This window comes from Candoia aspera, chromosome 6, assembly GCF_035149785.1.
Source record: "Candoia aspera isolate rCanAsp1 chromosome 6, rCanAsp1.hap2, whole genome shotgun sequence".
In the NCBI taxonomy this organism is placed as follows: Eukaryota; Metazoa; Chordata; class Lepidosauria; order Squamata; family Boidae; genus Candoia; species Candoia aspera.
Window position 1 is genome coordinate 90,242,739 of NC_086158.1, and position 108,717 is coordinate 90,351,455.

Here is a 108,717-nt window from a genome sequence, read left to right on the forward strand (position 1 = left end):
ATATGCTAAAGAAAATATAATGAACAAATTGACCAGACTAAACTGTAAGGTAGTTTAATCTACACTGATGTCCAGCTCAAGATATACACAGTGATTAGATCCACAGAGAGGGGCGGGTTTTGTTTATGCTTTGCTTTGCTACAAAGATTGGGCCACAAAATCCAACAATGAATTACATTAATTCCTGTTGTGCAGATTACAGGCAGCCTTTCCCTCAGCATGAAAGTTAGGACAGTTTTTTCCACTATCATTAAGGAAGCCCAACTAGGCTAGGAATCTGTGACTAGAGGCTGAACAGTTAACATTTTAAAACCAAGTAGCATGAGTTGGATCATTTCCACCACTTTGCAAGAAGGGGTAGCTTTTGTTGTTGATATCTAGAGATCAAAACTAAAAAAGAATTTGTGACTTCATAAACCTGAGCTAAACAGAGGAGAAATGTTGCCTTCACTGACTGTCTTCCTGTTTGTATGTATTAGTGCTGCAGTGGGAGTATGCAGTCTTAAGAGGATGAAAAATTCCTGCCTCCCTTCCTTTTGTGCTAGGGATAATCTAGCACATCTGGACCTGAGCAGGTTAGGGAAGCTTGATCCAGGGTGTATTAAATGCTGGTGTTGAATTATTTATGCTTTTGGCTTGGCTCAGGAGGTTTTGTCTGCAGAAGAAAAGTGAGGCAATAAATCAGTCAAGCAAAGAGCCAAGTTAGGGGACAGCAGAGCGCAAGCCATTATTTAACTCGCAAAACCCAGATGGCAAAGAACGAGCTCAGCCAGAAATGGGAGATGGAACAGGAAGGAGCAAACAGCCGTAGCTTTGAAATCTGGGTTCAGTCATGTTGGTTCTAGAGCAAGATAGGGGACATGTGATCTCCAATCATTCAATGGACAGAGCTCAAGATAAAACTGTTTTATTTGCTCCTGTGTAGCCAGTGGTAGAAGGCATAATATCGCAGCCACCCAAGACTTCTGCAACACTACCTTGGACATAAAATGGGGAAGAGCACTGGGGGTGAGGGTGGGAATCATTGGATCCTTCCTTGATCGATTCAAGCAGAGGCTGGACACCACCTGGGTTTGGATTCCTTCACAGAACAGGAAGTTAGATTCAGTGACTCAAATGACTCCATCCAGCTCTAGGTTTCTGTGATTCCATTATCAAACATAGAATGGATACCAAGTTTCTGGCACACCTTTAATCTTGAATGAGATGCTGACATGGCAGAAGTGGTTTTTGTTTCATTGCCCATAACATATCTATTAGCACATTCAGAATTTAGCTGTTTCTGAGGGATGTCCTGGCCTGCCTCTTAGACTTGTCACAGTACAAGAATTTTCTGTCTAAAGTTTCAAGGGATCCCTGTTGCTTCCCCTTTTTCACTCATTAACCGGATGTCAAGCTCCCGAAGTTGGCTGAGGAAACCCGTGTTTGGACAGACTCCTCGGTGTTCTCGCACCGTCTTCAGGGCCTCCACGAGGGTCTTGTTTTCATAGATCATCAAGAAGGCAAGCACAAGGGTTGCTGAGCGGCTTATCCCCATGGCACAGTGAACTAATACCTTCCCTGCAAATAAAAAAGTAATATTATGATACATTCATATCATATATTGATATATTCATATGTATAAGTAATACAGTAAGCACAGTATACCAAGAAATGTGGAAAACGTCAGAAATCTTTGCATCACAGTCATACTTTTTGTTCCTCTTGTTTTTTGTTCCTTTTTTTTTACATGTTCACCTCTGACAAAGTCAGCTGTCCTATGCTAATAAATAATGATGACATCTGGAAAGTTGTTGGAATATTTCTGTCACCAGTTAATGTTAGTCACCCCTTCAAGATTTAAGACTTACTAATATGTGCATTCAGCTGATGTGGGTAAACTAGATCTGATTCGCAGGAGAGGACAGAATGAAAAAGCTTCAGCAGTTTCTTACTCTCTTCAGTGTCTTCTTCCTTCTACATGTCTTCTCATCCATACTCCATCTTTTCTTTTTTCTTTTGGTACAGCATAGATTCTCTGTATATTAAATTTATTTGATCTCCATGTTTTTTCCTTCTTTTATATAGTTAAGGTAGTTTCTGTGGTGCTCCCAAGGAGTCTTTCATTCAGGGTTCCCAGGCTGTGGACATTTCCCCACGAATGACTGATCATGTCTTCACAACAGCACCATGCAATTCTTGAAGTAATGGAAAGCTTGTACTGTTATTTTTGGCACAATGTTGGCCGGATAGCTCTGGAAGATGCATAAGTTGCTATTGCAGAAATTACCTAAAAACCTCCTCAGCTTTAACAATGCCTAGCATAAGATGCATTGGAATAATTATCTTCCACCCAACTTTTAACAGATAAATGTAGGCAAAGGGCAATGAATGTGTAAATGTGGCTTGGGTGGAGTTCAGTGGACCAACATTATAACCTGCCATGCAAGGGAAGGTCCAGTGCAATAAGACTTCAAATAGTAGTTCATTACACTGTTGTCCTTTACTGTTTAACTGGTTCTATTCTGCAGATGTGGAACAGATGAACACCATTAGGTGACTATCTCAAGAGACCTACTCCATAGCAGAGTATTCTTCAATAGTTATAATAATAAAGCAAGCCTCTGGGTATCGCATTATATAGGGCTAAAGCCGTGTGACTTGGCACATTTTGGGTCTGGAGTTCTGTGATGGAATAGGTGAACATAATCTGTAGGTGAGGGAGCCAGTTATGGTTCTGTTTTCATGGCAAGATCATCAGCCTGGGGCAAGATCAGTATTACTGATCAGGATTCAGGAATGCATGCCATTAGATTCATTCATGGCCACAGAAAGTACTATCCAACCCATCCTTTTGTGTTATTTATGATCAATATTCTGGTTGGTTGCTTGGTTGGTTTTAACCTTTGCCTGCTTTTATGAAAGATCCTTTGGATGATCATGATCTCTTTGTATTATTGAGAAAAATCTGGTTCAGTCCTCAGATACTATAACTGCTGTTTTTTAGAGGAGCTGTGAAGACCTGGCTCTTCACCCAGGCCTTTGGCAAGGGAGACTGAGAGCCTCACTTCATCACACCTGCCATCTTTTACCTTTATGTTTTATTGATTTTATTGTAATTTCCTTGTTTGACTGTTGTGAGCCACCCAGAATTGTTGAGAGTTGGGCAGCATACAAGTTTAATAAATTATTGTTACTGTTATTATTCCTGGCAGGATTGGCTTTGAGGTCCAGCTGCCTGCCTAAGACTGGGCCCGGAGCCACAGTGAAGGAAATAAACAAAGAAGCAAAAGAGCTCCTTTCCCTATAGTAAACAAGGCCAGCAAAAACTAAATTATTCAGTGAAAAGTTAGGGGAAACTAATTGCTGTGCTCAGAGTTCTCCTGCAGAGAAAGGATTGATGGACAAGAAATTTATGTTTTTAAAAGCTATGCCGAATGTGCAGAAATGATGATACGAGCTTGTGCATAAGCAGATAATTAATTTTTAATATTTGAGCTGCTTTTTGTGCAAATATGCATGCTTCCAGGCAATAAATTAAAGCAAACAAACAAGCATGGCAGAAATTTAAGCTGCAACTGCAGGGATATAAATTGTAAAAATGCACATCTTTTTAACGCTTTCCTGTTCTTCTGCACTGACAGTGTATTGGTGTATGTGGTAAGCACAGTTGGTAGTGTGTTGTACTCATTGCATCTATCTAAACAGAATCCACAGTTTGAAGACATATTGCCCCTTTGATGCCTCACCCACCAGCGAAGCTCCAGTGGAGCGCCTGCTTCTGGTGCCTTGAATCTCTGCAAGAGATTTACGATGCCCCCTTTTACAGACGGATCAACTAAATGGTTTTCTGTCTTCTGAGTTGGCTGTTCTGTCAATGCCATGGTTATGATTACTGCTTGGAACGAGGCAGTCTAAGCAATCAGCACCATATTGTCCCACTGAGTGAGCTCCTTCAGATGCTGAAGACCTAAGAGCATCGCAATGGCTATGGACGGAGCTATAATACCTGGGGTGAAGAACTTACAGTGCCTACAACTGAGTGCAAGTGAGACAACTCCAATGATGACGGAGGTGAAGAAATCCAACATTTTCTCAGGGTTCTTTCTGCACAGTATTAGTCAGCAGAGCTATTCCAAAGCTATTAAATTTCATGTTTGTTATAAGTATTTATTATTAGATGTTGCAATACAGATTTTGATGGGACACTAACCTGAAATGTAACCACATGTAGGATGGGATAAATGTACAGGTAGTCCTTGCTTAACAACCACAACTGGGACCAGAATTTTGGTTGCTAAGTGAAGCAGTTATTAAGCAAATCTGACCCAATTTTACAACCTTATTTGCAGCAGTCATTAAGCAAATCACCATGGGCATTAAGTGAACCAGGTGGTTGCTAGGTGAATCATGGGGTTCCCCATTAATTTTGCTTGCCAGAAGCTGACCAGGAAGATCGAAAATGATCACATGACCATGGGATGCTGTGACATTTGTAAAAACGAACCAGTTGCCAAGTGCCCAAATTGTGCTTATGTGACCGTGGGGATGCAGTAATGACCGTAAGTGTGAGGATTGGTCGTAAGTCGATTTTTCCAGCACACTTGTAAGCCTGAACCATCACTAAAAGAATGGTTGTTAAGTGAGGCCTACCTATACATGTTTTAGAATTTATGTACTTGAAATGTTTGTGAGTTGTCTTTCTTATCCCTTTTCTTGGATTTATCTTCAGCAGCTGGAGGCATATTTATTGCAAACAACCAACAAGCACACAACACTCACTTGGAGTGATGCAAGGCAATGCAGGAGTGTAAGGGAAGCAGGCAGGAGATTCTGGTCTGCCAAATTGTAGCTCCCCAGGGTAAAATGTGTGATCCCAGGAACTGAGGTTGTATGCTCAGTGTCATCCTTGGACAGGGGAAAGTCAAAACCTGAATGATTCCTTGATACTTGTTTTTCATTTCTGTCCCATTTTCCTCACAAGGCAAACTTTATTTCACAAAGTTGAGGAACAAGGACACCTGAGCCTCCACCCCTTGAAGATCCCTGCTTAGTTGGATTAACTGAGAATAAATTCCTCTGGAGTCTCTGTGACATCAACAGCAGCAGGAGAAGAAACTTGAGTCCCATCCCTAAATATAGCTATAAGAAGAAGCAAAGGAAGACATTTAGCAAGTAACAAAGTCTGGTTTGGAAAAGTGTAGGATGGTTTTCAAATTAGAGTCAGTTTTGTGCTTGATTATCCATAATTAGGTTGCTTCCATTTACTGGATCTAGTATTTTGATTATTAAATGGAATTGTGCCTTTTGTCCTTCTGAAACTGAATATTTACACTCAGAATTTTGGGATTGTAAATCTATGCATTCCTCAATGGCAGTGAGAGACATACAGTATTAAAATCTAACATGGAAAGCCTTAACTTTGGCTTGAATGCTTCAGTTTGGCAGATGAAGACTTTCCCAAACTAACCCAACAGCTCCGACACAAAGGAGGAGCCCTTTGACCTTGACCAAAATGCTTGGTCCCATTCTCGGTTTTCCTACTAAGGATCAAGCTCAGGGACAACCCAGTCCCCTAGTTGAGCCTAAATTACCTGCATGAAGCAGGATTGTTTGGTTCTTTTCAATATTACAGCATATCCATTATTTCTCCTGACCCTTCCCTGCAATTTTTCATCTCTTACCAATTCACTGTTTCTTCAGAAAAACTTTGATCATATGTGAGCACTCAGTTGAAATTAAGTTCATGAACTTGCTTTGTTGTTTAAAAAAAAAAGGCACATGACCCATTTGAATTAGGGAAAAGTAGTTTGTCACGGAAGATTTCCTTAGGAGTCATCAATATCATAATTTTCAATACGTCTGACTGCAGCTAGGTCAGGTCCCATGGCACAGGTTACAGCCTCTAGCCAATTAAAGGGAAATCAGCCAATGGGTTGCATGCATCCGTAATATCCTCATCTGTCCTCACCCTCCTGTTCCACCACAGCAATTGGTCTGAAAAAAATTTCCATTGGTGTCAATAGAAAATGTCTTCCAAACCTAACTGTAATATACATACCCATTGTGAGGGACCTGTCTTGCAAACCTCATCCTCCCACTCCCCTCTGTTGTGCTTAGAAAAAGCCACCTATGGAACTGAATGGAAGATTTCCCCCCAAATCTTATTCCTTAGCACAGAAATAGGAATGGGTTGAAGACCGCCACCCCAGCAGCAATTCCGTCACATTTTATGCATTCCACTGAGGTTTGGAAAAACTTTCAGCTTGTAACAAGAGCATATACGCATGTGTCAAGGGAATTTTCTGAGAGGATGCACGCATCAAGGAAAATAGATATGTAAGAATGGAGGGCTGAGCAGATGAAAGGCTGGTGGGTTATGAGGGAGAATGCATATATAGTCTCTGTGAATTTGTATGGATGCACATGAGTTTGTGCGATGTGTGATGTCTAGCCCAGTGTTTCTCAAGGGAGTTGAAGTCCATACATCTTAAAGTTGCCAAGGTTGAGAAACACTGCTCTAGCCACTTACACGATAAGGTAAGGCAAAGTCTAGCTAGATGTTGGATGGAAAAATGGTTACCAGAGAAGATACAGTACGCTGCCCTGCCCACTCTGTTTACCTCTGGGTGAGTTCAGCGCTGCCCTGATATATTTAGCAGTCGGGTAGAAGTAGATGCTGAGATCAAACTTTGGATCATCATCTGCTTCAACCCCATAATAATCAACTGCCAGGTCTCGGTAGAACTTGGCTCCCGTATCAATGTGGAATCTTCCCGCAGCAGCATTCACGATGTGAGTAATGCCCATTCGGCGCAGCTGCTCTATATCCCGGGCTATATACCTGCAAAAAAAGTGTGCTTGTGTTAGTTCTACTGTTATACTGCATACGCTCATCCTCACCTTGGGGAGGAGTTAAGCGATCATGAATACACGAAAAGGGATGAATTGACTCAGTTAACTAAATACAGGGGTTCAGATTTAACCCCAAAGGGATCCTGGCATGCTTACTGCACCAGTTAACTCTGCTGGGGAAGACAGACAGACAGACAGACAGACAGACAATCTAGTCCTCCAGGAAAAAGAGCTGGAGAGAAAGAGTAGCAGAAACAAGCAAGCCTCCCCATTACAAAAGTCACTGCTAGGGTTTGGCAACATAGAATGAACCTCCCAAACACTGATTGGCTGCAAATCATCTTCCTGCTGCTTGGCTGGCCAATGGGGAAGGGGTGGTGATGTCATGAAGCCTTGCCAGGACTCTTGGATATGAGTACTCATTGGAAAATGAGTACTTCTTGCAGAAAGGGACTGGGACTTTTGATCCTGTTGCTGGGACTGTGTGTTGCTGGAACCCCATGTAAGAGGATCTAACTGGGTGAAACCAGATCTTTGAATCTGTCACTGGAGTGCCATTTCCAGCTCTAATATGTTTCTTATTGGATCATGCAAGCTTTAATACAGTGTTTCTCAACCTTAGCAACTTTAAGATATGTGGGCTTCAACTCCCAGAAATCCCCAGACAGCATGCTGGCTGGGGAATTCTGGGAGTTGAAATCCACATATCTTAACTTGCTAAGCTTGAGAAACACTGCTTTAATATATTTACTGTTCAGGATTTATTGCTTTCTTCCTGATTAGGCTGCAGAAGGAAACAATAGAGTTTTGTTTTGGAACAATAAGTAGTTGTTGGTCACGATGAGCACCCAGAACAACCTGCTACTCATTATGTTTGCAGATCTGGCCAGTTTCAAATAGGGGTGTGTGCAGGGAAGGGAGGCGTTTAAAAGGTTGAGATGCTAGCATGTTAAAGGCGAGCCTTGGTCCATATGGCTGCAGTTCCCCTCTAGATTTTTTTGAACCCCTCCTGCTGATACCCCTATGTAGTGCAATTAAAACCTACTAAGGCTGTTTTACAAGAGAAAACAATGAAGTAAAGGAATTCTATATGCAAACAAAAGACCCTTTTGCAGACACAAAATCACTTATTCCACATATAATATAGAAATATATCTAACAAAACCGTTGTGCTTTCCTCCCTCCCCCCCTCCCTCCCTTCCATCCATCCATCCATCCATAAAAACAATCAGACCCGGACAGTTTGGAGAAGAGAAGCAGGATTGGGGAATAGCAATGGTTCTGTGCAGTGATCAGAGATATCATCTGATTTCATTGTCCCATTTTCAACAGCTAAACAGGTTGTGTGTCAGGCATCGACCTTTTAAAGAAGCACTCAGCATGGTGCCAGAAAGTCTGAGATTTTTGTATTGCTTTATTTATTGATGTTTTGCTTAAATGCTATAATCTGGTTTTCAGATGAACAGAGTACAATAAAGTCATAATAACACTATGAGCACCAACACATTAAAGCACTAATCAAGACACGCAGTAAGTGCAGCTGAAGGAACCACTCCCTTTTATCCCTGTGGGCTGCAAAAACCCAAGCGGGGCAGGGAAGAGTTAAGCGTTTTCTGCATCTCTTTTGCTGATAATCAGTGGTGGTTTGGATGTTTGCAGCCCAAATCTGGTAGTCCCAAGTGAATTCATGGGAGGGGAGCCCAAGCAGTGCTGAGAAGAAACACAAGGTGGCAGAAGCATGTCTAGGGCAGTGTTTCTCAACCTCAGCAACTCTAAATTGTGTGGACTTCAATTCCCAGAACTGGGGAACTTGCACCTCCCGGTCTTGTTCAGCTTAGTCCATCCTTTCTAACTATTGGCCAGTAAGATCCAATAACATTTGAAAGAGACAGTAAAATAGACTAGTATTCAAAAGTAAACCCCCTCAAGGATAATGGAGCTTAATTTCAAATAAGAAGATTGGGATGGCCACATTGGGTTTCCATCTTCTCTTTCCTTCCCTTCTCTGACAGGAGAATCGCAATACTTTCCAGGATAAGCAACAAAAACCCATTCACTTACAAATCTCCAATGTAAAGGTTAGGCCACACTTCATTGACATTGCCCCGGCATGGAACTGGCGTCCATAGCATGCGCTGCAGCACTCCCAGTTCTGGTGTTTGATAGCTCTGCTGGCTGCTGAAGGAGCTCCTTGATGTTCTTTGTATCCTGGGGCGTCGCAAGTCATCTGCGTTTATTGAATACCAAGACATTCTGAAAGACACTGGAAAGAACAGGTCCTCCTTGGCTTTATGGAGACCAATGTGGTGCAATGGGGGTAAATGCTAGACATATAAGATAGGAGACATGATAAGCAATAGTCTTTGGGGACAGATACATACATCCTGTTTGCCTCATCTTTTGCACTGCTGCTTGAGTGCAGGAACCACTGACATTGCTCTCTACCTACTCCAGATCCACCCCTTTTCCATGTTTTGAAGTTCTGCCTCAAGATCTTAAGCTCTTCTGAGTGGATGATTGCAGTGCTGCCTTCTGATCTAGTGAAAGTCCTAGATTTTATTGTTACAGTGCCTGCCACATCTTGTCCCCACCCCTCCAGCAGTGGGTCACTGCCCAGTGCAACCATGTCCTCTGGGCTCCTGGGCTGTTATGTTATGGTGATCAGCTGCCATTTGTAATTATCTGGCCATTGCCTGGTGTTTTCACATTCCCTCTTGAAGATGAGTGCTGTGTTCAACTCTTCTGCATTCTGATCAGTCTTTCCCACCCTGTGCCAACAGCACCATGAAGTTTCCCTTCCCTTCCTGGATCTTTAGGTACATAGGCCCTTTGCTTCTATGAAGCTGGAGCATCAGTTCTTCCTTGCAATGAAGCTTCCATGGACCTACAGTGTAATTAAGGAAAGGGCCATCTGTTCCCTGCTGCCCTGATTATTGTAGCATCAGAGTAACAATGATGCCATAAGGGGAAAAACGAAAAAGCCTTAATGTCAAAGAGAAAAGGGGAAGGGGATGTGAAGGCATCCAGGTAATGCAATTCCCTAAAAGGAAACGCCAGGCACTGGGAGACACCCCACCCCCCCAGTGGGGGCCAGACTGTAAGGCCTGCCTGTCTTTTCTGCATGGATGGGAAGGGCAAGAAGCAGGGAATCACCATCAGTCCCTTGGTGGCTGTAGTCCAGGAATTGCCCTGAGATGGACCAACAGAACTTGATCTAGGTAGGATGAATGCCTATTTGGACAGGTCATATTCTTCATGAAGCATACAAGTGGGAGTAGAGGCTAGGAGTGCCTTCTACGAAGTTCTACTTCTTGATCCAATTCTAGGCAACCTTCAGCGGTTGCCAATTTGGTCAAAACAGATACATTTTACTTTCAACAAAAAGTATCCAACTTGGAAACTAGAAGGTAGTTCTACCCCACCACTGTTACTGCACTGCTTTTCCTCAAAGCAATTGATCCATGATCATCGTCACTGCTGCTGACTTCAAATTACTAAGACTAGGAGAGAACACTAATTTCAGTTGACAGTCAGAACATGCAAAGAAGAGCGTTCAGCTAACACCTCCCCAACCACCTTTTAGCACATATTTGACTAGAAAATAATTTGCCTAGTGATTTCCAAAACAAAACAAAAGAAAGCCAAGCAGTTTCCATGAAGGGGAGATGCAAAACGGTCAAGGCAACGTTTCCCATTGCATTAATGACATTTGTTTTAAATGAAATGGCAGCTGAATCTGCACAGGGAAAGAGGAGACAGAACCCAGGTTTTGTGAGGTGAGATGAGGCAAGTTCCCATCAGTGAGGTTCTACTTATTCACAACATTATATTTTTCTCTAGAACACCTACAATACAAAGAATAGAAGATGGTCACTGAAGGGGAGAATGAACAGGAGCGTGTTAAAAAGCAAATACCTTTTTGAAATAGAAAAGGTGAAAAGTTTTGAGAAGGTGCTTTCTTGAGGCACAGAGACACAGAGGTATTTAAGCACCCAACTTTTAATAAACTAATTTTTTCAGAAGTGGACTCCCAAAACCTTTCTATTTAGGAAAGCAGCCCTTGAATGACAGCTAGCATTCCCCTTCCACTTTCATTACAAAGTGAGTTGATGCAGCCAGGATTAATTGTATTTTCTTTCATTTCACACTCATGGGTGTAGCGTCTATACTGTGAAATATTCCTGATTTAGGGTTATCTATTAGTTTATAAGAGCTTCACTGTCCTGACTTCCAAAGATTCCTGGGAACCTGGTGAGAGGGCTAAATGTTGTCCATGAAGCCCTGCCCAGTTGCTCTTCATAAAGGACAGTCCTTTAGACACGCTGAGGCAGCCACTTCATCAGCAGATGACAGCAAGGTGTGCTGTATGGCCAGCCCTCTGCCAAAATGATAACCAGCTGCCCTCACATCTATAGGGAGGATCCCCTAATGTTGTCCATGGATTACCCAGTTCACCTTCAAATCTGGTTAACTTCTTGGATGAGATGGCAGGATTATTGTTTTGACTTTTGTCTCAGGACCTGGATGTCTTGGCTGCTCCTCAATGGAATCATCTCCCAGGATTCCTAGATGTCATGGGCTAATTCAGACGGGGGGGGGGGGGGAGTGTCAAAAAAATAAGATGGTGGCCATGACTTCACAACTAAAACTCTGCCTCTTTTTTACACGCATAGCATTTCAATCATGCGGTCCCAGCTGCCAACTTTACTGTTCTGATCCCCCTCCCCTGACAGGGGTGGGTGGGAAGTGGGAGGCAGTGGTAAATAAATATTAAATTAGCCTACAAACTTTGGCTATGCTGTTCTTTTTCAAGGGCTTCAGTTCTCAAAGACAGTTTGTAACTTGCACATGTAAGAGTAGAGGACACAAAAGTTACAGTCTGGCTTTAATATTTGAACCCTCAAGAAAGTAATACCAGCCACAACATTGCTTCCAAATTAACTATAATGGAGATAATGTTGTTGCCCAATCCAGCACTTCTAATACATGTTTTCATCTAAAAATGGAGATGACTTTTATACAAGCTTTGCTTGTGTTTGACAATCTCTTGTGCTATACTTACTTTCTGGAAGTAAGAAGATAATGCCCTAAAAGCTGGCTATTCCCACATGATGGACATTGTACAATTCATGCTATGTGGTGTTTGGGCAGTTGTCCTCATTCCAAACCATCACCAATCCACCAGCAAGGCAGCCAGATTTTCCATGGTGTTGGTGTTGCTGAAACCAATAGAATGTTGTTGTTGTTGTGTACATTTTTCCTTCTGTAGTTATAATTGTTATGCGCTACCATAGCAACATCAATGTGTGTGAGTGTGTGCATTTGTCTGAGTGAATGAATGAGAAGAGCTTTACTGTAGCCCTTGCCTACCTTGTGATTATTGTCAACGCTTGCTAGATTGACAGTCCCTTAATAACAAGCATTCTTACATGATCAAGAGCCACAAAGCTTGATGTAAAAGTCATCTCCAGAGCTTTCAAATGCCAGGAGTAGAGTTCAGGTCTTCCAGGGTAATGATGCTATCAACATCTGCAAATCCTGAACCCTGCTTAGGAATTGTGCAGGAAGTGGTTGCTTTGGTGCTCATCCAGAGGAAGACCAAGTCCTGGGGCCTATGTTTGCTCTTGGCAGGCTAAGAAATGCAGGAACGGAAATTTCAGACCTTTGTTCCACATATTCTCCCATTGTTCAATCATAATATTGTACCCAAAATTCTTAGCCCATTTAGTCATACAGTCTTTAACATATTCATCTTCTAAGTTCAATTGCAACAACATTCTATACATTTTCTTAATAAGATGCTCATCGTTTGTACGAAGTTCCATTTCAAGCTGTGTTTTTTCATGAACAAAATTATGTACTTTCTTATCCAGATTGAACTGTTCTGACAATTGTGCATAATTAAACCAGTGACAAGTATAACCTTCCAATTCTAGCTGTTCTCTTGTTTTAAATTTAGGTATCCCTTCTTCAAAGTTCAGGAAATCTTCATATCTCAACCAGTGTGGTTTACCTATCATCACTCTTCTGAAAAAAGCTTCTTGAGGTGACTACCATATAGGTACATTAGGGGACAATATTGGTTTATATTTATTCCAAACCCTCAGTATGGCACACCTAACAAGATGATTTTTAAAGTCTTTATTGGCTTTAACTTTGTCATTCCACAAGGAGGCATGCCATCCAAGTTAGAGATCCTGTCCTCCTAATTCCAATAATTTTGTGTCCTTCAAGGTCACCCAATCCTTCATCCATAGCAAACAACAGGCAGCAAAATACAATTTCAAATCAGGCAAACCTAGACCTCCTTGTTCTTTGGCATCTTGTAACAGTTTATATTTGATTCTTGGTTTCTTCCCTTGCCAAATGAACTTAGAGATATCTTTCTGCCATTGTTTAAATGGTAGATCTGTTGTCAAAATCGGTATTATCTGAAACAAAAACAACATTCTGGGCAAAACATTCATCTTAATCACCGATATCCAACCCATCATTGACAGTTGTACTTTTTCCCACCTTACCAAGTCTTTCTTAACTTTACCCCACAATTTAACATAATTGTTCTGAAACAACATGTTATTCGTGGTTGTTAATGTCACCCCCAAATATCTGACGTTTTTTTCAATTACAAAACCAGTCTTACCCATCAACATTTCTTGACTGTGTGCTGATCAGCTGTCTAAAATGTATAATGGGGCATCAAATGTCTGTTGGAAATGCTCACAGGGGAAGGAATCTTTTATCATTTATGGTGGACTTGTGGAAAAGCTAAGAAAATCTGGAATCAAATATGTAGCACTATTCAAAAGATTCTCAAAGTGGACTTACAGTTGAAACTGGAGCTGTTTCTCTTGGGTTTGATGGACCGACAGCTTAAAAAGCAACATGGAACTCTGTTCTTATATATGATAACAACCACAAGACTCTCATATGCTCAAAGATGGAAGGATGCACAAATTCCCTCAATGGAAGACTGGATGATTAAGTTGATGGAATTCACGCTAATGGCTAAGCTGACAGCACTGATAAGAGAAAATACTGTAACTGGATTTGTTTCCATCTGGAAGCAGCTCTTGGATTATTTGCTTGTAACACAAAAGAATGAAGTCTTGATTTTAGGTTTTGATGATTGAATGGTTTGATTTTAGAGATACAAGGTTACTAGATGTTTAATTAATAGTAAGGGATTAACTTTTAAGTACTTTTATACCTCTGCTGGAAAAGGTCAGAAGCCACTGGTCAGATATGCTTTTTTGCTTATTCCTGCACCAGTTTAGCCTTTCCTGTTTCTGTTTTAGACTTGTATTCTGTTGGTCTTCTATTCTGCGTTAGGTGTCTTAATTATATCTTGAACAATTACTAATTAATAAAAAAAGGAGGAAAAAAAAGGAAAAGGAAGGCAGGGACGGGAGGCTGGCAATTGCACCCCCATCCTCTCCCCCTCTGCCTTTTCTTAGAGGGAAGTGAAACATTTGGCACAGCTGTGGCTGCAAGATGGGACCTGGGCATGCCAGCTGCAGCAGAATTGTTGGGTGAATTTCATTTAGGTTTCAATCCATTGAGGTGCAAAAGTCGGTCAAAGTTATTGCTGAATGTTCAGCCAAACTTTGATTAGAGACAGTTCAGGGGAAAGTCTTAGAGGTGCTTCCTAACTGCAGTTCCCTGCAGAGAGTCAGCTGGATTTGGGATCTCAAGTGTTTGGACTCACTCTGCATCCCCTCTTTGCAGCCCTGGATTAACCATTAAGCAAACTAACCACTGCTTAGGGCACCAAGGGAGGGGTGGCACCCCAAAGTTCTTTTCCCTAGCTATCATGCCCTTAACTTACTTTGTTTTATAAGCTTTGGGAGGGAGATTAAAAATAGTTTTCAGTAATTTTTTGTATTTGCTTTTTCCCTTATGGTATAAAAATTGTATTAAAAAATGCATTAAAAAGTGTTGAAAATTCACATTTTTTTCTGTTGCCCTAGTTAGAAGTAAATAATTTGCTTATATTGCTTACTGCTATTTAGTGTTGAATATATTTTTTTTAAGTTTATATTTAATATAGTTGTGGGCCCTGGTCTGGGGAACGGCCTGGGAAAAAACTGAATTTTTAATCTCTCATGTCGCCTTCAGCACTTATTGAGTCTTACCAGTTAAGCAATGGGAGGGCCAAGGGGCATCAGTTGGCCTTAATCCAGCCTTGCTTCTTTGTCTTGTATTCTGCCTGCACTTAAAGCTACTCCCCTCTGTCCAGGCATTGGGCACTGTGTCTCTGTGGTCATTTTGACTATGCCTGCAAGAGAGAGAGAGTGGACACCCTACTTCTCCTTCTTTGAGAAGGTTGGGTATGGAATATTGATCTCATGGAAGAATAAATGTGGGTCTCCCAAGAGATTCCTATTTCTATTGGCAACCCAAAAAGGATTTGGTGTCCCATGAAGACACCAAAGAACCCACAAGGCAAACTCTCTCTCCTATCAGTGCCCCCCTTGCCAGAACTGAACCTCCCCTTCTAGTGAAACCATCCCAGGAAGGCCTTTTAAGAGTTTCTCCTCTCTTTGGAATGAGTGGGACATGGACCTATTGACACTTTCTCTATAGCAGCCCCCACATTTTGGTGCTTCTTAACCCCAGAGGTCAGTGAAGCACCTTCTCTCATGGTTCTTAGGAAGTTTTTCAACTATAGCTATGTTTCATTGGCCTCCATCTTGGGCACATTGAGTTACGGTTGCTGATTTATTATTACTGGTTTTATTATTTTGATTAATTGTATTGTTGCATTTATAATGTTAGCTTGTTGTAACCTACCAGGAGCCTCTTGAGTTGGACCGGCCATAAAAAGTGAAAAATAATAATAATTTTTAAAAAATAGTGGGCAAGTGCTTTGTTTCTTTGTAGCCTTTCTCACTGAAGTTTCTGTGAGAATATTGCCATGGGAATATTGATATTGATCTTTGCCAGAAAATTGAGAGATCAATATCCTTATTAGGACTTTTTAGAAACTATTTGGTGATTTCAGTCCCATGGCTGAGGACTGAATTGCTGTAGCTAAATAAGAATAAACTTAACAAGTATTTCAAATCAGCTTTTGTGCTGGGGGAGGAAAGGGTGTGGTCAAAAAAAGCAAGATGGTGGCCATGACAGTGTGATTGAAGCTCCACCCATTTTTATGGGCAATGCAGACACTCCTGGGGGGGAGGGATGTTTGACCTAGGTATATCAATCTTATATTCAATATTTCCATAGATGTTGTGATTGAGAGGTTATTTGTATTACAATACATCGGAATTCTGATCTGATTACTCCAACCAGCAATAATCTGTGTAACCTCTAGATGGCAGCATCTATGGATATTTCATAGGACTGCTGCACACGGCACTTTATGTGGTACATTTTTCATTGTGACCTGAAGAGCAGTCTTGCATAGGCTGAAAGGTCAATGATCCTCTGGTGTGAAATGAGACAAAAAGCTTGAATGGAACACCTGAAGTGTACAAAAGCCACACCCCATCACATGTTCTGTACAAAGTTGGTCAAAGCCTTTCCCCTGGTTAGTGGCATGGGATGGGACTGGAATTGAGCTGGGGGAGACCACCAATCACTGTCCTGACTGTGCTTCAGTGCAGCTGTGTGAATGGAGAACAGCATGGCCCTGTTCTGGATGTACATTAAGGGCACTTTGTGGGAGCAGTGCAATTTATGCTGGCATGATTTTCTCCTGGCTCTGGAGCAGGAAAAAAACAAAGCAGCTATGTGGATTGGCCCTTATCTATGAGATTGCTATCCTCAGGGTCTTCCTTCTGCCTTCATTCCCAGGGACCTCTTATTCTCTGACTTTCTCTGAATAGGATGTAGGCTTTCTCTCTTCCTGCCATGTATTTCCATAAATCAACCTCTCTTTCTGTTATACATTTTAACTTTTCACTAATGATTGTTCAGGAAAGATTCCTGCTTTCATGAAAGCTCACTGACTTTCACATCTGGACATATCTACAAATTACACCATGTCCTGTTCCAGTCGTGTTCTGGGGGCCCCTTTCTAAGAAGAATTGAGGAAAGCTAGAAAAGCTTCAGAAGATGGCACCAAGCAGGGACTAGACACTGATCCCTCTGGAGAGACCTCAAAGGAGCTGGAAGCGTTCAGCCTTGAGAAGACTGAGGAAGGATGTGATAATGCTCTTCAAACACCTGGAAGAAATTCTCACAAAAGAGGGTCCAGACCTGTCTTCTCTCATTCCAGAATACAGGATATGAAAGAATGGATTTAAGTGACAGGAAGGCAGATTCTGACTGAACGTTAGACAAAGCTTCCAAACAGGAAGAGCAGTACCAGTGTGGAACCAGTGATGCAGAGAGGCAGTAGAAGTCTTCACTGCCTGGGTTCAAGAGAGGGCTACCATGCTCAAATGGATTGCTGCACTGAACAGGGATGGGACTCCATGGCCCTGAAGGGTCTCTTCCAATTCTATGATCCCAAGACCTATTTATATGAAATGTTTGTAACTGGGGAAAACTGCAACTGCTTATTTGTAAGTGTGATTATATTCACTGGAAAGAGATCTAGAGATTTTCTGGAGTTGTCATGGATTTCTAAACAGAGTTTCCTGTGATTGGTTGATTGATTGATGATTGATTGTCAAATTTATACCAGCATAACACCTCTGAGAGTTGTTTGAGTAGATGGCATTCTATTCTGTTCTGTTCTGTTCTGTTCTGTTCTATTCATATATTATAGAATTACTTTGCATAATACCTCCTAGAGTTCTTAGGCTTTTTTATTACTGTGAGCCACTGGAGACAGTTGCAGAGCTGATGACCATGGCAGAATGAAGAGCTGAAAAGTAGACCAGTTCTTCAATAATTCCTCTCCAGACAAGGAGAGGACTTGAGATCACCCACAAGAGCTCCAGGCAGCTGCTCCTCATGAGAAGACTGCAAGAACAGTGGTCTCTGGTGGGTTTAGAGGTCTGGGAGGTGAGGGAATAGCCAACTTACTCAAACCACAGTTGGTGCCTTCAAAAGCATACTTCCTTTTCTAATCACTTTCGGAAATTGCTTAACTGCTTTTCAGCTATTAGGAACCTTTGGATTGACAGGTTTACAGCGCCGGGTGAGTTTCCTTCAATTCTTAGAAAGAAGTTTTAACAACAAGTTTAGAGACTTAAAAGAATTTTTTTTTGAATAAACAGCAAAATCATGATTAAAACTTTGATTTTAGAAATGGACTAAATTTGAAATAAAATTTTGGAATTAATTATGAAGAATCTTTCCTGTGGGAAAATGCTTTTGTTTTGATTTAAAAAAAACATAGTAAGATAAGACTTAAAAAATTGGACACTAGAGGAAACCAGAAGGAACTAAGATTACAATTAAAAGAGAAGAACACTCAGACTTGACTTACAATTACAGAGCGAAGCAAAATATTCTAACATTGGACATATTGAAGGATATTTTTGAACAATGGACGCAGAAGTTAATTTTAATATTGTCTACTTCTATAGATAGACTTTGTCTAAAAGATGTTATGGAAGAGGAACAAGTTTTACCTGACAAGATCAAGACTGAGTTGAAAGTGGATTTACAAATGACAGGCTACAAGAATGACATGGAAAAAGACGTTACACTGGACGTACAAAAGAAACTGGCTGATGTCTTAATAATTGAAAGGGGTATACAAACAACAAACCAAGAGAGTAACCTGGATAATTTTCCTATACTGGATTTTAAAAAGGGGCTTGTTAAGGTTTTGAAGAATTTTATGAGAAGAGACAAAGAAAAAATGAAAAGAAATCAAGTTCTAAGACATTATTTGAAGGGACTAAAGATGAAGATTGTTAGAAGTAAAAGGAAGGAATTTAAAGTTGGTTTATTTGATCAAGGCTAAAATAGATAAGTTGTTATCTCTGGTAACCCTTAATGGGTATGTTTTTTTTCTTTTTCTTTACTGTATTCTTATTTTTTCTTTCTTTTCTATTTCTATTTCTATTTTTTCCTTTTTTAATGCACCTTTTACTTTTTCTTCTTATTCATTTAGTTTTTTAAATTTGTATTAGTTTTTATTGTTATAACTATAATTGTTAATAAAGTTGCTACAAAAAAAGAAGGGGTGCCATGGGTAGGTGATACATCTGACCATGGAGTTCTGCATGGGACTCAGAGCAGAGCTGGTTTGCTGTCTCAGCATGTCTTTAGAGTCTTCCTTGCATGTGGCTTGCGCAGCTCCCACCCTGGCTGACATGTCCTTTGGGCTTTTCTGAAAATTTCCCAGTTTCTTTGCCTTAGGAACTTCCTTGTAAGATGACTGTAACCTATTCTTCTTGGGACTCTGTGAAAAAAGCTTTCGGATATTTCAAATCATGGGGGAACATGATTATTACTCATAATTTTTAGTTTTAAAAAGTCTCCCTTGAGATGACTTGGCTCACTTGGCTGGCTGGGGGATTCTGGGAGTTGCAGTCCACACATCTTAAAGTTGCCAGGATTGAGAAACACTGGGCTGGCCTATAGCTCTGAGGATTCCTGGTAGCTTCCCACCTGTACGAACCTGATCAGACTCTCCTTAGCTTCTGAGCCAGGTCACTCTACTACCAAAACAATAGACAGGTGGAAATCATCCCCCCTTGCTCCGAAAGAGAATAGTTTCTAACTCATTACATGATGCAGGTAGGAGAAGGGGGTACAAAAAGTTGAATCTTGATTTCACTATAAATATGGCTTGCATTTGGTATACAGCAGACACAGAATTCTTTTGTAATGGCTTCATCAACATTCCAACAATAACTCTGCTTCAAAGCTTTGGTGTCCTTGAAAGTCTGTTCTTGCAATTTCTTACCTAGCCAACTGAGTGAAGTCTGACAGCAGAGACTTAACGGTATAAACTTCCCTTGAAATCTATTTTGGAAAGATATTAAGACTAGATTAATAACATAATTCATAGATGGAAGTATGACCTTTTAAAGGAGTTTTATATTAATCAAAGCTTTTCTAGAATGTGTTGAAGAGATGTAATTAAATTAGTACATATCACAAACTCCAGTTGAATTTTTTCAGGAAATTATAAAAATTATACAATTACCTCTGGCATTTGATAAAATGGTGCATCATCAGAAATTAATTCCACTTTTTTTGTGTTGTTAGTTTTAGATTTACTATAGCAAAATGCTGGAAATATATTTGTTTGGATTAATTAATTAATTGAATATCAAAGAATCTTGAGTAATCTTTTGGTTAAGGATGGTTGATTCATATTTGATCTCCATTTTAGCAGATTGACTCTATACAAATGTATTTCTTGACCAAATAATTAAATATGGATACTTAAAATGTCATCTCTTTCTTTAAGATTACAAATGAAACTAAATATATTCCCAAACTAGGCATTTTTTTTAGTGCCTACTCCATGTGTAGTTCTTGTTTTATTTTCAATGTTTTGTTGATGCACTATGTTAAACCAACATTGAAAATATATAATAAATTTCACCTCCTTTTTTTGGACTGTTTTTCTTTGCTGTTTGCTTTGCTTGCCATGAAACTAAAAACTCTTGAAACTCTAACTCTGATTACCCCCTTGGAAGCTCTATAAACCTTATTTGGGCTTGAATGTTAAGAATGGGGCAGTTTTCCTTTTGGTCCGATTAAAATTGTTTTTATTACTTATTACTTATATAAAATGAAACAGGCTGTGGATAATCTAAACATGTACTAAGCAATATCAGTTTAACATTCTATGAAAGCCACACTTGGCTGAAGACAGGATCAAGGAGAGCCATGGGAAATTCAAACAGATGCTTTAGGAAGGGATTTTGACTAGCTTTGATCAATTTCATAAACATATTCCTATTTTATTTTTAGTGAAGAAGGAACTGTCGGTGTGACTTGAAGTGCAGTTTGCTCTTTTAATCATTTTTATGCAACATTTATAGGAAACGCTGGGGCCAATCTTAACAGGAATGTTGGAGAAATCAGAATGTTAATTACCAACCTGGGAAAAATCTCTAGCACTGAAAGACAAATCTTTCAGTCCTGCCATAACCCATCCCATCAAATATCCAGTGAGGTTTGATAGCAATCATATTTCCTCTAGGGATGTTGAAGATGCATGTCAAATAGGTCAACCAGATTGATTTTTGTTACAAGTCTCTGAAGTGGCTTCACTTAGCATAAAATAGGTGAGTGTTGCTCAGTCTTTTGATGGCTGGGGGCTACATATGACATTGGAAGATCGCTGAGAGCTGAAGTGCGTGCTGCCAGGATTCTGGGGTATCCCTTGTGTTCTGGAGTAGCCTTTGATTTTTTAAAAATATGTTAAGCCTGTTCTATCTTTTATGAGTGTTAAGACAGGTGCCTCCAGTTACTAGCAACTATAGCCAAACTGACTTTTAAAAAGAGGGTAAGAGGGTACAAACCATCCATTCTTATTATAGACACCATCTTCCATTTCTGGCATATATTGATAACCTTGTTTTATGCTTTAGTCCAGAACAGATCTAAGGATGACCCTTGAACTGAGCTGTGGTTCTGGGGATTAATTTGTATGTGGCTTATCAGTACACGAATGTTTTTCAGATAAACAGAAGCAAAGGCGGTGCGTGTTTTTAAGACATATGTTTTTTTCCTCCACTAAGCCCTGAATGGCATTCTGGTCAGCCCATGGAAACTGGAGCAATCGTTTTGGGCAATGAGGTACCATACACCCTGCCTTCAGAACAAGTTTCCATTCTCTTGCTCTGTTCCTTTCCCTTCTAAGACCCTTAGTGTTAGAGATGTTAACAAATCAGCATGCCTCATGTTAGCATATTTATGAGTTGCTCTAGGATGCAGACTCTATGTGAGAGGAAGCTGTTTGTTGCCACTCCCACTTCCTCTCTCTCTCTTCCTCCTCCTTCACCATCTGGGTAGAAGCATGCTTTGCTTCTTTCTCCATCTTGGGCCTAAAGCCATGTGCTTGCCCCTTTCTTCCCTGCAGCTCTTAGCAGCTATAGGGGTAAGAGTTCATTAAGTTTAAGAAACAGAAGAAACAAAGAATCTTTGTTTTTCACCGAAGATGGATGTAACTGAACTAATAATAAAGTCAGTAAGACTCCTTTTACTTATCTTAAACCTACTTTGTCTAAGCGTGTGATTCTTTATGCTTGGGAAGGCTGAGTGTGTGAGATCAATAACCTGTATTTCTCTGATGTGCTCGTTTAAGATAATATTCTTTTTCTGTGCACAGCTTCTCCACTGTGTTAAGCTCTGCTCCATTCAGTGGTCCTAGCTGACCACTAATGGCTTCACTTGGGCAGGTGGGAACGGGAACCACCTTGCCTCCCTTTCACTTGCAACAGAATCTGGAGACCCTCTCTTGGCAGGAGACAAGGGTAAAACATCTCAGCTGTTTCTGATTTCATTCCTGTGGTATGGGAGACCTTCAGCTCAAGAACTGTTAGGGACACCTGTTCAATTATGGTTTGAGAACTGAAGCTGATCAGAATTTGGCACTCCACTGCTTTGCTGCGTGGAGCAGGGATCAGTGGAAGCTTCTCAGATAGCGGTGACACAATCTACAGGCTACCCCAGAGGATCCCAGATGTCTTCCATAAATCATCAACATACAGCCTTGCAGCAGACAAGGAGGTAAAGTGCAGCATAATGAACGAAAAATCATAAATCAAATTAGTACAAAGGTCACCCCACCAGAGAGGGGCCAAGGCTCAGCTAGTACAGCCTGGCAATGCAAAATAAATGATGGCGCAAAAGAGATGAAATCCCATCCTGCTTCTTCGCACGGTCATAAATGAACCTGAGACGTGAGTGTGGAAATGGGGCTATAGGGTGTTTTAGGTAGAGCCGCCACAGCTTTCTAATGAATATGGGAAGGCAGATGGTGGAAAGCTGTAAGAAACTGGAGTTTATGAGATAGCAGACTGGCAGAAATAGGATGAATAGAAGCTGACATACTACAGAAGAAGATCATAGGTGTAAACACAGCAGGTTTCCCCAACCTGGTGCCCACCATATATGATACAGCCTGAAGACAAAAGGGTTTTTGAATACTGCTCTAATCCTAGGCTTCAAGTTGTAATATATCTGGGGAGCCTCAGACTGGGGAAAGTCAAAGTGACCTAAGCAGGACACACTGGTTCCACAATGCTTATGAGAACAGGGCACAGTTCTGACTGTGGGATAGGACTCTAACAAAAAGAGAGTCATAAAAAGAGTTATGATTAATCTTGTTTTGGTTCTCATCATTGCATTTAAGCAACCCTGTATTTTCAATCTGTGGAACCGCAGGCCCGCTGTCTCTGTAGATTCAAGGGAGGAAAGAAAAGAACAAACTGCCATCGGATTTCCTCTTCATTGGTTGCCTTTGCTTCCTCTGAATAATTGCTCCAATCCTTTATATTTCAAATCCTATGAGATATAGATTTGAAGAGATTTGATGTAATAACTAAAACGGAGTGCAGTGTTTTGCGAAAAAACACAGGTTCAGCAAATGCTTGTTACCAAGGGAAAAAGAGCTCTGCAAAAACAGGTTGGCACATTTATCACAAATGCTTTCCTACTCAACCTGTCTGCAAATCAATCGAAGCGAATATTTGTAGCTCAGGGTTGAACTGTGGAGTCCTTGGTGCTCTCTGAGCCTTGTTGTTTTCTTGAAGATGCTTCATTGCCAGACTAGATCACATCTTCAGTGCGAAGAGGACGTGGGCCTTGCTCTCAGTTTATGTACCGTGGCTTGCCCTGCTTGTGTTGGTAGGGGTGTTGTTTTCTCCCTGGGAGTTCTTTGATTGGGCTGTTGTTTGCTGCTTGGTTGATTGCCTGATTAATGGTTCCTTGATTAGGGTGTATTGTGCTGTTTGGTTGTTCATCTGGTGTTAATCCTAGTGTTGGTTTTTGCCTATCTGGGTGTTGATTGCTGGCGAGGGAGTGTACTGGTCTTTTGGCTTTTCTATTGTCTCTTTTGACTGGTATGTAAATGTTGTTTACCTCTGTGTGTCTGTTGATGGCTGCTTTGTCTGAGTGCCAGGCTTCCAGGAATTCTCTGGCATTTTTGGATTTGGCTTGGTTTAGGATGCTCACCGTTTCCCAGTTGAAACTATGGTTGAGTCTGTCCATGTGTTGTGAGATTAAGGAGTTCTCATCATGTCTTCTGACTGCTAGTTGGTGTTCGTGGATGCGCTCTGCTAGTCTTCTGCCTGTCTGTCCTACATAGTGGCTGTTACAGTCTTTGCATTGTATGTTGTAAATAACTCCTGTTTTTTCTTCTTGGGCTATTGGGTCTTTTGGGTTGCTTAATATGTTTTGAAGAGTTTTAGTTGGTTTATGTGCTACGGTGATGCCGTGTGGTTGTAACGGTCTGTTGGTGGTTTCTGAGATGTTTCTGATGTATGGTAGTGTTATCCTTTTCATAGCTTCTGCTGGTTGGGTTGTAGTGGGTTGGGTGGTGAGGCACTTTTTGATGAAGTTGAGTGGGTATCCATTTTGTTGGAAGATGCTGTACAGATCTTTTTCTTTTTTCTGGTGTTCTGGGTTGCTGCAGTGTGTAAGCGCTCGTCTGAATAATATTCTTAACACAGCTTTTCTTGTGGGAGGTTGGATTGTTACTTTGGTAATGGAGCACTTGGTTGGTGTGGGTAGCTTTCCGGTAGACTTGTGTTTCTAGCTTGCCATCATTTCCTCTACTGATGAGGATGTCCAGGAATGGTATTGAGTTGTTGTTTTCTTCCTCCCTTGTGAATTTTATTTCATTAAAGATGTTGTTGATGGTTTCATGAGTTTCTCCCAGTTGTTCCTTTTGTATTATGACCAAAGAAACTGGACAACCAAGTAAAAAGAATTCTCAACAACCTCACCAAGAAAGGTCAAATTACACAAGAAAAACAGAGGCAGATGAAAAGCAGTGGACCTGTCCTCCCATGCTTCTACGGACGCCCCAAGTTACAGAAGCTGGGCATACCACTTCGGCCCATTGTATCATTACCAGGGACTCCTACATATAACATAGCTAAAGAGCTTACAAAGAAACTCAGATACCTCACATTCTATCAACTCCCCACTACAGTGCCTCCAGAAAATCAAAAACCTAAAAATAGAAGAAGATGAGAACATGGTGTCATTCATGGTGACATTACAGCGCTCTTCACATCCATAGACCCGGCACTAGGGAAAGAATCCATGGCCGCAGTTTTGTGCAACACAGCTGACCTAGCCAAATACACCAAAATAGAAATACCAGGATAATGGACCTCATCAACCTCTGCCTTATGACCTACTTTCGGTTTGATGGACAAATATACCAACAGATCAAAGGAACACCCATGGGATCACCTATTTCAGGACTTATAGCAGAGATTGTAATGCAGTGTCTGGAAAGGATAGCACTCCCATACATACAACCCAAAGTATGGATCTGGTACGTGGATGACACTTTTGTCAACACTAGGATTAACCCCAGAGGAACAACCAAACAGCATAATACACCCTAATCAAGGAACTATTAACTCAGTCAATCAACCAAGCAGCAAACAACAGCCCAATCAAGGAACTCCCAAGGAGAGAACAACACCCCCACCAACACAAGCAGGGCAAGCCACGGTATATAAACCAAGAGCAAGGCCCCCTCCCTCTTCGCACTGAAGATGCTGCCTAGTCAGCATCATCTCAGAGAGCACCAAGGACTCCACTGTCTGGAAACATTCCAGATGACCACTTGATGGCACCAAAACCTAAGAATTTTCTATATCTGTCTGTGCCCACTAGTGGCCAACTGGAGACTTGCACCCTGGATCTGATAGCCCTAGCCAAGATCATAAGAACTGATATACATAATAATGTGTGGGAGATGGGCGGTGATAAAAAAATGATAAATAAAAAAATAAATAAATAAAATTATCTACAGCAGTGTTTCTCAACCTTAGCAGCTGGTAAGCCTTGCAAGTCCAGTGGCAAGTGGACAGCTTGTAAGCCTTGCAAGTCCAGAAAGGGGAGGCTTTTCCTCCCCTTTCTGGACTTGCAAGAAGTCCAGACAAGAAACACACCCAGAAGAACTAGCTCTACTTTATTGTAAATCACAATAACAGAATCTTGCACATCTGAAAGTACACTTCTCCCCCATTGCCTTTACAGACCAAGGGAGGGTCCCTTATGTGATGTTTGCCATGCCCACATTCCTGCTGTGGGCTAAACTGCCTCTGACCATTTCCCTGGCTGCAGCTCCTCTCCTGTCTCCCAAGGTTATTCCCACGTACCATTGCACAGTTTGAAGATGTGTGGACTTCACCTCCCAGAATTCCTCAGCCAGCAAGCACTGTGAATCAACCCTGACCTAGAGGCCAGGGGCAGCACAATAGGATCAAGGGATCTGTACTGGAAAAATCCTGACAACCACTAGATGGCACAAAAGGGACAGAAAACTCTCATCCTGCTTGTCCCGAGCTTTGCACCCCAACTTACAATATCCTGCTTCCTTCATCAATGCAATCGGGGCAAAAAAAGCCGAAGCGAAGTGGTGGAGATGCTTGTAGTAGAAAAAGAAAACTACAGACTGAAAGGAGAGGTTAGGATGGAGGATCTGGGACTTAGCTCTACTTTTCATGCTTAGTGTATGTGACAGTTCATCCGTGTGTAGTCTCTGAATATTCAGGACTCCACAGTGTAACCCAGTATAACGCTGTAGCTACTACCTCTCATTTCAGCCATGAATTTCCTGGTGGCTTAAGGCAAACAGTCCGTTTTCAGCCTCAGCTTCCCGAGATAAGGGTGAGGATTAGGGAATAACGAAATAAGAGTACTAATCTGATATTGACATAATTTGGGGGGAATAGCAAGCAAATGCTTGGAATGTAAGTAGGCTACAAAAACATTAGGCACTATATCATTAGGATTAAATTAGTGCAGTGCTTACATTTTTGAACCTTAGTACATTACTACACCTCCAGATCCACACCTCCTGTAGGTATACAGCCCTGTTCCCACAGCACATTCAGCTGGATTGACCGCAGATAATGGGTGGAGAAACAACAAAAGGGGTCAGCTGAGCTAGTCAACTAACCCTCCAGTAAACGGACTCAGTCATGAACTGGATTGAACTAAATCCACTTGTGTTGTGGGAAACCCTAAACTCAGTCTGTCTACTCCAAGAGAAAGAGCTGGAAAAATGGGGTGGCTAAAAGACAGTCAAGCTGCTTCACTGCAGAATTCACTGCCAGGGCCTGGCAACACAAAGGATTCCTCCCAAACACTGTTAGGCTGCAGAGACCAAGCTATACCTAGTATGTCCTGCCTGGTACTGTGGGTGGGGCTAATGATATCATGGAGCTTTGTCTGGAGTTTTTGCTTCAGGGACTGAACAGGTGCTGGATAGGATTGTGCTTGCTTAAAAACTGATTTGGACCTCTCTAGGCCACCTGAGTATGGGCCTGAAAAAATATGCAGCTGCTTTAATGTGTTGATTCAATATGACTTTTAAAGCAGCAGCATCTTTATTCAGGCTTATTGTCATGTTCTCATTCTAATGTCTGGTTAACATTGTAACGTTTCACATGTCATTCTCTGTTCCGTGTTCCTTCACCCGGGGTTTTTCCATTCTTTCGCCCTCCATTGTTTTGAGGGCTTGGAATGCATGTTTGGGTTTGCGCTCCTGTTCAAGGTTACTTTCCCAGGCGCGTCTAACGGCTTTCAGCACCTGGGAGGGGGAGCGTCCTGACGGGCGACGGGGCGGGACCTGCTTACAAGCAAGGCTTTTAAGTTTGTATTTGGCGCGCTTTTGCTCATTCTCAGCTTTCTCTGTATTTGCATACTATTCCTTTAATAAATCAGTTATCTTTAAGCCCGAGCTTGTGAGACTGAGTATTTGGGTTTAGGCAATCGTTACATAAAGCTGAGAATGATTTTATCCAGTTTCCGCTAGCCCCATCCAATCATTGGATAAGAGGGAACGCTAGCGATGACAGAACCTCAACTTCGCGCAAGTGAGGGAAGCGAAGAAGAGCGGGAGGCGGCCAAAAGCCGGCCAGTGCTAACTTCGAGAGCGCAAAGAGCAGCCCGTCAGGAGTTGCGAGATATCCAATTGGACGAGCTGCTGATATCCATGCAGGAGAGTCTCAGGAGTGAACATAGAACTGTTATGGAAAGAGCACAGGGGAGGGGGTCTCCACAATTGACCTGGGAGCACGAAGTCCCCTTGTCACCGAGGGTGGTGGTAACCAACCAACCCTCGGAGGAGCCGGTCACTCCGGCCCGTATGAGGGCATTAGAAGATAAAATGGATTTAATAGTGACGATCCTCAAGGATCTACCCAAAGAGGATCTACCCACAGAGGCAGAGCCCACCCCGGAGGATTGGGAGGAAGAGCCGTCACAGTACCCCAGGCATAGTACCATGTCGACCCGGGGGAGAAGCAAAACTCGATCAGCCCGTCAAGGGGGGGAGCGAGAGGCAAGACCTCCTAGGGATCGACCACCCATGGGGGCTCGGCGCACGCTGACATTCGCGGCACCGCCACAGCCAGCTGAGCCGGCAAGAACCTTCCCACCATTTGGAGTGAAGTTCGATGGGGATCCCACAACGCTCTCCTTCTTTATTACTAATGCCAAGCACTATATAGAAGATTGGGGTCGAAACTTTCGGTCTGAACATGGCAAGGTCAATTTCATTGCCAACAAGCTGAGAGGAAAGGCAGCGGATTGGTATGTGCAACTATGCCAAGCTGAGGCAACTGAGTTAGAGGACTTCGATGACTTTTTGTGGGCACTTAAAGAGCATTTCGAAGACCCCCTAGCTCAAGAAACGGCCAAAAATGACCTGCGGAAACTCTACCAAGGGTCCCTCTCAGTTGCCAAATATGCGTTGGAGTTTAAAGCTTTGGCAGGAAAAGTGGAAGACTGGTCTGAGCCAACAATCATCGAATTGTTCAAGCAGGGGCTTGAACCCGAAATCCTTCGATGGGCTCTGGGCAGAGATGATCCTAAAACGCTATATGGGTGGATTCAGTTGGCGGGAAGCGCAGAAAATGCCCTACGAACCTATGCCCATACCAAAGAGCTTAGACAAACACGTCTCGCTAGAGGACCGCGCCCATCTGGACTTGCCAGCCACCCCAAACCAAAAACCTGGGAAGAAGAGAGGGAGCAACGGTTCTCCAAGGGTCAGTGCCTCAGATGTGGGAAAGAAGGACATCGAGCCACGTCGTGCCCAAGACGCCGTCCAGAGGAACGACAGACGAAACCCACGGTAAAGACGCCTGCTCCTGCTCCACCGCGAAAACTGAAGGCAGCCCTCGCGGAACTGGACCCCCCAGACCTTCCCTTCGGAGAAGAGGAGGAAGAGTTGCAATTCGAGCAGCCGGCGGGAAAAGCCTACCACTTGCCCTGAAGGGCGCCCTAGGGCAGGTGGAAGAAACCGGGCGTAACCATGATTCGGTGAGTGGAAACTTCCCCACACTGACTGTTAAAGTTAAACTGAGCTCAAAAACCAAAACGGTGGAAGTGTGGGCCATGCTAGACTCGGGTTGCTCCCGTTCCCTAATGCACCCTGATGTCGTAGCGGCTCTGGAACTGCCCACGTTCCCTTTGCCAAGACCCATGATTTTCACCCAATTGGATGGAACTATGGCGGGAGGGAAAGCAGTCAATCTTTCCACGGGACTGGTCACCTTGCAGATGGGCTCCCATCAGGAAAAGCTGCCATTTGTGGTAGCTCCAGTGGGGGGTCCTCTGGTAATCTTGGGGATGCCTTGGTTTGTGCAACAAAACCCTTTTATCAACTGGCTGCATAGAACTGTGACGTTTGCAGATGGATTTTACAAAGTACCCGAAAAGGACCTACTGGAGGACATGGAGGGTGGAGGGGTAGCGTATACCACTGTGCAAACGCTTCAACCTCTTGAGGGACTACCCAATCAATACCAAGATTTTGCTGAAGTATTTGGGGAAAAGGAAGCGGATCGCTTGCCACCCCACCGAAAAACGGACTGTGCCATTGAGTTTTTACCAAATGTAAAATTGCCTCACCCAAAAATATACCCCATGTCTCCCAAAGAGCTTACCACGCTAAGGGAGTTCATTGACAAAAATTTGGCTAGGGGTTTCATTGAGCCGGCAAATTCCCCGGTAGGAGCTCCTGTCCTATTCAGGCCAAAAAAGGATGGGTCATTAAGGCTTTGTACCGATTTCCGCGGCCTCAATGCGGTCTCAATATTAAATAAATATCCTTTGCCCCTGATCAAAGATATGTTATCACATCTGGCCAGAGGCAAAATTTTTTCAAAACTGGATTTGAGAGAAGCCTACTTTCGCATTCGCATAAGGGAAGGGGATGAGTGGAAAACAGCGTTCAACTGTCCTCTTGGGGCTTTCCAATATAAAGTCTTACCATTCGGTTTATCCGGGGCACCTGGGGTTTTTATGCAACTGATCAATGAGGTCTTGCATGACCACCTATTTAAGGGGGTACTGGTATATTTGGATGATGTATTGATTTATACTGAAACCATGTCAGAACATATCCACTTGGTGCGTCAGGTACTGGCTAAATTGAAAAAAGCAGAGTTGTACGCAAAACTGTCAAAATGTGCTTTTCACCAGTCGCAAATTGATTACCTAGGGTACCGGATTTCAGCTCAGGGCATCGAAATGGACCCTGCAAAAGTAGAAGCCATCGTGGCATGGGAACCTCCCCGTACCAGGAGACAATTACAGAGTTTCCTTGGATTCTCTAATTTCTATCGGGCATTCGCCCAAAATTTTGCAGAAACCGCCCTCCCCCTTACTGAACTGTTAAAAACCAAAGGACAGGGGGATACGCGACGTTCAAAGAACCCAGGCGCGCTCCTTAAATGGACTCCAGCCTGTCAGCAAGCGTTCGAAGCGCTCAAACAAATCTTTACCACAGAACCAATTTTACAGCATCCAAACCCCTCTAAACCCTTCGTTGTACAAGTCGATGCTTCTGATTTTTCCATAGGAGCAATTCTCTTACAATCTGACCAATCTGGCGCTTTAAAACCCTGTGCCTACCTCTCTCGCAAATTCACGGAAACAGAGAGAAGATGGCATGTTTGGGAAAAAGAGGCTTTTGCTGTAAAAACAGCTTTAGAGACATGGCGACACCTATTGGAAGGCACTTCAAACCCTTTTGAAGTCTGGACTGACCATAAAAACCTGGAAGCTTTAAGCACCAGTCGGAAACTCAGTCCCAAACAGCTGCGCTGGGCTGAGTTTTTCAGCCGCTTTGACTTCACTCTTAAATTTATACCAGGCAAGAAAAACTTTTTAGCTGATGCACTCTCGCGCAGACCCCAAGATGCTGGCCCAGGGCCAACGGTCCAAAGCACCGTCTGGACCGACAAACAATTAAGTTTGGCAGCAGTGACTCGCAGCCAGACCCGAGTGCAATCAACTCCGCCTCCAGCCGCTCTGCCTTCCAGCCGCCCGCCGCCCTTGTCAATTCCCTCCGATTTGCAACAACAGTTGCTCTCCCACCTTAAAACAGATACTTGGTTGCAAACCAATAAACACATTTTAACTTTCACCGATGATCTTGCCTGGCGCAACGATCGTCTCTATGTACCCGAAGCAATGCGAAAAACCATCCTCCAGCGCTGCCACGATGACAAGCTAGCTGGACATTTTGGCTACGTAAAAACTTTGCACCTCGTTCGCCGCCAATTCTGGTGGCCAACTTTACTCAAAGACTTGAAGGAATATGTCACTGCGTGCCCTGTATGTGCGGTGATAAAGCGCAAACCAGGCAAGCCCCAAGGTCTCCTTCAACCCGTTGCCACTCCATCTGTCCCTTGGCAGGATATCTCCATGGACTTTATCGTTGATCTACCCCCTAGTCAACGCAAAACTGTCATTTGGGTTGTTAAAGACTTTTTCTCCAAACAAGCCCACTTTATCCCATGCGCTTCTATCCCCACCGCACAACAGCTGGCACGCCTCTTCCTCATCCACGTGTACCGCCTCCACGGTATCCCCGCCCGTTTGGTGACTGACAGGGGCACACAATTTACGTCACAATTTTGGCGGGCATTTTTGAAACTTTTGGGTACGAAACAGTCGCTTTCTACCGCCTGGCATCCGGAAACGGACGGATCTACAGAGGCGGTTAATTCTACATTGGAACAATACCTCAGGGCTTTTGTTAACTACCAACAAGACAACTGGGTCGATTTACTCCCATTTGCTGAGGTCGCTTACAACAATGCCATTCATCAAACCACTGGTCAAGTTCCCTTTAAAACAGTTTTTGGACGTGAATTTGTTCCGATTCCTGAACTTCCTCATCCTCAACCGCTACCAGCCACCCTCGCTGACTGGGCGGACTCTCTCAAAGACTCATGGTCTAATATTCTACTCGCTCTCCGCCATGCCCAAGCTACCTATAAACGCCATGCCGATGCAAAGCGTTCCCCAGAACCATCCTTTGCGGTCGGGGATAAAGTCTACTTATCAACTAAGTTTATCAAGTCCCCACAACCCTCTAAAAAACTTGGTCCTAAATTTGTCGGTCCTTTTCCAATTGTTGCTCAGCTGAACCCTGTTACGTTTAAACTTGATTTGCCTCACAACCTTAAACGTTTACATCCTGTTTTCCATTGTAGCTTACTCAAACCCTGCCTGTCGTCAGACCGTTGGCATCCACAACCCATTCCTCCACCTCCCCTCATGATTGACAACCAGCAACACTTCGAGGTGGCATCTATCCTCGACTCCAGACGCCAGCGCTCCGCTTTACAATACCTCGTCCGCTGGAAACATTTCCCTCATCCTGAATGGGTTGCTGCTCCAGACGTGCATTCTCCTCGTCTCGTAGCCCAATTTCACTCTGCCTATCCTAACAAACCGGCTCCCTAGTTTTTTTTGGGGGGGCAATATGTCATGTTCTCATTCTAATGTCTGGTTAACATTGTAACGTTTCACATGTCATTCTCTGTTCCGTGTTCCTTCACCCGGGGTTTTTCCATTCTTTCGCCCTCCATTGTTTTGAGGGCTTGGAATGCATGTTTGGGTTTGCGCTCCTGTTCAAGGTTACTTTCCCAGGCGCGTCTAACGGCTTTCAGCACCTGGGAGGGGGAGCGTCCTGACGGGCGACGGGGCGGGACCTGCTTACAAGCAAGGCTTTTAAGTTTGTATTTGGCGCGCTTTTGCTCATTCTCAGCTTTCTCTGTATTTGCATACTATTCCTTTAATAAATCAGTTATCTTTAAGCCCGAGCTTGTGAGACTGAGTATTTGGGTTTAGGCAATCGTTACACTTATAGTGAAGCTCTAAAAAGCCCTAGTTGCTTTGCTGAATAACAGAGATGGGCTGTGCTTATGGGAGTCCTGAAGCATTTCTCCTGAGTCATTTTCAGACCGTGCACAGCCCTAGCTCTGGAGAAGTGATGTATTTTAGCCAGTTATGGGATGGTGTGCTGCCAGAACTACCAATAAGGTGATCTGGTGGTGTTAAGCATGTTGTGAAAAAACAGCCTGTGTTATAGAATATGCTAATAGCCAGCCATTAAAAGGTGGAAGTTGTCACTGGAAGTCACAATGGATGGTATATACAATAAGTTCAAAGAAATTCCAAAATGTACCAGGCAGTGAAGGGACAGAGAATTCTTGAATCCATCATTTCAACAACTTTGTTGTATTCCCCGAGCACAAACAAGAACATCCTAATGATGCCCACAAAGTTGGATGATGAATACTGATGAAGAATCATCAATCAGTTACAACTCAAACTACAATGCTGAGAGAGTCCAACATCATATATTAAAAAAAGCTGGAGAAAGGAGAAGCCCCATCTTCTACTCCATTGAATATCATCTCAGAGAGCTCTCCTGGACTCTACCCACCCCTTCAGTTAGTTGGCCAATGACAAGTAGAGTTTCTTGAGCTGTATATGTGGTTTGTGTGATTGAGAGATGGAATGTGAGATACTTGGACTGCTAAAATGAAGCTTGTAAAAATGTAGCGGTAGTCTCCTGGAATTCTTGGGTGAAGTTCACTGACTTGGTTCTGGTACTGCATAAACAGTTTCCTAAGTTCTATAGCAGGGGGAAAAATTGTTTTGACATAAATTCGTAACTCTTGCAGTTTTTTTTTTTTAATAAAACATTGCTGTATCGTTCTGGCCTCTGTTCATGTGATGTTGTCTTGTTCCTTAGGTCAATCTAGCATTGCTCACAATGCATGGCATGGGAGGTAACTTTTGCCCCTAAAAGGAAAAGAGGCAGAAGCATTCTAGGAAGACTTGTTGTTGTTGCCAGAAGAAACAATCCCACCCCCACCCTCCCCACCCCAGTATTCAGCCCCAGCCCTGGTGCTTCTGTGTCCAGAAGATGACAGTACTCTGGAAATGGTGAGGAGAAGGGAACAGTCACTCCAGAAGAAGGACAGGACAGCTTCAAAGGAAGAGTAAAGGGAACTGGCAGAGATGGAGGAGGGGAAGAATGTTTTGCTGAGCAGCAAAGGGACAGAAGAGGGGGAGGCTGTAAAGTCTGGCAAAAGGGAAAGATTTTGGCAGAGCATCAAAGCTATGTGTGCTGTACTCCTCTACCTCTTTCTTTCCTCCCAAGAGAACCTGCCAGGTTACCTTGGAGGACCTGGATGGGTCCACCAGATGATGACTGTCCACACCAGCTGGTGCATTGGAAGTCCTGCAGTTCAGAGTGGTGGATTCCATGGTCTTCTGGAATTCAAGGAACTGCCCCTAAATTACAAAGTGCTGTCTTGAAACACCTTATGTAATTCAGTGGGGACCCCCATGAATCAGGCAGCCAAAGTTCAACTCTTGGGCATTATTGTGCCTTCTGATATCTGGACCAGCCATGGGGACAGGAGCCATAGCCAGAAGCCTTCCCACATCCCAGATCCTGCTTCCTGGTCCAACCAACCTCCATTACTTGTCCTTCCTTCCTTAGGCTTTTCCTCCCCTTTCTAGGATCTGAGCTATTCAAGCAATTGCAGTCATAGCTTCTCTGCCTGCCTTCTCAGGCGTGCAGGCAGTTCAGACAACCATTCCCAGTCCTGGAACCTCCAATTCCTTCTTTGTTCTTAAAAATGGTCAAAACTTGCAGTATAACACCCTCACACCTTGAAATGGAGATTCCACAATATGAATAAATTTTGCTTTAATTTGTTAGTCATGCTTACATACTAAAATGGTGCTTAAAACTGCTGGCCAGCCCAAGGCTTTCTGCTTAAGACAAAGATAGAGGGTACTTCCCCACAATCACAGCTTCCATCCCCCTAACCTTCAAAGCATCTTGAAGATGACCCATAATCACCTTCAAATCTGATAATCTTGAATTCTGACAAGAAGGAACAAAGAACCTCATTTAACCATTGCCCCACTGTGAGCTGCCACAGGTCCTAGAGTAACAAAAATCCCTTCATTCTGTACTCCATGCAAAAGGGAAATAAACTGCTTGCATATACAACTCTCCCATCCATAGACTGATTTCATATTCTGTACATTTATTTGGCTGTACATAAAATCCAAGCAGTTCTTATGAGGAAGAGATAAAAACCCTTCATGCCACCTTTCTCCTTAAAAGACCTGCCAAGGTGGCTGTCCCCAAGGAGCCAGGAAATGGGGCAAGGCAGGAATACCAGCAAATGGTGTAATGGACTTACTGCATGTTCCACTGCTTTTCAAAGTAAATGCTAATATACTGCTGAGATACATTATCACTGAGCCCAAAATAAATTGGCCCAGCTGTCGAACACAGGCAATGTCATGAGATAACAGAGGTCAGGAATTGATTCTGGCCAGGTGCAAAGACCTCCTGTGGAAGGACCTTAACGTGATACTCCTCTCCTGTTCCTGGTAAAGGTTGTGATCCTACGACACTAATGATGGGGACGTTTCTGCTTGGACTGCCAGAGGCATCAGACTGGCTTAGAATACGAAAGGTATTCAACTTTCTGCTTGGATGGATTTGGAGATGCAGAACTATCACTCCAGTCCTGGAACTGCATAAGGATATCCCTAACATAAATACATATCCTTAAGCTGTTCTTGACCTTCCTCTGCACTTAGACAGCACCCTTCAGACAGCCTGCCTGGATTTCTCCCCACCTACTCAGAGAAAGACCTACATCACCCCTACGGACCAAGGACAGGTTGCTGAGTAGGAACTGGCAGGAACTGAGCCAGCTCTTTTGGCGTGTCCCAAAGAAGCAGAAAACACAGCATGCAATTGCAGTTGTCGTTCAGCTGCTCAGGAAAAGACACTGCGCTACCCCATGCATGCACCAAATTCAGTAAATATCAGTTTGTCAACAAGCTCAAAAGTACTTGCCTTTTGGGGGTCCAGCTTCTCCGGCTGCCTGGGACAGTTTTAGATCATGACATTCTTCTGGCGTTTCCTTCTGGGTTGCTGGTTACACAACAGCTTCCCCAGCCTGTTTGCTGCATTTGGTTTATTCAATTGCTATTTTTAATTGCGTTAATTATAAACCATGATCTGTGTTCCCCTCTGATAGCGGACTTCCAAACATTTCAGGGTGAGAGGCAGCTGGGCCCGGATTGGAAAGGAGCCCATCATCTGAAATACCTCAGCAATGAATGACCTTCCAAAGTGTCTTTGGGTCTCACGTTCCCACGTGAGGGTGTAGGGAGGCCGTTCCAGGAACTGCTTGTTGTCGTGCAGAAGGAAAGCAAACAAGGAGGCTGTCTTCACTGCTGTCATGTGCTTCCTTCTGAACAAAGACGAGAGTGTTTCAAAGAGAAGGCGGTTTTGTCTTGCTCAGATAGTTTGGATTCCTTTGTCTGCCACATTTGAGCATAAGCATGTGATCTTACAAATGGATTGTGGAAAACGTCAAATGCAGATGGCTGATTGGTGTCTCAAATTGAGACTAATATGGGGACCAGGGGTGTCCGCATCAAAAAAGTCAAGGTGGAGACTGCAGCCCTGTGATCCAAGTGCCTTTTTTGGCACGATACCCATAAAAAAGAGGTGGGGCTTTGATTACATGGCCACAGCCACCACTTTGACTCTTTTGACCCACACCTTCGTGGGTGCTCCTGATGAGGACCCCTAGAGGTCCAGAGGATCTTCTTATAATGGGCTCCTTCACAAGGTCTAGGTTGGTCCGTAAGAACGTTAACATATATTTAGTAGAATAAAATCAAATATGCACCAAATTACAGGGATACTTTGAGAAGTTCGGATCTATTTATTAGGTAAGGGATTACAGAAAACAGCTGGGGTTGTAGGTGCAGAGATAAAAGTAAAGTCTCCATCGAGCAGGACTCCTGGTGACTCCTCCATGGAGTTTTCTTGACCACAGTTGAGAAATAGTTATCCCTGCCTTTTTCTGAGATGTTTTTCAGTTTCCCACATTGGGTCTGTAATGGCCTTGGGAGTTTCTGGGATTTCTCATCAAAGCATTAACCAGGCCTGATCCTGCTTCACTTTTTTAAAAGTAGCTCTCATGGGGTAAAGGAAAGAGGAGAAGAAAGGAAAAGAGATTATTTGATGCTGAAACCTGCATGGTCAATGTGTTGGATGGAACTTGGGAAGAGCAGTAGATTTCAATGCATTGCATTCCACTTAACTGCAGGCAAATTTCAGGATATATCTAGTACTGTTCAGAAAAAAAAATCCCACGGTAATTGATTTCCCAGTTTTTATACACATCTTTGAAAACATCCCATTTTTTCTTGTCTTGTCTCCAATCTCAAGCAAAAGATGTAGCTAGTAAACTGGATTTATACTGCCACCTGCTGGTGAAAGAAATCATGACGCCTCCCTTGTTTTCTCATCCTGCTCACCAACCAAATTTTTTTCCTCAATGGAGGGGTGGTTTAACAACTTCATTAACAGTTGATAAACCAAATACGTTTTCTCAGAATAATACATAAGGTGAGGACCTATGTTTGTGCACTTTTAAATCCATCTTATTTGTAGTGATAATGAAATTTGCACCAATTCTCAGCTGCAGTTATGGATTAAGATTTTTTTTAATTGCCTACTTTTCCCCCCTTTCTATTGTTGTTTTTGTTCCCTAAATAGTTTAGTATAGGGTTCTTTTCTTCTGCCATATAACTTTTTAAAAAATATACAACAGTTTAGGTTTTTTTTTAAACTAGATAGATTTTTATACAATAATAATACAGTTACCTTGTTATTTTGCTATTTAGGCTGTTAACTAGTAATCCTTTTAAAGAAAGTGTAAATTGTAATTTGATAAAATACTAAAAATTAAATTAGATTTTAAAAGATTAAATTGTTTAAAAATTAATGTGCAAAGCAAAATCTTTATTGTATAGTATTTATTTTTGGTTCAGAGTAGAAACAACCGTTTAAAGCAGCATTGTAAAACAAGTAACATATGAACAGGTTTACTGGACAGAATCTGCTTTTTTTTTTTCTGTACCACACTCGACACAGGAAAGACACCTTTTAATTAATAATAAGTGACAAGGATGTAACTGAACCATACATTCCAGGGTGTTTTTGAGGAGAGATCAAAAAGATCACGATGGTGGCCATAACTGCATGATCAAAGTGCCTCCCCTTTTTCACATGTGTCACAGAGGCAACACATATAAATAATGTGTGGGCCTTCAGTCATGGGGTGGTGGCTGCCATCTTGACTTTCCAAACCTCCTGTTCTTCCGTGGACACCACTGCATACTGTATATTCCACCGAGAATTTCTTCTGAGATGATCTCCATTGCAATGAATGAAAGCGATGGAAGTTCTGCTCCCATTAATCTAATGAGGCATTTGGTAGGAAAACTTTCCATGGAGGTATTTATTTAGAAAATATATGGGCTATATGTAATAAATAAATAACTCTTGGAGTTTGGAGACATGGAAACCACTGTACTTATTTGTTTACTAGTTCCAACTCCCTTTTGCCTTCCCCTAATGTTCTCCCACTCTTCTTCCTTGTCTTCTTTTCTCTCTCTCCAAAAGGCAGAAATGATGATGGAATCATTGGGATCTCTGCCAGGGGAGGCAGAGTTCCTGATGCGGATCATATCTCACTGGGTGAAAACCAATAATACAATCTAGTTTTGAACTTGATTCATATCAAATGATTTGATTATGTGCCATCAAGTTAGCTTCAGCTCTTAGCAACCACACATAGATTTTCTTCATGCCAATCTGTCCCTGTCCTGGTCCTTCAGGTCTTCCAACGGTGCACTCATTGCCACTGTAACTGAGTCCACCTACCTTTCTGTTGGTTGTCCTCTTCTTCTCTTTTCCTTTCCCAGCATCAGAGCTTTTTCCAGACAACTAGGTCTTTACATAATGGGCCCAAAGTAGGGTAATTTGAGCCTGGTCATTTGTGCCTCCAGTGAGAACTATGGATTGATTTGTTCAATGATCTTTTTTGTTTGTTTTCTTGGGTGTCCATGGTATTCTCAGGACTGTTCTCCAACACTAAAGTTCAAAACTGTCAATAATCATTCTATCCTGCTTTTTAAAAAGTCCAACTTCCCTTTCCATGGAGTATCACAGTGAATACCATGGCTTGCACTATTCTGATCTTTGTAGGTATAGACACCTCATGGCAGTTGAATGTCTTCTCTAAGGCCTTCATGGCTGCTCTACCAAGTGTTAGTCTGTGGTATATTTCTTGTCTGCTTATTCCTTTACTACTGATGGTCGATCCTGAAAGGCAGAAGCTCTCCAGCACTTCAGTATCTTCCTTGCCAGTTCTAAGGCTGGTTGTTCTACCTGTTGTCATGAGTTTGGTCTTCCATATATTTAATTTTAGTCCCATTTTTTCACTGTGCTCCTTGAGGTTTATTAGATTAAATGAAGGTTTGCCGACTGAATTATTCCAAATGAAAGCATTATTACTGTAGAATTCCTGTATCTGCAGTTTTATTCAGTCCCCTTTCCCCACAGCATTATATCTTTTTCCCCCCATTGTTTAATTTGATATCCAAGGCTCGGAGCTGGCTGAGGAATCCTGTGTTTGGACAGATGCCTCTGTGAGAATCCACTGATTTCAAGGCTTCCACAAGTGTCAGATTTTCATGGATCATCAAGTAAGCCACCACTAGAGTGGCCGAACGGCTTAACCCCATAGCACAGTGGACAAACACCTTGCCTGCAAAGACATAATAAGAGGGACTTTGAATGCATATGGATCATGTAGCGTTAATGGTCCACCTTGTGGTCTACAAGGCATGGTCAAAGAAGTCAAGGTGGTGATTGTGATGGTGCAATTGAAGCTTTGTCTGATTTTTGTGTGTTGCAACACACATAAAAACCAGGCAGAGCTTCAGTTGCATCATCATGGCCATCATCTTGATTTTCTTCACCAAACCCTTTTCAATCTCTCTAAACTGTTTTGTGTGGCAGATAATCTTGGCCTGCGTTTACATGAAATTCACGTTACATCATTATTGGAAGCTGAGCTTTGGTTCATGGTAGTAAACAAGCTGTGCTAGTGTAGCACACCAATCGCTCCGTAATATATAGTTTAAGATTATATCTTCCTGCAGACCATATGTGGAAGGCTGCCAGATTGGAGTTACAGAAATCTAGGTGGTTACAGAGAGTAAAGTTTTCTGCTACTTTCTCATAGTGTCTGGATTTTGACAACCATAGATTGGATAGCCCTAGATAAGTGATTGGATGAGGTTCAGCAGTAACAGCACTAAGCCAAGACAAATAAAGCCCCACACCATAAATTGCAACAAAACATATCTTATTTGAGGCAGGCAAGGCTATAAATAAACTTTTAATAGGAAATAGTAAGAATCACACAGGTGCAAAGAACAGCATGTTTCATAATCCATATCTTTATTTTCTGCCTAACTCTAAACATACTGGCTGCATTTTTAATGGTGGCAAATGAGAGGGAGAAAATCCATCACCCTTCTTAAAAAAGTCATGACTGTTTCATCTGCCAAGGGGATTCTTAAGAATCTCTTGGCATCCTATATGCAAAAGGTGATCAGGGAAAAAGCTAAACCCCAGGATTAATAGATCACATCCAAACCAGGCCCCTTGGGCATAGCAGCATCAGTCACACATTTAGGCAGGTCAAGAAATCAAAAGAAAAATGTGAAGGCTGAATTCCTTTGCAGGAGCAAGTCCAGGAACAAAGTTGGTTGAAGCATCAAACAAATTCAGGGCAACAAAGTCTGTGCAGAATATTATATACAATCTCCTGCCACCTGCCCCATTTGTGGACACCACTGGTTCACAATACATTTCTGGAAGAACCTATTTCTATAATGTGTCCTGTTCTGGGATGCTGAGATGCTATTCCAGGCAGCAGCTCAGAGTCTTTCGGAGTGGGGTGGCTATAAATAATAATAATTTATTATTATTCCAAGCACTGTTGAAGAGACTGGGCTCTTGGCAAGACTTGGAAAACCATCTTGGAAGAAGGCAATAGTGCACCAATTCTGCCAAGAATGCTGCATGGTTGTCTACATGAAGTTAGCAGGAGCTGAACTCAACTTGAGGTCATCTTGCTTTTACTTTGTAAAGCCCACAAGCTTCCAAACTTCCCTCTTTTTCTTATTTACTTGGTATAGAAAATCCTGGCTCTGAGCATGAAAGACCAATTAAACAAAGCTCCTTTCACGCTATGCCCTTCGCTAGATATGGGCAAGAAGATTCACTCTGCCCTGAAAGGCTTTTCTGAATCAGAGTAAGTAATAGCTTTCAGCCTCCATAGCCAGCCAGTGAAAGCATAACCCCTTTTCTGAGGCCATTCCTCATTTTTTACCTTCTCTTACCTCCTGCAGTTTTTAAGGCCTTGTGTATGAAATCAGCAGCCTCGTGAAAGAAGATGCTTATATCAAACGAGTTGTCATCGAAAGCTGGTACTCCGTAGTATTGAATCGGCAGGTCTCGGTAATAGCGAGCTCCAGTACTGATGTTGTAGGGCCCATCTGCTGCATTGAGGACATGAGTAATGCCAGTGTTCTGAAGAACTGTTTTACTTCTAGCTGCCCATCTGTCAAAAGACAATCAAGACTTCTGCTAATGCGCCATATTGAAAAGAACTTACTGAAACAGTCTTTGGAGAGAGTCTCAGGAAAGTGAGAGGAATGATCTCCTATGCTTCATCTCCCTACTCATTGCCATAATCCTTTCTCTTTCCTGCTCCAATTCACACTTCAGGCTGAAACCCACAGGGGCTCCTGTCCACTGAATTTCAGCTACCTGCAACCCACTCAGTCAGGTAATAATAGATCCTCCTTGCCCCACTTGGTCCGTCCTCCCTGGTTAGTTATTGGAGCAAAAAACAAGCAAGCAGAATTTGCTTTCCTTCCTCTGAATGGACCTCCAGGAATTATCCTAACTTGTTCATAAGCTATGATGTCTGAAAGCCCTGTGCAAATCTCTTGATCAAAGTGAAAAATGCTCAGCTTTTATCATGAAATATGGGTTGATTGACACCGTTTCCTCACTCCACTTGGGCCTAGCATTGGTTTACATGCCAGCAATGATGTCTAGAAGAGTGTTTTCCAACCTTAGCAACTTTAAGATATGTGGACTTCAATTCCCAGAATTGTGGGAGTTGGTCCACACACATCTTAAAGTTGCCATGGTTGGAAAACACTCTTCTAGACATCATTGCGAGCATTTTGATTGGAATGGTTTTTACAAAGTCAAGATTGCTCTGATGGTTAATGATCCTTCAGTATGGATTATGAAAACAATTAGCCAGGTATGCGGAATTCAGGAGTCTGCTGTGGCATCTAGGAGTCTAGTTTCATGAGCTCACAAAAGCTTATGCATTTATTAAAATGTGTTAGTCTGCAAACCATCACTGGTTCTTTGTAGACATTTTATGGAAATAGAAATGTCTGTGTGCAAGCGAGATGAAAGGGACGAGAGCTGCATTCTGCAGCACCTCCTGCTTGCAGGTGTGCCAAAAGGTAATGGAGATAGTTAATCCCCAAACCCAAGAAGGAGGAGGAAGTGGAAATCAGGTGACCCTTGCGACTTCCCACAAGCACAATAGAGATGCGTTTACTAGAAAGACCCCCTTATGCTTATGAGACAATGCTGAGTTGACCCCTGATAATTCCAACAGAAAGCACAAACTTCATGGGCTGGGGGAGGGTGGGAGATTTCCTTGGTCTGTTTATGAACCCAGTTGGTCAGATTGGGGTGGTTTATAAATGTTGCAAAATAAATAAATATTGTGAAATTGAGTGGGCAGCTAACCACTCCATTCCATTCCATTGTATTACACTGCATTGGGCTCCCCACCTTGGGACATTCCCAGCCCTCCAGCAATAGGTCTCCTCCTTTCCCAAGAGTCTTAGTGGTACCAATGGGCCTCCCTCCCTCTCCCTCTCAGGAGGGCAGATAAATCATAGATGGACACTTAGAGATAAATCAAGCAGCAGAGTCTTTTGCAAGCATGGCAGAAATCTTCAGAGGATGTCGAAGGTTATGGTCAAGAAAAGTCAAGATGCGATGCACGTAAAAAACAGACAGAGTCTTGATTGTGTTGTCACTGCCACCTTCTTGACTTTTTTGATCATGTCTTGTAACCACCCTTGTTGGACGGGCAAAAGTGCTAATGGGCCTGTTTCCTTATTCCCTGTGGAATCTCTGGAGGTGAAGGCACCTTGAGGACATTTTTGAAAAAGTGAGTAGCTAACACTTCTAAGCAACCAAAAGGACTCCTGCCATTTCCTTACGCATCTCCAAGGTAGAGGTTTGGCCACACTTGGTCCACATGGTTGTCAGATCCTCCTCTGGTCCATATCAGTCTCTGCAGTTCAGAGAGTGCTGGGGTCTCATAATGGTTATTCCTTTCTGGACTATGATTCTGGGAGGAAGAGGTGCTTATATTGATCATGGCTGCTCTATGCTTCTGTTCACATGATGAATCCCCACTGGCCCTTCTGGAAAAAAAAGAATCAGGTTTTCCATTTATTACGATATTCTGCATGTAACTAGTTTTCTAGATTGCTGTATCCTTTTCCTCTGTGGCTTCTTTGTTGGTCATTGAGAAAAAGAGGCTCCTTCTTCCGGATCAGCATGGAACCCTGTGTGGCAGTTGAGAAGGAATGGTTGCTGAATGGTTGGGGATTGAATACAAAGTCAGTGAACAGTACAGAAGGACATCAAGATTTGAGAGAGAGTGAATGAGGACCAAATCATAAAACAAATACATGAAGAAAGAGTTCAAGAGGAAGAGGAAGACCAAGACCATAGTGGTTGGACTGAAGTGATGAGATCCTCAAGAACAGAGAGATGAGAAGCTTACAGAACACAAAAAAAACCAGTGTGGGAAGCTATTTATGGATGTGGTGGAAGCACGGAGTGTTTGTAAAGAGAAAAAGGTATGGAGTGTGAGTTGTGCTGGTATAGACTAGTTTTTGTTAGTTCTCCTTTTCTCTAATCTCATGTTTTTAAGTTCTTTGGCTTACTATTTCTTGCTCCTTTTCTGCATACTGCATAATATTGCTTACCCCTGATATGCGAGATGTAGCTCCCTGTAGAACACATTGCAATAATCAAGACAGGATGTAACCAAGGCATGGATGACCATTGTCAGATGCAACCAGCTCAGGAAGAGATGCAGCTGGTGTGCCAGGTGCAATTGTGTGGAAATGTTTGTCCCCACTGCCTGTACCTGGTAATCCAGTGAATCCAGGTGAGGTTGAAGGAGCATGTCCAAGCTGTAAGCCTGCTCTTTCAGTCCCCAAATCTGGTTTCTTCTTGACCAACAATATCTGAGTTTAATTTCAGTGTCTTTGCCCTCATCCAGCTCATTATTTACTCCAGGCAATGTTCAAGGGTACTGATTGCCTCCTTGGCCTTGGATAGTAAGGAGCAATATGGTTGGGCTGGTGCAGATAGAAACTGTTTCCCAAGACATTTTTTAGGTTAACAAGCATTGCACTGACCACTTGGAACTCAGTAATATCTTCTCTCCCCTTCTTACTTTTATAGAAAATTGGAAAAGCCAGTTAATATCAGACATCTTCACAGTGAAGATGGGAATATATGGCTGAATGACTTCAGTCTGTTTGACATTTATCTTCACAGTGGCAAATAGCTAGTTTTGCCTGAGGCCACTTACTCTATCCCTGCTTTAAATAAATCTGTGTCTTCCTGGCAGAAGAGGACACATGCGCATTTTTATCCCAATCTAATATTAGAACACACTCGCGGCCAAATCACATCACAAATTAGATGTCCTTGCATCTCCTGACCCTTAAGAAGGAAACAGTTTAAAATAACACTGAAGTTTGGGGGGCTCTGGATTTGACTCTGAGAATTTCTCCCTGCACAAGTTCCTTCAGTGGTTGGGGAAATTTCCCCCCACCAGACTCACAAAAGCTTTGAAAACTGCTTTTCATTCCCTGGGAAGAAAACACTGGAACTTGTAAGCTCCCTGTCACGCTGTACATGAGGTTCCTAGTCAGCTGCAAAGATTCCTCTCTAGCCGTGAGAGCTTATTTTAGTAGAATAAAGATCAGAGGAGGCTACATAAGAAGACAAGCTCATTCTTCAAGTTACAGTTATTACAAAAAGAAAGGCTGGTACCTGGTTCCAGTTCGTTATTTCATTTTTTATCTTCTGCAAAATCCTTGCAGGCTCTTCTCTGTTTCAGCCATGAGCAATAAAGCCTGTTGCTAATCCTTTCTTTTCCCAGTCACTGATACCCGACCCTCCGTTTGTGTTGGATCAACACTGTTCTTACAGGGTGAGTTTGTGGATTAAGTTTCTGATACTTTTGACTAGTGGTTGGCGTTCGGTCTTGTTCCTGGCCCCTGCACTCTGTAATTGGAGCGGAAAGTTGAGAAAAACACTTTCCAAATAACTGCACAAGTAGCTCAAGATTCCTAAAAATATAGCCTGGGAAGAGTCTGGCAGCTGAGACAGGATTCTAGATGTATAGGTTGAGTGGGAGAGGCTAACTTTGCAATAATTTTTCCTTGAACTTTTAAAAGGGTCCTGTTGGTATTCTACCCTGGGGCTGCATAAAATTTAAATCCAGCTAAATCCAATTATTTATGTTTTGTTACTATTAAAAATACAGAGTCTATTAAAAATATAGGGAATGTTGATTACCGATATCCTGCTGGGATATCCTTTAGAGCAGTGTTTTGCAAACTTGGCAACTTAAAGGTGGGTGGACTTCAACACCCAGCATGCTGTCTGGGGAATTCAGGGAGTTGGAGTTCACCCATCTTAAAGTTATGAAGTCTGAAAAACCCTGCTCTAGAGGTTTCCTCCTGAGAAGAGACAAGGGGATTAAGGTGGTTAAGCCTCTGAATGAGGAACAGTGTTTTCCTAAAGATACGTGACATCTTGATTGAAGCCTCCACCGTTCAGCTGATGGGTGTGTACAAACCACCCCCTCTACAAGTTGCAGTTTCTTCTTGCTCCAGCGGTGTTTTGTTTTTTAATTTGCATATTTTAATTTGCATATAAATTGCATATGGAGCTGCTAAGATGTGCTTTGATCTCAGCTGGGCATTGTTGGATGAGATGTCTCTCTTCACCTAGGAGCTGTGAAGCAGACTTCCGATTGGCTGCCAGTTTTCCGGAGAGCAACAGACTGCAACGCTGAGGGGCCAGGAACATCCCGACAATTCTAATAGGCAGAGCAGCCTGCATAATGAGCCTCTTCATTTCAGCTATGGGTGATTGAAAGCCTCCCTGTCTCTGGGCATCAGAGTTGCTTTCATGGTCATCCCTCCTTCGTGTGAATAAAATGGGAAGAGGCAAATGGCTTCCTGCCCACAACAGACCCTCAATCTTTTCTTCTTTGTGGAGAAAAGCCGCTGGTGGAGTGTTGGGAGGTGAACTCCTCAAGACTGCAGTAAGGAAAGCTGGCTCTATCAGCCGCCATGTCTCAGCTCAGTAAGAGCAGCAATGGGTGGAGCGACTGGCAAGCGGGCGTCTCCAGCAGCCATGGCAAGACGCTCAGGGGGTGAGGAATTCCCACTATGCTGCACCAGAAGCTGTCGGGACGCAGTGAACTGGTCGGAGGGCTGCTAATCCAGCCACTGTGCAATGTTTGCATAATGCTTGCTGGCGTAGATCTTCCTCCCATTGCTCTGTCCCCACTGTAACTGTTGAAGATTATTCTTTAAATTCTCCATAGCCTTACAATATACTTAATGACAAAATATTGCAATCACATTCCCTATTACAGAAAGGATGTCCGAGAACTGAGCTTACAAATCCATTTTCATGACATTTGGGATCTGCAGCTGAGGGGTCATCAAAGGCTGCCTAACGAATTCCTGGCTGGGGTGAGATCTAAAGCAGACCCCTACCCGTCACACTTTCAGTCATGGCTGAAGGAGCCAAGCTGCCCCTCATGTGTCCCTGACCTGACAATCTGCTGAGCCCCATCCCATATGGCTTTGCCAATGAACGCAACCACGCTCGGGAAAGACTTCACTGGAAATCATAGCTTCCTTTGTGTAACTGGCTCTGCTGGAGAGTCAGGTTTCTCCACCTCGCAGCCAGAAGCGAGAGGTCTGCTGGTAAGGCGGTTCCAACCTTTGCTGGTTGGTGGGACAGCTTCCCACTTCCTGCTCGCCTTGTCCCCTGCCGTTAGGCAAACTTCAGAAAGCAGTTTTCAGGCAGCTATTATTCAAACTGTTCTAGAGCATAAGCAGCCTGGATCTGCTCTCAATGGATTACTTGAGTTGGGCTGCAACATGACAGAAGTTGAAGTTTTCCACTGCCTACAGGACAGGTGAAAAACAAGCACTTGTAGGCTCCCCACTTTGAACACTAGGTGTTGCTCTGGAACTGCACACAGAAGCAGAGAAAATAATAATCAAAATGGCTGACTTCAGTTAAGTCTCTGGCTTTAATGCCTCTGGCGTGGTTTCCGTATGTAAATATGATTGGAAGACCTTCAAACATTCATGTTACAGAACATGAGACTGGCCAGATAAGACGTTCAACCTGTGCCACAGAGGCTTTTAATTTTGTTTGCTCCGGATCCCACCAGGACTCACAGGTTTAATTAGAACATCATTTAAATATGACCGGATCCAAGCTGGAAAAACCCAGAGGATTGCTAGATGGTGGCAAAACATTAGCATCTAGCAATGATTTGGAATTTGCAGCCTATGGATGATAGGTCTACGATAATTACCCTTTCATTGATTTCCAAGCTATCCAAGCCGATAGACTGAATGAAGAGATGGAATAGGTTTACTTGTCGCACCCCTGGAGTGTCAATCCAAATAGCAAATACCACATCAAAACACCCTCTTGAAATCTCCACATTTTATTTCTCCTTGGATACTTCTATTTCTTGCTGTTCGTTCAGGCCCTGACACATCCTGCATGTGTTTGGATGTGGGGACGCCCTGACAAACATTATCCAAGTTCCTCCCATCCCTGTGGCTTTTGCCCTGCTTTTTTCTAGGACTTTCGTTTCCCTTCTTTGTAGGAAGGGAATCTGTGTCAAATGCTGCATTCCGAGTCATCCCCACCCAAATTCTCCGGGTTTCAATTGACTCAGACTATGAACCACATGGAAAATATGTTTGCTTTTGACGTCATTGCAGAGCTGGTGCCACATGGGTGTGGCGGACAGAGAACACAGCAGCAGAAAAACTACGCAAACCACGTGGCCCAACCTACATTGGCAAGAGACAAACCTAGTAATAGGTTCTTCAAAATGGTAAGATGTCATGTTCACTGTTTCAACGTAGAGTATACATCGTAACGTTTCACATGCCATGGCGCTGACGCGCGTTTCTGTTTGGAAGGGAGCTGCTGTGAAACCTTGTACCAAGCTCTGTATCTGTATTCATTACAATGGAATGTGTTTGGGTTATGTGCTCTGCTCAAGGACTTTTCCCGCGGACCATCAGAAGCCATTAGGAGCACCTGGGATTGTGAGCCTGGGAAGATTCTACGGGGGGAGGGATCTCGTTTGTACTGAGGGTTTTTAGTTTGTATTTGGCGCGCTTTCATCATTCTCAGCTTTCTTTGTGATCCTGCACACTATTCTTTAATAAATCAGATATCTTTGAATTCCTGCTCATGAGTCTGATGGTGTTTTAGAATAGGCAACCATTACATAAGACCTGATTTGTTTACTGTTTGCCATTTTATTTTAAGCACAGTCATTTTGGTGTAATTAGTTTTAATCAAAGGAAAGAGTGCCCCCAATTTACACAGATCAGCAGAAAATCAATGAATTAGTCAATGTATAGATTACAGTTCTTACAACAGATCAGCTAAGGTGCTTTCTGATTGATGGCTGCAATTCTCTACCTGTTAAAATAAGTGTTCAGATAATGGGGAAGCTTTCCCCTTTTGTTAAAATCCAGAGTGGAGGGTTTCTGTCATGAGCACTGATGGTGAGCAGGAGGGGGCCCCTATCCAGGGGGGAAAACGCATGCGTAGTTTAGAGACTTTGAACTTTCCTTTGAAGAAACTCAGAGTGGACCTGCCTTGAGTTTTGGGTTTATCTTTATGGGTTTTCTCACGCTTCTTCAGTTTGGTAGGATTTTCTGTCTACTGTAGCAGTAATAAAACACTAGAGGCTTATTCCTCGTCTCAGCGTGGTTCCTGGTTGTCAGGACAGTTTCCTTCTCTTTTGAAGCCAATTTAGTGGCCTGCTAGAACCACTGAAATGGAGTAGAACTTATAACACAGCTGAGAAGCTGACACAGAAAAAGAAAATTATCTTAGATAGCTTCAATGAGTATGCCAGAGAAACACAGGTTATTGATCTTACACACTCAGCCCTCCCAAGCATAAAGAATCACACACTTAGATAGATTAGGTTAAGATAAGTAAAAGAATTTTTTACTGACTTTACTGTTGCTTCTGTTACATCCATCTTGGTGGCAAAGATGAAGTCCTTTGTTCTTCTTTTCTTTCTAAATACATAGTTTGCCCTAAACTCTCAGCCCTACAGCTGCCAAGAGCTACGTGGAAGAAAGGGGCTGAATTCTTCATCAAGGCCCAAGCACATGGCCCTGATGAAGAGAGCAGCATCCATCTTGATTGGTGGAAGAAGGGGAAGAGAGAGAGAGGAAGTGGGAGTGGCAACAAACAGTTCCTCAGAGTTGCATTGTGGGACAACTCAATTTACATGCTAATTCACATGCTAATGAGGCATGCTGGATTTGCCAGGACTCCCAACATCTTTAAATGTCTATCACCACCCTCCCAACTCTGGAATAGCGTGGAAAAAGAGAGACGGAGCAGAAGCAGACCACAGTTAAACTTTGGAAGAACAGAAGGACTTGAGTCCCCCCTTCCTTGCATATGCCAGTGTTTTTAATCAGCATACACTATATTTTATAACTTACCTTTTACCTCTAACAAGTTCTCACCCTGCTTCTCTGAGGTGAGCAGTTTTAGAATGACCTGGGAAGCCTCCTGGGCCACTGCAACATTTTAGAACATCCATGCTCTCAGGTGGGGAGCTACCACAAGCCTCATCCCATGACCTTGCCCCAGACTAAAGGCAAATTTAGGATGACCTCATCCCTTCTCAAACTCTGCTTACAGGAGCTGCCATCACAACATAAGGCCTCTGTGTCCCAAGCACAGAGCATATGAGTAAGTGGGCAGCACCAGCACTGTGAAAGACATTGGAGGGCCTGGCACTTGGAAGGTTTTCATGATGTAGCTGGAATTTAATGTGCCTGGTTAGGAGTTACTGCTATACAGTAGTGGGAAATGAGTTCCCAGCAAATATTGTCAGCAATCGTGTCCTAGGACACCTTGGGTTATCAGAGACTTTTGTCCCCCATTCTCTGTCCTTGGCACACTTAAGTTGGCTTTAGTTTTTAAGTTTTTCATGACTTCTGCTCCTGTGACTTTAATACAGCCTGACACGTGGAAGTTGTGCATTCCTGCCAAAAAGGTTTGACGTGGAAGAGGAGGAGCAGTCAGCAAAGGACTGTCTGCATTTCAAACTGGTGCTTAGTAGAGAAAAAAGAAATGGGTGGTGTGGGATATGGCAATGGATTCTGTTGGACCCCAAATTGGATTGGATTGCTTCAGAAACACTATATGGGTTTTTTAATGGCAAAGCAGTATTCCTACTGGGTCTTTTTGCCATGCATGGATTATATCATTATAGCATTTTGTTTTGCACAATCCTCCTCCTCCTCTTGTACTACTCAAGCAGACTTAATGTGCCCATCTCCTATTTTCCCCACAAACAACATCTTAGGTGGGTTGAACTGAGATAGACAGTGGCCCAAAGTCACCCAAGTGACATCCATGTCTAAGGGAGGACTGGAACTCACAGTTTCCTGGCTTCTAATCCAGCACCGAGAGCCAGTTTGGTCTAGTGGTTCAGGTGCCGGGCTAGAAACCAGGAGTCTGTGAGTTCTAGTCCCGCTTTAGGCATAAAAGCCGGCTGGGTGCCCTTGGGCCAGTCCCTCTCTCTCAGCCCAACTCGGTGCAGTGTAGGTGCAGTAGTAGCCTCCTTGTGGTGCACCCAAGGCAACATCATGGCTAAATAGTCCACACATCCGGCTGCTGGACCTCACAAGGATTTCCCAGCAAGAAAAAGCAGCATGAACACCGAACTGCTATGCCATATGATTTTTTTAAAAAAATCCAGCATCTCCATCACTACACTCAACTAACTTGTGCTGGAAGCGTTCAAGAGCACACTCTGACTAACATACACTGAAAGAGGTATATAGTGAATTTCAGCCCTGTGGGGGTTGACTATCTGGCCTACTGGGTTCTGGCTACGGACCCATCTTCTCCCTCAAGGCCCAAGCCCTTTGTCAGTGGGGAAACACGTTATCTACAGGGAGATGATTAGAGAGATGACCTTTTTTTCCCCTGATGAGTTCTGGAATAGAACTAAAGTCCGTGCAGGTAGTCCTCACTTACCAACTGCAATTGGGACTGGCAACTCCATCGCTAAACAATGCAGTTAGAAAGTGAAACGTCACGTGACTGTGCTGACTTACGATGTAAGTGCCGGCTGTGGTCGTTAAGCGAATCACCCACGGTCACTAAGTGTGGCATGCGACTTCCTGCTGGCTTCCCCATTGAATTTGCTGGTTGGAAGCTGGCAGAAATGACGATCACGTGACTACGGGACGCTGCAATGGCTGCAACTTTGAGGACTGGTGGTAAATCTCCTTTTTCAGAGCCACTGTAGCTTTGAATGGTTGCTGAACGAGCAGTGGGTAAGTGAGGACTTCCTGTAATTAATGTATTAGACACTCTAAAGCACGGGGACCCCTTCCCAAGGCAGGTTGTTCCTGGATTGGGAACAGCCAGCTCTTCCTTCCTGGTTCTGCCACCCTTCATACTGCAATAAGGCCTTGTGTGTGTGTGTGTGTGTTTGGAATGGTGGTGGGGCTCTGCACACTTTGGGCTTTGAGCTCACCAATTGCTGGTAAGTATCCTTCAAATGGTCCAGAATGGTTTGGGTTGTCAGGTGAAAACAGGAGCATGCTGTCGCAGTATTATGGATCCACATGATTCCAGTTCATGGTGATGGCAAAGCAGTTGCGCCTGCAGGGAGGGAGTAAAGGAAAAGGAGCACAGCTGCTGGACACTATTCCTGCTCAGCCGGACCCCTCCCCTCCCAACTGAGATGCCAAATGTTTACAGGTCGAAGCAGGCACAACCGTTTCTTGCTGTTGCTAAAAATCGGGAGTCTGGTAGCACCTTTTCCGACTAGCAAATGTCCTTAAAAGACATATGCTTTTGTGAGCCACAGCCCACCTCGTCAGTCGAGTTGCATTCAAGTGGTAACCCTCGGGGTGTTGCTACTGGCACGACATATTTTCTTACTCCTGTCAAATGGGCATGGTTGGCTTTTAGCCTATTAGCTTTCCAGTGGTGTCCGTGCATGTCTTCTGAATGACAACGTGGAGCTATCCGGGAAGGAAAAGTGAAAAATGAGCCTTTCCAGACAATAATATATTGTTGTGTATGTGCCAAAGAAAGAAGACTTGAGTAGTGATAAGACAAACACGTTGGTTTCATCCTCTCTTTTTCTCTCTCTCTCTCTCTGTGAGGTCTTACAAAACTGTTGAAGAGTACAAATGAAGCGTTACATCCAACGAATCCAAAAGCAGGATCAAATACTTCTTTCTCTTCTTAATCTTACAAGCTATAGATGCAGCTTCCCTAAAAGAAATCCAGAAATGCTTAATTCCCAACCTCATGCATTCTAGTTTACAAAGGGACCTAGAAACCTACATTTCAGGAGAATGAGGCTCTGTTTAATTACTAACTAGTACAGAGACTCTAAATTTCTGAATCTCACTTGTAGGGAAAGACAGTTGAGAAGGTGTTATTCCTCCTCCTGTCCTGCCTGGGCCCTCCCCACAGGTACCGGTGTAGCTGCTGTCCGGATAGTAGGGTGGGTCAGAGGAGAGTGTTCGGTGGATCTCTGGAGCTCTCCTTGGGCTCTCCTGTGTGTGGAAATAGAAGCTTTCCAAATTCTGCTCAAGCAAAAGTGGAGGTGTTGATAAGTGCAAGAACCTTTAAAAAATATCTTATCAAAAGACCATTTAGTTTTCTCCCTTTCTTCACATCACAAAAGTTGACACTGGGTTTTCTTGTGCCGCAGTTCCAGGTCCAGATCTTGAAGCTGTTTTAGGAATCCTCGATTTGGAGAAGCCGCTCGATGCCGCAGAACCTTTTCAACAGCATCAGCCAGAGACAAGTTCTGATAAATCATCATACAAGCCAGAACTAAAGCTGCTGATCTGCTTTGGCCTAGAACGCAATGAACTAGGATCTCTCCTATAAGGGGGGAGAGAAAGGGAAGAGAGAAGAGGACAATATCAAAAAGAGTTATTTCGGTTTTATTTTAAGATAGCCTTTCCCTGTTGTGTTGGACTGCAGTGAGTTACCAACATTTCCAGCTGACATGGCTAATAACACCCCCTGTGGAGCCATTTTTTTGGTTCATCCTTTCCTGATACAGAATCTCAGCCTGATAGTCAAGGATTTGAGTGCTGAGATGGAGCTTCACGTGGGCAATAGGTTTCGGGAATTACAAGGAGAATGTTGTACAGTAGAGCTATTATTGCTTCAAATTCTGGATGCGGCCTAAGATTTCTACATGAACCGGTGACTTCAGTCCTGGGTGTTTCGGCAAGGACTGGCACTCACCTTCTGGGGCTTTTAGTGCTTTGTGGATGTATTCTGAGGCCTGATGGGAATAGACACGGAGGTCAAAATCTATGGAGTCCTCTGCTGCTATGCCAAGGTAAGAGATTTCTGAGCCATAGAAGGTCTGGTTTCCTTTGCTCCCCCAAGCATTATGTGCTGCGTTCAGTATGTGGGTGATGCCACGTTGCCTCAGCTCCTCCTTGTGGTGTGCCACGACCCTGCCCAGAAACAGGTATGGAAATTGGGAGGGCAATGGGAGAGCGGAATGTAGTGTGGATGCCAATCTGTCTCCCATTTCCCCTGTATTCAATATATTTTTCCTGACATATCCAATTTTCACTTCATATATCAACTTGGGCAAAAGCTTGCCTTTATACAGATCCATTTTCCCTTCTTTTGACAAACATTCGTCCCTTCCGACAGACCACATCCTATCTACAACCTTTGCACTGCATTTTGCACACCTTTAAATGCCTCCATCCATTTCCCCATCTTTAGTGAATATATTACAGGGTTCATATTTTTACCTACTTGCTCCAATTTATTTTTCCAATTTATATATAAAAATCTGTTCAATTTTCTCTGTCAGACATAACCATCTTGGTGTTTGATACAGTAAATATTCCTTGTTGTATCATACAATCTAAAATTCACAAAGGGGGACATTACAAATCATTCTTAATCACTGCTGAACCATTCACAAAGATTTCAGTTTATTCTCAGGCTTCTATCATGTATCAGTCGTTGCATTCAGCAATCAACCTGCAACTCTGTATTTGCATAAAACATTCCATAATTCAAGCCTATTCACTTTATCACATGCTATCTCTACATCAAAAAAAAAATCAAAACAAACGTTCGTACTCATGTTCATCTAGGTCTCAATGACCTGGTAAAATTTGCAAATCCCTTGCCCCAAAGTGCTGAAGTGCACTTGCCAACTTTACTCATTGTTACCTCAGGTACCTTTCACTCAGAATTCTACCAAAAAACTTCCCAGAACACGTAAGAAACTACCCCCCACACCCAAGGCTTTGCATTCACAGTTATTACCTTTCCCTTTCTATAGGGGCATAATAGTGGTATTCCAATCATCAGGGGTGGACACAGTCTTTACACATAGTTAAACAAGTTGCACAGCCACATCCAGAATTAACAGTTCTTCAGTTACACCATCTACACTTGCAGCCTTACCATTTTTCAACATGCTCACGGTATTTATGATTTCCTTTTCGTTCGTTTTTTCCTAGGGCACTAACATTTACTGCATTTGTTTCAATTCCACTCTTTGATGTCTCTCTGTAATTCTCTACAAATCTGTACAATATACCGTGCATGCAATGTACAGATACAGGCTCAATGGATTCCCTTGACATATTTGGAGGCTGTTGCAGCTGATGGACGCATAAAACATTATTGTCTGTGCTGATTGCCTTTTCTTGCCCTGTATATGTGTACTAGTAATATAATACAGAGATTTTTCATTTTCTGCTTCTTATTTTGAAAGCTAACTCCAAATTCCCAATTTGCTGAAAGAGAGCTAGACAGTGGTATTTTAAGGTGTATGCATCTATCCTTCAACAACAGGTTTTCTTCAGGCACTTAACACTTTTGCATTGCAAAATAGTTTGCTCTGTAAATACTGTTTACCCCATTTAATCAATACTTTACTTCCAGATAATACTTACATGTTACCTATATAAATATTGGGCCACACTTCATCTAGTGCATTTAATTTCATCCTGCAGCTGTCAATACGACATTCCAGTTCTTTCACGCAGGGTACGTCAGATCTGATGGTGTTCATTTGCAAAAGGAGGTGGTTGTCCTCAGAAGTGGGTAAGTTGGCTATCAAGTGATTGTTGAACAGTCTGTTGATACCCTATCACTGCAGAATCTTGCAGTGTTCCAGTTACTTTTTGACATCTGAGAGTGGGAAGCAGGTGCACATCTTAAAATGACTCATCTCCCTGCACACACGCAGAGACAGACATGGGAGATGCAGTAGCAAATAATACAACATATAAACAAGAAAGACTGCATTATTTTCCCTCTTGTGATTTAGTTTTTTTCTTGGACTTAGAACCATCTCCTGGGAGGGAGAGGTAAGTGTAGTTTAATAAGCAATAATGGATACATGATGTGGTTTGAGGGTGTTTTCCAGATAAGGCATTTTATGTGCCATTGCCATGATTCAAACACAACTTTTTTTGCAGGGAACCAAAAAGCCTTATCTTCTACTTGTAATTGTTATGTTTTCTCACTACTTATTCCATCCTGTATGTCCCTTTTTCTCTTCACTCCTCCACTCTGTTAAATAAATCCTAATTTCTGTATTTGAAATCCCTGTTTGTTGCTCACTATTTTCCCCTTATAGGGAGCTGTAATCTTGGAAGGCACACAAAACTTATTGTGAGAACCCAGATCCTTCCACCACAAGGTAAAAAAACATTTTACCACCATGAGGTACTATATTTTTATTTTTATGGCCCAGAGCTAAGACAGCTTTCAGCCGAATTGGCAGTCACTCCTTCCCTTATTATTTTATTTTTTGTAGTCTGCCTGGAAGCAGTCTAAAAATATTTTAAATAAAAATTTAAATAAATTAACATGTATTATGGGATAAAAGATAACTGTTAAGTTAGGTTGGTCTCCAACAATAAGAGCTCAGAGGCCAGAGTCGTCCAAAGTTGAGGAAGGCATGTTTTGACAAGATGAAAAACAAATGTCCCCCCCCACCAAGCTTCTCGGGTGAAGATGAAGCAATATGAGGAATAAATAATCCATACTGCTCTCCTACATTAAAGGTCTACGCACCATGAGTCACTACAAAGAAGAGCTGCTGGTAAGCCTCACAGTCACTTTCTACAACAACTTCCAGAAATTAAGTTTCTTTCTCTTGCCAGGTTCATATTCATGGTGGCATCACTTTGGACCTCTTCCACAATTTATTAATTACGTTGGTTTGATTAAAAACTACCCTGATAGGCCATCAATGACTACTTTGTTCCCCATGAACTACTGGGCTTAACAAAAACCAGTGAAAAAACCAGCAGTCTGTCATGTTCACCGTTTCAATGTGCATTGTACATCGTAACGTTTCGCATGTCAAGTTGCTGATGCGTGTTCTGGTTGGGAGGGGCTGTGAGGACTCCTTCTGCTGGGTTTGTTATCTGTCTTCAGGGGAATGGAATGTGTTTGGGTTATCTACTGTGTTCAAGGTTTTCTTCCCAGGAGATCAGCAGAACTCGTTACCAGCACCTGGGGTGGGGCATTTGAAACGGGTGGGCGAGGGGAGGGATTACGTTTGCACCGAGGGTTTTTAGTTTGTATTTGGCGCGCTTTTGCTCATTCTCAGCTTTCTCTGTATTTGCACACTATTCTTTAATAAATCAGATTTCATTAAGTTCCTGCTTGTGAGTCTGGTTCTGTTAGGATAGGCAATCATTACACCGTCTCTTCAATCTGCATTGCAACATAAATGCTACATATAGTGCCTTGCTTGTGAAACCGTATTCTTCCTGAAGAAAAAGGATTTGTGTCAGCACTTCCTCATGTAGATCAGAAACCACTTTTACTGCCATGACTTCAGCAACAGCTCACACCAGTCAGGTAAAGCACCGTTCCAACAAGGATTCCTGTTACTCATCTCAAGCAAATCGGTTTGATTTTGCCTGGACAACATATATTCTAAATGGCCATCCTATTCACATATGTCCAGTCAGATTTGGATCAAGGACACTTGAATTTTAAATCACTGCTTTTACATGAAATGATGCCTGGTGATTTTAAACTGCTTGTTGTCCTTTGGTTTGAAGTAAGAACATTAGTGTGGCTTTGAGCCCCTTGGAAGTAGGGCACATGACAGCATATCAAATGCCACAGAAGACAAATGACCATCTCCCTCCTTCCTTCTTTCCCTCCCTCCTTCTTTGAAAAAATGTTTTCTTTTTCCTGCACAAGGCTTTTTCCTTTTTTTTTTTTTATTAAGCCTTCCCTTAGTCCACATCGGTTCTCTGTGAACAAACAAATAAACAACAGCAGAACGCTCTACAAATGCTGCAAACTACCAAACAGGAAGCAACATCTGCAACTAAGCTAAAGGAGTAACTTTTGCATATATTGTACCAATTGACAGAACTTCTGCAAGTTAGGGTTCTTCCTTTAAAAATGTACATATATTTTCTCTTCTTTCTTCAGTTTTTTCTTAGCTGAATGTCCAAACTTCTTAATTGTTTCAGGAAGCCTCTGTTGGGGAAGATCCACCGATGCTCTTTTACTGTCTGTATTGCTTCAATCAAAGATAAATGATGGTAAATCATAAGGTATGCCAGCACCAAAGATGAGGACCTGCTTATCCCAAAGGCGCAGTGGACAAAGATTTTGCCTGGAAATGAAAACAACAGATTGGCATTTTGAAAATAATCTTTATATACAGCAGTTTAAAAAAGCTCAAAGGAAGACACATGCTTTTGGCCAAAGGAAGCTTGGTAATGTTGAGGGCGTGTTATGGGTGCCATCACAAAATGGCTGCCACAGAGGACTTGCTAATTCACACAACCACCCATCCATTTGACTGATGCAACTGCTTGCCACCAGCCAGTCAGGATTGCATTTCCTGGGCCTATCCAAGATGGCTGCAATTTGCCTGGATGGGGAGTTTTGCAGAAGTGGTGGGACTCCCCTCACTGAGGGAAAATCTGGCTGCGTCCCAGGCCCCCTGTGCTCTTGGGGGTGCTGGATGGCAAGGCCATCATAAAGCCATGATGCAAGGCAACGTGGCAGCTGGGCTTGAAAGTATTATCAAGGAGGAAACAGGTTGCAGGGAAGATTCATAGAAACTCAAGACGATGATCTTACATTCTTAACTTCAGATCTTCAGATTTTTTAAAAAAAAGAATCTTGAACAAATTACCAAGTCACAGCTTAATACCAGCCACCATGATCTGCATACCTCCTGGCATAGTCAAAGCCTTGTGTATAAATTCCGCAGAAGAGTAAAAATATGGGCTTATATCAAAACTGGGAAGGTCATGAGCTGGTACACCACAGTATTCGATCGTTGCACCATAAAAATCATGAGACTCTGGGCAATATAGGGTGTTGTGGGCTGCATTTAAGATGTAGCTAATCCCCATTTTCCATAAGTCAAATCTGCTATGCGCTGTAATGCTGAAGAAAAGGCAAAGAGATAGATACAGTCAGGAAAAAAGTATTTAGGTCTTTTTTCCCTAGAATTTAGATCAATTCACATTTCATATGGAAAATATCTCACAGGGAGTAAAGGGCAGTTTCATACCATACAAGGGTGTCCACATATTTTGGTCAAAAAATCAAGATGGCAGAATGATGGTGCAATTGAGGCTTTGCCTTTTGTGAGTGTCATACTGCACAAAGAAAATAGCCAGAACTTTGATTGCACAGTCATGCCACCATCTTGACTTTTTGACCCAATCCTGAGGACTCCCCTGATACCATAAATTAATATACAGTGAAACTAATTAAGTATCATATTTTATTTAATAATTGAAAAGTTGAGAAAACTTGAATAAGAATGCAAATAGACAGTAGACAGTATTTTACAGTACTGCAGATCCTAATTATCAGGTTTTTGGGGTCAGAACTCTGAAGGATCCAAGAGATGTTTGCAGAAAAGCAGATGATGGTCCATGGATGGTTAGGGACCAGCTGACCACACCTACTAGGTGCCCAAGCCCATTGGCCAGGAATTTAAAAGACCACCGGACCGGCTTGAAGCCATTTGCTCACATTGATGAGCAATTGGATTAGCCTGAAATGGAAGTTTATGTGTCTGAATGCTCTAGGTATCAGCAAGAAAGTTAGGCTGGAATGAAAATATTCTCTCCACCACCATTTCTTCAAGGACTGAATTTTCTGTAAGGTCAGTCAGTCAGTCAAGTCCCTACTAGTAAGTTTAAATGTTTACAATGTTTGCATTATTTTATTGTTGGCAGTTCTGGAGTTCTGTGATCCCACCTGTATTGAAAGCTGAATGTATTTATTTCTAGGTCAGCTGTGAAGTATTTAAATCCACAGCAAAGCTACTCTTTTTCTTTTAATGCTGAGGCTCCATGGAGCACGTGTGGCCCATTTTCATATTTGCAGGAACTCTTGCTAACCCTACTTCCTGGACTTCAGGTCCTATCAAGAGAAAGATGACTTGATGGCTTTGCAGTTCCTCTCATAGCAGCTGCTGGGATTTCTTTCTTTTTCACAAGACCAGACAAATGAACAAAACATGAAGTACTAACATGGGTGGGATGCTGGTGGTAACTTCCAGCAATTTATGTTATTTCCTATCTTCATGGAACAGGGGTAAAGAGACTTCAGTTACTCCAGGACATGCAGCACCTTGAGTCCGGCCAGCAATTTGTGCTCTGTGTTCTCAATATTTCAAAGCCTGTAGAAGTCAATTGTTGATCACCTTCAAACTCAAGAGACTGGGGAGACAAACCAGTAATGCTGTGGAAGTGCCTTTTGTTATAAAAAGCTGGGATGTCATCATCACATCAGTGCCTCAACAGTGATGAAGAAGGAGAGGGGGGCAACAGGTTGTGAGAGTCAGCCAATGGTACCAAACCTGACCTCAGGAGCATGGATTTTTTTCTCAAATTCAGACCTGAGCCAAGAAACAATTCCTAAGCTGAATCCCAGAAAGAGGCCAAATACTCTCACCACCCAATGCTTCATTGCTGCCCAGATGTCCATCTTTATGGATGGAGGATAACGCATCCAGTAGGAAAAACCAGAAAGAGGATTGAGGTCTAGAGCCTCTTTAAAGCTGTCCACTCCATCAGAAAGGATACCCAGGGTCAGGAAGTATTAGGGAGAAATGCAAACTTCTTGGTACCGGTTGTCTACTTCTTCTGATACCTTCAGAATCCTGAAAGATATGACTCTCACATCCTTTCTTCTCCCTTCCATGTATGTATTTCTATTACCAACAGCCCAAAGCAGTTTACTGGATCTATTTACCCATACATTTTTGTAGGTTGGAGCAAGGGTAAACATTCAACATTAATTAAGAAGTCTAGATATGAGTTTATTCCACAGTAATGGCTAGGATACTGAAACAACACATTGATGTCACAAGGAAAGACACATATCTTTGAAAAAGTAATGAAAAAAAATAATGAAACCACATCTATTAAAAATATTAGTATTTGCAAGCAATACCAGTATGGCCTCTCAATATATCTCTCTGCATTTGCAAGGACTAGAATTTGTTTTGTTTTAAAGGCCAAGTATTCAAGAGTCAAATATTTTGCCTAAGGTTCCATATTGAATACTGCGACTCTGGATGATTTTGCAGACTAACTAGGTTAAGATCTGGTTATTAGTTAGGTGGGAGACCATCGGGATATTCCAGGGCTATAGGTTAGACAGAGAACTTGGAAAAAGGATCTCAAAAGGAAGAAGAAAGTGGCAAGGCACTTGCATGCCAATGCTGAGAAAACCAGATGGATCTGTCCATGAAGTGACAAGATATCAAGCCTAACTCAAAGGAGACTTTATCATACATAATGAAAGAAGATAAATGGTTAGTGTCCTTCAGCAATTACTGATCTAACTTATCTGCTCAAAACATGATTCCATAAAACATTAGGCTCCAGTACTGCCCCCAGTCATAGTTTTTCAGATGGGGATATAACTATGCATAGCTATTACTGCAGTTAATCACATCACCACATTAAGTAATCCTTGGACGCAATTTATTCAGTTGCAGTAATTATATGGGAAAGCCCTTAAGGGCTGTTTAGATATGCTGAGGTGCTCTCCTACAAAAATACTTACTGGTCTCCTAAGAAAAGATTAGGCCATACTTCATCAACGTGGTTACAGGAAGCCCTCCCAGTATTCAGGAGCTGCTCTAAATCTTGAACACTGGGGGTTTCTTCCATGGGGGGTCCAAGATCCTTAGGACCATTGGAGAGTGAAACGCACCCTTCGGCCATGATCATTTAAAGTAGCAGCTTGCCAATCTGAAACCAGAGAACACAACCCAGGCTCGCTTGTTTACTGTGCTCCAGAGCAGGTCACTTGTTATTTTGAACGTGGAGTGATGCCAGGAGCTGGACATCAGCAAAGCATGTGTCCCGTTGAACCAAAGGTCTGCAGTTGAATAGCACTGAAGGAAAACTGCCGTTCAGTGACAGCCATGGCTGAAGCACGAAGTCTAACAGCTGGAAGAATAATTACAGCAGAGAGCCACATTCTTTCCGGCAGAAAAAGTGTGTCTGTGGCCTGCATTGCCTTCCCATTCAGCCATCTCCAACTTGGTGCCCTCCAGAAGAGTTGCAACCCTTGCAGCCTTGGAACGTTCAGAGGTTGGAGAAAGCTACTTTATTTGATCAAGACTGCCACGGAGAGGCTATAACATGCAACCAAAACATCCTTTTGTGGAAAGGAATCCCCATGGTGTGACAACTATATTAACGATATCTTTACAAACAGTAAAGTTCTGTTCTAGAGCACTGTTTCACAGTCTCAGCAACTTTGAGATGTGTGGACTTCAACTCCCAGAATTCCCCTGGGGAATTCTGCTCACACATCTTAAAGTTGCTATGCATGATCAGAAAATGTGTCTTGAGTTCAGAGCCAAGCTATCCATCCTGAAAATTCTGTTGAACGGGTTTCAGTTGGCTGCCTTTGGCAGAATAAAACCTGAAACGATTCAGGTGTTCTAGATTTCACCAAAACTCAGAAATAGCTTTGAATGTTTTGGCCAGAGGAAACAGTGGGGACTCAGAACTAGCCCCCTGAGCTGTAAACATTGGGATGGCCAACAGATGGCAGCAAAGATAAATAGAAAACTCTTTTTTTGCTGCCATCTTGTGGTCGTCTGGATAGTTGCTGGATAGTTGCTGTCAATCTACCCCTAGTTATCCTTGAACTCAACCTTCTGGGTGTGCTAATTGAAGGGCATGTGAGAAGAGAGATTGCTGTGTTCTTGCCACAAACCTTTCAAGTCAATTACCTCCTTTATTAAGGGGTTACTTTCAAACTGTTTTAGAATAAACCTTGTCTAAATATACATGGTCTCTGTTGAAGCCTAACCTTACAGGAATGCAGGAATGCGGACTGTCTTCCTCCATCCTGGTATTTAAAATCTCACCAGTACTGTAGATTTACCATTTTCTCATTTCTTTCTGATTGACAAAAAAAGATTAAAAATGCAGTTTCTGCCTGGCAGAATGAGAAGACTAAGGACAAGAGAAGAGAATGATTTCTCCCCATCCTGGAAGGCAAATGCCCTAGTTGTTAACATTTGCAGGGTAAATATCAAGTGCACTGATATACAGAACAAAAGAGTCATCTTGTGTCATGCAGATCCTTGCTCAGCAAAACAACTCTTGCTTTTACATTGAACATGCTAAAGGGACAGATTGAAGAAATCTCAAGTGTGCCACCTGCTCCCTGGAGGCAGCTTCAGACCTGGAGGCAGACTTCAGTCCAGGCATCTTGCTGTTTGAGAGCAATTGCCTTGCCCTACTTGGCCTACGGCTACCAGAGGTGGGAAGGACATCTGGATGGGACCCAAAAAGGTGTGTAATCATCCCCAAGGATGCTAGACATTAGGAGACCCTTTCTTCTGCTGACCAGGCCTTGCAGTGGTTGTAGACAGCATAGGTGGGTCTTAGAATCATGGAATCATAGACTCCTAGAAGGACCTTGGAGGCCTTGGAGACCAACTCCCTGCCCAGGGTAGGAATCCTCATACCATCCCAGACAAATGGCTGCCAACCTTTGTTTGAACATCTCTAGTGATGGAGCACCCACAACTTTAGGAGACAGGTGTTCCACTGGATTCCAGTCAGGAAATTCCTCATTTTAAGTTTGAATCTCTCTCTGTAATGCTTCCACCCACTGGTTCTTGCCCTAACCCCAGGCACTATGGAGAATAAATCCACACCCTCTTCCTCCTTTAACATGGTTCTTCCTTCAACAAATGAACAAGTATGTTTTTGACTCATTTGTTTAACTGGATTCTCTATATTTAGTTTAAGAACTTGTGTGGAGAACAAATCATGTTTAGGTCATATTTATGCAGAAATATTTAAAATATAAAAGGGTCCACAAACTTTTAAGTACCATTGTATGTGGTCACTAGGAGTCAACACTGACTTGATGGCATATAATAAACCAACCAACCAATCAATTCACAGAAATAGCCCTTAACATTTGTCATTACTCTTTCCATACTCTTTCTTTTACTGGATATGTGAGATGGCCCTTCTCTTTTCCTGTTTCTGTATGATACTCCATTATTGCTTCTAACCATCCTTGGTTAATCTCCCCCCTCCCCCCAAAAAAGTGTTAATCTTGGTTAGGAAATGACAAGGAAATCCTGAATTAGGTTAGACTAGGAAGTTAAAGAGTATTCTGTAAGAAAGCAGCAGAGGATCACTTCCATCTTGTGGCCAAGAAAATTATGTACATGTTCATGAAGTCACTAGAATTTGAGTTGGACTCACCAGAGGCCAGTTACCAGGTTGCATCCTCCATACCTCCTGAGGGTAGCATGGAAGCTGACATGTTACTGGTGGGCAGACAACTTGCCACCCACTCACCCCAGTTCTGTTCTCCCAATGCCAGGTTCTTCCTTCTGTGTCTGCTGCCTCACACAGATTAATAACAGAAGTCACAGCCACTCCAGGCAATTCACCTCATGGTTCTGAGATGACATGGAGAGAGATCCTTTCAGCCACCCAGCACAGCTAATCAAAACTGAGCATGAATTGCTACTTGAGCACAAGTCAAACATTATTATCACAAATCAGGCTGTAACAAAGGTTAGAACTTCCTAACATGCTGACAAGCTAAGTAAATGTTAAAGGGTTTACAATTGCATGTTATGCTATAGTTGAGAATGAAGACTAATTACTACTTAGTGATGTTTTGAAAAAGAAAAACTTACCATAACAAGCTCAGGTATTTTTAGTAAAAGTCACCATTGGTTTTTCCTAAATAATTTGGAGGTGCTGAATTCATTTTAGATAAATGCCAAGTCACATCTGTAATGCTTAACTTTTCAAAATGAGAAGGGCAAAATTTCTGCTAGAAAAAGTATGGAGTGCCAAAATGGGTACTATTTTGAGGTCAAATGATTTATGGAAACTTACTAATAAGTTTGAAAGACAGATTCAACAGCCCTGCATATTCAATTCTTAAGAAAAACAATCACTGCAAATTGAACCCAGAGAATTACCAGCGAAAAGCAGTCAGTGCCATTCACGGATGGCAGTTCTTTATAATGCAATGAGAGGCTTTATTACACTATTTAAAGCACAGAGCAGAGTACGGCTAGTAGGGTACCTAGATCAATACTGTAAAAGAACATTGTTTAAATTTTTGTTCAAATAAATTCTGCTATTTGAGGCACCTGGGTATGGGTATTAGAAGTCCAGTAATTGTAACTTGTATTCTAGAAATCTATCCAAAGGCACACTGCCATGACTGTTAATGTGTCACTTTTGTGCTGGGTTTAACATATTAGCATGCAGAGATGAGCTTCTTATATCCCCAGAGCAACATAGGCACATTCTCAGGGTACAGCAGCAAGTTTTCATGTGGTGCAGAAATGATATGGATACTATTTTGCCAACCTACTTCCTGGAAACTGTCAATATTGTTAAAAGCTATACAGATGTTGCCACATATACAATGAACTCTGTTAATTGTTGTAAATTATATGTAGCGACTACCTCACACCTCTTTGGAAGTAAAGCTACATATTAAAGTAATATAATAGCTAACACGTAGCGGGGTGAGTAGGGCAGGGCAGGGCAGGGCCAGGATGGTGGGGGCGGGACGGGACAGGATGGCGAGGAGCCTCCCTGCTCAAAGGCGCTCTACCTGGAGGGTCCTCGGTGAGCAGCTGGATGGGGGTCCTTGAGGCTGGGTGTGGCGCTTGGTCCCCGGGAAAGAGGCTGCCCTGCCGTGGGTTGGCTCTGCTGACCTGGCTCAGTGGAGCACTCAGGGCTGCTGGGCGGGGAGAGGAAGGTGCAGAAATGATATGGATACTATTTTGTCAACTTACTTCCTGGAAACTGTCTGTGTTGTTAAAAGCTGTACAGATGCTGTATTTGGCCCTTATTGGAAAAGAAATCAACATTTGATTTTTGATTTCATGAGAAATTGATGCTATGGAATACTTATTTAAAATTGGAGTTTTTTTTTAAACTGTGGGCTGAAAAGGAGATGATTGCTGTCATCAGTTAATATGCAATGAAACTTTAAAATTTTTTGAAAAACAACAAAAGGAGGAAAGTTGACCACAAAAGCTGAATAGCAATATATTCAGTTAAGATGGTATGTTCCTTGTTTGCCCCTGACACTAGCAGCCTCTGAAATGCTGGAATCTGCATTTGAGATTTTCATAGAAGCTAAACAAACATTTTCATTTTTATATACAAAACCCTCAGCGACTTTAAAAAAGTGAATTTCTATAATACTTGGGAATACAGAATTTAAAAATTCAGCTAGTTCAACAAAACGTATTTTCCAATGTATTGGATTTTCACAGTGGATGTTTTACAAAGCTGACAGTCATCTTATTAACACTGGAGTTGTAATAAATTTGAAGGAATACAGAATTAGTCCATAAGCTTTTGGCATGTCCATTTGTAGTTCTTTGTTGATTAGAGATCAATACTCTTGCGGACCAGGTTCTTGGAAGGAAGTTAAGGTTTAGAGATGTAAATGGGATGTTATATTCCCAAGATTTGGAACTTGTCAATTTATGAAGAGCTTTAGATGTATCTTGCCCCATTGCCAAGAAAAAATATGTTTTTGTATTCATAGAAAGATGTGTTTTTAAAATTTGGTTCAATGAACATTTTCAGGTCTTAGCTTTTGAGATGGCTTGGTACCAACAGAGAGGCAACTAATTCTCTATGATCTAGGTTTAATTCATCATTTAAAAATTGTATATTATATGAACTATGTTGAAATATTCCTTTTTTCTTGTCTTTTCTCATTGTTTTAGTTTTCACTGTTTTGTTTATCTAGTGTTTACTATATAGTCTTAACTTAATTCATTGAAATGAAAAGGAATTTAGTAGTTTTGTTTGCAAATACTGTATCATCTTGATTGCTATTTGGTTTAAAAATTAAATATTGCAGATTGCAAGAAGAACCGATCCATCATTGCGGGGCCAGGCGCTTCGGGCCCGGGGCCAAGCGGCAGGCGAGGCCCTGGCTCCTCAGCTGGGCCCCCTCGCCGAGGGGCCGGAACCTAGCGGAAGCCGCGGCGCTGGACTCCGCCCCTTCCGCTACGCCAGAGGGGCGGGGCGGGCGGCTTGGCCCGCCTCCCCGCGCGCCTGGTCGGCCAGGGCGACCCGTCGCCGCCGCTCTCCGTGGGATGGGGCGGGTGCGCCGCCGCGGGAAAGCGAGCCCCTTGGCTCGGGTTCCGAGCGCCAAGACGTAGCGGGGTGAGCAGGGCAGGGCTGGGCCGGGCAGGGCTGGCGCGGGCGGGACGGGACGGCGAGGAGCCTCCCTGTTAGGAGGCGCTCTACCTGGAGGGTCCTCGGTGAGCAGCCGGGCGGGCGTCCTGCGGCGCTTGGTCCCCGGGAAAGAGGCTGCCCTGCCGTGGGTTGGCTCCGCTGACCTGGCTTGGGGGAGCCCTCGGGGCTGCTGGCCGGGGAGGGGGCGAGGGTGCCAGCCCGGGGGAGCCGTGGGATCTGGGCTGGGAGGGGACGAGGGTGCCAGCCCGGGGGAGCCGTGGGATCTGGGCGTCCTTCTTCCCCCGGGTGGCTTTTCCGCCCTGAGGTGGGGCTGAAGTTCCGCTCCCAGTTGGCCGGGCGGAGGCGCCCCCGGCCCCCCCGGAGAGCAGACTCTGGGAAGACCTCCGTCATTTCAGGTCTGCTTGGCTCTTTCACAGGTGGGGAGGGGGGATCTGACTGGCCCTGGGCTCTGCAGACCAAACGCCCTCCAGATGCGTTGGTCCGTCCCTGGCCAGAGTGGGTAGGAAGTGGACAACGTCTGGGGACCTTGGGTTGTCCGACTGTGCAGCGACGGCCCTCTGCTCTGATTGTGCTGTGGGATGTTAGGCAGGTCTCTCGGGTGCGGTGCAAAGTTTGTCAGGAAACAGCTTTCCAACCTTTTAAAGATCATCAGGGGATCGAATGAATCTATTCTTGCACCTGCCTTGGCAGTTTCCTCCCATTTCTCCATAGACGGCATCACTGAGCATAATTTTCTCCTCCTTCGGAAAGAGGGATGATCCCAGTTTCCTTCCATACCATGACTGAAAGGATACTTTAATTTTGACTTTTGACTTTTCATTTTACTGTTATGTCCTGTATTTTTGTTCTTTTTAGAATTGCCATAAGCTGCCCTGAACGTTTGTACAAGTAGAAAGGTGGGGTATAAATTTAATAACTGGCAGATGAAGTTCTTGGCGAGAGCCACTTCCCAATCAGTGAATATGTGCAGCAGGGAAGCTAAAGTAATGTTACCAGGATGGAGCATTCTGGTAGTAAATGCGTTTGGACAAACTTTGACTAATGTACAGCGTGAGACAGAATAACTGTCTTGGAATTTTCCATCTTGTTTCTTCCTCTAAACAGCCATGTCAGCTTCCTTGGAACTGAAATGCTGTGGGGGGGGGGGAGATTAAATGTATTTTTATTCATTCATTCATTCATTCATTCCTCACATTTCTTCACCACCCATCTTGCCAAAGCGACTCTGGGCAGTTTACAATCAAATTAAAATAATAAGAGATTAAAATATCATAAAAAGAGATCCATCATAAAAATATAAAATATAAAATCCAAGATGGAGGAACAACAGTCTCAGTTAAATTCCTCAGGGCCTCATCAAGGCGCCAACCTCCCCCATGATCGACTGTCCCCCTCGCCCCAAATGAGGTGGCACAGCCAGGTCTTAACTACCTTTCTGAAGGCTGGGAGAGGAGGGCCTGCCTCACCTCTGTGGGAAGAGTGTTCCAAAGGGCGGGGGCCACGGCAGAGAAGGCCCCATTCCTGGACCCCACCAGTCGACAGTCTCTCATGGACGGGGTCCGTAACATACCCTCCCTGCCTGACCAGGCGGGACAGGTCAATGTAACGGGGGTGAGGCGGTCCCTCAAGTAACCTGGCCCCATGCCATGTAGGGCATTAAAGGTGATAACGAACACCTTGAGTTGGACCAGGAAACAAACTGGCACCCAATGCAGCTCGCGCAGCAAAGTTGTTATATGCGCCATCCTTGGGGCCCCCAAAACTGCTCATGTGGCTGCATTCTGAACCAGCTGTAGCTTCCGGATACTCTTCAAGGGTAGCCCCATGTAGAGCACATTGCAATAGTCTCTGTGGGGGATGACTAGGGCGTGAGTGACTGGCTGGAGGGCCTCCCAATCCAGGAAGGGGCGTAATTGGTGCACAACACAAAGTTGGGTGAAGGCTCCTCTGGCCACACCTGCCACCTACTCTTCAGTACATACATACATACACCTGCTCTTTGATAAATGCATACAAGCCCTTTTTTTTGGTAAATATAACTCTTCATTTCTACTTTACAGGCATGTAATTTAGCTGTTCATGAATCTCAGAAGTGTATATATATGCATTAGTAATGCTGCATTATCAAATGTAAACAGGTGGAGCTCCATGGGAAAATAGGCATACGGAAAGGATGGACATTGTAATGAAAGAAGTCTTCATTTTTCTGGCTTAAATATAAATAACAATTGGACAATTCACATGTTTAAGAAAAGAAAGCTTATGGGATAGAGTGTTCCGTACATAAGGGAGAGCAGTACATTTGGGCACCCAGTTCCTGTGCTTAGTGATAAGCATATTGTTCTACACAGGTTGCAGATGACCAAAGGAATGAATCTGCTTGAACTTGGTGGGCCTTCTGAATAGCAACAGAAGGCTACAAACTTGATAACATTAAAGAACATTCGCTGCTTTCAATTCATTTAATCTTTCCTGATCTCTAAGTGAACAGCTAGGGTGGCTTGGCTGCCTATTCCTCCACCCAGAACTAAAATCTGAAAGTTATGTGTTCTTTTAATTTTAAAACCTGTTTTGGATTGCAGGCTCTTTTTTTTTTTTTTAAACAAGTGGAGGACTTGTGGCTTTGTGTAAGCTTAGGAAATTTCACTATTTTTTCACGCAGTAGTTTGCTCCTTGATTGTAGGGATGGGTTTTGAATTTTTTTTTTTTTTTTTGGCCGTTCAGTCATGTCCAATCCTTGGCAACTGCCTGGACAAGTCCCTGCAGTTTTCTTGGCAAGATTTCAGAAGGGGTTTGCCCTTGCCTCCTTCCTAGGGCTGAGAGGGAGTGACTGGCCCAAGGTCACCCAGCTGGCTTTCTTGCCTGAGGCGGGACTAGAACTCAGGGTCTCCCATTTCTAGCCTGATGCCTTAACCACTAGACCAACTTGGCTCTTTTGAAACATTGATTTTACTTAAATAACTGTTAGAAGAACCTGACTCAAGCGTCAAGAAAGAGTTTGCTTTGCACTGAGGAACTGAAACTTTTGGTGGGATCAAAAAGGAAATTATTCTGTCTTCTGCAACTTATACATTATTTTCTCATCATGTCAGGAATGTTGCTTCTCTAATAATCTAGACAAATGCAGTAGCAATGCTAGGTTTTGTTAAATTGCAGGGTTGGAATTTGGATCTAAATGTTTTGTAGCAGAATAATTGCCTAAGACAATATTGCTTTAAGTACAACCAAAAAACAATCTTGTGTAAAAGGCCTTTTGACACTTGGGGGAAAGATAACAGCCTTTATTTCTCAACTTCCTCTGGATTTTTGTTTGTTTAATTTTCTTGGCCTTCACATCTCGCTGCAGCAAAATTTGATTTGAGGTTTTGGCCAGTATCACACAAATTGTCGGATGGTTCCTGCCTTCTAACGTGGCTTAATGAATACTGTTCATCTGATATCACTTTGATATTTTGTACCTAATATTCCTCAGTAAATATTTAGTAGTGATAATCATTTTGGAAAACACCATGCTGTAATCTGGGATTACTTGAATAGTCAAGACGTATTTTAGAGAAATGGTCTATCAGTTGTCCGATTGGGTTCACTGTTATTTGTTGCTTGTTCCTCGAGTTTGCTGAGTTGCAGATTTCTTGCCAGACTGTTACAGATGTGGGAGGAAAGGGGCAGCTTGCTTACCATGGGTTAGAAGCTCTGTGGGTGAAGTGTCCCAGATTCTTTTTTTCCATGCTGTTTGAAATCAAGGAAGGTTGCACAGCTAAGCTTTTGAGGTTGTGTTACAGCCCTACAGGCTGTCGATCTCCTCTCTGCTGCCTGCAGCTGGTAAACAGCCTTTGGAGGGTTGTCTTTTATGTTATGTGTATTGCTTCACTAGCCTTGAACTAGTTCGTTTGTTTTGGCTGTTGTATTAATTCAGTTGAAGCTGATTGCCGTATGGCATCGCGCAGTAGAATCACAAGGTGCTGCTGACAGCGAGGTAATGTTCAAGCCCTTTTTCCTTCCTAGAAGGGGGAGATGCTTTGGGATGTTGACTTTATTAAAATCACATTGCTTTAATGTTTGGGTTGCAGATACTACTAACTTCTGTTCCTATATTGGACAAAGCATTCCTTAGTAGCTTAAATCTAGATGATGATTACAAGACTAATCCTATGGTCCATGTGCAGCCATTGCATGTGTTTATCTGTAGGATTACATGATATGACTTCCATCCCAAGAAATAACTGAATTTGCTTTCCTATTCTTACATGGACACTAAACAATGCAGAAACTTCTATGTATGTAACATCTGGGTAGGGAAAATCCCTTTCATGATTGCATTACTAATTTTAAACTGACTGGTGAGCTGTATAAAAAGTATACACTGTCTTGATATAAGGGTATCTTTTATGAAGGTTGGAGATGTGAAGGCAATTTCAGAATTGGTCTAAGAGATGCTTCAAACCATCATAAAGAGTTGAGCGCTATCCTGTTTGCAGGTTCAGGGATATCAGAATATTTAGAAAATACCTTTACTATCAATTTTCCCCTTTATCAGCATTGGAATAGTGAAGATTTTTTTTAGATAAGAATGTGCGCATGTGTGGATATATTTATTGCTGTGTGGATATATGTATGTGCACACACAAACATATCCACAGATAAATATACACATGTTATTGTTGTAATATGAGATGGGTGGGGAAGAAATATGATAGAGAGAGAGAGAGAGAGAGAGAGATGCATACCTCTCTGAGAGTATTTGGATCCCTCACTGTAGGTGGGTCCGTATTTTTTTCTCTTCCTTGAAAGACATAAAGACAAAAACACCTTAGCAGAAGTACCCAGCTGACAGAGAGAACTTCTAAAATATGAATATAGTATATCTACTTTTTAATGTCTTGCTTGAAAACAACTCCTTTGAAAGAACTAGAAGATCCAGCTTTTTTGCAGCACTGACTTTGACACCAACATTTCTGAAGCGGCTCTTGTATTTCTTTCCAAAAGTCTTCAGTGGTTTTTGCAGGGGGAGGGAAAAGTTATTTTGTGGTCCTCGGGGAAAACTCTATTCCTTGGTGATACTTCCTTGACTTACTGAGTGTTGGTTACAGAGAAGGACATCCCAAGTGGATCATGCTTGGGGTTCGTTTCCTAATTATGAGTAGCTGTAAAATACCTTAAGCTGATCCAAAGGTAGGAATGAACTAGGACAATTGTCTATGACTTTGCCTGAGCTTTCAGGAGTAGTTTCAGCCTCCAGGGGCACATTTGGAAGTTTGAGAGCCTCTTATTCAGCCTTCCCACAACTTCACCTCCATCCTATCTGAATTCAGATTTCTACCCAAATCATTCCACACAAGATTTCTTACTTCTAATGTAATATCAGTATCAGATGTGGCTTCAGTTTTTGAAGCCTTATTTCCTGCTGGATCTCCTTATTGCAAGAAATGCTATTGCAAGCCAGTTGATCTTCCTGGTTTTGATTGGATCTCTCTACCACTGCAATTCCATAACTTCCAGCTGTATTCTTAACCCATTCTCAAGGCTGCCAGGTCTTGGGCAACTTTGTACATGACACCCTATACAAATTGTCTGAACCATATTATTATATAAATGTAGAGGCTTGATTGGAAGAAAGCAGTGGTAAGCTATTTCCATAAAGCTGCCAAGGAAACTTCATAGTAGGAGTCAAGAGTGACCTGAGAGTATTTTTACATTTATGATAACTACACAATGGACAATATTTATAATGTGGTTTGTATGTTTAATGTTGCTGAACATGATGTGCAAATCCATCCTAAATAAGAAACTGGCTTGCATCATGCTAAATTAAAGTCAGACCAACCATATTATGACTTAACATGGAAGTACAACATAATAGTACCACTTTGCTATATTTATATCCTTTATAAACTTCTCATATTGCTCCTACGCCATTCCCTTTTCTTGTTCTGTCTTTTATACATACTACCACATACACAAATTAATGACTCATCTGCTCTTTGCTCTTTGCTATCTTCTAGATTTCTGGTTGTAGAACTTGATCTACATGGTGGTTGTTAAACAGGATCCCAAGAATGGCATGAATTCTAAGGAGTTTCTGGGAAGGAAACATCCTTGTGGGTTGAACTGGTATGCTGATTTTGTAAAAAAAAATCAGCTAGGGTTGCCCACTGAGGAAGACTTGTGTTCCTGGTCTTGCTATCACCATAAGAAAAAAAAAAACCTAACTAGAAGAGCTTCAAAAGAAAACCTACACCCAATTTTAATAAGAAACCAGTTTGTGTCAGTTGTGTGATTCAACATTTTGGCTATATGTTGCTGTGATGAAAACAAATTTAGAACCTTTCCTGGGATGTCTGTTGACTGTTGTGAGCTTTGTACAATTTTAATTGTCGGCCTTCTTGTCAAAGATGGCAGGTACCAGATGCTGACTAAGCTTGTTTTCAGTGCTGTCATGTTGAGAAGGGTTTATTTTACTGCAAATCAAGACTAAATAAATTCTTGGAAATGTTACGTTGATTCTGAATATATGCAGAATTCATATTACAAAGAAAGTAGAATCCAGTCATTCTTCTAAAAGTGGTAAGCATTTTGCACTTGTGAGTATTTAAAATTTTTTTTGTCTTTCCCCTTGGTTTCAGTGTTATATTTTATTTCAAGGGCAGACTGTCCCAGGTCATAGAGGAAAATTTATGTCTTGAAATAGCAGGCCATAAAGCCTACTTGTCCTCCTCTACTTAGGGGACAAGTTTGAATGAAAGGACACTCCTGGTGCAGTTTGTCTAAAGAAGTGTTTCTCAACCGTGGCAACTTTCACATGTGTGGACTTCAATCCCAGAATTCCCCAGCCAGCATGAAGTTGAAGTCCACACATCTGAAAGTTGTCAAGGTTGAGAAACACTGGTCTAAAGGCTTCTTCCACGTGCTGTTTTATGATAGACCAGCCTTACTGCAGACTAGAACTGTGCAATGCTTGGATTCGGTTCCAACAGGGGAATGAACGTAGCACACACTTGCAACTCTTTAAGGCAACCCAACATTAAGTGGTCTCACTAAAAAAATACGGTGCAGACAAGTGCTACTCTCATGGTTCCCTACTCTCTTAAGCACCTTTCTAGAATTGCTTCTGAAGCACTGCACCACACTACTCCATACTGTTTAAGCCCTCTGACTTGGAGAGTGCAAGTAGATAAATCAAGATTAGTTGAACATTTCACATCAACCAGTATCTCTGATTAATGGTGGAGTCATAAACTAGGATTTGCTCTTGCTTGTGACTCAAGCTTGTGAGGAGAAGAAGAAGCTAGGAATTCCAGTTAATAAGTAACATTAAACCTCAGGGTGACAGGGCTCCCAGATTAGACAAGATGTGGAGTTGCAAAATCTTTTTGAGCTGGTGGACATATTGAGAATGTGGAGGACGCATGTCTTGGACATTCCTATAAAATAGCCCCACCGACCATGACAGCAAATTACAAAACAGCCCTTTAGTAAACCTCTGAGATTGCTTCATGGATGCTCTGGAGCAACTCATCTTGGTCTTCTTGGAAACTTGTGGGAATGCTTCCAAGCAGAGTAGGGGAGGCTAGTCTTTAAGAGTGTGCCTTTTAGGCTGAATCGTGGTTGGGAATATGAGGCTGGTGATTTTCTTTATAGCACAGTGGCCTCCCCTTTATCATGTTTTAATTAAATTAACATTAATAAGATCAGGTGGGCAGGGAATCTGGCAGTCATTAAGGGAGGTTTTGTTAGGATGTGACCTGGGGTTAGCTGCAGAAAAATTGGGGGGTGATTGAACAGCATAGATCAGTGGACTTGCTTGATCACAGTAAGCTAGCATTGCAAGGAAGCTGCTCCCTGGCCTATTGGCAGCCTCTACAGAACCCAGAAATGGAACCTTATTGCAGGTCCTTGTTGTGGGGATATTAATGCCATTAAAAAGCCCTGCACCTTTCCTACAGACAATTAGGAAGTTTTGTTTGTCCTTTTGGGCACTTAATAATTTACTTGGAGTAGGTGTTCATGTAGAAAAGAGGAATAGACATTAAAAACAAACAGTTTTAAAAAATACTCTGGAAAATTCACAGAACATTCTCCTCCCTCCCTTTTGCCTTTGATCCTTCCACTTCTCCATCCTTTGATACCTACTGTGGACTTTCTCCAAGTACAAGAGGGCCACTAATGACCTTTGATGTTTTTGTGAATGCTTAAGTAGCAGTGTTGCCACCCTTATTATACATTACATATTGTTCAGATACCTTTTTCCTATTTTTCTGGCAGTATCTGTTTTGTTGCCATTCTTTTGGAGAAATTCTAACTGAATTTTCTGGGAATCAAGGGCAGTTGCTGAGTTAATGCTTTAGAAAACTTACTTATTTATGAAAAAGCCTGAAGGAGAATAATTCCTTGGTATGCCTCTATTTTCTTGTTTATGATTCTTTTGGCTACAAATTGGTTGAGGCATTCGAATCTGTCCTTAGTGCTTGCCTGCTTTGTTTCAGTGTGATGGGGAATGTTAGTACCCATGCAGCTGATTCAGAAATCTAGTGGTGTTACATGGGCAGTGCCTAGAATGTGCAGTCCCTTATTATCTTGACAATTTTGTGCTGAGGACAGTCCCAAACTACATTTGAAAATGTTTATCTAGGCATAGATTGGCTTCTTTAGATGGAAACTGTTTTAGGAATTTTACCAAGGATGAGCAGATTTGTGATTTTATAGAAAAGCGAGATTTTAGAATCTATTAAGTATATTTAAAATATGTCCACAAAAATTAATTTACTAGTGGGTGTTCTTGTTATAATATTTTTCAACTTACTGATTTTTTTAGCAGGAAGAGAAAATGGAAAGCAACAGCTCACTTTGCATTCAGCGTTGGTCTACTAGACATGTGGCCAAATGGCTGAAGGAAGAAGGCTTTTGTGAGTATGTGGACGTTCTGTGTGATAAACACCGATTGGATGGGATTACACTATTGACGCTGACTGAATATGACTTGAGGTCTCCTCCCTTGGAAATCAAGATTTTAGGTGATATCAAGCGGCTTATGTTGTCAATACGTAAATTGCAGAAGCATCATGTTGACATTTTGGAAGAGCTTGGCTACTGCAGTGACAGCCCCATAGGTTCCCTGTCGCCCGTGATTGGCTGTGTTCAAGGGAGAGAATGGTTTTGCAACGGTGAAGTGCAGCGGGACTGTGATGACTGTGAACCTGTGTCTGATCTGAGTGCTGAGCAGTATCAGTACACAAATGGGAAAAGCAAGCATTCTGCAAGAAGGCTGAACCCGGAATACTGGAAGACGGCTTTGAGCTGCATATATGTATTCATTGTGTTTGGCTTTACATCCTTTGTCATGGTCATCGTGCATGAGCGAGTACCTGATATGCAGACTTATCCACCACTACCAGACATATTCCTGGACAGGTAAGAGCACTTCTAACTGTTAAACAGGCACTGTTGAGTAGAACTGAATTTGGCCCCTTTTCCAGGAAGCTGACTGTGCGCACAAACTTTTCTATAAGTGTAAACATTATAGGGAGTGTTACTTGTGTTACCTTGAATGCCGAGTCTTGCAACTGAGAAGCCCGTCTGGGAATCATCAACTTCATTCTGTTATTTATTTTTATGTATTTATTTTGCAAATCCAGCTGTGCTCTTGAGAGTACAGCATCAGGCTGGTAGGTAAATTCTGGGAATAGCAGTCCACACATCTTAAAGTTGTCAAGGCTGAGAAACAGTGACCTAGACAATATCCTGGCCACATCATAATATGTGAAATTGCCTGTGTGATTTCTATAGTAACCTGTATAACATATTGATTACTGTGTAGTTTTCTCAGTGAGGTTAAGTGACAACTGTGAAATCTGACTGCTGGATCCTGTCCACGTAGTATATTCTAGTGATGTGAACTGGATTTGTGTGAAGTTTGGATTCTGGGATGGAATGGGGAAATTCAAAGTGGATTTTAATTTGCCTGGGGCACAGCAGATGAATCTAAATCATATTTTTTCCAGTTCTGAGCCTTCAATTAAATTCCAGTCCCAAACCAAACTAACTTTTGTTGCTGATACCCAATACCATGGTTGGATGGGAGGAGGGACCTGTTGGGTTTGGTGTCTTTCTGACCTGCTCTCTGGTCAGAAAAGCATTTGTGGTCAGACCATTCTTGGACATAATGGTCCAAATTGAGGCAGGCCAGTTATTCACAGATCTACCTCCTAACCCTGATTTTACATCACAAGGGCTCTTTGGTGTGGCTGGCCCAGTGACACCATTTTGCAGCACAGCAGAATTTCCAAGCCCAGTGGAGCATTTTAAATGGGTGAGAATTCACTCCAGAATTCATAATTCATACAGATCTGTTGATTAATCCTAAAGACTATACAATAATGACACAATTATTGATCAGCCAATGGTACCGGAATTGTAACACCCTCAGTAAAATTAATGCTGCATCTTAATATTTAATGCATCCCTGGGAGTCTAAAGAATCACAAATTTGTCGAATTTATTTTGCCACAAAACAAATCAACAGAGTTCAGTTTATTTTTATTTGAATGAATAGCCACAAAAAAGAATGACTGTATGTTTGGATGATTCCTGTCTAACCTACTCGCCACTGTGATTGTGGGTAAGTTGCACTTTAGTGCTTACATTTTTTAAAATACAATTTTCCAGTTTGATTTTATGTGAGAACACACTGTTCTATAGCTCCATAAACAAAAGCTAGTTCTTGGTGTGTTCCTGCTGCAAATGAGTAGGAGAATCTTGTGGCAGCAGTTTGCGGTCCTCAAGCTGGCCAGATTATTTTCCCTACCATTCTCTGTTTTCATTCAATGTCATTTGACACTGGGTTCATTCTGCAGAAGCCATAACTGAGTGACTTATCAGGCTGAGCTAAAACAACAAAGAAGCTGTATTGTGCCTGAATGTTATCTATGACCCAGGTCATTGAATTTAGGCATGATTTTAATCATTGCTTTACATTTAAGAATAACAGAAAGATGAATTGTTGAATGCCAGATGTTATTCTGGGATAAATTTGTGGCATTCAGGCTTTGGGAACCTGTGAGACTAACCAGCAAACAAAGTGAGAAATGACAGTAGATGTCTCTCTGATTGCCCCAGCCTTATGACCTTTAGTAACAGAAAGACATACGATTGCTGAATAACTAGTCATCTGGTGATGTCAAGGTACACCCCCCCTAAATATGGGTTACAGAGAATGATTGCAAAACACTTCGAAGACAAGGCTGAATGTTTCTCTTGACCAGAAAAAGACCTGTGGTCATTACAATGCTTGAATAGATGAGAGCAGACAGTTATCTTGGTTTAAGCCAATATTTACTTGGTTCCCTACTCTTTGAGATGTTCATTCTTGTGAAGAGACAACTTTTCTAGTAGTAGACTAAATGCCCTATTCTTTCCTTTCAAAGAAACATATATAAGAAATGGTTATGAATATTTCAGAATGATTATGGCTGCCTACTAACGATTGTTTTGTAAAATGGGTGATGGTTCTTTTTTTTTCAGTATATATATCTAATTTTATTAAAAGTTTTAAAAAGGAAGATAAAAACTAATACTAACTAATATAAAGTAGGAAAGAAAAAAGAAAAAGAAATCAAAGAGAAAGCTAAAAGTGCAAGAAAGGAAAAAAGTAAAAGAAAATTACAACATAACTCTCTTCTTTCTATAGTCTATTCTGTCTAATCGTCAAAACCATAAATTCCCCATGCCTGGGGTGGGGAGGGGAATAGTCATTCTTGGGGATGGCTGGTATCCTAGAGTGGCCCCTTATACAGTTGTAATCAAAATTATTTTACCCCCATTGCAAATCAGGTTGATTGTCAAAAAGTACAGACTTTCAGCTGTTTGCAATGAACAAATCAAACAAAAGCAATTGAAATGACACAACACAACGAACGCTTCAAGTGGTGTCCCCAAATTCAGCGGAAAATGCAACTTACAATGACTTCTCCAGTCTCAAAAGTATTCAACCCCTTCATGGCAAGCATCTTCAGTACTTAGTAGAGCACCCTTTTGCTGTGATGACCTGCTGCAAACGAGATGCATAGCCAGACACCAGCTTCTGGCAGCGTTCCTGAGGAATCTTAGCCCATTCCTCATGAGCAATGGCCTCCAATTCAGTAATATTCTTGGGTTTGCGTGCTGCAACTGCCTTCTTCAAACCCCACCAGAGATTTTCTATGGGGTTCAAGTCAGGTGACTGTGATGGCACTTAGAATCTTCCAGGACTTCTTCTGCATCCAAGCCTTAGTGGAATTTGAGGTATGCTTGGGATCATTGTCCTGTTGGAAGGTCCAATGGCTCCCAAGCTTCAGCTTCCTTACAGATAGCATGACATTTTCTCTTAGGATTTCCTGATACTTCAATGAATCCATCTTGCCATCCACATGCTGCAGGTTTCCAGTGTCAGAGGATGCAAAGCAGCCCCAGAGCATCACCGAGCCACCACCATGCTTAACTGTAGGCAGAGTGTTCTTTTCAGTGTATGCTTCATTCTTCTTCCTCCAGACATACTGCTGATCCATCAGGCCGAAATGTTCCAGTTTTGTTTCATCACTCCACAGAACAGAATCCCAAAACTTCTGTGGCTTATTTATATGATTTTGAGCATATTGGAGCTGACTTTTCTTGTGCTTTTGGGTCAGTAGTGGTGTACGTCTTGGAGTTCTGGCATGGAAACCTTCTGTGTTTAGTATGCGCCTTACTGTGCTCACTGAAACCTCAGTGCCTGTTGCCACCAAATCTTGCTACAGGTCTTTTGCAGTCACTCAAAGTTTTCTCTTTACCTGCCATCTCAGAAATCTGGTTGCAGCCATTGACAGCTTCCTTTTTCTGCCCCGTCCAGGTAGTGTAACCACTGTTCCTTTAACTTTGAACTTGTGAACTATGCTTCCAGTGGTGTCTCTAGGAACATTCAGTGCCTTCGCTATTTTTTTGTATCTTGTTCCTTGTTTGTGAAGGCTGATGATCTCTTCTCTTACCTTTTTGAACCATTCTTTTGACTTAGCCATACTGTATTTCTAACATGCAGTCAAACGTGACACTCAGCAAACCCCTAGCCAGTTCAGGTATTTCATGTGTTCCAGCTCAAGAACACCTGGTACAACTAATGAAGCCCTTGATTAGGTGTGCTTGAGACAACACCTGTTTTGCATACTGTATGTGTGCTGTTGTGATGGATTCTGTTCAGGGGGTTGAATAATTTTGCGACTTGAGAAGTCATTCTAAGTTGCATTTTCAGTTGACTTTGGGGACACCACTTGAAGCATTCGTTGTGTTGAGCTATTTCAATTGCTTTTGTTTGATTTGTTCACTGGAAACAGCTGAAAGTCTGTACATTTTGACAATCAACCTGATTTGCAATGGGGGTTGAATAATTTCGATTACAACTGTATATTCACGGACTGAAGTAGAACCTTACTCGCATCTGGATTTTATTGCATTTCATATTTTTAATCTTCTCTTTATATCTATATGTAATGTATTATTTATAGGTTGGATTGAATTTAAATTTTATTTTTATTGTAAACCACCCAGAGTCCCTCCTCAGGAGGGAGATGGGCGGTGATAAAAATTTGATAAATAAATAAAACCATAAGAATTTTTTTCTGTTTTCCACAAAAAGTCCATAAAGGGTTTCCAGTCAGCAGTAAATGTAGATACTGTCTTTTCTCTAATAAAAGAAGTCAGTTTGGTCATCTCAGTGAGTTCCATCTTCACCAACCATTCCTCCATTGTAGGTATTGCTGAATCTTTCCATCCTTATGCATACAATAATCTCGCTGCAGTTATCATATACAAAAACAAAGTTCCATGACTTTTTTCCAACTATTTGTCCATCATTCCCAAAAGAAAGACCTGTGGTCTCAATTATATATTAATCTTTCAAATCCTCTGAATCAGTGTTATGTATTTGAATCCAAAATTTTCTAGCTTTTTTACATGTCCACCAAGCATGATATATGTCCCTTCCTGTTCACATTTCCAACATAAATTTGAAGTGCCTTTATACATTCTAGACAATTTCTCTGGTGACATATACCAACAGTGCATCATTTTATAAAAATTCTCTTTAAGATTGTAACGTAATGCAAATTTCATTCCTTTCAACCACATATTTTCCCATTGTTCCATCTGTATGTTATAACCAAAAAATTTAGCCCACTATATCATACATCCTGTCATGAGTACTGATGGCAAGCAGGAGGGGGCCTCTATCCAGGGGGGAAAACGCATGCGTAGTAGTGAGAAGTTGAGCAGCCATTCAAAGAGACACAGATCAGACCCGCCTTGACTTTGGGGTTTATCTGTCTGGGTTTTTCCCACACTTCTTCAGTTTGTTAGGATTTTCTGTCTTATGTAGCAGTAATAAACACTAGAGACCTACTCCTCGTCTCAGCGTGATTCCTGACTGTTAGGACACATCCTTTCATTTCTTCTTCTGTTTCAAATTTCAATAAAAGTTTATACATTTTAGCAATTACATGTTCATCATTTGTAGATAATTCCATTTCAAACTCAGTCTTCCAATGTTCAAAGCCATAAACTCTTTTGTCTGCTTTAATAGGCAAATTAAAGTCTTTTTAATAACTGTAAATAAGAAAACAATTGGCAACTATGTCCATCTTCTCTTGATTTTATTTTGTATTCCCCTTGACAAAATTCTAGCCTCTCACAATAAGTTAGCCATTTGTGTTTGCCTATTTTTTTTCGTCTATAAAATGCTGCTTGTGCTGAGAGCACAGCCTGGATTTGTATCTATTCCATATTCTCAGTATGGCACATCTAACATAATGATTTTTAAAATCCACATTAACCTTGACTCTCGTACCACAGATACCCATGCCACCCTAATCTCAGGTCATATCCTTCTAACTCCAGAAGCCTTCTGTTTCTCAGCAGCACCCACTCTTTCATCCAGACCAAACAGCTAGCTGCAAAATACAATTTCAAATCAGGTAAACCCAGTCATCCTCTTTCCTTTGCATCCTGTAACACCTTATATTTAACTCATGGTTCTTTCCCCTTCCACACAAATTTAGGTATATCCTTTTGCCACTGTTTAAATGGTGCATCCGTTGTCAAAACAGGTATTGTCTGAAACAAAAACATCATTCTAGGCAGAACATTCATTTTTATTCCAGAAATTCTCCTCAGCAGTGACAATTGTAGTTTCTCCCATCTTAACATATCTTTTTTAACTTCATTCCATGTCTAACATAGTTATTTTAAAATAACATGCAGCTCTGTACTTCATACACTTACTCTCCATATCAGCAGAGTAAATAAAGGGATCACTGAATACCATAGCACAGATGACTGAATCACCAGCACTTGTTTTAGAGAGAATAATTCCTGGATCTGGAGATTTTTCACAAGATCTCAGCAAGATGAAGCTCTCCCTTAGGTGACCATATACAAGTGAGGTACTTCTTCATGTGATTGCAAGATAGCAGAGTGGAAGGGACTCACGTCCTGGTGGAAGGACGGTACTGTGCTGTCTATAGATACCAACACTGCCCAAAGTGGTGTGCTAGGTAAAGATGCTCAAGCCATTGGTGAATTTAATTGCCCCTTTCTAGTCCAAAGACTGTGGTTCTTCACCTTAGATGAGATGAGTGATGAGCCACCTTGGTGTTTTTCCAAATGCCCAAACATCCTGTCTCAAGCTTTGATTCTGCACCCAGACCTAGGCTGGCTATAATTTTGTGCCTGAAAATGAATTGGAATGTCTCCTGATGTTCAGCCTTAAAGGTCTTGCAGTAAAAAACATCTTGGCCTCTAGGCACCTAGTTTGGCTTGGCTTTGTACCATGGTGCAAAAGACAGAGATTTATGGGATCAGCACAGATCCAGGAAGTATTTGGATTCCTCTAAATTGGATTAAAGGGGAGGGGGAGCAAACAGCTAATATATTACACAGTCAGACAGCTGCCTTGGGCTCTGTTTTCCTGGAGAGACAAGGGGCATTAGCTACTTTCAGAGGTGCAAGCCTGCTGTTACCCCTGATCACTCATAGAACTCATTTAATTCATGAGTTCTTATTATTGTTCTCTTCAAACTCATCTGACAGATCTCATTAACATCACTTGGAAGACATCCCTATCTTGGGCTAGGGGCGGTTACCTATGTATAGTCCATGAAGACAAGGTGATGCTGTGACTGGATCCCTACTTCATGCCCGAAGTCAGTTCCAAACTCCACCAAGCTTAAGCAATTGTGCTCCCCAATTTCTGCCCAAATTCTTGCCAAAAAATAATTTTACTCCTTGTTCAATACAATAAAAGTGTATCGCCCTACTAATATTTCTAGTATTTGCAATAGAACAATAGAAGGAATCTAGCTGGCTGCAGTTCCCCAATTATTCAGTTTTCACTCATGCATCCTGTGTCACTTTCCTTTTCAATTAGTGAATCAAAGTATTGCTTTGATTGAAGATAAACTTTTGATTGTTTGCCACACAGATTACTCCACTACTTTGCATATTTTGGGTTGCAGTAGTTTAAACAGAAAGTAATCCTGTGTGGCTCCTTGCTGGAATTTTTTTTAGACCAGTTCAGCAAAACTCTGATACAGATATATGGTATTGTTTGCAAACTACAAGTGGCCCTTGGTATGCTATTTCTGAATATCAACCTTAATTTTACACCAATCTATCTCACATGAATATGCAACACAATTGTGCATATACATAGTTTTTGAACAGTTTTACATCTTCCATTTAGGCTGAAGTCAAAGATTTTGACATGGTTCACATAATGCTGTTTTTCTCTTCTCTTCTAAGTGTCCCTAGAATACCGTGGGCTTTTGCCATGACTGAAGTATGTGGAGTGATTCTCTGTTACATCTGGTTGCTGGTTCTCCTCCTTCACAAGCACAGGTAGTTCTGAAATAGTATGCTATGTCCAAATTAAAGACAGTGTGTGTTTTTCTGCTATCCATCGTAGTTCCAGAGAAACAGGGAAGAGAACTTATTTACTATTAACGGGGAATGCTAACGTTTGTTTCCCACAAAGAAACCATCCACATGAATGGGGATTCACAGATGCTTTAGCCATTATCACAAAATTGATGCGTGTGAGTTGCATTACTGGTTGCATGGTATGCCAATCTAATAGTGACTTATATTGGTATGAAAAAAGATGGTTGCCTATGGCACATGCACATGTATGTAACTGCTATTCCCTGGATTCTCTTCCAAAATGTCTTTACTAACCTTGAAGGCTTAGTAAAGTTATCATGAGTTTTTCTGCCAGAAGGAGATGTTTATGTCAAGAAGAATCAAATGGAACTGATGTTGTGGACAATCCAAAATGTTGGAAGAGCAAGACATCATTTAGGGTGGGGTTGTTTTGTATTGCTAATTTGTTTAAACCCTATGGTAGACATCTTAAAGGTAGAACTTAACCATGGTGGGAGATTGCATTTCCACTTCTTGGCTGATTGGATAAATTTCACATGCAGTTCATATTATATTTAGTGTAATGCTTCTAGATAGGGATCCACAATTTTTGGTAGCCAAGTCTAATTGCAATCAACTGCATCTTGCTATGTCCATATCCTTGTTCTATATCTTCCTCTGAGATCAAAGATAATCTCTGTTACTCTTCTAGGTCTGGACCTATGATAGAGGTTTGTTGTATAGTCCCCTTTGGAGATGCTGGGATCAAGCCTGATTATGAACTTAGTTTGTACAGTCATTGTTTCCTGATTTACATGTAACTTGTAGCTTGTGGCTTCATAATGCAAAATTTTAAGCTAAGCATGTAAAGAAAAGAGGAAATGCTCAAGCTAATGGTTTGTTCCCAGTCTAATAGATTGTCCTATCTTTCATCTCAAGGAATAGATGAAGTTTCTTAAACAGCATTGCAGGGTTTTTTTTCATATTTGTAATCACATGAAAGTCCTTAAACCAAATATTTATTTTCGTGGGATCACCTTGCAGCAGCAGAGGACAGCTGCACGGTCCCAAGAAACAATGAGGCTGCTTTAAAGAACTGCAGACAGGTGCTATGTGAGTGCATCTTTTTCCCTTCAACTCCAATGTGCCACATAGCCCTAGCATTCAATGCAGAGAAATTGTGCCCACTCACCAAACCAAAGGCTTGGATCCTAAGATGAGTTAAGTTAAATAAGTTTCTGGAAGAGACTCTTCAGCCCCGTGGTACCCCACACAACCACCTGCACTCTCCACAAAGCATGTGTGGAGGGGATCCCTCCAGAACAACATGGGATGGCGATGCTGGTAAAGTTAGGGATGGCAGATAGTCATCCCATGAGCTTTCTAACTGTTAAAGCACTCTGGCTTCTTGTTTCTAGATCTATCCTTTTGCGACGACTATGCAGCCTGATGGGAACTGTGTTCTTGTTGCGTTGTGTAACAATGTTTGTGACCTCACTGTCTGTGCCAGGCCAACATTTGCAGTGTTCTGGAAAGGTAAGTCAGTGAGTCTCCAAGATCTTGAGCAAAGACCTTTGACCTCACCAGCACAGTGATTTTTTAACTGGATATATCAAATTAGGATTACCATGTGCTCTACACAGATTCAGTCCTAGTATATGGAAGACATACTGATGAACTCTTATGTTTACTGGCACAATATGGAAGCATTGAGTATTGGCAAACTATTGTACAACATGGGAATGTTAATTGAAATATTTACAGGTTGGTTATGCCAAACCTGATGGAATATATTTTTGAGGACTTTGAGCCCTTTAGAATGGGATATAGAAGTAACATTATTAAATATGTATAAAGCTCTTACGCAAATTGAAGAGTGATTTTTTTTAAATTAAAGCTTTATTAATTTTTTCAAAGTATAATTAAAGAGTGATTGAAAGTATGCAAATCTAGGTTAACTGTCATACCTTACGCCAATACCTGAGCTGAATATATAAGGTATTGTTAGGCATGATAGTGTTCATTCAGGAATGAAGTCTGCAAAGTATTATTAAGAGGTAAATGCTTGGTGCATCCCCTATGGAAGAAAGTAAAATGCAAGCTGCGTTTACTTTACTGTGGGGGAAATGCCGCATTGATCTAAGGTCTTGTGTGTTCTCAATGTGTTCCTTTCAAATGTTGTGCATGATTCTAATTCTAGTTATATGGCAATGTGTGGGCAAAACTTCAGCGAGCCTTTGCTATTTGGAGTGGATTTGGCATGACGTTAACAGGAGTGCATACCTGTGGAGACTATATGTTCAGTGGCCATACTGTTGTCCTGACTATGCTGAACTTTTTTGTTACTGAATGTAAGTAGAGAATTGAAAATAGAACAAGATTATTGTCTAGCTTGCCCCAACTTCTGTTCCTCCTTTCTCTTTCTGGTTTTCTGCAGCATTTCTTACTCAGCAGATAAAGCAGTGGCACTTCAGGTGTTGCTAAACTTCAACTCCCACCATCCTTTCCCCCAGAGGTCATGTTGGATGGAGCTGCTGGGAGTTGTAGTTTGGCACTTTGTACCTAGGCTGCCTAGTTGTGAAATGAAGATTTCAGTCAGTGGGGGGGAAAAACCAGGTTTCAGCTGGAGAAACCAGAATCTAGTAGAGGTCATTAGCATTAGTGGCTGACCCCCATATTGGGTAAGCATACTTAGAAAAGACCTATTGAATGCTGCATGTTCCAATAATGTATGTCATTTGTGTTTTAGAAGTACAAGCAAAAAGGATTTATTTATTTATAATTTTAAAACATTTCACTGACAACAGCATTCATGATCTGCATACTAATTCTGTGTTAAACTAGCCTCTTACTTACAAGAAATGTAATACAAGCATCATGAAAAGTAGCTATGCCTGTGCAGAGCTAACTACTGTTGGTGTTCTGGAAATTAAATCATAAACTATAGGCAAGCAGATGTCCTGTCCTCAGGCTTACAGTCTAATGGGCGAAAGAAAAGAATGAGAATGGAAGATAAATATAGCGGAGGGAGATCAGTTCAGCTATCTTGACAAGGCAGGTTATTACAAGGCCAGAGTCCTTGAGAGTTGGGCAGTATATTATTATTATTATTATTATTATTATTATTATTATTTTCAAACCAGTGAGGTCTATGTTGCTCTTCCCCTTGCTATTATTCCTGCTAAGAGAACAAGTTCCAGTAGTTTTCTAATATTTTTGATGGGAACTGTTCTGTTCCATAGCAGTTACTGAAGCTTCCTGCTTGCTTCTAGTTCACTGTCTGTCCAGAACATGTCTAGAACACAATTGAAAGTTCCAAGTCATGGGTGGTTGACTGCTGTGTTCCTTTTAGATACCCCAAGAAGCTGGAACTTTTTGCATACATTGTCTTGGGTGCTGAATCTGTTTGGGATCTTCTTCATTTTGGCTGCTCACGAACATTACTCCATTGATGTCTTCATCGCCTTCTACATCACCACAAGACTCTTTCTGTATTATCATACACTGGCGAACACAAGAGCCTATCAGCAAAGCAGAAGGGCCAGGATCTGGTTTCCCATGTTCTCCTTTTTCGAATGCAATGTCAATGGAACAGTTCCAAATGAATATTGCTGGCCCTTTTCAAAGCCAACCATATTGAAAAGATTAATTGGCTAAAAAATATCCAGTTTAATTTACATCGGTATGAAATACCTGCAACTAACTTTCTTCAAGAAGCATTGGACAGAAAGGGTTGCTGTCACCCAGAGCATCTCCTCTGGCCTTGTTCATGCTGTCCTGGCTACAGGGCTCAAAGAACAACAACACATTGCCATTTCTTAAATATTCAGGCAAAGTTGTTAAGCTGTAATGAAGTTCTGCATGAATGTGGTGAGGTTAAATTGCTGCTCCAGCAAATCTTGTAGCTTCCTTGTTTGGAGGATCTTAAATTGTTCTTTACTACAGGAATAACTTCAGATCCAGATACTACCTGAGTAGCTTTTGGGTCTGTTTGCACATCATGGGTAACCATAAATGGCTGAGTATTGACTATCTCTGGTTTGCGCCCTATGGATGGCCCTTTGGCTTTGGTGTGGATTCTGCTCGTGACTTATTAACCATTTTGAATGGGTAGACACACAGTTCAAATGCAAGACAATACTACTTCCAGTCTGGATAAAACTAATAATAGCAATCCAAGAGTAGCTTGTGTCCTGCATTTGGATGTTTAAACGTGAGGAAAGTTTAACAAGCTAGCAGTGGAACTGCCTTGCTCAGATTGCTTATGGAAAGAAAGAATGCAGGCAGGTAGGGCTCTAGCAGGGTACATTCACTGCTTAACTATGTAATGCTTAAATGTGATGTGCAAACACGGTTACTGTTTCTTGGACAAAAACTAATACTGACAAATGTCATAGTCGTTCAGTAATTGCCTCTAAAGGTTTATTTTAGCAAGTAACTGGGTTGGGGAACATTTACCCGGTGGACTGAGTTCCAAAGCCTTCAGTATGAAAAATACATGCTGTATTAATAAAAGGGGCAAGGTGAATGATACTAGAACAGGCTTCACTGACTTAAGATAAATGAATTAATACTGTTCTGTCATCCAGATGTCCTGAGTGTTTACATTTCAATAAACCGGTAAGAAATACATTATCTTCTGAAATGAGGTTGATTGAGATTTAGTGCCACGACTCTTTCAGTGCAGTATTAAACACTTATTTAAATCTGTGCATGCTTTTTAAACTTTAACGTTAGGGTAGTAGTATTGTTAAATTGGGAGACAAGCAAATAATGTCACATTGAATAAAGGAAGGGTGGGGTCTTAATGGAGTTTGGTTGAAGCATATGGTGATGCACTGAACAGCTGTTTTGGGAAAGGAGGTTCTTTCCCTCCCCTTCACTGTAGTCTTCAAAGGTATCTGACACTGGCAGAAGTTGAAATTTAATTGGCTGCTTGAGAAACTTCTGAGGCTCTTAGTGTTGCAGGTTAATCAAAGGAACTTTTGTGGAATAGACCAAAGGCTTAAAGTATGAAAGCAAGCAAAACACTTGGCACTTGGAGGTCCTGGCAACCCCCTATTTGCCTGTGAAATCTAGCTTTCATAGAAATTACTCAGATTTGTTCTTGATCTTTTGAACCATCTACTCAATTTAAAGTTGGGAGTCCCAATAGCTTAAAAATGGGGTTTGTTTTTAGAATGTTGATTAAAATGAGTTCAGGGTACAGCCTTTCAAAAAAAGTATTGTTATTTTAAATCTGGAATGCAAGATTGGACAGTTCAGCACATGTTGCTCATTCTTTGAATTCACTTCCATTGTATGCATTACTATGTACCTGTACAAAACTGTCCACACAACTGGACTTTTTGAATCATACTGCACATACGGGTTATCCATTTCTAATTTATAATTTTAAACTTGACATTAAAAGTTGTAGTCAAGTCAATTATAGAGTCTTGGTCATTAACTTTATGGAGTGCAGTAAGTTTCAGTGACCCAGAATAGCCTGTCTGTCCTTGTTTCAACCAGTTAACACTGAATTTTCTGGTGGAGGTCAGATGACTCAACGTAGCCCAACTGCAACCTTTTTCCAGTGCCTCTTCCTGATAGCTAAACTAATCCAACCTCACAAACACAGAATTGTTTCCAGAGCTGCGAATTGGCAAGAGGCATGTAAGAGACCACAAATGCATTCCTGTTTGATTCTGTGCATTGTGCTGAACATGGATTAATATTGGTAGGCCTAAAAATACAGGATTTTGCTTTGAACTTCAAGAAACCTTTCCAAAAATCTGCTGAACTAAAATTAGAGGCACATAAAACTTCCTCATTCTGCACCTTAATAGTATTTTCATCCAAGAACATTGTATAGTTTCTAGCAATATTTAATATTGCCACAGTAATACAGTACAGTATTCACTTAAATGTCTACTTTGGTATCTTTTGTGCCATTTCAAGGTGAAAATATTCTCCTTGCAGAGAATAGTTTGCCTTATTTTTCACAAGTTGCCGAATGTTCCAGAGAACGTTCTGAAACTAAATCCTTTCTATAAAGCTATTTCTATGCACACTGGCACTTAATTTGCATTGTTAGTATTCCTAAGTCCAATGCATAAAGAAATTGGGCAGAGGGTCGTCTCCCAGTATGTTAGACTGCAGCATCAATTTTATGAAAACCAGAAATACAGAAGCAGCCTCAGATGTTTCTATCAGCTGAAGTAGCAGCTTTGTATGGTTGTAGTGATGGGGTAAACAATAAGGTGAACGGTTTGTTACATTTTAAATGCAATAATATTGCACCTTTTGTGTGGCACAGCGGGAAAAATTAAAACAATTTTCTCCCCCCACTTAGAGCAACACCCTTCACTGTTTACCTGATCTTTGCTCACTGGCGAAAGTGCAAAGGAGCCTTCTTTGTAGCACACAGAGTTGGCTGCTTAAAACAAATCTCAGTAAAATATAACTGTGAATGCTGGAGAGAAGCAGTCTGTCCCTAAGTTTACAAATGCCTTTGGGGATGGAACAATGCTTTACCCACCAAACGTATTCTCACGTTTACAGTTCAGATCCACAGTATTATGTTGCTAGTTCACCTGGAAACAATGCAACAGAACCAGGGATATTGGAACAAATGTACAGGGACACAACTTGATGACCCTCTAGATAAGCAGCTTCGATGATCTGTCTATGTCTGGGCAGTGCCATCTGTATCTTCAGGCAGAGGCTGCCTTGATGGAAGACTTCTCGGTCGAGAGAAAACTGTACAAAGAATTCTGCCTCTTGAAGTCTTAACTAATTTGTTGCTCCTAGTATGACTTACGTGCAACTTTGAAATAACATGTTGTAATGATAGTTGCGTTTGCACCTTGGATTCTAATCAAAATTAGCCATTCTATGAATTGTAGCATTATAGTCTGGAATATCTCATCTTAAATTTAATGCCAAGTTTGTTCATTTTGAAGGTATATATCATACCTACTTCCCCAAATTGTTCCAAAGTGTAATACATTTATACTGTGGATTTCTCCTGTTGAAAAGGTCAGATTTGATTGTTAACTTTTGACTTAGAGAAGTAATATATATTATATTACCATTGTTTTCTTAATTTTCCAAGCAGGATTCTCTTTGTTTGTCTTTTGTTTGTATTTGGAGAGGAAAAGTAGTAAAGTAAGACCAATAATTTCAAAAGCCGGCATGCATTGTTTTGTAAATCAGGGGTACCTCATGTACTTTAAAGGGTATCAGTGGGCAGTAACTTAACCTGATGCCCTCGGAGTTAGGTTTCCCTGCTCTTGGCACCAAGCACTATCTAGCCTGTTAAGGAACTATTCCAAATGGTAAAATGAGGACTGTAATGTGTCCTGCTGTTGCCCTAGCACTTGACAGATCTTTAAAGTAGTATTTGAATACACCCATTATGCAATCACCAACTTCTTTTAATTTGGGAGTGTCAATATAGCCACTCCAGGATCCTCTTCCTACTTTCCAGTAGAAACTTAAGTAAGTAATGTGTGGAAGTGTGTGCTCATTGGTCACTAAAGCAAAGAGCACCTGTGACTACAAAGCTGGCCACCATGTGTTGTATTGGGCAGTGGTTCCTTGCTGGAAGGATACAAAGAGGAAAATGGAAGTGTTAAGATCCTAAAAACACACATTTTTCAGGTGGGAATCTGTGAGTTGTCTTAGTCCCACTTTCTGATTTGTATTGTCATATTTATTCTGATCTGCTAAGTCTGGAAGTCCAACACAGGGATATCACTTGATCATGACAGCATCTCCTGGCTAAAACCAAGGCTTCACAGGCCCAGATGTATCACTGCCATCATGGTGGAGGGCTCTCTTTCAGTCCCAAGGGGCCTGGCTTGGCCTGAGGGTGTCTGACTTAAAGAACTATACATTTCTGCAGTTCTCTTTCCTCAGTTATATGCTAAACATAGTTACAGTTTTGCTGTTTTGATCAACAAAGCCAAGGCAAGAGGAGAATAATGATTGGGCTAAAGCTGTTGGCTTGATGTACGGCACAGACATTTTGCTTTCAATCTTTCCCCCGTCCCTAAGAACATGGTGGTGTTTGAAGACTTGAATATTCCTTTTACAGAACAGTTTGAAGCACAGATGTTGTGTAAGTAAAGGTGGAATTCGTTCCAATGTGAACATGGATTTAATTTATATTGTTTTGTATGTCTTGTGTTAAATTGTTGAAGCATTCAATAAAGATTAACTAAATTTAAGTGATATACTTTCAGTAACTGTCTAATAAAAACAAAAGTCTCCTTTCTTTCACAGATCATTACTCCAGAGTTCAACTTCACAGGTTCTAGAATAGCCATTTGCAAACATACTGCAAAAGAACAGTTTGAATGCGGTGAGTTGATTTAGACAGCTTTTGAGCACCCAAATATTTCACTTCCTCCACTTTAGCTGATCTGAACTTTTGTTCTAATCAGCCTTTGCTGGAATTGAGTAATTCTGCTGCATCAGGAGTGATTAAATCATCCCGACACTTTTCCTAAAGAGGCAGTGGTAGCCAAGTCTCAGAAAAGCTACGTCTGAGATGACACCTGACACAGGAATACCATTAGCAGCCAAATTACATTAACTACAAGATGCAAGAATGTTAGGATCTTGTGCAAAGATTAATGAGACTAAATTCACATTTTATGGTTTGCAACATACAAAGTGTGTCCCAGGACCAAGCTTGTGTTTAAGGAAAGACTTCCTGAGTCATTGCTCTGGTCATGTAATTTTTTTGAGAACAGCAAAGAAGTAGTTTACCATTGTTGTCTTTCTCACCTTGACAGTCTGTTGATCCTCCATCAACTGCTAACCAGCTCTGACCCTGCTTAGCCTTTTTGAAATCAAACACTTGCTGCCATCTGCTGATGGACTTGCTTAAATTAAGCTTTCAGTCATTCTAAAAAACAGTATTTGCCTTGTTGACCATGCATGTGAACATCAACCAATTCCCCAGTCCCAGACTTGCCTGTGAGTGCTGGTTTGAACTTGTTCAGTAACTACTATATTTGATTTAGTTGCCAGAAATCATAAGTGATTACCCAGTTATGAGTTCCTAATTTCTTAAGTGTCCAATAAGTAACACTACAGCAAGACCATGTTGTTTAAACATAACTACAATACTAGCTTAAGAAGACAAAATCACTACAACTAATCAGATTTAGGTTCTCACGGAATGATCCCAGCTGTATATTTGCAGCTGAGAAATCCACGTAAAGTACAAAATGATCAAGGTTGAAAGTAGGCTTGCATTTTTGGAGCTTAGTTAAAAGACCACAACCTGTTTTGACTGCCTTAGTAATCTAACTGTTCTCCAAATTCAGCTTCCATCATTCTTTGTTGAACAATTATGCTACGCTGTCTTTTTCTTTGAAGCAATATTAAAATGTACAGTATATTGAGAAGAAGGGTGTGTTTTGAACTGCCCTCTGGGCTACTCCACCCACCTTTCTATTAGGTTTAGGGTGGAATTTGGGGTGCTCTGGCCACAAAGTTACCAGTATTTAAAGGGGGTAGTGGTGTTTCTCCTTGGACTCATTGTCTGGATATCACAATGTATGAACTTAGCCACCGGAATGGCTTTCAAGGAACCAGGCGCAGCTGTACTGTGCAGCTTGTTTTCATTTTTTTTTTCCCCAGTAGAAATTCAAAGACTTCGTTGTGACTTGCCTCAATTGTTTAGGTTTCCACCCCGCCCTTTGTTTCTCTGCATGGCTTCACTGCCTTTCTTATCCCAGGCACTTAAGAATCTTCTTTTACAGGGTCAGATGTCCTCTACAAATCCTTTCTTGAACCTCTCTGATTGGAAATCCTCTGCATTTTTCCTTGAATTGTTTATCAGCCCCATGTTTTTGTTCCATTTACATCCATTCTTCAGATTTCTTTTTGCTACTGGGTTTTTCAGTAGCTTGATTCACAGATTGCACTAAGCCATGGTTTGTTAAGGACAAAATGATTGGGTTCACTCATAGGTACTGATGATACTCAGCCATACATCTCCATCCCAGGATGAGTGGAAGAAGTGAAGGAAATCCTGACCCAGTGCCTGGATGCTGCCAAGGGCTGGATGGGGAGAAACATGCGCAGGCTTAACCAAACCAGGTAGAGCAGTTCAGAAGCTAATAGATTCTGGGGTTGTACCAACTTTGGCTCTTAATGAGTCCCCTTGCAATGTGGGGTTCTCCTGCTGGAGGAACAGAAGACTGAGGCTAAGAGGGCCTTGCCCAGCTTTGGCTACTCTGTCAATTGCAGGAGAGGCCTCATCTAGAACAGGATGCTCTGAAGACTCATGCCCTTGTCACCTCATGCCTGGATTACTTCATTCCACTCTACATGGTGCTGCTCTTGAACACCTGGAAACTGTAACTGGCGCAAACTGTAGCTGCTCTTGTCCTAGGTTCCGTAGAGACTATCTCAGGTAGATTCCGCCTGCCCAACCTGGGTGAATAGAGGGTGCCTGCTGATGTCCCTTCCTATTAGGAGATACAACAGGAGGGGATATGGAGACAGGCACTCTTGTGGCTTACTCCCCAAGACAAGAGAAGCCCTCACTCTTTCAACCTGAAAGGTACTTAAAGGTATGAGGATGGCAAAATGAGTGCAATGAAAGTGAGATGGGTCTAGCAGAACTAATCTTGTGAACCTGCCTTCCCTAGTTCTTGTCCCAGCATCAGCTTGGGAAAGGGGTGGGGAGGAGAAACTGCTGGGTAGGAATTCCACACCCTAGAAGAAGCTGTGGATGAAGGGGAACCCAGAGCTTTTACCCATTATTGAATAATGAGGTAGGCTGGGGGTACTGCTGATTTCTACTTACCTCCTGCAAAAAAGCCTCCCTGAGAGTGAGCTAATTGAGATCTGGGGCATGTGTTGACGAGGTCAAGGACAGTGTTGTTAGGGAACCTTCCATGGCTGCCATTTTTGGAGTACCCACAAACATGTTACCAACTTTGCAAAGCTGCCCAGAACTGAGGGAGGTGGTCTCCGTACTGCATGCTTTCTGAGCACAACAGCAGTATGTCATTGGGCACGGTTGGTTTTCCCATAAATGGTTGTCTGTCTGTCTGAGGTTATACATGGAGTCTGACTGAGGCCCTAAATATATTGCCCAATCCTTGGTTGGTGTCCTATGTAAAGAAAAAAAGACACTTCTTTATAATGAATAGCAGTTCAGAATGGAATTAGAGCTGCTCCGAATTAGGCCAAAGCTTTCTCAGCTTTCCCAAGCTTGATATTGTCTAATGGTCTACCATTTCCATACCAACATGGCCATTGCCCATTCTGGCTGCGGGTGATGTGAATTATAAGACAGGTTGAGGATGCCTGGCCTAATTCAGTGTTTGGTTCCACAATGAGTAGATGCCTCTAGGAAGCCCTCAAACCCATGTCAAAAGTGCATCGATATCTCCTGAGGCTCCTTAGCCCCAAATGAGTGTTCACTGGCACTAACAGGTATAGAATTTCCAGCAAGTTGAACCTATTCATGAAATGCATACAAGAAAAGCTGTTCAGGATATGAAAGCTCTGCCTGAAAATCAGCTGGGCTTTTTAAATGGTTGCATTTCAAAATTCAATTCAAAATATTCCTTGTTTGTTTTCTGCAAATACCCCAAGTGTGTCTGTCTGTCTCCCCTGGGGTGTGTATGTGTGACAGGGATGGACTATCTTGAGCAGGGACTTTTATTTCCTTCTAAGGCATCAGGCAAACCACAAGCCCCATCTTTCCCTAACAACATGGTATGTTTGTTCCTCCTGGCTATGGCCATCTTTAATTTGTTTATTTATTTTAATTGGATCTACATACTGGGCTTTGGCTTTAAATTTCTGTGCCACCCAGAGTTGGGTAACCTTATCAGTCTAATGAATTAATGAATGAACGAATGGATAGACAGATAAAGATACGACAGTAAATAATTTACAATTTACACCAGAAGCTCTCTTGTAAGGAAAGAAGTAGCTTCTGCTGGTGACTCCCCCATTCCTCCTTCAAACCACACATTTGGGTCATGGGAAAGTAGCATGTGCGTGTGTTGTAGGGTTGGCATAGAAGAGGCTAATGGTGGACATGAGGCACAGATCTCCTGCCAAGAAGGAACTGGAGCCCATTTCAATTTGAAGAGAGAACATCCGAGTCCTGCACTACCATCTTAGCTTTTCTCTGCATGTTGCTTCTCTGCATGGTGAGGAAGAATGAACCTGTCAGGCTCCCTTCTCTTGGTTCACCTGCCATTAGAAGTTTCTACATGTGTTAGCTGGCTTCACACATTCACCGCATTCCCAGAGAACCAACCTGTGTTAGCTTCACATTCCTTTGCCTCAGCATTTCAGCCAAGAATGCTTTGCTGCTGATAAGGCACCTGGGTTGTTAATCACTCTAACAAAATAACAAACTGCCGAGATGCGAGGGGGGAACTCAGGAGGGAGAAACAACTTGTTTGTGAGACAGGGAGGAGGGATGAGATCAGAGGAGGGAAAGAATCACTTCGAATGTCTTGGCACCAAATCCTCACTTGGCGCTTTGATTACTATCCTGTGTTAATCGGATCCTCAATTAAGATTTTTTTAAGCTTTCTGATGGACTGTCTGGAGAATTTCTAAGTTAGGATCCTGGTACTGGGATCGTCACAGAAGGGCACTCCAATCCAGCAACATCTTGGCCACTTCCACACAGCCAAAATGTCTTACGCTTCTGTCTCTTGCTTTGGCAGTGGCTTTGGAATGACAGATGAGCACCCTGGCCACTAAACTCGGTTCCTCCCAGTCCCCCAGCCAGCACTCCCTCTGGCTGCCCAATGGAAGAGTCCAAAAATCAGAAGCCAGGGATGCCCCAACTTTCTTGAAAGTTCTGTTCACAATGAGGGAAAAAACTATACTCCATCTGGCCACAGTGTGATTAGGAGGAGGGGGGATGAGAGGGCACTCCCCACCAATCTAAAGGAAATGCTACAGCGCTATCATTGTAGTTTCTCCTGGGGGAGTGCAAGCCAACAGGTATATGACTTGATTTGCCAAGTCTCTCAGAACCCTCACATGGTCAGGGGGCCACAGTGAAAGGGGTCATTGGATCTGTGGATCCACCACGGACCTGTTGTGTGTTGAGCCTCCAGGGACAGGCGAGGTGAATCACCTTGCAAATCGCTCTGTCCTCATTTTACCTTGGCAGAAGTTTTCTTCTTTTTGAAAGCAATTCCACAGATCTGACTCATCTTCCTTCAGCCAGAAATCACATTATAGAGAAGGCGGGTGGACATTCCTGGCTGCTGGAAGAAAATCTTTAATCATGGCTCTGAATTACATTTGCCTACTTGAAGCAGTTTGCATGTTTTTCTCCTGAAGGAAGAAGCAATACTTCAAGGAATTATCTTTAAAAGAAAAAGAAGGAAGGAAGGAAGGAAGGAAGGAAGGAAGGAAGGAAGGAAGGAAGGAAGAGGGTAGAGAGCTATAATTAATTTAGCTTGCCATTAATTTAGCAAATATCAGCCACAATGCTATGTACCAGTCCATCTGTTTATTAACATCTGTATAGTAGCTTGTTTGATTGCACTTTAATGAACAAGTTTCTAAAAAGAAACTGGTCTTTTCCCATTAACTTTTAAAAACATACTGTATTAGCTACCAAGGATGAGGCAAAAGTATTTTGCTAGTCCAGACTAGATCCCATTCCTCTGTATGACACAAAAGATTTGATAAAACTTGCAATGAAGCAGAAGACATTTTGCCTGCACAAGCAAACATCTGGCTGTGCTGTAGAAGAGGTGTAACATAACAGGTGGCCAGGCAAAGCAGAAGTATCCAATGGCTATGAGTGGCTGACTGCATCAGCAGGACCTTAGGACGCAGTTTTGACCTTCCTTCCTTCCTTCCTTCCTCCCTCCCTAGATTTAGAGATTGCACAACTCCCAGAAGATTCTGGGCATCTTGCAATACACACAAAAAGACCAAACCATTAAAACAAGCCACATGTCTGGAAGAGTAAAACAACCAAACATAACCAAAACCAACAACAAAAACTAACAAAGGCTCAGCATCCACTCTAACCCCAGGCCTTTCTCCTTCATGGATAGCCTTGCAGATCTGGGCTGCAAAAATTGGCACAACCGCTAGATAGCAGCAAAGAAAAAGAGAAAACTCTAAAACTTTGCTGCCCTCTTGCTTTCATCAGAATGTTTGCAGCCTGGATATGGTGGTCATACTTGGTAGTTTACCCTTCAAATTTGGGAGTCTTCCCTTACTGTAGGAATTAACTGAGAGGCATTTTCCCCTAGCCCAGGACTTAAGTACGGTTCTGTAGCAAAAGGTCATTTGGAGTCACTCACTGATTCAGTGACTTATTGTGACTTGCTGAGCGTGGATAACTTTGCTGTGACCAACACAACGGCTATGTGGACCAGATGCATTGCAGCTTAAAGCAGGCTTCTGTAACCTGCACCCTCCTGTAGGCACTTCAGTACATCTCCTGGAATTGCCAGCCCAACAAAAATCCTAGTTGAAAAGGGAAGGGAAAAGGGAAGGCCCAGCTGGAGACATCTGTCTGGAAAATTAGACAGAGACTACTCTGTCCAGATGTGCTGAAAGAAAGATCTTGGTTTAGCAGGTCACTGGAAATTGGCATTTCTGCAATTCCTGCAACATTGCTTACAGCCTCGAAGCAAAATCGTCACCATACAGAGCAAAGCAATTGATGTAGCAGTGCAGCATGGCAGTGTTTTCAAACTGTTTTGCCCTGCAGGTAGAATGGTTGGGGATGTTTGATGGGGAGCACACATGCTCAGTTATAGCCAGAGGCTCAGAAAGAATCAGTGCAACAGCTGAGAATAACTTTCTAGACACTACACGCATTCACAGTTGGGGCTTGCCACCTGGAGGTTGTTTGTAAAAAGAAAATAGTCCAGCAGAGGTAGCCAATCATTCTTCAGCACTTACCAATACAGAAATTCACATTTTCATACATTTCTATTAACTGTAGCCAGACATTCTGCAGGAGAATAACTACGGCTCCTTTTGAATAAAAAGAAAATTTCAGTCACAAAAGGGATTTTCACTGATGAACATATCTCAACCACAATCGTATTGGAATTAGTGAAATGTTACTGCACTACAGCAGTCTTGGATCTGCAGAAAACACCAGGTGAGATAGATGTGATGATGGTTTATTACAATGCAGTCCTACACACTGTACATGTATCTCTTCACAGCTATGCTCCACTGAATTTGATAAGGCGCTCTCTGTGTTGTGTTGTGAATCTTCTTCATGGGTTGTATTCAGAAATTTCCCCCTAGGTCCTGCCCTACTCTCCTTACCCCATAGAACTCTGGAGCTGTCATTCTAGGTTCCTACTGCATGCCAGACCTAGACCACCACTCCTAAACCACCACTGTACCCTGTGTCCATACATTTTGGAAACTCTTGACTCACCTTGAAAGCCTTCATGTTTTCCATCTCATCCTTTTAAACCAGTGTTTTTCAAACTTGGCAACTTTAAGACATGTGGACTTCAACTCCCAGAATTCCCCAGCCAGCATTGGTGAGTGTCAGCCCTTCCAGGTAGAAAAAAGATTCCACAAGAAATACTGGGACTCTGCTTTATTGATATAGGCTATAGGAACAAAACTTTGAAAGCTTGACAGCATTTTCCCTTCTCTCCCTCTTATACTAAAGGGAGTAAAGGTAGAGTCAACTTAAGTTTCTTTCTAAAGCCTTCTTTCCCAAGTTTAATTCAAGTTTTGCTAACTGCCACATTGCTTCCCTAAGGTCATGTATGTGGTTTTCCATCATTGGCCAGGTGGGAGAAAGGCAGGGAGCAGAGGCAAAAAGCTTCTGTGCTAGACAACATGGTCCCTTACGAGATTGGTGGCCTAGATGGGACTGCCTTGAGTTGTCTCTTCTTACTTCTTCCATAACTGGAAGCAATGAAGCCAAATGGTAATTCCAAACAGAAGTAATATTTATGTCTTTTGACATAGTATGCTGTTGCCTACCAAAAAGTTTACCATAAAAACAAAATCAAAACTTTAAAACAATTAAAATTATTAATAAAAAGTTAATAATTAAAATTAATAATGAATCAACAACTAAGAAGCCTACCCAAACTGAAGTCTTTTCAGGGCTTTTTAAAAAGCTAACAAAGATTCATTCATTCACTCAATTTAGGTGCTGCCTGATTCCAGATTGACTCTGGGCAGCTCACAATAAAATATAAAAAACAAAATAAGAAATAGACAATTGAAATGGAAAACTTTAAACAAGATGGCAAATCTGGCCAAGAAGATCAAAACATGTATCACACACATAGGATGTGCAACATCTCAACATTGTAAGAGATTGAGAAGGCTTGACCCAGAGTTGCAACCTGACCAGCTCTTAGCAACTCTAGGTAAATATTGGGCAAGGTTGTAGTAAGCAATGCATCAGATCTGGCACAAACATGCACCAGCCAAACTGAGTCAGAATGGGCACAAGGACCAGTTGGTAAACTGGACCAGTTGTTACTACCATTCCACTGGCACAAGTGGAAATAAATTCTAGATTTTTCTACAGTAAGTATCCTACTTTGGACATATTATGCGAAGACTCAGATCTCCGGAAAAGGCTGTAATGCTGGGAAAGGTAGAAGGAAAGAGAGGAAGAGGACTACCAGCAGCAAGGTGGATGGACTCAGCTACAGTGATGATGGGTGCACCATTAGAAGATCTGAAAGATCAGGTTAGGGACAGATTGTCATGGAGAAAATCTATTTATGTGGTCACTAGGAGTTGACACCAACTTGATGGCACATAATCAATCAATTGCAGGGGTGTCTACAGGATGTGGTCAAAAAAGCCAAGATGGCAGCTGAGATGGATATAAAAATGGGCAGAGCTATGATTGCACTATCATGGCTACTACCCTTATTTTTTTGACCACACCCTGTAGATACCCCTGGGCTATTGACTCAGTTCAGACCAGGAAGACAGTACTGTATCCATTGTGGGTCAATGAATATGAGGAACTGTAAACCTTAGTTAAAGAAAGAGATGCCATTTAGGGCAGGGGTGTTGACAAGGTGGTATGTCCCTGCTTGTGAGATAAACTTTATAGATTTGCAAGCCAGGCCAACACAGCCACCGAATGAAAATAACTCTTCAGGGCTTTAGACATGAAGTTTTCTTAACTCTGGCTGGAGACTGTATGAAGAAAATCCCAGATTCAAAGTACAGTATGTGCCTTTCCAGTGATACATCCTCATTCCTAAACACGGGGTCAGCTTAAAGTTTCTCTCGCCCAAAAAAGGTGCACTTCTGTCTTTTTTCCTCTAGCTCCACAATAATCCACATGAGTGGCCTTGACCAAGTTCTCCAGGGCCTCACCAAAATGTATTTATGACTTCATGCTTGGAAGAGTCCTGCCTCTGAAACATTCTAAACCACAAACCATAGTGTACAAAACCTGATTATGGTTTTTTATGCATTACTATACAGGGTGTTTTGGGGGCAAGGGCTACAGCTGTAACTGTTGCACCAATATTTGCAAAACGTTAGAGCAATGGATCTAGGCTGGAGCTTTGCTGAGCAATTTGCTTTGTAACAGGCCAGGTTAGAGCCATTCTTTCCACCTTGGAGATACGATCATCTGCTCCAAATTATCCTAAATGTCAAGGTTGGGCCTTCATCCAAATGAAGAACAGACTCCCAACGTTTGCTTTCAAGTAAGTATACTAGCCAGTGTAGCCTGATGCTATGCATGCTTACTTTCCAGTGATCCTTACTAATTGCAGTGTTCATTTTGGATAATGCCAGGTATGGTATGCATATCAAGAATTTCAGCCTGTAAATTTTAAAGCCCTCTTGGGGACTGATAATCCTAAAGCAAAAGGTATAATGTGTAAAACCAAACCTTGTTTTGATTGAATATGAGTGACGTGATTGTGAATTTGCTTACTTTGAAGTAAGTCCTCTGAAATTCAATGGGTTTTACTTCCAAGGAAGTGAGTTTATTTATTTATTTGATTTAGGTTCTGCCCAACTCCCAAATAACTCTGGATGGATGGCTCAAATATAACTCTAATTATATCACCCTACAGCCTTTTTATATAGTTTCCTGGAGTTTAAGACCATGTTCCTCCCACTGACCTGTAAATTGCAGGAGATGGTGATGGTTCTTTAACCTTTGTCCACTAATAGCAGTTTCTTAAATCCCTTTTTAAGACAGAGAATTTAAAGAATTTGTCCTTCATTAGATAAAGGCAGTAAAACAGCCCTTCACCCACATACTAAAGTCTATTGTTTTAGCAAAAGGAGTGACTTCTCTCTTGTCTACTGTCTTGAAAAGTGTGAAATCCTGTGGCTCTTATGGAGCTAAACATGGAAATGGAGGTCAAGAAGAAGAAGAAGAAGAAGAAGAAAGGACATAAACACTCACGCAAAAACAAATATGTATGTGAGTATCATCTTGATTTCCTTAATAATAGCGAATATTTCCTTTTTATCTTTAATATATGGGATTGGTTTGAGAGGGAGGAGCTAAAATATTGGGCCAGATATTTGTCAGAACACTTAAGAGTCACTCTACAGTATTTCCCACTTGATGTGAATTACTGTAGAAAGCTGGATGTGGTCTTCTTGGGTTGCACCCAGCCCTGTCCTTCCTGATCAAAAGTACTTGTCAAAAGAGGTCTATTACCTTCTTGACATGGGTTCTTAACTGAAATCCCTTTTCCAATATATCTTTGAGTTTGGTTATGAACAAGTCTGAGTAGGATTTTTATGTAACTCTAATTAGACTTCTGTATATCTCAGCTAGAAGAACACTTTTATATACTGCTCAGAGGAATGTACTGCATAATCAAGGCTGCAATCCTGAAGCCACCATTCCTAAATCCTACTCACTCAGCCAGTGCCGTCACTGTATAGACCTGGGTGTAACTGTTCCACAAGAGGGCTGCATCATTGGAGGAAAGCCATAGATATATCCAGGCTTTAAGTGGTCTCTGGACTCTTGGTTGAGAGTTGTTGCAATTTAAATACTAAAAAGTAGCCAAGGCTGAGTGGTAGCCTAGCCATCATAAAACCAAAGAGTGTTTCATCTGTATGCAATTACCTGCCTCATTCAATAATATTAAGGTGGGCAGCTATCCAAATGTCCCTTTCCCAGAAATCTTCTGGTTTCCCTTTGCTCTTCCTCCTTTTTTCATTTTCATAAAGTATCTGTTAAAAAGGAAAATGCTAAACAATTGTAGTGGCTTCTGGGCTGATGCTCAGAAGTCTATGCTCTTTCTCATTCAGATCTTTTGGTAAAAGTTTTAAAGAATATTCCTCCAATGGAATATCTGGTAATACCCACAGTTATTTTATCTGCTTTGTAAAGGGAAAATTGCTGGTTCTTGGATGATGTACCTGGAGGTCTTTTTCCCCATATCCTTTTGCTGTTGCTTGCATGATCCCTGGGACTTTCTCTGTTATTGTCCATCTGTTTCTTTGAGGTGTATGTTCACTGAGAGAATCTTTTCCATATCTTCTCACCTGGGTAGAATTAATCCATCTTGCTGAGATGGTTCAAATCCCTCTTCAACACAAGATGATTTGGGACTAGTTGTTCTCTCTCAGCCCAAACTACTTCCCAAATGTACAATGGGGGTAAGAATTAAGGGGGATCTTAATACAAGCCCCCTTGAGATCTCAGAGAAAATATGAGTTATAAATGCAATGAATGATAGTAATTTTAGAAAGGGCATTGACAAACCAGAGGGTGCCCAGAGGAGAGTAACCAAAATGGTAAGGGGCTTAGAAGAAAAATCTTACTGGGTGTTGGGTATGTTTAGCTTGGGGAAGACTGCAGGGGATTTGATATCTATCCTCACATATATGAATGGCTGTCATGTAGAAGACAAGGCAGAATTGTTGTTGTTGTTCCCAGAGGCAGGACAAGAAACAATAATTACAAGAAAGGAGATGTTGGCATCAGGAAAATTATTCTAGTGGTAAGAGCTGTTCAGGAATGGAACAGATGCTCTGGGAAATGGTAGGTTTTCTTTTGCTAGAAGTATTTGAACAGAGGCTGGGTGGCTCTGTACCTTATCATATTTATTTATTATGGAGATAACATGCCACAGATATAGTACTACTTCAGATACCATTTTCCAGTGGCTCTGTAATAGGTTACCTGGAATATTATTATTAGCCTTATGATTTGCATAACAGAATTGTATCTAGCATACTTTACTGGAAGGAAACAGCCCCTAATTTTTGTTCCAAACAGCCTAAACTTGAAAAAGTCACCCAGATATTTGCATGGACAGTCCCAAAGGAAGTAGCCTTTGGCTATTCAGCTTTAACCTTTTATGTACACAACAACCAAACAGAGATGGAAAGTAAGACATCAGCTGTTTCTTCCTCTGTTCTGTACCATTTAAAGAAACATGATGGTGGAGAAGGAGGATGTATCCCACAAGAACTACATAGAATTATTCTTGAAAAGTTTCATGATCTTCATCCTGGTCAATGGATGAGAAGCTGTGGGCAATTTCTTCCAGACCTGTTTCTGGAAATCAGATTAGAAGCTGCCCTTGAATCAAAAAAGGCACACTGAAATTTGCCCCAAAGCAGGGAGTGTGTTGTTGTTTAGTCGCTTCCGACTCTTCGTGACTTCATGGACCAGCCCACGCCAGAGCTTCCTGTCGGTCGTCAACACCCCCAGCTCCCCCAGGGACGAGTCCGTCACCTCTAGAATATCATCCATCCATCTTGCCCTTGGTCGGCCCCTCTTCCTTTTGCCCTCCACTCTCCCTAGCATCAGCATCTTCTCCAGGGTGTCCTGTCTTCTCATGATGTGGCCAAAGTATTTCAGTTTTGCCTTTAATATCATTCCCTCAAGTGAGCAGTCTGGCTTGATTTCCTGGAGGATGGACTGGTTTGATCTTCTTGCAGTCCAAGGCACTCTCAGAATTTTCCTCCAACACCACAGTTCAAAAGCATCGATCTTCCTTCGCTCAGCCTTCCTTATGGTCCAGCTCTCGCAGCCATATGTTACTACAGGGAACACCATTGCTTTAACTATGCGGACCTTTGTTGTCAGTGTGATGTCTCTGCTCTTAACTCTTTTATCGAGATTTGTCATTGCTCTTCTCCCACGGATTAAGCGTCTTCTGATTTCCTGACTGCAGTCAGCATCTGCAGTAATCTTTGCACCTAGGAATACAAAGTCTTTCACTGCTTCTACATTTTCTCCCTCTATTTGCCAGTTATCAATCAAGCTGGTTGCCATAATCTTGGTTTTTTTGAGGTTTAGCTGCAAGCCAGCTTTTGCACTTCCTTCTTTCACCTTCATCATAAGGCTCCTCAGTTCCTCTTCACTTTCAGCCATCAAAGTGGTATCATCTGCATATCTGAGATTGTTAATGTTTCTTCCAGAGATTTTAACTCCAGCCTTGGATTCCTCAAGCCCAGCTTGTCGCATGATGTGTTCTGCATACAAGTTGAATAGGTAGGGTGAGAGTATACAGCCCTGCCGTACTCCTTTCCCAATCTTAAACCAGTCCGTTATTCCGTGGTCTGTTCTTACTGTTGCTACTTGGTCGTTATACAGATTCTTCAGAAGGCATACAAGATGACTTGGTATCCCCATACCACTAAGAACTTGCCACAATTTGTTATGGTCCACACAGTCAAAGGCTTTAGAATAGTCAATAAAACAGAAATAGATGTTTTTCTGAAACTCCCTGGCTTTTTCCATTATCCAGCGGATATTGGCAATTTGGTCTCTAGTTCCTCTGCCTTTTCTAAACCCAGCTTGTACATCTGGCAATTCTCGCTCCATGAACTGCTGAAGTCTACCTTGCAGGATCTTGAGCATTACCTTACTGGCATGTGAAATGAGTGCCACTGTTTGATAGTTTGAACATTTAGTGTTTCCCTTTTTTGGTATGGGGATATAAGTTGATTTTTTCCAATCTGATGGCCATTCTTGTGTTTTCCAAATTTGCTGGCATATAGCATGCATTACCTTGACAGCATCATCTTGCAAGATTTTGAACAGTTCAGCTGGGATGCCGTCGTCTCCTGCTGCCTTGTTATTAGCGATGCTTCTTAAGGCCCATTCAACCTCACTCTTCAGGATGTCTGGCTCTAGCTCACTGACCACACCGTCAAAGCTATCCCTGATATTGTTATCCTTCCTATACAGGTCTTCTGTATATTCTTGCCACCTTTTCTTGATCTCTTCTTCTTCTGTTAGGTCCTTGCCATCTGTGTTTTTGATCATACCCATTTTTGCCTGGAATTTACCTCCAGTGTTTCTAATTTTCTGGAAGAGGTCTCTTGTCCTTCCTATTCTATTGTCGTCTTCCACTTCCGCGCATTGCTTGTTTAAAAATAATTCCTTAGGGAGTGTATTTCTCTGCAAAGTGATGGAAGACCAGGCATTAACCAAATTTTGACTGTCCATCTTGCTCCACAACACCATCTTACAATGTGTAAATGTGCTTGCTGCTGGAAGTTCACTTGTGTGGTCTGAGGCAAGCATATGCTTCCCTGGTGGTAATCCAAGACTGGAGAGGGCTTGTTCACATCCACCTCAATGTCGGTCAGGAGGGAGGGTGCAAAAGTGCATCTTGGTGTGCATGTGGTACTGCAATATATTCAGCTTCTGTGGCTAACAATGCCACAGGAAGTTGTTTCCTTCCAACCCAGCTAACAGTCCCACCACCTAACTGGAAAAGGTGTTCCATTGTAGACTTGCAGCCAGCCTTGGTGGTGGTGTCGTCTCCATCAAGACAGGGAATCAGCTTTGGACTTGATGATGCAGCGAGTTTCAACTTCATTGCTTTGAAGCATCACACCCCCCTCTTCACTGCAGACCAGTCGCTTCTAGATGATGCATTAACTTCCTGCAAGGTTCCTTCCAGCCCTTCTGTTTTAAGATTCCAACCACTGTCATGTCTGACCTTTAGACTAAAAGAAAACCAAAGTAGCATGTGACCTTTTGATCTCACAGCTCTCCCTGAGTTTCCAGATTATTTCACTTCCATCATCCTCTTGTCCTAATAGATTAGCACATTGTCTATGAAAATTAAGGCACGGACTCTTCTTCCATCTTTTGTCTTAGTGTAGCAGCATGAATATGTCTGTTTTCTCCAAAGATCGCTTCTATGAAAAATTCCTCTTTTTTGTCCCTAAAATGCACCCTGGTCTGTCCCTTTTGGTAGCTGTTCCATATACAGCTCCTGATTGATCTCACCATACAGGAAGGTTGTCTTCATATCCAAGAGTGTCTATTTGCATTCCCTTATTTGTTGCAGTGCCAATATTTATAGCTGTGTACTTAACAAATGGGTCAAGTGTCTCATCATAGTCTTCCTTGAATTTCTGGGATTGTCCTTGGGCTGCAAGGCTTTATTGATTAATCATGTGATCATATCAAATGAGTTATATGTAAGTGCATATTTGCATCTGATAGCATTGTTGACTTGGGATACTCAGGAGAACATCAAGTTTCATTTTTCTGAAGGGATTCTACTTCTTCTTATGCCGTCTCTTCCCCTTTGGTGGCCTGATCTGTCGTTAGCCCTTCAGATGGTTGGTTCAAATATCCACCAGCATTCTGACTGACATGTCTTCTCATTGATATGCTCTCGTTTTCCCAACTTGACCTTTGGGATTCAGGTTCCCCTTTTTGGCCTGCTGGCTTGACACCAGCTGCTTGGTTGAGCAGGTCTTCTGCTTCTTTGACAGGTTTCTGAAGTTTTCTTGCATCCACAGACATACAGACAGACAGGTTTCTTGCATCCACAGACATACCCACTGGCGTATGCTCAGAGGCGCCGGGAGTCGGGAAGCGTATAAATTTAATAAATTATTATTATTATTTGTTCCATGGTTCCCACCTCCATGAAGAATGTCTCATTCACTGCTGTTCATGGTCGCTTTGCATGTTCAGAATTTTGTATCTTTGGCTCTTCTCACTGTATCCCATCATCATACCCTCCGTGGCTCTGCCACTCAGCTTTGAGCTTTCTTTGCCTGACATTTCTCTCTCTCTGTCTCTCTGTATACGGTACAGGTATGTATGTAGCCTTGGCAGCTGATTACTGTTGGCCCGTTATGCCGTAGTTCACGCAATGTCCTTTCCGTGGCTCTTGCTGACAGTTCTGTAGGTGGGTGCTGGTTCTCAGTGCTTTTCCCCAGAGTTAGTCAGATGGCTTGGCATCTGATGCTTCTTGCCATGACTACCCGAAAACCATTCTCTTCCTATGTCCCTCTGGCTTGTGCTGGAGCATGAGGCCCTGTACTGCAGTCTGGTGTTCAAGGCCCTATTCTTTCAGGCACGCCTGTTTCTTTGCTCACATCCTCTTCTCCACCATTAGTTCAGAGAGCTCCAGGTTTGCACTGAAATGTATTGCTTGATACTGCCACCAGTAGCTTGGTAACCCCAGCTACTTATTTTTATGATTATGAGATGTTATACTGTCAGTGAAGGCGATGAAATATTGATTCTCAGCAGGG

At 42.0% G+C, this 108,717-nt stretch overlaps 5 protein-coding genes across 8 annotated transcripts; 1 reads left to right on the plus strand and 4 right to left on the minus strand.

Annotated features, from left to right (window-relative positions):
* Positions 1–1,172: 1,172 nt before the first annotated feature.
* LOC134500373 (dual specificity protein phosphatase 13B-like) lies at positions 1,173–36,489 on the minus strand. Of its 3 annotated transcripts, none has more exons than XM_063307668.1 (4): positions 36,095–36,489; positions 8,896–9,097; positions 6,603–6,823; positions 1,173–1,560 (listed from the first exon to the last, which is right to left on the minus strand). In XM_063307668.1, exons 2-4 carry the CDS (start codon positions 9,084–9,086, stop codon positions 1,346–1,348), a joined length of 627 nt encoding a protein of 208 aa, XP_063163738.1. In that variant the 5' UTR covers positions 9,087–9,097; positions 36,095–36,489; the 3' UTR covers positions 1,173–1,345. The 3 variants fall into 3 exon arrangements, with proteins under 3 accessions (XP_063163738.1, XP_063163739.1, XP_063163740.1); XM_063307669.1 differs by lacking the exon at positions 36,095–36,489 and adding an exon at positions 34,384–34,496; XM_063307670.1 differs by lacking the exon at positions 36,095–36,489 and adding an exon at positions 14,970–15,094.
* A 3,086-nt stretch (positions 36,490–39,575) lies between these two features.
* LOC134499530 (dual specificity protein phosphatase 13B-like) lies at positions 39,576–45,400 on the minus strand. Its single transcript, XM_063306220.1, has 4 exons — positions 45,296–45,400; positions 43,438–43,644; positions 41,515–41,735; positions 39,576–39,869 (listed from the first exon to the last, which is right to left on the minus strand). The coding sequence occupies exons 2-4, from the start codon at positions 43,596–43,598 to the stop codon at positions 39,667–39,669; spliced, it is 585 nt and encodes a 194-aa protein (XP_063162290.1). The 5' UTR covers positions 43,599–43,644; positions 45,296–45,400; the 3' UTR covers positions 39,576–39,666.
* Positions 45,401–53,037: 7,637 nt separating this feature from the next.
* Positions 53,038–55,807, minus strand: DUSP13A (dual specificity phosphatase 13A). Its single transcript, XM_063306221.1, has 3 exons — positions 55,537–55,807; positions 53,849–54,066; positions 53,038–53,476 (listed from the first exon to the last, which is right to left on the minus strand). The coding sequence occupies exons 1-3, from the start codon at positions 55,653–55,655 to the stop codon at positions 53,265–53,267; spliced, it is 549 nt and encodes a 182-aa protein (XP_063162291.1). The 5' UTR covers positions 55,656–55,807; the 3' UTR covers positions 53,038–53,264.
* A 2,126-nt stretch (positions 55,808–57,933) lies between these two features.
* On the minus strand, positions 57,934–61,971 carry LOC134499532 (dual specificity protein phosphatase 13A-like). The gene is made up of 3 exons (XM_063306223.1): positions 61,664–61,971; positions 58,803–59,020; positions 57,934–58,235 (listed from the first exon to the last, which is right to left on the minus strand). Exons 1-3 carry the CDS (start codon positions 61,828–61,830, stop codon positions 58,045–58,047), a joined length of 576 nt encoding a protein of 191 aa, XP_063162293.1. The 5' UTR covers positions 61,831–61,971; the 3' UTR covers positions 57,934–58,044.
* A 6,113-nt stretch (positions 61,972–68,084) lies between these two features.
* Positions 68,085–92,468, plus strand: SAMD8 (sterile alpha motif domain containing 8). 2 transcript variants are annotated; one of them, XM_063307675.1, is made up of 6 exons: positions 68,085–68,231; positions 76,151–76,743; positions 84,133–84,228; positions 85,668–85,785; positions 86,450–86,600; positions 87,602–92,468. In XM_063307675.1, the coding sequence occupies exons 2-6, from the start codon at positions 76,160–76,162 to the stop codon at positions 87,904–87,906; spliced, it is 1,254 nt and encodes a 417-aa protein (XP_063163745.1). In that variant the 5' UTR covers positions 68,085–68,231; positions 76,151–76,159; the 3' UTR covers positions 87,907–92,468. The 2 variants fall into 2 exon arrangements, with proteins under 2 accessions (XP_063163745.1, XP_063163746.1); XM_063307676.1 differs by lacking the exon at positions 68,085–68,231 and adding an exon at positions 73,558–73,899.
* The last annotated feature ends 16,249 nt before the right edge of the window (positions 92,469–108,717 follow it).

Coding starts and splice junctions, on each gene's coding strand:
- LOC134500373 (XM_063307668.1), bottom strand. CDS start 9,086: ATGTCTTGGTATTCAATAAACGCAGATGACTTGCGACGCCCCAGGATA. Junction 6,824..8,895: donor AACCTTTACATTGGAGATTT/GTAAGTGAATGG, acceptor CTTTTTTTGCAG/GTATATAGCCCGGGATATAG. Junction 1,561..6,602: donor AGCGCTGAACTCACCCAGAG/GTAAACAGAGTG, acceptor TTTTATTTGCAG/GGAAGGTATTAGTTCACTGT.
- LOC134499532 (XM_063306223.1), bottom strand. CDS start 61,830: ATGATCATGGCCGAAGGGTGCGTTTCACTCTCCAATGGTCCTAAGGAT. Junction 59,021..61,663: donor AATCTTTTCTTAGGAGACCA/GTAAGTATTTTT, acceptor CCTTTTCTTCAG/CATTACAGCGCATAGCAGAT. Junction 58,236..58,802: donor GGCTTTGACTATGCCAGGAG/GTATGCAGATCA, acceptor TTTCATTTCCAG/GCAAAATCTTTGTCCACTGC.
- SAMD8 (XM_063307675.1), top strand. CDS start 76,160: ATGGAAAGCAACAGCTCACTTTGCATTCAGCGTTGGTCTACTAGACAT. Junction 76,744..84,132: donor CCAGACATATTCCTGGACAG/GTAAGAGCACTT, acceptor TTCTCTTCTAAG/TGTCCCTAGAATACCGTGGG. Junction 86,601..87,601: donor GAACTTTTTTGTTACTGAAT/GTAAGTAGAGAA, acceptor TGTTCCTTTTAG/ATACCCCAAGAAGCTGGAAC.
- LOC134499530 (XM_063306220.1), bottom strand. CDS start 43,598: ATGATCAATATAAGCACCTCTTCCTCCCAGAATCATAGTCCAGAAAGG. Junction 41,736..43,437: donor AACCTCTACCTTGGAGATGC/GTAAGGAAATGG, acceptor GTCTTTTGACAG/ATGGGCAGCTAGAAGTAAAA. Junction 39,870..41,514: donor GGCCTTAAAAACTGCAGGAG/GTAAGAGAAGGT, acceptor ATGTCTTTGCAG/GCAAGGTGTTTGTCCACTGT.
- DUSP13A (XM_063306221.1), bottom strand. CDS start 55,655: ATGAACACCATCAGATCTGACGTACCCTGCGTGAAAGAACTGGAATGT. Junction 54,067..55,536: donor AATATTTATATAGGTAACAT/GTAAGTATTATC, acceptor GTTTCTGGGCAG/GGTCGTGGCACACCACAAGG. Junction 53,477..53,848: donor AGCACTAAAAGCCCCAGAAG/GTGAGTGCCAGT, acceptor CCCCCCTTATAG/GAGAGATCCTAGTTCATTGC.